Genomic DNA, 144179 nt, shown 5'->3' with positions numbered 1-144179 from the left:
CCTCAGTTATCCCAAATGGTTGCTGGAGCTTCACTGTTCCCCTGGCATGGTGATCTTTCTCAGAGAGCAAATGTGTGAGACAACACATGGTTTTTGCCACTCTCCTTCAGTGTAAGGGCCAGTATATTCCTAACATTGACACACATACACCAAATTCCCTATTTTTATTACCAACTTATTTCTGACTGACAGTCTTTAAAAGCTTGTTCCATTTGGTATAATGTTTTAGTGGCACCCTCTGCTGTGCTGTCCATTTTATCATGCTTACAGTGTTTATAAATAGGTGCTGAGAATTCATCCAGTAGACATTCAGTTCATCTTTTTTGTTATTGGGAAGCTTTCTGTTTGTTAATTAATACTTGTATTTACATTTTCCTCCTATGTTAACTTAACCTTAAAAGCTAAACATTCTCCTCTTACTCTGATTGCTCTGATGTTTGCTGCTGTTATACATTTCATTTCTTCTGTCTTTAACCTTACCTACCAGTGCATGGGTACAGAGACAAATGTTTCACTCAGTCAAATCCCAAATCTTCAACTAAGGAAACAGTTCATAATCAAGGTACTGTATTATGTGTCCCAGTGTGTCACTTTTTAAAATCACCTTCATTTGAAATTAAATGCTACAAGTAACTTTTCATGTCTGTCAAATTATATTCATTTGTATTATGAAATTCTTGTGATTCCATTTAAAAACCATTTGCTATGATGCCTAAGGAAACCTTACTGATTACACAGAAGGACACTTTCATTTTAAGCAGAAATCACCTTTCCTTTTCTTTAGAACTGGTCTATTAAGTTCCACAAATGCTGATAGAGAGAAAAGGTAGTAGCATTATTGAGATAAACTGCAGTCATTTAGAAACAGGGCTTATCACTAGGTAAAGGTTCTGAAATAGTCCTTCCAGGTCTACACAAGAAAACCCAACCCTGGGGAGGTCCTCCACCCATTGCCCGTCTCTGCAGGTACAGAGAGGCCCTGCTGCTTTGAAGGGCTGCACTGCTAGGTTTGAGAATTAGTGTGTGCCTCTGTGGATGGGATATTTTAATCATCTCACACAGGAAGTCCTTGATTCTTCTGATCATATAAACTTGGTCAGCTTACACAATAAGGTTCTTCTGTCTGCCTGGAAGATGTCTGTTTCTGACTGTATATTTTAAATAACCCTAAACTAAATGAAATGCACAATCCTAAATTTATAATTTCTTACTTTTTATGTATACTCTATATCCAAGAATTTTTAGTTGTTTAAAACCAAATATGTATTCTAACCCAGCCTCTGGCTTTAGAAGATCTAGTAAGTTTCTAGTTTATCTCATGATGTAGTTCTTGTTGCACTGAGTAAGTAAGCAGAAGAGCACTCCTCCTGGGAAGCCTGAGAGCTGCATAGAGACCCGTGCTCAGACCCTTCCTTGTCTCCTGCCCACACGCACTCTGTTCCCTGTATTGTACACTCTGCTTATGCTCTCATATTTACTTTAAATACCAAGTTTATGTCGATATGAAATGAGATATGAATAATATCTTAAATTCTTCTAAATCTAAGACAGTGATTATAAACTACTATATCAAATAAAGTTCATATTGCAAAAAATAAATGGCAAATGATCATTATGATCCATGGCTTAGAGTGATTACCTGATATAAAACCACCGCAGAGCTGCATCTTACTCAGTGGCGTTCCCGCATTATCTCATTCACTTTTCTTGGCTTTGGTGAAGGCGTATGGGCAAGTCTTCGTTCCAGCACCCGTTTGATCAGCTCTCCAACATCCTTCATTGATGTTGGTGCCAGGCTGGCAGGCAAGGATCATGCAACCTCCTTCAGTAACAGCACCTACTTACAAAACCAGCTCTTGAAACGACAAGCCGCCCTTTATATATTTGGTGAAAAGTCACAGCTAAGGGTAAGCTTTTTTTCCCTCTCACTTAGAAAATGTGGCAACCCAAAGGCCTCTTATGAACCCTTTCACAAATTTTTATAGCATGATTCTGTTTTGGTTTGGGGGGGGGGTGTTTTGTTTTGTTTTTGTTTGTTTGTTTTTGGGGTGTGTGTGTGTGTGTGTGTGTGTGTGTGTGTGTGTGTGTGTGAGAGAGAGAGAGAGAGAGAGAGAGAGAGATTGATTCTCTGTGTTGTTTTTGGAGCCTGTCCTGGATCTAGCTCTATAGACCAGGCTGGCCTCGAACTCACAGAGATCTGCCTGGCTCTGCCTCCCGAGTGCTGGGGTTAAAGGCGTGCACCACTGCCACCCAGCTAGCGTGATTCTTATTCTAGATGTAATAATTAAAAAAAAAAAAAAAAAAACCTTAGTTCTAAACCAGGTTTGGTGATGCTGCCATGCCTGTAATCTCAGTACTCAGGAAGTGGTAGACAAAGGAGGATCAGGAGTTCAAGGCCATCCTCCGCAATATGAAAACCTTGTATCAAGAATAGCCAGGCAAGGCTAGAGAGATAACTCAGCCAGTAAAGCTCTTACTACATAAGCATGAGGGCTTGAGTTCGATTCCCAGCACCCACATTAAAAACTGGGATGGTTGTGCATTCCTGTAGTCTTAGCACTGGGAGATAAAACAGGAAAATCCCTGGAGCCAGCAAAGCTCAGCTGCCATTGAAAGACCCATTTTCAAAAAACAAGATAGATGGGACAGAGAGATAGCTCAGCAGTTAAAGTGCTTGACATGCAAAGCAAGGCCCCAGAAACCCAATTATTACTAGATGGGCAGGCCAGCCTGCCTGTAATTCCAGCCTGTCAAGGCAGAAGCAGGATTCCCAAAGCAAACTGGCTAGCAAGACTAGCCATAGTGGTAGCTCTGGTTTCATTGAGAGACTCTGACTCAATGAATAAGATGGAAGAGCAATATGAGCATGAATCCTGACTTCACACACACATGTACTATATACACACACACATGAGAAATGGAAAAAGAGAAAGAAAAAAAAAAAAAAAAAAAGATGGACAGCTTCTAAGGAACTACACCCAAGCTTGACCTCTGACTTCCACATAAACCTGTATGTTCATATTTGTTCATCCTGCATACACACATATACCCATACACAAGAATATGTGCACCCCCCAAAAAAACAAAAGAATGTTGTATTTTTAAAACTAGCTGTTTATATTTATATATACATATATGTGTATGAATATTTATATATGCATATTTAGTGTGTGGATGGATGCATGTGCATTTTATTAGCTGTGAGGATGAATATTGCTAATCTTTTAAAAAACACAAAGGGTATCAGGAAGTATAAATATAGAAGAGAAATCAGGCTTATTTAGACTGTATTTCTCACACTTCTCACAGGCATCTGTGCTTTGTAACACAGACAGCCTTTTTCTCTGAACCATTGGTACAGAGGCTGCAGAACAGCAAGGACTGCTGGACTGTGTACTGCATTTGGAGGCAAGGGAAGAAAAGGCCTTGTTTCTTAAGTAACTTTTTTTCCAAACTTTTCAGGCCTGTATACATGGGTTCTAAGATCAGATATTTCAAAATATCAGCTGCTAATCAACTTTAGCCTGTTACTGTGCTAAAGTTTATAAATTGTAAAAATAATATCTGCCTCCAAAATCAACAGTAATTTCTTAAATTCAGTGTTTTCCAAGTCATGCATTAAAAAATAAGTGTTGAGCCAGCCAGTGGGTAAAGATACTTCTTGACACAAAGTCTGATTACCTACATTCAATCCCCAGAGCCCACATAACAGGGGGCACTAACAATTCTAACCTCCAAACAGGTGTGTGGCATGTGCCCCCCTACCCTCCACACACAAAAAAGTCAATGGTAACAAATACATGTTTGTAGGGTTTGGGTTTGGTTTGGTTTGGTTTTCCAAGACAGGGTTTCTCTATGTAATAGCCCTGGCTGTCCTAGAACTTGCCTTGTAGACCAGGCTGGCCTTGAACTTAGAGATCTGCCTGCCTCAGCCTCCCAAGTGCTGGGATTAAAGGCATATGCCACCACCTGACAAATAGATGTAATTTTTCAGCAAAAAAAAAAAAAAAAAAAGTTATTTCTGTCAACAAACAGAGGAGTGGAAGCATCTGTTAATTAGAAATCTCCTTGAAGCCTACCACTGAGCAATCCAGACAGACCTTTGGCTGAACCATAGAGCAGAGGCTGTGTGCAAGCTACTACCAGCAAGAACCCACATGCTTGGCACTTGCAACGCCAGTGACTGAGTCAGCATCAGTAACAGACTGGCATGGCTAACTTTTCCCCACTACCTAGACAGCTGCAACCAGTTAGTGACAGCCTGAGGGTAACGGCCATGAAAGCTCTGGAAAGGCTCAGTTTTAAAATTTGCATACATGTCTTCTAATACAGCAGTTAATTGTGTACCTAGAATAGAACTCTTTTCAACAGCAATCAAAGATTGCCCGCACAGCATCCGTGGCACCAGTGACTTTTCCAAAACAGGCCTTCTGCTTTTTGGCACACTTACATGATCTGAATTTCCTCCCAAGGTTTGACTACCCGTATTCCCTTTCTGTATGAGGTCTCAGAGTAGCTGTATGTTCATGGATAATTACTAAGAAAGACAGACCACTTAGTATCTTTTCTTTTATCCTTCCCTTCCTCTTTTTTCTTTCTTCTGTCTGTCATTTATCAGTAAGTCTTACATATGTTATACCCTAGCTATCATTTATGATTTTGAGTTGCAACTACATACCTTTGTATCCCCACAAAGGAAGTGTAAAGGGAATCGAACCCAGGTCCTCATGCTTGCAAGACAAGCATTTTACCAACTGAGTCATTCCTGCAGTCCTTTTAAAAAAAAAAAATTGTTTTGTCTTTTGAGACAGAGTCTCTATTATGTATCCCTGGCTGGCCTGGAATTCACAGAGATCCACCTGCCTCTGCCTCCCCAATGCTGGGATTAAAGATATACGCTACCACACCTGGACCCTCTTTTAAAACTTTAATTAGACTTTAACAACTAAAATAATCAAAATTAAACATCAAATATACTAAATATATATACATATATATGTGTGTCCTTTGCATCCGTTTTTAAATTTTTTTTAATTATTTTATTTTATGTGCATCGGTGTTTTGCCCAAATTTTTGTTTGTGTGAGGGTGGTGGATCCCCTAGAACCTGGAGTTACAGACAGTTGTGAGCCACCATGTGGATGCTGGCAATTGAACCTGGGTCTTCTGAAAGAGTAGTCAGTGCTCTTGACCATTGAGCTATTTTTGATTTTTTTAAATTGTAGTCAAAATAGTATTTACCTCCTAACCATTTTTAAGTTCATAGTATTGGGTATATTCACATTGTTATGCAACCCATTTCCAGAATACAGTTTTACTCTTTGAAAAAAACAAATGATCTAGTATGTATCAAAGAAAGTAAAAAGCTAAGAGAATGATTCATTCTTTGGCATGATCAAACTGAAATTGCATCCCTATGCCTATGTCATTCTTTTTTTTTTTTTTTTGAGCTGAGGATCGAATCCAGGGCCTTGTGCTTGTCAGGCAAGTGCTCTACCACTGAGCTAAATCCCCAACTGCCTATGTCATTCTTTAATTATAAATATGAAGCTAAGGATGAAGCTCAGTTGGTAGAGTACTTTGCCTTGAATGCACAAAGCCCTGGGTTGGATCCCTAGCCCCATATAAATCAGGTATGGTAGCACACACCTGTAATCCCAACACTTGGGAGCTAGAGGCAGGATGATTCAGGGTCATCTTCAGCTAGTAAGGTTTGAGGCCAACCTGGAATGCATGAGATCCTGTCTTTAAATACATAAGAGAGACAGAGACAGAGACAGAGACACCGAGACCCCTGGCATGCATGTGCACAAGCAAAGCTCATCCTCATAGAATAAATTCCACATGAAATAAAGATGTAAGTGAAAGGGTACTCAAGTAAACATAAGTGATGTATGTTTCATAAAAAAAAAAATGAGAAAGTTAGAAATCAAGAAAGACTCACATTTTATTGTAGGCAAAATCTTAATGACTTAACTAACCATAATGCAGTAAGACTGGAATGTTTACCTTTTGATACTTTTATAATGCGTTTATTTATTTGCAAAAAAAGAAATATGTTTATAGCTACAGAATTTTATTGGTTCAGTTCTGGTACCCTAACAGTATATTTTACCCTTCGGTTAACAATGTACGCTGGGTGGTGGTGGCGCAAACCTTTAATCCCAGCACTTGGGAGGCAGAGCCAGGCGGATCTCTGTGAGTTCGAGGCCAGCCTGGTCTCCAAAGCAAGTTCCAGGAAAGGCGCAAAGCTACACAGAGAAACCCTGTCTCCAAAAACCAAAAACCAAAACAAAACAAAAAAAAAAAAACAATGTACATCTTGGGAAATGAAATTTTTGCTGTTGGGTTAACCATGCTGTTCATTTGTCACTGGTTCTTTGTTTCCTTCTCCCTGAGACATGATTTCTCTATGTAGCCCTGGCTAAACTGGATCTCACTCTGTGAACTCAGAGATCTGCCTCCCTTTGCCTCCCAAGTGCTGAGACCAAAGGTGTGCACCACCATGCCCAGTTGTTCTTTAGAATTGCCCTGTATTTGGTGTTAGATATTGCATCAGCTTCAGCCTACCAGTCTCTTAAGTTCTCAGAATGATAGCATTCCTGAGCTAAGTAATCTACCCCTAAAAAGGACTAGACTCACCACTGGGGCAACCACTAAAGCTGGCTGCACTGATGACGTGAAAACCACACAAGACCAACGCTCTTGATTCACTGCAGCTTTTGCAGCTACTTGGCATCAATTTGGTGTTTATTATTAAGCAGTGCCCTGGGGAAAGCTTTGTTCTTTTATCTGCCTAATTCTCTGTATCTTCATACTCAGAGCTTCAAGGTAGAATTTGCTTTAAACTGTGAGTTTGTTCCTGTTGAATTCCATGAAATCCGACAAGTGAAAACCAGTTTTAAGAAGCTGATGAGGGCTTGTATCCCGAGCACCATCCCTACGGACTCAGAAGTGACGTTCCTGAAGGCCCTGGGAGATTCTGAGTGGTTCCCCCAGGTAACATCAGGGAAAAGTTCTTGTGTACCCAGAGAACACTCCAAGTGAACACACAGCAACATCTGGAAAGCCTGTACTTTTGTCCTCCACTCCCATTTTCTTTCTTTGTCATGAGCCCTCTGTAAAGGCCACTCTCTTCCAAGAAACAGGAGGGCCTCAGTGTGAGGAGGACAGATTCTAGACCACCTAGGTTTTTTTTCTCTGTGTAACTAAAAGTGTGGCGTATTGTGCAGAAATTGTTTTGATGTGCCAGAAAGTCGGTCCCATGTATGCATAGAGCTCCTGTGCTCTTGTCAAGTCAGCAAGGCTCCAGGACGAAAGGTGGTTTCCCCATGACTCCACATGCCTTTCCCTCTGACTTTCTTACCTCCCGTTTACTTCTGCCCTTTCTGTGTCTCTAGATTTTAGATTCACCCACACACCAGCCATCAGATACTAATTCTCCAAACCTACCTAAGGTCTGGGAAAACCAGATATCCATCATCATTCAGCCAAATCACCCTGAAGATATTTCTAATTGAATTTTTATTGAGAAATTAATGGAAGCATGGTTTGCCAGCACACATATGCCTACATTTCTTCCAAACCACAGAAAGAAAGGTATTTGTGGCTAGCACATTATAGGCAGCCATGCCAGTTTGGCAGAGAGCAGCATCGCTGTGGTGTAACCTTCTGCTGTGTCTGTACTCATGTTCCTTCCTAACTGCAAGAAGCTCTAGTTCCTCTGACTTCTAGTTTCAGTTTTTCTCCAAGCACCCTGTCTACCTGTTCTGTTCCTCCCAGTGCTGGAGAGCAAGCCCAGGCCTTCATGTATGCTGACGGGTATTTGTCTCCGAGTTACAGCTCCAGTTCCCCCAACTCTGCCTAATCCTGCTCTGTCAAGGAGAGAGTTATTTCTCATAGTCATTGGAGTGAATGGTAAAGACACCAAGACATGATGCTAGTCCCCAGGGCAGTGAGCATTATCAAGGCACTTAAGCTATGGAGAAATACAGCTGCATGTGCTGTGATTGTGAACATGGATCAGAATACGATCACTACCCTAAGACAGCTTAGGGTACTCCTGGGTACCCATGGAAGACATTCACTGGTACTTTGCTCTGTCCCTAAGCAGTGAGCTCCAGCCCCAAATTGTTCTCACCACCCAACTACCATCTTACTTTTCTGATAGATTCTATGTTCTGATAGATTCTGGTCCTTGCTAGAAAGTAGACCTGGACCAGAAATGCTAAAGATTAAATGCTAAAGATAATTACTGTTGCTCCACTGTGTTAGCAGTATTTCACCCTAAGAGCACTTGGGCTGATAGCTGTGTGGTAGGAAAGAAATGAGGAATGTTCCCTGAACCTTGATTCTTTGCTTGTTGAAAAAGTACATGCCTTTAATCCCATCACTTGGAAGGCAGAAGTAGGCAGATCTTTGAGTTCAAAGCCAGCCTGGTCTATACAGAGAAACTTTATCTTAGAAAACCAAAAAGGAAAAAAAGAAGTTGTGAAGCTGGTGAGGTGGCTCAGCCATTGAACACTAGGCTTATAACCACTAAGTTGAGTACAAACAGAAGTTTCTTCCTATAATACATAGTATAAAAACAAATAGAAGCATCCGTTCTTTTTCCCAAGTTCTGACTGTCCTGGAACTCACTTTGTAGACCAGGCTGGACTTGAACTCACAGAGAGCTGCCTGCCTCTGCCTCCCCGGTACTTAGATTAAAGGTGTGCATCACCACTGCCCATCACAAACATCTTTTTGTAACATAATTCACGTACTGTAAGTTCATCCTTTTAAAGGTGTACAGTGCAGTGTTTTATAGCATATTCCTAGTGTTATTCAACCATCACACTAATGCCAGAAAACATTGAGTCTTTACTATAGAAATTATTATGTCACAGAAAACAAACAAGTCCTGTAACGAAGACTAGTTAGAACCCCTGGCTTTTCTATGTCATAGCATTATAGGTCTTCCACTTCTGAGGAAATTATACAAGGCCATTTGTATTACACCTCATTTGACACCTTGGGTTTTAGCCTTTATTAATTATACCGAATATGACATTCATATATATGGTACATTTTGATCATATTCACACTCTGTTACTCTTATTGTCCCCCTCCTAATGATTCCCTTAATTCCCTTTATGATTCCTTCCCTCTTCCTAATTGGCCCCCTTCTATTTTCATGTTTTTGTTTTTGCCTTTGGTGATACAGTGAATTCTGTTAAGGTTGCATGGTAAGGGCCTATTTACAGGACCACAGGGACCTTACCAGTGACTATTCCACTGAAGAAAATATCTCTTCCTCCCCTGGCACCCATTAATCACCTATACCTCTCCAGTGAGGGGTGGGGCTCCCTAGGAGATAGGATGTTTATAGGCCCAGTCTTGTGCAGGTCTTATGTAGGTAATCACAGCTGCTGTGAGGTCACAAGTGCAACAGCCCTGTCATATCCAGAGGACAGGATTACACAACATTCTGTCCCTTCCTCCAGGGTCTTACCGTCTTTCTGTCCCCACTTCTATGATGTTCCCAGTGCCTTGGAGGATGTGATGTAGATGTTCCATTTAGGGTTGAACATTCAACAGTCAGTTATTCTCATCACTTTTACCAATTAAGGCTCCACATTGCCAGCTGCAAACAGAAGCTTCGTGACCAAAGCTAACAGCAGCACTAAACTATGGGCATGAAAATAATTATTTAAAAGGCAGTTTTAGAGATATGTCATGTTTCCTTAGAAAAACAACAGTAATAGCCTTCCCACTAGGACCTCCCTAGCCATGGGCTTTTGCCCAGCTTTTTAGTAACCAGACACAAATTTTCTCCTATGGAGCAGGCCTCAAATCCAGTCAAGTGCAGTTGGTTACCAACATAACAAACTTGCCACTGTTGTGTCATGGGAAAGTTACACGCAGGAACCACAGCTGACTAAGGCTATAAAGGATAATTCTTCTTCCTGCAGCCTGAGTAGTGCCTTCAAGCAGTATGAGCACTAGACAGGTCCAGTTTGACTTCTCAGTGTTCTATAGCCAAAGAGGTTAGTATCATCAGCAGCAGTATCTAACACATTATTTTCAAATATATCTACCTAGGCTAATGAGATAATCAAGAATTTTTTTTAAATGTCCTATTCTTGCAGAGGATCCAAGTTCCTAGCTCCACTTTTTGTGATTTACAACTGCCCATGAATCCAGCTCTAGGAGTTCTGATACCTTTGCCCTCCAGAGGCACCTGCATGCATGTGGCACACGCACGCGAACACGCACGCAAATGTAGTTACAAATACTAAAATAATCTTTTGCAAAAACAAGGAGTCAGAGAGATGGCTCGGCACTTAAGCACACTCATTGCTGTCAGAGAGGACCCAGATCTGGTTCCCAGCATCTGCCTGTGACTCTTGTTCCAGAGGATCCAATACCTTCTTCTGACATTCTCAGGCTCCTACACACATGTGGTGTGCATACATACTACTCAAACACATACACACCATACCACACTCACACACGTATTTTTTAAATAAATAGATCTTTAAAATATGCTAATATTTAACTTGATTTGGCAAGAACTTTTAAGTATTTAAGCACTATGTGGTTCTTTTGTCCAAGTGTTTCATCTCATCTTGTTTGATTCTTCAAGATTGATAGTAAGTCTGTCTTCTGATGAACTAGTGATGCATTACAGGTCCTATAGCATTCGTAAGTTTTATAAATAAGGGAGACTTTTAATGCCAGTGTATTAGAATATGTAAGTATGAACCATTCAGAACACAAGGTTGTAAGAATGTCATTACTTGAATATCATTTCTTGAAACTAGGAACGTTTCGGGAAGGTAGACGGCATTAGTGCCACGAAGGAACTTAGTGTAGTCGTTGGTCATAGCTCATAATGCAGAGTAAACAAAATAATAAAGAAGCGACAGTATGGGCTGGAGAGATAGCTCAGTGGCTAAACTGACCTGAATTCAAATCTCAGCCCCCACATGGCAGCTAACAACCACAGCTGCCCTCTGCTGACCTCCACAGACACCAGGTACTCTAGTGGTATACAGACGTAAATGCAGAAAAAATACCCATTTACATTTAAAAAAATTAAATAATAAAAAAGATGTAATCAGTAGCCTCATTGGTCATAGCTCTTGCTTAGGGCTGACTGAAACATGAGAAATAGGATTCTGAGCCTAGCCTTATAACTTCAATTATTTGAAAAGTAGTTATGGGAATTGTCAGTCTTTCAGTGCCCATGAAATAGATTTATTGATACTAAGAAATAAGAAACATATTTCCATATTGGTCTTATATTTCCACTCCCCTGAAAAATGTAATTCAGAAACTTCTGTTTGACCTTGAGAGTTATGCTGCTTGTAAGATTGTAAAGGACTGTGAAAACCAGCATGAAGTATTACAGCAAACACTGTAAATCTAAAGTGTCTCTGAGGAAGCTAGTGGGTAAAGGCATTTGTGTATGGGCATGATGGTGTGAATTTAACTCCTGAGCCTACAGGGTAACAAGAACTGACTCCCAAGAATCGTACTCTGACCTCCACAGAACACACATGACTGCGCGTACAGACATACACACACATATAAATGAATAATTCTTATTGTCATTCTATATTATGCAAACTGTGATAAGTCTAAAAAGTACAATTCTCAAACTAAAAAAAAAAAAAGAAAAGACAAAGTGCTCGTTCTAATTTTGCCTTCTTTTCTTTCTTAGCTTCACAGGCTAATGCAGCTGGCTGTGGTTGTATCAGAAGTACTTGAGAATGGGTCTTCAGTTTTGGTGTGTCTAGAAGAAGGCTGGGACATCACTGCACAAGTAAACCATATTTTCCTACTACATTTTGTGTTTGTATCTCAGTGTAGTTTTTACCTTTGGGGTTATTTTCTATAATGATTAATATGTTTATGGACAGAGAAAGTCCTCTGCTGACCAGCCCTGCAAACCATCAGGCAGCACTGCCCTACATAGCTTTGGGCCAAGCACCAAACATCCTCACCTTAGGTATACTACAAAAGCTTGCAGCTAGAGGCCTTAACCAACAGGATGAGATGTGGACTACTCTTCTTGGCTTTCCTCCATCCTTTCTCTGTCTCTGTCTGTCTCTCTCCCCCCCCCCCTCTCCCTCCCTCCTTCCCTCTCTCTTCTCTCTTCCCTCTCTTCTCTTCTCTCCTCTCCTCTCCTCTCCTCTCCTCTCCTCTCCTCTCCTCTCCTCTCCTCTCCTCTCCTCTCCTCTCCTCTCCTCTTCTCTCTCTCTCTCTCTCTCTCTCTCTCTCTCTCTCTCTCTCTCTCTCTCTCTCAGCCTGTGTTTACTCCAGAATGAGAAAAAAATTATGTGAATATCAGTGATATTAATACATTAACCTACTCCTGCCAAAGAGTAGAATAGGTTTGAACTGATTGCCTAGTATCATACTCAACAAACTAACCAGTTAAGGATCAGAATCTTATTCTCTGAAAGAAAGCATGTAGCCAAAGTGAATTTGGGTTTTTGTTTTTACTGGAAAATTATATAAATTCATTTGATTGTGCATCCTGAAGCAGTTAGTCAACATATTTGCTGTTCAGGTAACTTTGTTTGTGAATTAGCTATCATCAAAAGGAATTTCAACAAGACTTTTTTAGGCCTAAAATTAATGAAGTCTTCTGCCTGCTCTTGACCTAGGTGACATCCCTGGTGCAGTTGCTCAGCGATCCATTCTACAGGACAATTGAAGGCTTCCGGATGCTGGTTGAAAAAGAATGGCTCTCTTTTGGTCATAAATTTAGCCAGCGCAGCAGCTTGGCCCTTAACTCTCAGGGCAGCGGTTTTGCTCCCATCTTCTTGCAGTTCTTAGACTGCGTGCACCAGGTAAGTGAAGCAAGATGAGAGTGACTTGACCTGAAGAACACACCGTGCTTGGCAACTGCTGCCACAGCTCAGTCATAGGACATGCTGAGAGTGGAGACGAAAATTCCAGTTTCTGAAATTTGAAATGTTGAGCTAGCTCTTGAGCTAGCCTCCAGGTAAGGGAGCCAGCACTCTAAATTACCATCTCCAAAGAAGAGAAGTTAGGCATGTTCCCCAAAATGTGGCTAAACAGCAAAAGTCCCTATGTGTGACATGCCCTGAAATGCCACATATGGTCTTCCCAGTTTGGGTAGGCTCTACCACATGCGTGGGCACAAGAGTTAGAACCCCATCTCTCGAAAAACTAAGTAGGGTCCAGTCAGGCAGGCTGATGGGATTGAGAGCCATGCTTAGTTCATTGAAGTAACCAAACTGCAGCTGACAAGAGGCCCTACCATGTAACCTAGTCAAATGCAGTGAGAGAAAGGGGGTAAATAGTCCCAACTCTCTACACCTTCCTAGGCATGGCAGTTAGACTCCCCCGCTGGGTCCTGGCTCAGGACTGAGATGAAGAACAAGGTGGCACTAAATGTTCAGATGCCTTGTTTCTTCTGCATCATCACCCTGGGTAGACAAACAGGTTCTCCCATGTCAAAAATGGCGGTGAGACTCCAAGATGCCTGGGAGGAAAGGTGGAGATGGTTTCAGAATTGAAAGTAAGTCTTCTGAAAGCCCAAATTGGCAAATGACTATATTTTGTTTTGTTTGTTTTTATTATGTTAATCATTTGCTTTTTAAAATAATAGCTGTATTGAATTCTCATTTATATATCATACATTTAACCTATTTTAAATGTAAAGTTCCATTTTTAGGACATTCACAGAGTTGCAAAACTATCACCAGTTTTAAGAATGTTTTACCACCCAGCAGACACTCTGTAAGCAGTGATTTTCCATCTCCCTTCCCCACACGCACAGGGTTGTGTCTGATTTCTCTCTTCTCTTTTTTTTTAGCCACTGAGCTAAAAAGCCCTTGTACCATGGTCTTCACCCACCTGCCAAGCAGGACGTGGAGCACTGGTAACAGGGGGGAGCTTACACTTTGAAACTCTTTGCAAGAAATAGCATGTGTGTTCTCTGAATATTACCCTTTTATTTGTATCCCTTTGGGCAAATAGATAAGGGAGATGTTTGGGGTCAGCTGTGCTTACCTGAAGCCAGGAGAGAAAGGCGAGTCTCTTAGCTCTCTACTAGGTAGGTACAAGGGTTGAGAACTACTCTGTATCCCAATTTCTAAAGATTTATTTATTATGTATACAGAAGAGGGCGCCAGATCTCATTACAGATGGTTGTGAGCCACCATATGGTTACTGGGAATTGAACTCAGAACCTCTGGAAGAGCAGTCAGTGCTCTTAATCTCTGAGCCTCTCTCCAGCCCTGTATCCCAATTTCAATGGGGTTGAATCATATGTATCATGACTAAAACTAGTTAAACTGATGATTACACTGGGGAATTTAAAGAAACTTTATGTAATGTTTACTTAAATAGGAAAAAGTTATGCTAAGTGTAATACCTCAGCACATTGGTGTTCAGAAAAAAGAAACAGCAGCAGTCTTCCATCAAAGATCTGTAAAGCTGTGACCGGGCAGGCTGGGGAACTTGGCTGTCACTAGCATTTGGGCAGAAAATGGACCCATGACATTCCATTTCAGGAGATAGACTGTTACTTTCCCATGCTATTTTCAGTCAAGTCTCTTCACTAACTAAATTGTGTCTAGTATTCTCAAGTTTGGGATTTGTCTAGTATGTTTTTTCCAGAAACTAACCATACAATCTCTTCCTTACTCTGAAAAGAGTTGTCCCGACAACATAAGGCAGGAGAGGACTCTGGGGTCTGGCCACCTTAGGCACTGTGTCTGGGGGCTTCTCTGTGTCCTCAGCAGGTTTGTTAGAGTCTGAAATCAGTTTCCTTCTGCAGACTTCCCACTACAGCTTCCCTCTGCCAGCCACTGCCACACTCCCTCCAGTCTCCTCCTCTTCAGCATGCTGCTGAATTGGTTCTGGCTTGTTACTATGCTGTCCTTCTCTCCCCATTCCTTTTTGGGGTGTTTTGTTTTACCTACCTTTAAAAATTCTTTACTAGCCAGGCACAGTAATATACCCTCTGTAATCCCAGCATTCAGAAGACAGAGGCAAAAGGATACCCTCAAGTTATTCCAGGCCAGCCATGGCTATATAGTAAAGCTGTAACTTTAAGGGGGAAAAAAAATCTTTCTTTTCCTTTAATGGGGGAATATTTCAGAGGAATGATTTTTTTTGTAGCTAAATTTAGCTTAAGTTAAATAACTGCTAAATGTGTTAAAGCTCTGTGTTCATCTTACCAAATTTTGTGTAGCTAAGCAGTGTTAGTAAGAACGTCATTCCTGATCCATGAATATATAAAATACACTATCCTCACAAGGGAACATCATTGAATCCCACATACAATAGTCCTTGCTTAGAATGCAGTTCTGTTTTATTGTTGAGGGTAAAGCCTGAGGATGCAGCCTGTAGGAGGTAACCTATAGTCTTTGAGTTCCTTAAGCAAAATTAATCAGTTTAACATAAATTACAAAGAGATATAAATTATATGCCTGCTAGCTTTAGGATAAATTATAATAAATGCTAAATTTTCAAAATATGGTTGCTAAAACAACCTGGCATAAAAGTTAAACTTCTCATATCTGTTTTTCTAAATAGGTAAAAATCAAATGTTGTGTATGACCTGCTTGGCCCCAAACGAAAATCAGAGCCAACTCTTAAAGAAAGCACACTTGTTTGCAAGTGAAGGCCCCATGACCAAGAGAATGTAACGTTCGAGGTCTGAAGATTGGAGTACTGTACTAGCTGTGTCAGTTACAATTTTTCAACTAATTTTTTTTCATTTGCCTGAACCTGCCTTTAATATAATACCTCTTACATACTCACCTGAGTGTAGACAAGCCATGACAAAGGGTACCTGTGACCTTAACTGTGACACTTTAGGGGCTTGACCATGATAGGTGTCAACTTGGTTAAAGCAAATATTTTATCTCAAAAAGAGATAAAATCATTTGAAAAAAATAGGAATCTAAGGAGTTAACAAGTAGTGCTTCTGACTCTTGCTGAGTTAATTATAAGGTAGTGTTTCGTCATCTACACTGATCTGAGGCATTAGAAAATGCCTTCTTTGAATGCCTTTCAAGTGAATACTAGTGTTTTACATGCCCCTTTTAGCGCACGCCTTTAATCCCAGCACCCGGGAGACAGAGGCAGGCGGATCTCTGTGAGTTCAAGGCCAGCCTGGGCTACCAAGTGAGTTCCAGGAAAGGCCAAAGCTACACAGAGAAACCCTGTCTCAAAAAACAAATAAACAAAAAATACATGCCCCTTTTACCAAATAATTTTAATTTGGTAATTAAATGCTTTCTTCAGACTCTTGGGGACACAAAACAGAGGCAGACCCGATAACAGTACAAAAATAAGTTCAAAATTTCACAGCCGCAAGCAAAACCTTCCCTGGGTAGAATGTGTCAGCTGCTTATTTAACCATTTATAACACACTGAAAGCAAAGGCAGTTCATGGACATATGCCCAGTTGTGTCTATTAGTACTAACAAAGTTACAAAGAAAACAGATGAAGCACCGTTCTTAAATTAGAAATTCCTCATCATATAAAAAGCCATTGTTTATGCCAGTATATCCAGGTGTCAGATGAAGTGTAGATGCTAGGTCACTGTTTCATAATAGCAACATCTGCAGATTTTTTTTTTTACTTCTAAAAGTAATTGGCCTAACTGAAGTGATATCATGACAGGATACTTCCTTTCCTTGAAATAACTGAGCCAAATCTTTCAAAAGGAAAATATATCCAAAAAATAAAAATGAAATTTTTACCTAAAATTTATTTTTAAAACACAATACCAGGACCAGCAAAATGGCTCAGAGGTTAAAGCTGCTTCCTACCAAGCCTGAGAACCTGAGTTTAGTCCCAAGAACCCATATGGTAAGAGAGCACCTACTCCTATACATTGTCCTCTGTTCACCACATAGAAACACTGGCACATGAGCCCACCAAAAATTACCTCTGACAGCAGTTTATAGCCAATTGAAAGTCTTTATTCCAGCCAGCTGGAACTGCACTCAAGTATTCAGGACCAAAGTGTAGCCCTGAGCATTTAGAGCAAGGGGTTTTTATAAGACAAAAAACACATCCTGGTATATCACTCCGCAGATACAGGGATGTGTTTTGTGTAAGCAAGCAGTTTAACAGAAGCTAAAATGAGCTGTTAGCTGGAAGGGGAGGTTTGCACAAGCAGGAAGTTTAACAAAAACTAGGGTTGGTTACCTGGGGCATCTTGACCTCAGATCCCTAGAATAAAGTTGGGTAATTTTCCATGGGAGTCTCCATCAATGAGATCAAATTCTAATTAAACCTAAAATGGCCTCAGCAAGAATACAAGATGGAGGAAACTCTGAACTGTCCTTCCCTGTCACACCTGGGGGGGAAAAAACCCACACTAGATATATTTTTTAATTATTATTTTTTTAAAACATAGTACCAAAGGGGAAAATGTGAAGTATAAGAAATGATCCTTTTAGTTTCAGTATTGAGTAATCCTGAGCATATCCCAGAACCTTTTCATTATGTCCCACTTTGAGAACCTAACAGTGATGACTGTGCCTCAAAGTTTATTTATTAACATTGTGAATTGGCTCACTCTGACCTGATGTGGTGGTGTTTCTCCTCACAGTTATTATATGCCAACACAGTGAAGGTCCTAACCTAAATCAAAACCTATTTTGCCCATTTAAGACATGTTTCTTTCTTGTGACCTCACATGGGATCAGTTCAGCTGCCCCCAGACATTGGTCACTCTAAAACTCAGCCATGTATCCTGGTAAAATAGCTGTAACTGATGGCTGCATGGTAGATTCAAGAATGTTGCCTGCTTCCTACTCAACTGAAAATTGGCAAACTTCACATAAAACAAAGCAATTCTCCATTGTCTTTAATATCATGAGTTTTAAAGTCATATATGAAGGACTAGCATAGTACAAAATACACTGTTAGTCCTTCCTGAATCTTACTTTGTGAGGTCACAAGTTATTGTCAGCTACTTATTTGTCATCAGTATGTCTTAGCCCATAGGTCTCACATAGTCCACTGCACACTCTAGTTTAATATCTCTTCACATCTAAGAGCAGAATCCAGGTTTGTTGCAGCATATTTTCAAGGTGCTGATATTACCTGTGATTTGACTTGTAGATTTTTTATGGGTCTTAAGTTTTACAAAGAACCTAATGGCATATGAACAAATATGGTAGAATAATTCTATAAATATATTTTTCTAAATTCCATCTCAGATTCAATTCTTATTTATATAAGTGAAGCTGCCAGGTTTTACTCCAAGTGGAAAATAAAACTAAAATGCCTACAGTTCAGTCCTTTAACTCTGTACTTTGAATCTTTAGCAATGTAAATACAAGATAATTGTTTAAAGAGTATTTAAATGATACCTGAGACAAACCTACAAGATTCAGTAGAATTAGTTTACTGACTGACATGCCTATCATTCTAAACACTACATACAAAGTTAAGTTGTTTGATGCATACTTGCCCTATGCTCTGAAAATCATATGATCAATAATAAAAAATATTCATGAAGCCCAAAATGTTCTTTGAGATCAGTAAAATTGATGAACCCCTAGCTAGGCTGACCACAGGGAAAAGAAGACAGGAGATTAATTGATTGCCATGTTAGAAATGAACATCACCACAGTTCACCTTCAACTCATCCTTTCATTCTCAGCAGTTCACAAGAAAGACAAAAGCTTCAGTCTACATACACACTTGTAGCATACCTCTTCATAGCAGCTTTATATACAGTAGCCAAAATCATAGAAAAGCTCCATGTCTACCAACAGGGAGTAAGGTGTGGCACATTAATACAGTGGAATACTATCTGTAATAAAAGAAACATGAACGGATAACTAAGCAGCATGGATCAGACAGTTGTGCTTAGTGACATAAGGCAGACAGATCCCATCTGCATAAATAAGTGAAATGGGCACTTCTGTCCTTAGAGAGCTCTGCTAACCACAGCTTCATCCATCGTGATAAGGAGCAAACCAATGGTTTCTTGGGGGGGGGGGGGTTCCAGATTCTGTTCCTAAGCATATTAAATATCAGAATAGTTAGGAAAGAGTTCACACATGTGCGAAGCAGGTGGATTCTAAAGAAAATAGTCATTAAGAGAAGCATTAAAATGTCCTTCAAACTTCTTTGTGGACTAGATCCTTAGTAGAGGCCTGAATCTTTCTTCCTCTGGAAATGGTGAGCCTGGATTGGCCTGTGACCGCTGAAGGTTTATTCCCATGTTTGCTGGAGTAGTTTGTCTTTATAGCCTACCCCATCTGAGCATACTGAAGTCTCTGCCTCCCCAAGACTTTCAGATGATAGAGTCAGGTTCCATCCTCATCTTGTGCAGGAGTCCAGCTCTGACCTGTTGAAGGGTTCTTGGAAGGGGGAGAGAGGAATGAGGAAGTATTAGATAGAAATATAGACGGAGACAACAAGAAAGATACAGTATAGCTTTGGGAGGGCCCTGGGTCAATACCCAGTTGCCTCAACTATTCATGATGGGCTTTTTATACATCAGCAAGGGGAGGGGCAAAAGATCTTCCCCCCTTTCAAGGTAGAGGTATAAAGTATCAACAAGTGTAGACCCTTTAAAACACCTGGTAACCACACCATTGACCAAATCATTCCATCATGCAGTCCTTCTGGGCAAAACAAGCTCAGACTTTCTGACCTTGAGTAAGGCCTTACTAGGGAGCCTCTGTGGGCCACCACAGTCTTGCTTGTCTCCTTCACTGTCTGGCTGTCCTACTCTATAAGTCACTAGCTCTCAGTGTGTGTACTGGTTCTAAACCAGCAGCTTGAACTAGAAAACTACATGACATCAAAGGACAGGTCAGGGAGGAAACCTGAAGTCTGAACACTGCTTGAGGACTAGGAGGGCTGGTTGTGGGAATGTTGCTCAGTGGGGCAGTGCCCGCCTGCTCTCTGCAGGCCCTGGATTCAGTCACCAGCACCACCAGAAGAGGAAAAAAGGCCAGGCGTGGTGGCACACACCTTTAGTCCCACACTTGAGAGCCAGAGGCAGGTGGATCTCTGAGTTTGAGGCCAGCCTGCTTTATATGGTGACTAAGACAGCCAGAGTTGCAAAGTGAGACCCTGTCTCTTTAACACGCCCCCCAAATGCAAACATTTGAATGATGATTGCTGTATTAGGACATAGTTGGCAAACACCTAACAAAGCAAGAGGGGGAAATGTTTTTGTAATTTATTTTCCATTACAGAAATGGAAGAAAATATTACTAAATCTAATATCACTTAGATTAACTTTTTTTTTTTTTTTTTAAAGACAAGGTCTCACTATGTAGCCTTGGCTAGCCTGGAACTCCCAAGAGATCCATCTGCCTCTGTCTCTTAAGTGCTGGGATTAAAGGTGAGTACCAACACAACAGGCCAGAGAAACTTATTTTCATGTCCAGAGATAATGCTATAAAATAATGTTGTTAGTCTTGAGTTTTATTTCATTATAACTTTAAACTGTTCAACTATTCTTAGTCTTTCTAATTAGTTGTTCTTATACTATAGTCACAGGAAATGCATGGGGTCTAGTTCCTTTATTTTACTAATGAGAAAACTCATACTTTCTACAAGTGCTTACAGTTCTAAAAGGCTAGAGGAGCCACACTCCCCATTATTCAGAACATGTCGAGGAAGAGGCACCATAGTGTGCAGGCCTACTATGTATGCTTCAGACACTTTCAATGTACCTTCTATTTTTAATATCACTTAATAAGGTAAACATTTAGTTCAATCAAAAATACAGTAAGAAAAATACTGAGTGGAGGGGGAGAGAACGTATTACAGAAAACTGGGGGTCTAACCAGATGATAAACTTTTTATAATTTTATTTTTAATAGGTGGGGGTTTTGGTAGCTTCATAAATACTGCATCTACATCACTCCCAGCCCTCCGACTCCTCCCTTGTCTCTCCCTCCCAAATTCTTGATCTCTTCAATTATTGTCGATATATACACGTGTGTGTGTGTGTGTGTGTGTGTGTGTGTGTGTGTGTGTGATCTTATTGTGTCCATTTAGCTTTGCTTATGTGTACACATGTCCAGGGTTGACCACTTGGGATTAGACAGCCTGTGTGGGAGCTCATCCCTGGAGAAAATGGACTCGTCCCCTCTTAGCAGCCATTGTCCCCCTGTAGCACTTCATCTAGGTGTTGAACTGTGTGGAATTTCCCATTGGTAGTGGCTTGTCAGCTGGTGGTGTCATGCTGGTCTTGTTCAGACAACCATATTGAGAGTGTCGTTCATGTCTAGAGGACACTATCTAACGTCAGGTATCCCAGGCCTCTGGCTCTTATACCTCTGTAGCCTCCTTTCCTCCAGTGTCCCTGAGCCTGAGGTGTAGGAGTTACCTTGAAGATGTGTCTGTCATTGGAGGTTAGGCACCCATAGTCACTTAGTCCCTGTAATAGTCTTCATCTGTTGCAAAAAGAAGCTAGTTTGATGAGCGGTTAAAACTACACTTGCTTGTGGGTATAAGAATAAATTTGGAGGAAAGAGTTTGAAATTATACTGGTTTGGGAAACTGGCAGTAATCTGTTCTCCTCTTGAATCTTTGACCTCTCCAGGCACAAGTAGTTACTAGATTTAAAATCTAGATCATGACTTAAAATTCCCATTGGTTTCTTACGAGCAGTCAGCATATTGCACACACACCTGCTTAGTTCAGCTAACCAAGTCTGTGTCTATCCAAATTAAACATGGGGAGAAAGGCTGTATTTAGTGTGTGTGTGTGTGTGTGTGTGTATGCATGCATGAGTGTATCTAGGTGTGCTCACCTAGATACATGCAAGTGCATGTGGGGGATAGAGAGTGATGTCACAGTATCATCCTCAATGGCTCCTCTACCTTATTTTGTTAGCCATTTAGACAGGATCTCACCAAACCTGGAAGCTCCCTCTTGTCTAGGCTTGCTAGCTACTAAACCCTAGGGAGTCCCCTGTCCTTACCCATCCCCAGTGCTGGGCTTACAGCATGTTTTGCCATTCCCAGCTCTTTAAGTGGGTGCTAGGGATCTGAACTCAGTTGTACCATCTCTTCAGCCCTAAAAGCTGACCTTCAGACAGGCTACCTGTAATACTCGTTAGAAACAGCTTTTAGCAAATATAGTTATGACTGAAACTTATCTTGACCAGGCAAAATTCTGTAGCTGCTCTTAACACTGAGCAGCACTAACTAGGCAGTGATGGCTCACCCCTTTAATCCCAGCACTTGGGAGGCAGAAGCAAGCAGATTTCCAAGTTCAAGGCCAGCCTGGTCTATAGTGTGAGTTCTAGGATGGCCAGGATATACAGAGAGACCTTGCCTGGGTGGTTGGGTAGGTGGAACTACCTGGAAAACTAGGGCATGTCACAAGTCATCAGCCTGCCTTCAGCCATATAAGATGGCTCCACAGAGACTGTAAAATGTGCTGTAACCAGTCAAACAATCAAGTCTTGCCCTGCATTTCCTCCTCCCCCAATCCTCCATATTCCTTTGTCTAGGACCTTGCCGATGAATTGACAAAAATAAGGTGACAATTGGGTCTGGTGGCTCAGCATATTAGAAGCTAAGACAGGAGGAGCCCAGCAGGTTCAGGCCCAGCTCCCCAACCCCCATCCCCATGCTACCTAATGAATTCCAGACCAGATTGGGCTGCTGTGTTAAATTCCTGTCTCAAAACACCAAGGGGGAAAAATGTTAAAAGACACACATTCCTCCCCTTTCCTTTAGCATCTGAAGGGATTTTTCTTCTAGACTGTGTCTCCTGTAAGCAAGGCCAACATTGAACTCATGGTCCTCCTGTCTCTACTTCCCAAGTGTTAGTTGAAAGGATTAAAGAAAAAAAGGCAAAGTGGGTACCGTTCGGTAGGCCCTGCCAAGGCATGCCACTAAGCAAACAGGCCACGTGAAACAGAGTTAGTGCCAGAGGTTTACTGGGGGAGCGGGAGGTAGAGAGCAAAAGGCTGTGTGAGAGAGGTAGACAGACAGAACAGGCAAGAAGAGAAGCAAGAGACAAGAAAGACAAACGAGGAAGAGAGACTACTGTGCCTGGCGGGCACTTTTAGGAGTGCACATAGTGACAGGGGATGACGTAACTGCGTCCGCAACTGAGGCAGGCTGCTGTGCAGTGGGGACTAACATTGGTTAAGGGCTTGAGTCACTGTGCCTAACAGAAAGGATCTCTGTCTACAGCCCTATCCCTCTTTTCTAATACTTCCTGGTATCTGAGCCCTAGACTCTCATTCTTGGCTGTAAATTGTTCTGGTAGTTCTTTCTAAAATGTTGTCTTCCTATTGGCTCCTTCTGAACTGCCTTCAGACAAATCCACAAATCTCTTGCCCAGAAAGTGTCCCTTGTTGTCCTTTAAGCCCTACTTCTTCCTATTCTGTGCTTTCCAAACTTCCCTAAGTACAGTTTTGTGTTTCACACTGTTATGCCACAAAACAAAAGCCACAAATTATGTTAATTTATCTGTCAAATTTTTTGCACAGTGTAATGTTGTGAATGGAGCCAAACAATGCAGTATTCAAATTTGGCCCTAATAGTTACTATTGAATAGTGTTGCTGACCTAAGCCTCCTCACATGTAAACTGAGAATAATAAGGCTTATCTTGTGTGTTGTGAAAATTAAGAAACCCCTAGTCTAGTGTCATACACAGTAGGTGCTCAGAATACCTGCTCCTTCCCATCTTTGTTAGTGGTAGAGGTGTGAGAGCCAAAGTTATGTTTTAAGTTTTAATTACTGAGCCTGAGAGATCCATGAAGAAAACTGACTCTAACCTGTAAGCCCCTTGCCCAAGAACAGACAGTTCCTGAAATGCTGGAGCCTGTTGTTTATGGGAGAGAACAAGCCACATGTTCTTTGTTCCCTTAAACAAGTCTGTCTCAACTGCACGGATGTGCTTGATGGGAGGTACATAGACAGGAAACACATCAGGATGTATGAGGATGTATGCTTGCCCCTGATTGGATGTAGGCAGGAGGTATACAGGCAGGAAATCCATCAGGATATATGTTTGCCTCAGTAAACCTGATGGGAAATATGGTGGCCTTATAGGGCTGTCTTTTTAAATTTCTGCAAAATGTGACTCATCACCATTTCCTGAGGACCTGGCCAGTTTTTAATTAAAGCTTGCTTCAAATTTGGCTTTAAGGGCTGGAGAGATGGCTCAGAGGTTAAGATCACTGACTGTTCTTCCAGAGGTCCTGAGTTCAATTCCCAGCAACCACATGGTGGCTCACAGCCATCTGTAATGAGATCTGGCGCCTTCTTCTGGCCTGCAGGCATACATGCAGGCAGAACACTCTATACATAATAAATCCTTAAAAAAAAAAAAAAAAAAAAAAGGCTTTAAATTGTGGTAGTGTTCTCTTTGACTGGTGGATTAACAGACGTTTGAGCATTTGTCAGTTGAATGGCTAGAGGTCTCCATCGTACTTCAGATAAGTGTTCTGTGCCTTTTACTTTCTGTTGACCTTACTCTCCGTGTGTGTTTCAGGTTCACAACCAGTATCCAGCTGAGTTTGAGTTCAATCTCTATTACCTGAAGTTCTTGGCTTTCCACTATGTGTCTAATCGCTTTAAAACGTTTCTTCTGGATTCAGACTATGAAAGATTGGAGCATGGTATGTATTTATATGCCCCTATTTATCTCTTTTTGTTAGTTTTGCATGTTTTCAGTGAAGATGTCGATAATGTAACTGATCCCAAATAAGACTGGAGTGCAGAGCGACCCGAGTAACTGCCCGGTTCCGGGGCAGTGCTCTCAGCCGTTAGTTACAGCAGAGTGCTCATTACAGTCTCCTGCCTGTAGAAAGTTAGAACCGCTCACTGTTGACACCTCCAAGTGCTGCCACTATGTAGGAGACGTGTTTAATTCATAATATTTCCATTCATGGCCACTCTGATAGAAAGGGACCTTCCTGCAAAGGCTCCAAACCAAACAGATACCAAAGGGAAATTCTAGCACTACCAGTTACCAGCTGCACTTTGCAGGGGTTAGGACCCTCTCTGTAATGTGGGGACAGTGATGGGGTACAGTAGGACTGTAGTGACCACAGGAAGAAGCAGTGGGCAATTTCTCAGCATAGTTGTTAGCATGTAATAAGCACTGGAGAAATTGTAGGCATCACTACCATTATCACAGTTTCTAATAGATTCTGAAAAAAAAACATGAAAACATTTCCCAGGGGGTTGTTGTTAGGAAAACAGGGAGATATGCACAACAAATTATTGTTAGAACAATTCAAAAAAAAAAAAAAAAGTCAGCACTTGTTCCAGGGGGCTTGATTGAAGAGTACTTGCCTAGATAGAATGCTCAGAGCCCTGGGTACCGTCATCTGCATCACATAAACCGAGCATGGTGCTACATGCCTATAATTCTAGCACTCAGGAGGTGGGGAATTAAAGTACAACACAGTCAGTATTCTCAATTACATCATCTGTCACAGAGTATTTAGAAAGAGGGTCCTTCACAACTAAAGCCTTACCAGTGATGTCCGTTTAAAATCTGAAACCAAGTGCTACTTCCAAGTCATGTTGTTCAAGTGTCTGCTGTGATATTTCACTGTGGGTGAAGGAAAAAATACTGGCCAGACCTTTGTCATACCTCATATCACAATCAGAAACAGTGCCTTAAGTAGAGCTGGTGACAGCTGTCTGTATCTAGTCTTCAGCCAACTGAGTATGACAGTGTCATTCAGTGTTACTAAAAGTACATTATATGCATATGTGGCTGTCAGAGAAATACAAAGCTGGTCAGCAAATTACCTTCACTCCATGTGAGTGTGGCCAAAGCCCAAGGTTCCTGCTGTGCCAGATGATGACTCTAGTTAGAGGAACACCAGAATCTGGTGCAGCACTTCTCAGATGGACTAGAATTATCTGGGGACATCCAGGCAGCGCCTCCAGCCAGCTGAATCAGAACTTGAGGGTGGGGCCTAGGCAACCAGAACTTTTTAAAGCTCCCAGGTGATTCTACCATGTTGCCAAGGTTAAGTGCTCCACTGATCAGTAGAGAGCGCATCAAACTAAGTCAGAAAGTGTGACAGTGGTGAACAGTTTCATCCCTCAGCCTCAGTGTCCTCAGCTGGAAACTGGCCGAGGCTTTCGGTCCCATCTGTGATCTAAAAGCTTAAACAAAAAGATTTAAAGAAATCAGGTAAGAGAATATTTTACTAAGCCTGTTGACAGAGTGAAATGATTTTCATCCTGTGTCTTCCACATTTTTCATAAACCACTTAGAATGTCATTACTAAAGGGCCTATCCAAACCCCTCTCTGGACCCAAGGGGTACTCACCACCTAGCCTGGTTTAATTTATATGCCAGTCCAGTCTGGGTTGCCTAATTGGAATCTGCCCCTGCTGGGCAGACTGTGGGAACTATCCTCTACCTGCCAAGGTCAACAATTAGAGAAAAGGACTCTCAACCACTGCTGATGGACTTCAGTCATAACTGTCTGGGTTTCATCAGAAACTCTCCACTGGAAGAGTATATTACTGCTTTAGAATTGGACTTTAATAGGACTTAATGATAGTGTCTGATGGTGCAAGTATTTTTCAAATGTTTAAATTTAAATTGTTCCTGTGTATGTACATGTTACTCTAAGGCAGTCAACTGGATAGTGTAAGAAAAGTTCATTGTCCATGGTTCCAGTCACTGGGTAACACCAGATGGAAAAGTGTGTCCTAAGACATAGAGGGCTACCTCTTGTACCCTCCCTCATTCTCCTGTCTAAAGTCTGTCACAGCCTCCAGGGTGCTTCTTCCCTAGTGAAGCTGTGAGAGAGAAAGAAGAAAAATACAGAAAGGAAACAGTTATTCTTGGGGCCTGTAGGTTATAGGACTTTGTACAGCCTTGGGCCTGAGGCAGTCTTTTGTGGGAAAAAGTTAACTCTTAACAGGATCACTTCATACAAAGCAAAGTAGCAGTGCCTTTCCAGGACTTGCTCTTGCCTCACCCTAGCATATTCAAACCCCCAGCTCCATTAAGAACACAGAATATGCAGCCAGGCATGGTGGTCCATAGGGAGACAGAGGCAGGTGACTCTGAGTTCAAGGCCAGCCTGATCCACAGAGTGAGTTCCAGGACAGCCAGGGGTACACAGAGAGACCCTGGGGGAGGGAGGAGTTGGTATCAGAATCGAAGTTCATGTAATCACTCAAGGAAACAGAACACACCCTATGTCTTTCAGAGTTTCTGTAACTGTCATCTATAGTACAAGTAAACTTTTAACCAAGAATATGCTTTCAGTTGCTTCATAATAAACAAGTTTTTTTTTTTAGTTAAAGAAAAAAACAGGCTTTCCAAGGGTGACAAAGTGAACTGAAGGTCAGAAGGAAGCTGTGTGTGCACTTATCAGCTCTTACTCCAAAGCCTGGAAATGAGAACTGACTGGATCACCAGAGACACTCCTTGTTGGGGTGGGCAGAGCTACCATTGATCAATGGCAAGGACTATATGGGCTCTTGGGCAACCACCCTGTGCCCACTGACATGATTAACACTATTATTCTGGAGGACCTTAAATTAATGAAACAGAAGCTGAGACAGTGGTTTATTTGGTTATTCAGTTGGATTCTGAATCACAATCAGGAAATAGTCTATCTGGTGCAACCATAATTTCATTTTTCTTGGAGTAAATTCAAAGGAAGGTTAGATCATTCTGGGGGTCAATTTCACGCACTGTGCTCCATGCCTTCAAGATGAAGTTGTGCATGAAGTTGACATATTGTGTTGTAGTGGAATAGTCCATGGTGCTCTTGATAGGAATTCTTTCCATGTTCACCATGATGATTACCTGCATTCCTTTCTGGCTTTGAAGTCTCTTGAGTGTTTCCTCCACCTCTGCCACCTTGGACCGATCCAGCAGCTCTGAGTCCACGATGTTCAGTGAGTTCCATAATAAACAATTTTTTTTTTTTTTGAGCTGAGGATTGAACCCAGGGCCTTGCACTTGCTAGGCAAGTGCTCTACCACTGAGCTAAATCCCCAACCCTCATAAACAACTTTTTTAAAGAAGCATAAAATTGTATTTTCAACTGAGCTGCATCAGTTAATTAAGTCCATTTTCTCTTAAGAAATGTGTACCCTGCCTCCTTTGTGGCTATACATTTAGAAGCAGGATATGAGTAAGACAGCCCTGCCAAGAACCTATCCCACATTTCCCGAAGGCTTGACCTGCTTGTGTATAAATATTGTGTTCCCCAAAATATTGCACACCCTAATAAACTTATCTGGGGTCAGAAAACAGAACAGCCACTAGATAGACCAGAAAATGGTGGCGCTCACACCTTTAATCCTAGCATTCCAGAGGCAGAGATCTGCCTGGATCTGTGTGAGTTCAAGGCCACACTGGAAACAGCCAGGCGTGGAAACAAGAGCCTTTAATCCCAGGAAGTGATGGCAGGAAGCAAAAAGGTATTTAAGGCATGAAAACCAGGAACTAGAGCCTGGTTAAGCTTTTAGGCTTTTGAGTGGCAGTTCTGCTGAGATTCATTCTGGATGAGGACACAGAGGCTTCCAGTCTAAGGAAACCAGATCAGCTGAGGAATCAGCAGGGTGAGGTAGCTGTGGCTGGTTCTGTTTCTCTGATCTTCCAGCATTCACCCCAGTAACTGGCCTTGGGTTTGTTTCTATTAATAAGACCATTTAAGATTTGTGCTACACTGCTTGTCCCTGTTTCTGGTGGCAGTTAGCTTTTAAGATTTCTGCACATTTGCTGCTGATTTCAGAGACTTAAGAAATATTTCACTTTTTCCTCTTCTATGTGATTCGTACTTTAGACAAACTTTCAATTTCTTTCCCTTTTGATGGATTTTTTTACTTACAGGAACTTTATTTGATGATAAAGGTGACAAGCATGCCAAGAAAGGCGTTTGTATTTGGGAGTGCATTGACAAGATGCACAAGCGGAGCCCCATCTTCTTCAATTACTTATACTCACCAGTGGAGTCAGAGGTAGAGAGAAGTCACCCATGTCTTATTGTCTGAAGGCTTTGTATAAAAGTTTCTTTTCATTTCAGTATATGTAAACATTTGATGAGGTTTCAAACCAAAGGTATTTAAAAGTTTAAGATGGCATAGGTTTGGGTTGTAATGTAAATGAAGACTGTTCACTAAATACTTGATGCAAATACTAGGATCTAGTCTCCAAAACTTAGAAGAGATAATGTCAATACAATCAAAACAAAGCAGTTATACTTCTGTAGAATTAAAGGTATGCCACCATGCCAGGCCGTGGCTGACAAATCTTCAATGCTTTAGTATATAGTAAACGTGAGGAAGGGCCTCGGGAGGCACTGACATTTATGGCAGATACATCATTTTATGCCAGAGGACGGGGCCTCAAGGCTTGGTCATGTCATCTGCATGACCTAGGCTTGCAACAGGCAGGTTTGACTGCCTGACAAGCGCTGTGAACTCAGATCTTAGCAGCTAAACCCTGTCTCCAGCCTATAACTTCATCTTTTAAATTACTCCTGGGGCTCAGCGTGGTGGCATATACATGCCACTTGAGTGATAGAAGCAGGAGAATCACAAGTTTGAGGCCAGCCTGGACTGCATAGCAAGACTGTCTCATAAACATCAATAAAATTACTAGATGGGAACGGTTTTATACTGTACATAAATCAAATACTTGGGGGCTGGGCAGATTTGATAAGCAGAACTTCAGTACTTAGGGGATGCAGAGGTCCCTGCCCTGGGCCATGCACTAGAACTCTGACCTTTCTCTGGTGAGACCTTCACCAAGAAACCAAATTCTCATTTTTAGGTGGCCTCTCCTCATCTAATCTTTGCTCTGGGTACTCCACATCCCTGTTCTGAACCCAGGCTACTTGCCCAAGTCCTAGGGCCCAGAGGAACCAAGTAGCTGCCTGACATGGAATGAGCAAAGTTTGGCTTTGTGGCCTAGAGTATATACAAATGTTCATGCGAGGTCAGGGTAGGAGGAGGAGGTTAAACCAAGACCTGTGAGCTGGGGACCCATCTCCCCCTGTGTCACTACTTCATAGTATAGAATTATGAGGAACCCAAGAGCGCTTTATTTGAATCTGACCTTCCAGATCATTAGGAAGTTACATTTGTTGGGGAAGGAGGGTAAACATGTTTTATTTAATGCTCTCTTGATGTAGAAGTTTGAAATACTTAGGTGAAATTTATAAACTTGCTCTGAACCGTACAAATAAATGTAGGGGGCTGGCCTGGCGGTAAGCACTTTTGGGTTGAGAGAAAATTACATTTCAGAATTCTCTTTAAACAGGCCCTGAAGCCTAATGTAAATGTCTCCAGTCTCAAGAAGTGGGATTACTACACAGAGGAGACTCTGTCTGCAGGTCCTTCATACGACTGGACAATGCTGGCCCCCAAGCTTTTTCCCTCTGAGGAGTCAGTTATAGCTGGCGGAGTTGGGCCCCAGAGTCAAAGGAGAACAGTGTGGCCATGCTATGATGACATCAGCTGCAGCCAGCCAGATGCCCTCACCAGACTTTTCAGTGTAAGTCAGCCATGTGTAGACATCCCCACAGGCACTAGGGCCCCAAGAAAACAGCGTAGCCTGCCTTGCATACTTCTATCTATTATGGCTTCCTTACTTTGGGCTGTGTCTTAGTTAACACTCTGAATCTGAAGAATCCAGCCTTGATTCTGTGCAGCAGTGGGCACCACACTTAACTGTTGGCAAAGATACCCATAAAAGTGGTGCACGCCTTTAATCCCAGCACTCGGGAGGCAGAGGCAGGCAGATCTCTGTGAGTTCAAGGCCAGCATGATCTACAGAGTAAGATCCAGGACAGGCACCAAAGCTACACAGAGAAACCCTGTCTCGAAAAACAAAACAAAGTGCTACAAGGAAGCAGCTGAGAAAACAGAGCAATTTCCCTTCTGATGGAAACCCAGCAGCATCACCTGCCTAGGCTGTTGGAATTAGGCCTAGGCATTGGCTTTTGTGGGTGCTTTACTTCCCTTTGTTAGAAATATGGGTAGCTGATGGCCTGCTGGGACACCTTCTACAAGACATATTCTGGAGTGAGCCATCCTGGCCATAGCCACTAGAACAGCTTTGGGTTCTGATGTGGGTCAGACAGTTGATAAAGTGTCCCCTCTGTTTCCAAGCCAGGAAGATGATGCTGCAATGATGGCTATCTCAGAACCTGTCAGAGGGAATCATTTTCATGAGCATCCCTTAGTTCATTCTTTACACATCTGGTTTGAGTCACCAAAGTTAAGTTTTTCTGCCTCAGCCATTAGGGTTGGGACATAGGCCCACAGTCGGCCTTTCGTCATCAGATTTCCCACAGGCTGTCCAAGAGTGAAGAAGGTGACTGAGACACACACACACACACACTCCATGGCTTATTATTTATGTCAGTCTGTTTAAAAAAAAAAAAATCGCTGCTGAGTCCTAATAAATCATCAAATCCAGCTCTGCTCTAGCCACACTGCTCATCTGGGCCCAGGACAGAGGAAACCAGGGTCTCAGGCACACTCTACCTTTTGTAAAATAGTTATCTGTCAAAACTGTCCTTTTCATTTCTTTGCAGGAAATTGAAAAATTGGAGCATAAATTGAACCAGACTCCTGAGAAATGGCACCAGCTATGGGATAAAGTAACCACGGACCTTAAGGAGGAGCCAAGAACAGACCATGTGAGTTGGCAAAGCCCCCTGAGCTTTGGAAAGTGGTAGGTCAGATGCAGCCCACAGCCCATGACCCAGAGAAAATGGTGGAGAAGGGTCATGCCCTGAGGGTTCAATGCAGAACGTTCCAGATGACCAAATGCTTCCTGAATGTCTCACTCCCCACAGTGACATAATGCACATGTCTCAGGCACTGAGTCCAGAGGAAATTACGGGTTCTCTATCTCAGTGCCACTGTGGTCTCTGTTGGCCTTCTACAAAGCACAGGGAATGCCAGGCCCATGTTTGCTCCAGAGAAACAAATAAAGAGAAATATTCTAAGATGACAACCTAAGCTACTGTTTCCCAAACTTACTTTTCTGTTTGCTTCCTCTTTCTCAAACCCCAGTCCTATTCCTGTCATTAGAAACAGTTATCAAGCGTATGATATGTCCAGGGACTGAGCCCTACATGCAGTCCACAGTGAGCACGGTTTGTACCTCATGCACAAGGAGGAATGCAGAGAAGTCTCACAGCTACTAACGGGCAGGGCCACCACTCAGAGCCACAGCAGACTGACTCCCAGCCCAGCACAGGGAAGCGAGGCTGCATGAGTGTTCTGAAGAGCATTTCAGGAAAGAGAGACGAGACTAGTGGCCTGAGAAGAAGGCCCTTGATGAAAGGGCCTCTGGGCTCCATCTTACCTTCACATGGCTGTGCAGGAACTATTGCCACTTGGGCATAAAGCATCATCATCCACCTGTGGCCTTTTACCCCAGAAAAAATGTTGTTTCTAGATTTTAATGATGAAAGTAGGCTGTATATTTTTAAAATAACAGTACAAGGGTTACCAAGAGATGAAAGTTACCCACAATGTATAACCTAGAAATAAGAGATTTATTGTATGTGATATTTGAAAACCTGCCTTGTTAGCATACATGCTATTCGTTTGCATGATTTTGGTTGTTGTCTAGAGCTCCATTGCAAAGGAATAACCGTTGATTATTTTTTTAACCAGTCCCCAAATAATGGGTATTAGGTTGTTTCTACTTTTCACCAAAAAAAAAAAAAAAAAAAAGGAGCCAGATGTTGGTGGCACATGCCTTTAATCCCAGCACTCGGGAGGCAGAAGCAGGCAGATCTCTGTGAGTTCGAGGCCAGCCTGGTCTCCAAAGCAAGTTCCAGGAAAGGCGCAAAGCTACACAGAGAAACCCTGTCTTGAAAAACCATTTAAAAAAAAAAAAAAAAAAACCCACAGGATAAATGTTTGACATGTGTTCGCTCACTTATCAGTTTTCACCCTCAGATACATTTGTATAAATGAAATTATCAGTCAATCCCTAAGCTTCTGGGAAACTGTCCTAGCCCTGTTCTGTCTTTCTCAGTCCCAAAGACACTCATCGGGGTCCCCAGGATTTGTGTCTACCAACATGCCTTCTTATCAGAAGAGACCTGTGCTGCACCCATTGGACCACAGAACTGGCGAGGATCCGAATGCCACCATCGCCCCGTCCAATGGCGTAGAGCACAGGGCAGCCACGCTTTACAGCCAGTACACATCCAAGAACGATGAGAACAGGTGACATTGCTGGGTCCTGACGGCCTCAGCCAGCCCTGAGCAAAGAGCCTGTCAGACTTGAGATGGATTTGCTTTTATTCTGTGGGTTTTTGTTTTTCTTAAACGCTTTGTTTAGATGATTCTGGGTTGGGGGGGGGGGTAATATTTGAGAGAATGTGAATGTGTGTCATGTAATACTTTTTCAGTGGCACACATAAGTCCGACTCATCCTGGCAAAAGAAAAAGGAGTTTACTCACATAAACTAGGATGCCTAAGACATGCTCCTGTCTCCCAGCGTCTCCAGACTTCTTTCCGGCTCTGTTTCCCCTTGGTGTTCCAGCAATCCTAGCATAGCAGAAAGCATGGAAACCAAGAATTCGTAGATACACAGGGGAGTGTGGTGGTCCCAGCAGAAGGAGTCAGTCTCTCCCCAAAGGGCTAGGGACAGAACTCCTAAGAGAGCTCTCGTTAGGAAGACAGAAACCTGACAAATAGAAGGCAGTCTGTTTGATTCTGTAACGAAGTCAGAATAAACTGTCTTGTTGCCCTTTCTTCTAGATCCTTTGAAGGAACGCTGTACAAAAGAGGAGCTTTGCTGAAGGGTTGGAAACCCCGCTGGTTTGTTTTAGATGTAACAAAACATCAGGTAAGACCTGAAGAAACTACTCCTGTCTAGGCTTATCTCAAGCCCTCTTATGTCTTTCTCACACACAGCATGTTCACCTAGGGCTTCACCTTTGTAGATGGTGGCTCTTCTGAGGCCCAAAATGTCCCTGGCAGTAATTGGTGGAAGGAAATTTTAAAGTAGCCTCTACCCAGAGCCCAGCATGTTCAGAACACTAGCACTCTTAATGCATAAATGTCTCCTTTTTTAATTTATTTTTTTTTTATTTGGAGCTGAAAAATATTTTCTCTGTAGAAAATAGTAAAAATGATAACATTTCCCAATAAGCCTTTTTAAGCCAAAAAAATAGCTGAATTATACATATAAATATTGATTAGATTCTGGGGTACAGAAGAAACCTATCTCCATCTGTTCAGAGAGCTTTTACTTAAGTTGTATAAGTGAGATTCCTATTCATCTTCCTCTTCACTGATTACGGCAGACATTTTTCTATGGGCTAATCCATAATCTAAAAAGATTTTAGCCCCACCTCCTAAAAGTACAGCCAGCATATCCTTTCATCAGCTTGATACAGTACAAATTCTTATCCTAATAGTGAAATGTTTCACTAAAGCATGCCCAGTTATTGGGCAAAACCGAATCTTATTATAACCACAGTCATCCTAGGGTCCTCCCTGCTAGGTAGCCTCCCTAGATCTGTGGGTTGCAGTCTGGTTATCCTTTGCTTTATGTCTAGTATCCACTTATGAGTGAGTACATACCATGTTTGTCCTTCTGAGTCTGGGTTACCTCACTCAGGATGGTATTTTCTAGTTCTATCCATTTGCCTGCAAATTTCACAATGTCGTTGTTTTTCTCTGCCGAGTAGTACTCCATTGTGTATATGTACCACATTTTCTTAATCCATTCTTCAGTTGATGGGCATCTAGGTTATTTCCAGGTTCTGGCTATTACAAATAGTGATTCTATGAACATAGCTGAGCAAATGCCCTTGTGGTACAATTGAGCATTCCTTGGGTATATGCCCAAGAGTGGTATGGCTGGGTCTTGAGGTAGATCGATTCCCAATTTTCTGAGAAACCACCATACTGAATTCCACAGTGGTTGTACAAGTTTCCACTCCCACCAACATTGGAGGAGTGTTCCCCTTGCTCCACATCCTCTCCAACATTGACTGTCATTAGTGTTTTTGATCATGGCCATTCTTACAGGTGTAAGATGGTATCTCAGTCATTTTGATTTGCATTTCCCTGATGATTAAGGTAAATGTCTCCTCTTTAACACCCAAGTCTGGAAGCATCTGGGAGCTTTAGCCTGTTGCATGCACATATAAGCTGGGTGCCCCCTTCCCTCCCAGGGTACAGCTGTCCATCTTTGCTGCAGAAAACATCCAGTTATGACAGATTTATCCACCATTTTTTGCACCCCACCTCACTGTACTGGTTATTTAGCAAGGAAGTGCTATTCTTCAAAGATGGGAGCATTGGGAATGGATGTGCACACCCAGTCCTGGGATTCACAGCAGGCTAGATTGATTAGACCTTAACTCCGAACTCCTTGGCATGCTTTACTGTTTGTCCTCGCTGCTACAGGTTAGACTTCCAGCTCTTTGCTCCTGTAATCTCGAGGGACTCTTACCCAAACCTTCTGCCCCGAACACCCTTCATTTGCAAGAGAAGTGAAACCTGTGTTTCAGGCTGACTGGCTGCTGTCAAAATGCGGAGTGTATCAGGAAGGACCTAAAGCAGTGGTTCTCCCCCTTCCTAATGCTGCACCCTTTAATACAGTTCCTCATGTTGTGGTGACCCCCACCATACAATTATTTTTGTTGCTACTTCAGAACTGTAATTTTGCTACTGTTACGGATCGTAATGTAAATATCTGCTATGCAACCCCCAAAGAGGTCACAACTCACAGGTTGAGAACTGCTGCTGTAGTCTGTGCCCTGACAGCACCCTGGTAGGACAGCATCAAGAGGATCCTTCCAGAGCAAGGCTGGTGTGGGGCCACCTTCTCCTCTGGTTCAGGGGCTTTGTTGGTTTTTTTGTTTGTTGACCCTTAAGAATATTGAGATTTTCAAAATACAAATAGAAGCCCTTTTAGAGCTGTACTTTAAAATAGCAGTGTCCCTGAAATCATAGAACCTTCCATTGAACCACTAAATATAACATAGGAAAAATCATGATTTTCCTATAATTTAAAATTATATCAAATGATACTTGTATTCTTACCAATCTTCTGGATTTCTTCAGCATGGAAGATATCTAGTTTTTCCATTCAGTCGTGCTCATTCCATGCCTGGGTGGGGGGTGTCAAGAGCCACAGGAATGGAAGTGCCAATCACAGTCCTGCTGTGCACACTGGAAGGAAGCAGGGCTAGGCCAAGAAGGCTTTCACCAGCAAGCTCTTCAGCTTTTAAAATACTTCATTTCTTCTTATTCCAAAGTAATACATGGTTATTGTGCCAAATTTAAACATCTCATAAAGCTCTAACAGCCACAGAGCTGGCAGCTAGGAGCTGTCTGTGATGTCCTTTGCCACCATTTCTACTGCCTGTCTGCTGCTTGCCAGCTTACTGTGCATTCCAAAGCCTTCCTTGTCCTTTGCCCATCTCGTGGCCATGCTGTCACTTAGTGAGCCAGTGTTCAGTGCTGAGCTCACAAAGGCAGCACCCATGGAGGTCACAACACTTCCTGTTCCTGTGGGGAAGCAGGGGAGAGAGAGAGATGGCTCCAGACACAAACATTCATCCTAGCCGACATCACTAAATTGTTTCTAATAGTTTTGTTCCCAGTGACAGCATATGGGAGTCTCAGTGTCTTGCTGGATATTGCTGCCAGCCACTCTATATTTCTCAGACTCAGAGGGGACTCTCAGTAATTTTATTTGTCAGACAAGGCTGGGGAGGCTCCAGATGTTTGTAGCTAGGGGTGGTGTGCCTTGCTGGTTGTAATCCTGTGCCTTGCTGGTTGCAATCCTTTGGTCATTTTCAGGTAGGTGATTTATCAGTGTCTAGGAATTTATTTTGTTATTGTTTTTGTTTTTTCAAGAGAGTTTCTCTGTATGTAGCCCTGGCTGTCCTGGAACTCGCTCTGTAGACCAGCCTGGCCTTGAACTCACAGAGCTCTGCCTGCCCCTGCTCTGAGTGCTGGGATTAAAGGCGTGTGTAAGAGACAGCCAGCGTTGTTAATGCTAGGGTATTATTCCATGCAGAGTTAGCACGGAAAAACAAAGTGCAGAGGAAGGTGGTCAGACACAGTGTGGAAAGCCATGTCATTTCCCCTTTCTGAGTCCCGTCTGTCTCTCTGGTCCTAGCTCCGATACTATGACTCGGGGGAAGACACGAGCTGTAAAGGCCACATCGATCTGGCTGAAGTAGAAATGGTTATGCCTGCCAGCCCCAGCATGGGAGCCCCAAAGTATACAAGTGACAAGGCTTTCTTTGATGTAAGTCCATCTTTCTTGTTCTCCTGCATGTCTCAGCGCCTCCCAACATTACAGGTCCTCAGAGGAGTTGCTAGTCACTGGAGACGGGGGTTTTATGGCTTTGAAGTGAGTGGAGACTAACCCATGACTTCCCTTTTCACACTGCCCAGAGCCTGTCTTCTCATCTTCTGCCACTCAGTCACTTTGGAGTGAGGAGAGGAAAGTTAGGCAGAGTGGACATGAGGACAGCTGACATCTTCCTGGAGTGAAGGAGATGGGGGAGGGCCTTGGGCCAGGTGGTGCCTCTGGCCTCTCTCATACCCAGCACCAGAGCAAACGGTGAAAGCTCTAAGGGACTGTTCCGCTCATTTTCTCAGTTGAACAGCATCATAGCCGTACAGGGATGGAGAGTATGACCTCCCACTTGATGACACTGACTTCATCCTAAGAATTAGTCGGGACTAGGTAGTCATCTATTTTTGCATGGCCCTTAGAATACCCCACAGCCCACCTCAAGGTGACAGATGATGTTAGAACAGGCAGTTACGTCTGCCCAGGATGAACTAGTTGCCACTCACCCAAAGCCATAGACAGCCTGCTTTATATTTGCTCCTCTGTCGTTTGGTTCTGTAGCTCAAGACCAGCAAGCGTGTCTATAACTTCTGTGCCCAAGATGGACAGAGTGCCCAGCAGTGGATGGACAGGATCCAGAGCTGCATCTCTGATGCCTGATGTGGCCCATGATTGTCCAAGCACCAGAGCTGGAGGAACTCATCTGCCAGACAGGAGCGGACAATGGTCTCCCAGGGCCTGAGGTCCTGCTTACCCTGTCCCCCCTGAAACAGTTCTTTGTCACACAGGCCCCTCACGGCATCATTCCAACTGGATGTAAGTGGCTGGGGTCAGAGAAGGTTCCCAAACTTGCTGCCATTATTTCCTAGGAAAGGTAGCTACTACCTGAGTCCTCATGAAGGTCCTTTTTGTTCTCCATGGGCTTAATTTCCTTCGAGAGCTTTTGACAACAAAAATCCACACCCTCTAAAGGTCATAATATGTCTTGCATGTGTTTCCCATCCGAAACACCTACTTTTACGCCTGACCTTTGAGATGCTCAGTTCCCTGGTGCTGCCAAAAGGTGCTTTCATGGACCCTGCCCTGCCAGGGAGCTTCACTGTGCAGTAGCAGGCACAGGATTCCAGTGGGAAAAGCAACAGTGGTGGATAAGACCTGAGCCAGCACAGGAAAACACTGCTGCAAGCCACTGGTCCTGGGGACACAGTGTGCGTGTCCCATCCCCTCCTGTTCCTGGACAGCTTTCTGTGAAGTAACAAGCACACCGGCATTGACCTCCTAACTGAGGAGCCCACTGGAGATGAGGCCAGCTGCTCACCAGCACGCACCTGGGACAAAGGCAGACAGACAGACAGCACTACTCCTAAGAACTGGCATCCACCGTCCAGTTACAGTAACCCTGTTTCTCCAGCCGAGAACTCAAGAATGCTGTTCACCTCCATGAACCTGAGCAGCCGCTGCAGCCACTGGGCCGCTGGTGGCCTGACTGATGTGTTTTGACATGTTTATATGTTAAATACCAAACTAATATTTCAAAATATGTATATATGATTTCTATATCCTGATTTTTCAGATAGCCTGCTTATAATTTAATATAAAAATAACTAAACTGATCATAAGATTTTAGTAATAAAAGATTGTTCCCTTTTTAAATAAAAACTACTTTGTAGATTAAAAATAAATCAAATTTTCAAATTAAAATTATCAACACACTAGGAAATAGAACTGTATTAATATATTAGAAATTGGAAAATAAAAATGAAGGAATTTTTTATCATATTCATTTTATAAATTTGCCACCTGTGAAAACAGTTTTTGCACATTATTTGTATTTTTCTTTGTATATGAAATAATTTTTTGTACTTTGTAAAATATGGAGCCCACTGTACTTCCAGCTCTTTGAGACTGTGCCCACTACTGCTTTTGTAACTGGATTCTTTTAACTTTCTTAAAGGCATTACAAGCCTTAAGTTCACTAACCACCCAGAATTAAATTTATTTCTTAAGAAAATATGTCTCTTGTGTACTGTGAAATCAAGCTCATTCTGCACTGTCCAGTACTCAGGAGCAACATGGAACAGAGGACCATCGAAACCATGACCCATTTGGGCCTTGGAAGCGACAGAGATACTGGACTCCAGCCACAAGCTTCTGGGTCCTGGACACGGTTCTGCAGCAGTTAGGAGGAGCCTGGGACCATCCTCTCTGCTTCCCAGGAAGCTATGCTAGTGGCCATGCCCCTGCCTCTTTGGGGCCACAGTTCACCACCTTTGGTATATGGCAAATTATAAAGATCACAGGCAGAAGTCACTAAAGTCCTGTTGGATCACAGGCTTTTCTAGGTTAAGGAGTTGGTTTCAATTCTAAATGACACTCTGGTTAAATCTCCAGAGTTTACCTTACACTGCCGAAAAGAATGCTGGTCCTTATCTCAGCCGCAGCAGGTCAGAGTGCTCCAGGACCTTCAGAGACCTGGGCAAGCAGTGCTAGTCCCTCCTTGAGCCTCCAGGTACATATGACCCAGCCAAGGGGTCCCAGGCCTCCTCAGTGACCAGCCTAGGACCTGCCACAATGTGGTACTGTGTCCCTGAAATTCAGGAGGGAAACCGGAACCAGGGTAGGTTCGATACTGTCAGTATTGAGATGCCCTCCACAGCTGCAGCCAAACTAAAGGGGGAGGACAGACAAGCCAAGGCTATAGCAGATCCCAGCTGTGGCTCTGGAAGATGCAGCCATTGGGTCTCGCTAGCATAGATCTCACTGCAGCCAAGTCATGTATCCTCTCAAGTCCTACCCACTGCTTCCACTCCAAACCAGGGCTTCTACTGCTAACAGCTAGCTCCCTCTGTGAAAACTGACATTTTAGTTATTTTGTCGTGATTTAAAGAGTTATTGAATAATATCATAGGGTGAAAACTTTGTCAAAAAGCCTGGGCTGATAAGCAGGCACTGCCCTCAGTGGGCTTATGGGTGTGTGCCATCATACCTTGCCCTATTATTAATGGCATTTCTTATATAACCCATTATCCAAAATGCTATTTCAGAGCATCATCAATACAAAGAAACTTATATAAAATGTTTTACACATACAGCACATCCTGGCTTGGACTAGTGCTTTCTTGTTTTAGACACTAGTTCTGATATGCCAAATATATGTCATTTTTCCACCCAGTCCTACACCAAGTGGCTGTCCAACAATTCAGTTTTGATACTAATTTCCGAGAGATGGCAGGGGTCCAGGGCTCAGACCCCGAGACCATCATCTATACCTCTGGATGCCACCAAGCCCTCTCCTTGGATGTACGAATCTGCTAGTACAAATCACAGCGCTGGAAGAGACATACTTGCCGGTTAATTTCAGGAGACATAAAGCTGGGTCATTAAATGGAAAAAACATAGGGCACAAGATAGGAGGGCCATGGCTCAGCAACCTGATGGCCAGTCAACCCTGACCTCTCCAGCCACCTCACCGCCCCTGAAATCAGAGACTGAAAATTCCCACCCCCTCTTCTTCTGTCACTCCTTTCTGGTGAGGCGCCCCAATCCTGAAGCTACTAGAGGCTCTACCCTGCATTATCTGTTAGCATGAACGCAGATGTGGTTGAAAGGGGCTCATTATAGACAAGACCTTCCTGTCACCCAGGACATTCCAGGAGTTTGAACAGCCCTGTGCCATCTGTTTGCACGGCCCTGTATATTGAACCATGTGCTTTCACAAAGCCCTGTTCCCACTGTTCCAGACATTGCACTAGAGCCTGTAGTATGCTCACAGCAGATCACACAATCAGGAAGGGCTGGGAGCAAGACACTTGGCTTGATCTCTTTTAATTCACGTGTGACTTTGAACCAGTCCCTTAATTCTGTTAGGCTTTGACCTATGACATAAAGGACTTGTGAGGCAAAGGGATTTGTTCATTAGTAGAGTGTATGAGACCACAGGTTTCATCTGTCACTTTGATTCCAAATGCAAACTTTACCTTGGCAAGGACTTACATTCCAAACTGAAATTTAAAAGAGCAACTGAAAAGAAAATACACTAATCCACTTGTTAAAATGAAGATTCCAGAGGTCAGGGATGCAGCTTGGTAGCAGAGCATGTGCTTAACATGCACCACTCTCTGGTTCCTGTCCTCAGCACCAAAGCAACTAAAGATTCTGACTAAATAGGTCTGGGATGAGGCTTGACCTGCCATTTCCAACTCACTTCAAGGTGACACTTCACTGCTGGTCCAAGGAGCAGTCCTTACAGGATGCCACTGAGTCAATTACAGTTGTCCTCACCCTCCAAATTGCTGAGGTCCAAAGACTAGTAGACAAGAAGAACTACTGCATGCCCAATGAAACCAACCTTGACCTGTTACCTTGGCCCATGGGGGTGTTCAGTGGCGCCCTATCTTGCTACCATATTGGACCCTCAAGTGGTGGGGGCCGGGGGGGAGTACATCTGTTTTCATTGGTATGTAGGAGTCCTGTGCAGGCAGTGACAAGAACTGGTGCACGTGAGCTGTACGAACCATCTCCACTTGCTTATCCCAGTACCTGTTCTATATTGGGTGCTTTCCATGGCCATCAACATGTGGTACACACATGACACGTCATGAAACCTCGGCTGAGTTCTTCCCTCTTGTGGGGCCCAATCCTCCAAAAAGTCAGCTTGGCGTGGTATTTTCTTTATTGTGGCATTTCTTTAACTTGGAAGGGTTATCCCAGCATACTCCTAACTACTGGATCCCTCAGAACCTTTGCTGAGGCAGCCAGCCTTTGCACTGTCATGGGCCCCACATGCCTATGAAACAGGTTTTATACACAGCACTTCTCCTATTGACCCACTGTGATACCATGGATACATGAATGAATCTGAGATACAGGGACCCATTCAGATGGTCCTGGCCTTTGGACAAGAAGCAGCAGGAGAGTAGAAACACTGGGGAACATAATCACAAATGAATCCCAATTGTCTCGGGGAGAGTGAAGTGCACCCAAGCCTGTTTTCTAACTGAAGGGAAAGGACACGTTTGCCAATGAGACCGTATCCCACAAACCTCCTGTGGCCATCCTAGAGCCTAGTAGTAATAAGGATCTTTATTAATCTGCTATGAGTGATCTCATATCTGCACAGCTGACAGGCATGGTGTCTTAGGGTTTTTATTGCTGTGAAGAGACACCATGTCCATGGCACCTCTTATAAGGAAAACATTTAATTGGGGTGGTTCGCTCACAGTTTCAGAGGTTCAGTCCATTATCATCAGGGCAGGGAGCATGGCCATGTGCAGGCAGATGCGGTGCTGGAGAGGTAGCTGAGAGTCCTACATCTTGCAGGTAACAGGAAGTTGACTGAGACACTGGGGAGTATCCTGAGCATAGGAAACCTCAAGGCCCACCCCCACAGTGACACACTTCCTCTAACAAGGCCACACCCACTCCAACAAAGCCACACCTCCTAATAGCACCACTCCCTATGAGATTATAGGGACCAATTACATTCAAACTACCACATACAGTACTACCTCAGGCTTGCTCAGTGGTTACTATCTCCCTTCAGGGTCCCTTGTGTATCTATAGGGGTCAGACTGGTAACACAAGTTGAGAAATAAGGACCAGCACCACCAAATCCTCTAGATCACCAGTGGTGGTACTAACCTCTGGCCACAAGTGCAGAGAGACGCCACTTTTATTTACGTCCATCATGACCAGGGCGGCAGATTGACAGCTCAGGCGGAGTTCATGTCTCAGATTGCCAACAGATGGGCCGTGATAATGTTTTCAGTCTAGGAGTTAATGTCAACTCGAGCCCCTTCTGTGAGTCTTCGACATTGTTACTGCCCTCCTTTCCCTAGAAACAAGCACGCAAGGAAATGGCTGTATAGGTCCCCATGCTTGTCACTCATCACATCGCTACGACAAAAGCAACTTCAGGGAGGGGGCGAATTCTCAGCTGGGAGGCAGTCTGCCTTGTGGGGACAGTGTGCCAGGAGTTTCAGACAGCTGGGGGCAAAGGAGGGTGCATGACAGTGGGCAGCCTGCCTTTCCCTTTGCAATCATCCTAGGACTCTAGCCCTGGGGTGGGGCTACCACATTAAGAATGGACCTTCGATCCCCAGTCAACCCTTTCTGGAAAGACCACACAGAGACATTTCCCAGACACATCTCCATGATGATTTTAAACCCCATCAAGTTGGTGGTGGAGGTGAACAAACCATCATGGCCCCTATTACAGACTATATGAAGTGTCCCCAATGGCTTGTGTGCTGAAAGCTTGCTCCTTGGTTCTCTGATCTAATAATCTCTGTCACCTGCCAGGGGCACTCAGGTCTGTCTGCTTCATTGAGTGATGCCCACACTGGGCCAGACTTCTAAGTGTTACTTCAGCAGAGACTGCCCTGTCCCTGGTTCCCCACAAGGAACACCCTCATCCTCAGGGTGCTGCCTTTCAGCCCCTTTAAATGAGCCAAGACTCGGGCCGGGCAGTGGTGGTGCATGCCTTTAATCCCAGCACTTGGGAAGCAGAGGCAGGAGGATCTCTGAGTTCGATGCCAGCCTGGGCTACAGAGCAAGTTCCAGGACAGGCTCCAAAGCTACACAGAGAAACTCTGTCTCAAAAAATGAAAAAAAATAAAGAAAAGAAAAGAAAAAAGGGGGTGGGGGACCAAGGCTCTGGTGGTTTGGCCCAGCCAGTTAGTTCTCGCTATTCTTTCTTCCCTTTATCTGGCCTAGCATGTCTACAGATTATTCTAGAATCATAGTCTTTGACAAGACAAAGGATAAGTGAGGACACCTTTGGCCTCAGAGTTGAGGCCTCAGTTGCCCTCAGCACAGAGCCCAGCTCTCAGCAGAATGGTGGTGGCCACTGGTGGCTCAGAGACCAGGGAGGCCACAGTGCCAATGTCCTCAAGGACATGTGTCCCTGAACCTCACTAATGGCAGAGCCACAGAGCTGCCCCTGGATCTGTGCAGCTGGAGATGTGGTTCCTTTATAAGCCACCACAGGAACCCCTGGCCCTCACATCTTCATGACCAGCCTGCATTACTGACTCCACAGACCACCAACACAGAGTTCACAGTAACCAGCCAGTAAGTCCATCAAAACCATTATCCTGTACCTACTGCCCCTCCACCCTCATCAAGTCCATCGAAAGTGAATTGCCATACCTGCCTGCTACAGCATCCTCTCCTAGGGGAGATTTTTCCCAGTCACTTCTAGTAAGTGTATTCAGCAGCTGACCCAGAGACCAGCTGCACCCGACCTACCTACCAGGGTTATATCAGGTGGGCCCTCCTCATCTGTGGAAGATGGTCCAAAACCCCTATCTACCAAGCAAGATGATATTGGGTGGACCCTCCTTCACCTTCCCACCCATTTAGTCTGCTTGGGCCATTTCAGATCCTAGAAGAAGCAGACACTAAGCTGGGGGCTGACCTGTAAGAGATTTCTAGAGGAACACCTGTGAAGGACAAGGACAAAGGAAGGGCTGTTTGACCAGGATGCAGGTTCGAGCCCATGAGGGCCACAGGGAAGGCAGGAAGGCTGTGAGGAGGGCATCAGGCTCCAAGAAGACCTTATCACGCCACTTGCAAGTTGTGGCAAATCACATGGCTGGGACAGAACTCAGAGTACTTGCCTAGCATGCAAGATGCCTTGGGTTCAACCCCCAGCACCACAGCCTATAATCCTAGCACAGAAGACCCTGTCTCAAAAAAAAAAAAAAAAAAATCAATGGCTGGAGAGATGGCTCAGGGGTTAAGAGCACTGGCTATTCCTCCAGAGGTACTGAGTTCAATTCCCAGCAACCACATGGTGGCTCATAACCATCTATAATGAGATCCAGTTCCCTCTTCCAGCCTGCAGGCAGAACACTGTATATATAATAAATAAATAAATCTTTTTTAAAAATCAATACAGAACTGTCAGGAAGTTCTGCATCTCCCAAGAATGGATATCCTTAGTAATATGCAATAGCAACCCACAGGCCACAGTGATAGACCTTGGAGCAGCTGTGCCATTGGTCAGGGGCCCTCATAGCCTTATCTGAGAGGTGTGCTCCAAGGCCACCACCAGCGATCTAGAGATTCAGGTCCCTTGGGCTCTCTGCTGTGCGTGTACACAAAAGCTCCTAGCTGGGAGCAGTTGGCCCCCACTTCTCTCAGCCTTATTTGCTTCACCTAGAAGTGAGGGATAAAGACTGAAAGATGGCCTGGTTCCGTGAATGAAGGAACCTATCACCAAGACTGGGGCCCTGAGTTGAGTCCTTTGGACACACAGGGTGGAAGGGGAGAAATGTCTCCTCAATGGTTCTCTGACCTCCACACATGTACTGTGGGACTCAGGAGTTCATGTACCATACATACATGTGTGCACACATATACATACATGCACACGCACACATACAAAATAAGTAAATGCAATAAAAATTGTATTTTAAAGCAGGCAGTGGTGGCACACGCCTTTAATCCCAGCACTCAGGAGGCAAAGGCAGGTGGATCTCTGAGTTTGAGGCCAGCCTGGTCTGCAGAGTGAGTTCCAGGATAGCCAGGGCCTCATAGGGTAATGCTGTCTCAAAAAATTATATTTTAGCCCGAGACCCCAGCCACTTCCTGAGAATCAGAGACCAGCCCCCAGCTTCCATCCTGCCCTGGAACTCCCACCTGGACCAGAGCTAGACCTGAACATCACGGAATGGAAGAAGAAGAAGAAGAAAACAACCTTATAAGTAACATCATGATGAGGCTAGAGCCTTATATAGAAGAAATCAAAAATAAAGTGGAGGAACAGACAAACAAAAAATGGGAAGAACGCTATAAAAAACTAGAGGAAAGGACAATTAAAGTGGAAGAAAACAGTAAGTCCCTGAAAGAAAATCATGAAAAAGCTGTGGATATCGCTCTGTGTAAATAAAGTTCTGATTGGCCAGTGGCCAGGCAGGAAGTATAGGTGGGACAAGAGAGAAGAGAATTCTGGGAAGTGGAAGGCTGCGGGGGAGACACTGCCAGCCACCACCATGAAAAGCAACATGTAAAGACACTGGTAAGCCACAAGCCATGTGGCAAAGTATAGACTAACAGAAATGGGTTAATTTAGGATAGAAGAAGTAGATAACAAGAAGCCTGCCACGGCCATATAGTTTCTAAACAATGTAAGTTTCTGTGTACTTTCTTGGTTGGGTCTGAGCGACTGTGGGACTGGCGGGTAAGAGACATTTGTCCTGACTGGGCCAGGCAGGAAAATTCTAACTACAGAAACAGTCCAAGACTTAAAGAGGGAAATAGAAAAAATGAAGACACTAGCAGAAGGAATGCTGTAAATAGAAAATCTGAGTAAACAAACAGGAACTTCAGAGGCAAGTATAAGCAACAGAATGCAATAGATGGAAGAGAGGATCTCTTGTGTTGTAGATACATTAGAAGAAATGGATTCATCAGTCAAAGAAAACACTAAAACCAACAAAGTCATGACCCAAAATGCCCAAGAAATTTGGGACACCATGAAAAGACCAAACCTACGAATAATAGAGATAGAAGAAGGAGAAGAATACCAACTCAAAGGCACAGAAAATATATTTAACAAGATCATAGAAGAAAACTTTCCCAACTTAAAGAAGGAAATGCCTATGAAGATACAAGAAGTCTATAGAACACCAAACAGACCAGACCCCCCAAAAAAGTCCCCTTGCCACATAATAATTAAACAACTAAACATACAGAATAAAGAAAGAATATTAAGGGCAGCAAAGGAAAAAGGCCAAGTGACTTATAAAGACAAACCCATCAGAATAACACCCGATTTCTCAATGGAGACTCTGAAAGCCAGAAGGACCTGGACAGATATAATGCAGACACTAAAAGACCATGGATGCCAGCCTAGACTAATATACCCAGCAAAACTTTCAATCATCATAGATGGAGTGAACAAGACCTTCCAAGACAAAACCAGATTTAAACAATACTTATCCACAAACCTAGCCCTACAGGTAGCACTAGAAGGAAAATTCCAACCTAAGGAAGGCAGATACACCCATGAAAACACAGGCAATAGATAACACCACAGCAGTAAACCCCAAAGAAGAGAAGTGCACACACACTACCACCAAAAAATAAAGATAATAACAGGAATGAACAATCACTGGTCATTAATATCCCTTAATATCAATGGACTTAATTCACCTATAAAAAGACACAGACTAACAGAATGGATACGAAAACAGGACCCATCTTTCTGCTGCATACAAGAAACACACCTCAAATTCAAAGACAGACACCTCCTAAGAATAAAAGGCTGGGAAAAGACTTTCCAATGAAATGGTCTTAAGAAGCAAGCTAGTGTAGCCATCCTAATATCCAGCAAAATAGACTTCAAACTAAAATCAATCAAAAGAGATGATGAAGGACATTACATACTCATCGCAGGAAAGATCCACCAAGATGAAGTCTCAATTCTGAACATTCATGCCCCAAACACAAGGGCACCCACATATGTAAAAGAAACATTACTAAAGCTTAAATCACATATAAAACCCCACACATTAATAGTGGAAGACTTCAACACCCCACTTTCACCTCTGGACAGATCGGCCAAATTGAAACTTAACAGAGACATAATGGTTATGGCTCAAATGGACTTCATCGATATCTACAGAACATTCCACCCGAACAAAAAAGAATATACCTTCTTCTCAGCACCCCATGGAACCTTCTCTAAAATCGACCACATACTTGGCCACAAAACAAATCTCAACAGATACAAAACAATTGGAATAACCTCCTGTGTTCTATTGGACCACCATGGTTTAAAGTTAGATTTCAACAACAGAAAAAAAAAAAAAAATACAGAAACCCTACAATCTCATGGAAACTGAATAATGCTCAACTGAATGACCAATGGGTTAAGGAAGAAATAAAGAAATTAAAGACTTCCTAGAGATCAATGAAAATGAATACACCACATACCCAAATTTATGGGACACTATGAAAGCAGTGCTAAGAGGGAAATTCATAGCAATAAATGCCCACATAAAGAAGCTGGAGAAATCTCATGCTACTGACTTGACAGCACACCTGAAAGCCCTTGAACAGGAAGAAGCAAAGTCTCCCAGGAGGAACAGACGCCAGGAATTATCAAATTGAGAGCTGAAATCAATAAAATAGAAATAAAGAGAACAATACAAAGGATTAATGAAACAAAGAGTTGGTTCTTTGAGAAGATCAACAAGATAGACAAGCCCTTATCCAAACTACCCAAAAGACAGAGAGAGAGCATCCAAATTAACAAAATCAGAAATGAAAAGGGGGACATAACAGACAATGAGGAAATCCAGAGAATCATCAGGTCATAATTCAAAAACCTCTACTCCATAAAACTGGAAAATCTAAAAGAAATGGATAATTTTCTGGATAGGTACCACATACCTAAGTTAAATCAAGGCCAGATAAACCATTTAAATAGTCCAATAACGCCTAAGGAAATAGAATCAGTCATTAAAAGACTCCCAACCAAAAAAAGCCCAGGACCAGATGGTTTCACTGCAGAATTCTACCAGATCTTCAAAGAAGACTTAATACCAATACTCTTTAAAATATTCCACACAATAGAAGCAGAAGGAATATTACCAAACTCCTTCTATGAGGCTACAATTACCCTGATTCCTAAACCAAACAAAGATGCAAAGAGAACTACAGACCGCTGTCCCTCATGAACACTGATGCAAAAATACTCAATAAAATTCTGGCAAACAGACTCCAAGAACACATCAAAACAATTATCCACCATGATCAAGTAGGCTTCATCCCATGGATGCAAGGGTGAATCAACATACAAAAGTCCATCAATGTAATACACCATATAAACAAATTCAAGGAAAAAAACCACATGGTCATCTCACTAGATGCAGAAAAGGCATTTGACAAAATCCAACACCCCTTCATGATAAAGGTCTTGGAGCAATCAGGAATACAGGGAACATACCTAAACATAATAAAGGCAATCTACAGCAAGCCAACAGCCAACATCAAATTAAATGGAGAGAAACTCAAAGCAATACCACTAAAATCTGGAACAAGGCAAGGCTGTCCCCTCTCCCCATACTTATTCAATATAGTACTTGAAGTTCTAGCCAGAGCTATAAGACAACATAAGGAGATTAAGGGGATACAAATTGGAAAGGAAGAAGTCAAGCTTTCCCTATTTGCAGATGACATGATAGTATACATTAGTGACCCCAAAAATTCAACCAAGGAACTGATACAGCTAATAAAAACCTTCAGCAACATAGCAGGATACAAGATCAACTCAAAAGAATCAGTAGCCCTCCTATATACAATAGACAAACAGGCTGAGAAGGAAATCAGAGATACATTACCCTTTACAATAGCCACAAATGATATAAAATACCTTGAGGTTACTCTAACTAAGCATGTGAAGGACCTATATGACAAGAACTTTAAGTCCCTGAAAAAAGAAATTGAAGAAGATGTCAGAAAATGGAAAGATCTCCATGCTCATGGATAGGCAGGATTAACATAGTAAAAATGGCGATCTTACCAAAAGCAATCTACAGATTCAATGCAATCCCCATCAAATTACCAACACAATTCTTCACAGATCTGGAAAGAATAATACTCAACTTCATATGGAAAAACAAAAGACCCAGGATAGCCAAAAGAATCCCGTACAATAAAACAACCTCTGGAGGCATCACGATCCCCGACCTCAAGCTCTACTATAGAGCTACTGTAATAAAAACAGCTTGGTACTGGCATAAAAACTGACATGTGGACCAATGGAATCGAATTGAAGACCCTGACATTAACCCCCATACCTATGAACATATAAGTTTTGACAAAGAAGCCAAAAATGTACAATGGAAAAAAGAAAGCATCTTCAACAAATGGTGCTGGCATAACTGGATGTCAATATGTAGAAGAATGCAAATAGATCCATGTCTGTCACCGTGCACAAAACTTAAGTCCAAGTGGATCAAAGACCTCAACATAAATCCAGTCACTCTGAACCTGATAGAAGAGAAAGTAGGAAGTACTCTTGAACACATTGGCACCAGAGATCACTTTCTAAATATAATACCAGTAGCACAGACACTGAGAGAAACAATCAATCAATGGGACCTGTTGAAACTGAGAAGCTTTTGTAGAGCAAAGGACACAGTCAACAAGACAAAGCAACAGCCTACAGAATGGGAAAAGGTCTTCACCAACCCCACATCTGACAGAGGGCTGATATCCAGAATATATAAAGAACTCAAGAAATTAAACAGCAAAATGCCCAACAGTCCAATTAAGAAATGGGCTATAGAACTAAACAGAGAATTCTCCACAGAGGAAGTTCAAATGACTGAAAGACATTTAAGGAATTGCTCAACATCCCTAATTATCTAGGAAATGCAAATCGAAACGACTCGGAGATACCACCTTCCAACTGTCAGAATGGCTAAGATCAAAAACACAGAAGACAGCTTATGCTGGAGAGGTTTTGGAGCAAGGGGAACTCTCCTCCACTGCTGGTGGGAATGCAAGCTTGTACAGCCACTTTGGAAATCAATATGGTGCTTCCTTAGAAAATTGGGAATCCATCTCCCCCAAGACCCAGCTGTAGCACTCTTGGGCATATACCCAAGGAATGTTCAATCATACCACAAGGGCATTTGCTCAGCTATGTTCATATCACCATTGTTTGTAATAGCCAGAACCTGGAAACAACCTAGATGCCCTTCAACTGAAGAATGGATAAAGAAAATATGGTACATATACACAATGGAGTAGTACTCAGCAGAGAAAAACAATGACATCATGAGGTTTGCAGACAAATGGATGGGTCTAGAAAAAATCATCCTGAGTGAGGTAACCCAGACTCAGAAGGACAAACATGGTATGTACTCACTCATAGGAGGATACTAGATGTAAAACAAAGATGACTAGACTGCTACACAACTCCAGGGAGGCTACCTAGAAAATGGGACCCTGGGAAAGACACAGGGATCACCAATGACAGAGAAATGGATGAGATCTACATGAACAACCTGGACAACAGTGGGAGTAATGAAGGGCAAGATTTGAGGGAAAGAAAGCTTAGGGGAGCAGGAGATCCCAGCTGGATCAAGAACAGAAGGGAAGAACGAGGAATAACAGACCATGATAAATGAAGACCACATGAGAACAGGAATAGGCAGAGTGCTGGAGAGGTCCCCAGAAATCCACAATGATACATCCACTGTAGAGTGCTGGCAATGGTCGAGAGAAAGCCTGATCTGACCTAGTCTTGTGATCAGATGGCCAAATACCCTAACTGTCGTGCTAGAACTCTCGTCCAATAACTGATGGAAGTGGATGCAGAGATCCTCGGCCAGGCCCCAGGTGGATCTCCAGGTGTCCAACTGTCGAGAAATAGGAGAGACTGTAAGAGCGTGAATTGTTGAGACCAAGATTGCAAAAAGCACAGGGACAAATAGCCAAACGAATGGAAGCACATGAATTATGAACCAATGGCTGTGGAGCCCCCACCTGGATCAGGCCCTCTGTATAAGTGAGACAACTGAATAGCTTGAACTGTTTGGGAGGCATCCAGGCTGTAGGACCGGGACCTGTCCTCAGTGCATGAGCTGGCTGTTTGGAACCTTGGGCTTACACAGGGACTCTTTGCTCAGCCTGGAAGGAGGAGACTGGACCTGCCTGTACTGAATCCACCAGGTTTAAATGAATCCCCAGGGGGGAGACTTGGCCCTGAAGGACATGGGAATGGAGGGGAGGGGCTGGGGGAAGGTGGGGGTGGGGCAGGAGGGGGGGAGGACAGGGGAACCCATGGCTGATATGTAAAACTAAAGCACATAATAATAATAAATATATATATATATATATATATATATATATATAAATTATATTTTAAAAACTGAAACAATATACAGCTGGCCTCTCTCTTAACAATTTTTTTTAACTTTACAATGATGCAGAAGTAATACAAACTCAGTAGAAACCATAGATCATATTTTGGCCTTACATCTTTTCCCAGCCTAACGAGATGTGAGCATATCAGAGCCCCTTCTGGAGCTGCACTGGAGAATGAAACCTCCCTCAATGAGCAGGGCACCAAAGCCAGTGTGCTGTCTGCTCACCAGCCAGGCAGCATGCATTTGCTAGTGCTATCAGGCCACTTAGTGGCTGTGATGGGCCCTAGAGAGGTCATAGGCCACCTCAGGCTTTGCCTTCTTGCAAGCTGCTGGGCAGCCACAGGAAGCTGAGGTCCCAGTTAGGCCATCCCTAAGGTTTGCCGCTGGCACTCTGCTGTGCACTGCATTGTTAAGCAAGGATGCTCAGTGGATTTGGCGGTTGACACGTCTTCATCTTAGACTAGTTTCTACTTAGGATTGATTTAAGAGAACAAATCCTCACAAGCCAAGGGGCATCGGTATGTGTAAACACTGTACCAAGTAGGGTCTCAAAGTGTGGGTTCAATGGGGTTTAGCCCACTACTGGTCCCAGCTCTTCTCAGGAATCTACAGCTCATGACTCAAACTCACACTGTAGGCCAGGCATTGATGATGCTCACCTTTAGTCCCAACACTCAGGAGGCAGAGGCAGGCAAACCTCTGAGTTCAAAGCCAGCCTGGTCTACAGAGTGAGTTCCAGGATAGCCAGGGCTACACAAAGAAACCCTGTCTTGAAAAATCAAAAAGAGAGAGGCATGGGGCAGAGGTATCTCAGAGCATGTAGGCCTGCTACCTGGGGACGAGGCCATGAATGATAGACACAAAAATGAAGTCATGTGCACACACAAGCGGTACTGTAAAAGGCATGTGTGTTCACATACACACACACCCTACCCTGGTGACATTAACTCTCACAGCCTTTCAGACATGGACCCACCCTCACCTGGGTTCCACCTGGTTTTGATGACCTCTTACCACCACCAGCTGAGTTAGTTGATTCCGGGAAGGGGCTGCCTGCCATGGCCACTAGCTTGGCCCTGGACAGGGGGACTGGGAGATTTACCAGTGAGAGGTAGAAAACTTTTCCCTCCCCAGGACCCCAGTATGTGGTCTCAGCCTCTTCCCCACCCCAAGCATAGGATGGCACCTACTATGAATGAACTGGTCATACGAAATTGTGGGAGACCAGCTCCCACCTTTCAAAAGGGTTCCTATGAGGAGGAGAGAGGGATAAGAAACTTTTAAACAGAAAGACAGCAAAGAGGAGAAAGTCAGAAACACAGGATAGCTTCAGAAGGACCTGGATCAATACCCAACAACCTCGAGGCTTTATTCAAAAGGGTTTTTATAACATGCCAATGCGAGAGGCAAAAGACTTCCCCCTTGCTAGATCAAAGCACACCGTACAGCCAAGGGTAGACCCTTTCAAACACCTGGTAGCCACGCCCGTGGTCAAATCATCCTATTATGCAGCCCTGCTGGGAAAAGCAAGCTCAGATTCTCTGACCCTGAGTAATTTGGGCCTCCACATGAAACCCCTGACCATTATTAGTCATTCAGCAAGCATCCACTGATGCTCCGTGTTGATGGCTGTTCAGCTACCCTGGACCCTAAATAAAGTCTGCAAGTGTGTCCTGGGTAGCCAGAGCTAGTCAGGTGGAGGCAGGCAGGAGCCAACAGAAAGGCTGCCATGGGTCCAGAGACTTCCTGATCTGCGGTGGCATTGATGTTGACTCTTAGATGAGGCAATGGCTGAGCAAAGGTGAAATGGGCAAAGGCAAGAGAAAGAAGCCCAGCCCGTCTGTGCTCCGGGGCAAGGCGTGTTCAGGGCAGGCAGGTTGGGAGCTGTTGAGGCTGTTCAAGCTTGATGAGGCCCAAGAGCTGAGGAGGCACCTGCAGGAGCTGGGTCCTACCTGGTAGAGCCGAATGGATTACTGGGTACCAAAGAATGGTCATGGGAGGGAAGGGCTGGCCAGGTAGGGAGAATCCGGGCCCTGACAGGACACACACATATTAGGGAGCCAGAGACTTTTCTGGGGTTCAATGACCTTGTCTAAGGCCACACAGCAGAGCCTAGTGGAGCTAGGATTTGAGCCCAGAACTGTCTGATTGTATCCTGTGTGCCTTTCTTCCAGCTGGGCCAGAAGGGGAGACTGTGACCCCTGTCTGGCCAGGCTACTTGGACAACTGTTCAAGTCCAATGGTCCCCTCCTGGGGACCAGACAGGACATAAAGTTCCTTCTGTAGGAGGAAACTTGAGCCTTGTAGTAGAGAACAGAGGCCCCCAGCTGACTTAGTCCCTCACACCCCCGCCACACAAAACCAGAGCACTTTAGAGGTACATCAGCCATCCTGCATGTGGGGGCCCCTGACGCCCTTCCAAGAGAAGCCCAGCCCAGCCTGGCCCCTGCTGCCCCACAGCCCAACCATAGCTGAGCCTTCTAGGAAATCCAGGCCTGGGCAAGAAACAAATAAATTTGCTCTGAGCTCAGGAGGTGGTGCCTTGCGACCCTGCGTGGGCCAGGCTTCTTTCTCCCCAAGCTCCTGTAGCCTCAATATCGTCTGGCTTCCGGCTTCCACTCTGCAGGCCTTGGCCTCAGCCAGCCAAGGCTTCAACAACAGATGCCTGGACAGCCCCCCACTCTGGCCACAGCAGATCCATCTCCTCATTCCCCAAGGTCCCCTGAGGTTCCACATTCAGTACAGCCCCAGCCAGAGGAATGTGAGCCATTCCCGGCATCTCCTCCCCTGTGGCCAGCCCGGAGAGGGGCTGGGGCCTCTGGGCCTTGCTGACAGGAAATTAGCTGGGCCTGTCTTCCTACTGCCAGCTGCTCTGCTGCCCCTGACCTGTGTTTTCTGAAACTTGATCCTGCAAATTTCAGAACCTCTTCCAGGTCCCCAGGAGGCCTGTGGATCTCTGCACGTCTAACAAGCCTCCAGGCCAGATGCAGGTTGGCCCTTCCTGCCCTGCAGAGGACTCATGGAGGTCTGGAGCTCAGTCTTGAGCAAGCCTTGCTCCTTTAGGCCATTAACCCCTGGTCTCCAGCAAAGCACAGCCTAGAGACAGTGGCTACAACCTGGGAAACTGGAGGGCCACCCAAACACCACTTGTGAGGCCTCTGTGTGCTGGGGCTGTTGCTGGAGTGCCATGGGTTCCTTCCCCAGCACCAAATAAACCAGGCCTGGTGCCAGGATGTAATCCCAGCAGGAGCAAAATTTCAAGCTCAACTCAGAGGCTGAAGTGCCAAGGGGAGATGGTGGTTTGTTCTCAGGTGGGACAGCACAGTGAGAGAGCTGTGCAGAGGTGATTAGGGGTAAAGATGGACAGAAATCATGAGACGTCTGGCCTTGGAGTGACGGCCATCTTAATAAGGACTGTCTCGGTTTCCCAGGCCATACAGCTGGCTGCGTGGTGGCCCCTGTCACTGAGCTGCTGGACACTGAGAGAAGCCCAGAGCTCAAGGGGAGTGGAGCAGCAAAATCTCTGAAACCCAAGGCACCGTGAGATCATTCCCAGCTGTAAGTACACTAATGGGTTCAGCTGTGTCGGGGGAAATGAGCCAGCATGGGGGGTGGGGGGCAGTGGGGGAGTTATGGGGGCAAAAGGTGTAGAGACCTTAAGAAGAAAAGGCAGGCTCCAAAGGGAAGGCCAGCCAGCTAGGCAACCTGGGCTACAAGGGGAAACACAGTCTCAAAGCAACAAGAGTAAAGGGCTGAGGGCCAATGGTAGAGCACTTGCCCAGGAGGAATAGGGCCAGAGGTTTGATACCAGCCTCAGAATAATTAAACAGACAAGCAAGCTGTGGTGGGGATCTGGTGTCCAGGAGGTCTCCAGTGACTCTGGTGCCATTGGTGTTGCGGGGTGGGTGGAAACCAGGCTGCAGAGCGAAGGGAGGGATGAGAGCATCGAGGAAGCAGGCCAGGTGTTTAAGAGCAAAGGGGCGGGGGGACGGGGGGGGGGGGGGGACACGACACGGGATCTCCATGGGTCTAGGAAATAGTCTTTGTTTCCAGGCTACCAAGTATGGCCACAGATAGCAAAAGTCTCTGTTGATAGGTTAACACTATTTGAGCTGGCAGAAGGGGCTTGCCAAGGCCACTGCAGTGAGTGAGCTAAAGGAACACACAACCCAGTCACCCAAAGGGGCGGGGGTGGCTTCCTGCCACCCAGAGGGGGTCTCCAAGATACAACCGATACCAGGGGCTCAGAGGGACTATCCTTAACCCTGTAAAGGGGCTCCTGGCACTGAGTTGGCTTTGGTTCTGCCCTGACTCTTCTTCATGTTCCCACAGCTCAGGCCCTGTGTCCTCATTTCCTTTGAGCCATTTCAACCCTATCTGAGGGCTGGAGTTAAGGCAGGAGTCTCTGATGTCTAAGTAGGAGCCATCACACTCCATGGGCCTACTGAGGCCTTCAGCTGGGCATCTGCTGGCTGGCATCCCTGAGCCAGAGGCTGCAGGCCCTTCCCTGTCAAGAGCCTGTGAACCAAGAAAGCAATGGCTTTTGTCAAGCCGGCCTATCTCAGTCATGCCTGACCTCTGAGCAGCTATGAACAGCGAAGCTTAACTGTGGTATCCCTCTGCTTTCTCCAGCCTCACTGCCCACTGCCCCCAGGTCCTTCAGGTGTGTTCTTCCCAGGAGTCACTAGAGCCATCACCTAGACCTCCTCCCCTGTTCACTGATGACCTCTGATCGCAGGGCTTCAGACGCCATCTACATGACATACTTGTAAACTTGAACCCCAGACTCACATGTCCAGCTATCTTCATTCAGCACCTCTTCTCGTAAAGGCCCTAACCAGAAATGACTGAAAGTAAATCCTGCACCCCACCCCCAAAGGAAACCCCCAGTTCTTTAGAAATGGAAACTTATCTTTCCTGTCACTGTGGCCAAAGTCTCAGGAGCACCCTTGGTCTGAATTTGCCTTTCTACATGCCAGCGTCTCATCTGGCAGTCGATCAAATCACACCCTAAGCCAAGCCCCCTCCTCCTGCCACCAACAAAGCACCCAGCAGCTGTGGCAAAGGGCCAGGGTGTCAGATTCCATCGCTTTCTGCCTGCCACCCTTGCCTTTCTATCTTCTTTTGGAGCCAAAGTCAAAAGCAAGGCGTCAAGCATGGGGAAGTTTAGTGACCTGGAACTCTTCTGAGCTTGGGTTGTCTCACTAGCCCACTTGGCAGCCTGAGAGGCTGTGTGTACTGTGCCTGCACACCCAGCCCCAAACAAGTATCTCCTCCCCTTAAGAACATCAAACTTTTACAGTTTCAAACTGGGCAGTGGCAGCGAAACCTTCAATCCCAGCACTAAGGAGGCAGAGGCAGGTGGGTCTCTGAGTTTGAGGCCAGCCTGATCTACAGAGCGACATCCACTTGGACAGTGTCTATTCAGACATCTTCCCAGTATGGCTTAGTCCACAAGAGGCTGATCCAAGATGCATAAGAAATGAGACAGAACCATGTCAAGTTAACTTTTAGGGGAAATCCCCTATTTACATCTCATGCCTATGGACAATTGAAGAGGTATATGATTTAAATTAGATGCATTGTGGGAAGGGACATATGCAGTAGAAAAATAATTATATGACCAGTCAATAAAAAAGAACCGTCCTCATTAGGCTTCTTAGTAACCAAACAGCTCCTTCCCTTGGATCCCCATAAAAGGAGCCCCAACAATAATCGGGGCCCTGAAGTATCTTCATCCTCATGGCAGTTGCTCCCTGGCTGGCCTGTCCCACAGCTTTGCTTCGAAGGACATTTCCTTTCTGTGTTTGTAAATCTGTGGGGGCTTTTATTTCAGTTCCTTGACCAAGAGGCCAAGAACCCTGCGACGCTTGGCCCAGACCCAACCAGCAGCAGCAGGAGCCCCACCCCCACCCTCACCCCAACAGCTGGCAGCAGCTTCAGGCTCCATAATCTATCTTCTCCTGCCCTGTGACCTCAGCTCCCACCCCACAAGCTGCACTGGTCCGGATGTTCCTCACAGGAGTCCCCACCACAAAGCTAGTATACACACCACACCCTCTCCCTAGAACATTCTTCTCCCAGGTGTCTTCAGGGCTCACCCCTCTGTCAAAGACATCCCTGAGCAACCCCATGCAACACCAACCCAAACTTCTCCAGCACCCTGCCCACATTTCTCCACAGCATCAGCCAATTCAGCTCACAGCCACACCCCCATTAAGAAGCCTGCTTCTAGTACCCAGACTTGGGGGTACGTGCCTGCGATCCCAGCACTGGGGAGGCTGAGACAGGATGGTTGAGTTCAAGGCCAACCTGAGCTATGCAGACAACTTCTAACTTTGTTTAGTCTGCTACACACTTTTCACAATATAGGGACTTTGTGGCATGGCAGAGCACGGTGCCGATTCCAGACTTACAGGGTAGAGACAGAAGGGTTAAGAGTTCGAGGTCAACCTCAGCTACATAGCCAACTTCAGGCCAGCCTGGGCTACATGAAACCTTATCTGAAGAGAGTAGGGGTGAGCCTTGTATAGGTACAAACAGCAAACACCTGGGTACGAGCCTGAGGGAGGAGTGAGCAGGAGTCGGTGAGGAGAGTGACTGCTGTACCACCCGACAGCTGGGCAGAAAGTCACTAGCGGAGTCTACAGGGGAACCCGAGGGCCTCGAAGCTCCTGACCTCCCTTGTTCTCATCATCACGAGGCCATCGGCAGACTAGCCCACGTGTTTCCAGACATTCCCCTTTCCTTTCTGGTCCTTTGATTCCTTGCACTGGAAACAGTCTTAACTTAAACAGCGTCCTTCCGTCTACCCACTCATCCTTCTGCCCCCTCATCCATACATCCAACCTTCTGTCTACAATCGACAGGCCACTAGTCCATAGGAGGCAGCCTGTCACCTGTCCATCCATGTTCCCCCCGAGGCAGCCCGTCACCCGTCCATCCATCCGTGTTCCCCCCTGAGGCAGCCCGTCACCCGTCCATCCATCCGTGTTCCCCCCTGAGGCAGCCCGTCACCCGTCCATCTGTGTTCCCCGCTGAGGCAGCCCGTCACCCGTCCATCTGTGTTCCCCGCTGAGGCAGCCCGTCACCCGTCCATCTGTGTTCCCCGCTGAGGCAGCCCGTCACCCGTCCATCTGTGTTCCCCTCTGAGGCAGCCCGTCACCCGTCCATCTGTGTTCCCCTCTGAGGCAGCCCGTCACCCCCCTTCGAGGCAGCCCGTCACCCGTCCATCTGTGTTCCCCGCTGAGGCAGCCCGTCACCTGTCCATCTGTGCACCCAGCTGTCTTGTCAAGGGTACTACTGCTGTGGTGAAACACATGATCAGAGAAACCTGGGGAGGAAAGGGTTTATTTCACTCACATTTCCACATCACAGTTCATCATTGAATGCAGGTAGGGCAGAATCCTGGAGGCAGGAGCTGATGCAGAGGCCATGGAGGGGTGCTGCTTACTGACTTGCTCCCCATGGCTTGCTCAGCCTGCTTTCTTAGAGAACCCAGGACCACCAGCCCAGGGACGTCCCTACCCACAGTGGGCATGGCCCTCCCCCATCAGTAACTAATTAGGAAAATGCCTTACAGGCTTGTCTATAATCCAGTCTTATGGAAACATTTTCTCAATTGAGGTTCCCTCCTCTCCAATGACTCTAGCTTGTATCAAGAAGACAAAACTCGGGTTGGGGATTTAGCTCAGTGGTAGAGCGCTTACCTAGCAAGCACAAGGCCCTGGGTTCAATCCTCAGCTCAAAAAAAAAAAAAAAAAAAAAAAAAACACAAGAAGACAAAACTCACCAGTGCTGGCTCACACCTTTAATCCCAGCACTCGGGAGGCAGAGGCAGGTGGATCTCTGTGAATTCGAGGCCAGCCTGAGCTACCAAGTGAGTTCCAGGAAAGGCGCAAAGCTACACAGAGAAACCCTGTCTTGGAAAAGAAAGAGGAGGAGGAGGAAAAGGAAAGAAGAAAAACTCACCAGCACAACTGACCCCTGGCCTCTCCCAGTGCCAAGCCTCAGCTGTTCTCTGTAACCCCTTCATGCCTTCAAAACCAGCAACACCTGGGTGACCAAGGCTAGCTGCCAGTACTGGGTACAACCTTGACTGCCTCTGGAACACACTTCTGTGTGTTGGCTCTGAAGAAATACTTTCCAGAAGACTCCACCTCAACAATGCTGGTCTCTTCTTAATCACCGCTAATTTCTCAGCTCCAGCTAACCATCATGGATTATCCCTGTAACACAAATGTTTTACTTTAATGGTTCTGGTCTCTTGTTAATCACAGCCTATTCTTTAACCCAGCTGACCAGAACCGCAGACTCTTCTGTTTTGTTTTCAAGACAGGGTTTCTCTGTGTAGCCCTGACTGTTCTGGAACTCATTCTGTAGACCAGGCTGGCCTCGAACTCACAGATCCACCTACCTCTGCCTCCTGGTGCTGGGATTAAAGGTGTGCACCACCACACTCAGCTCACAGACTCTTATTTAAAGATATACAATGGCCCCAACATAAGAGACTCTCAAACTCCCCTCTGGAACTTTATTCACGCGCCAGACCTCCAGCATCTACATTTCCCTCAACAGTCTTACCTTCCAAGCTTCCACAGAACAGCTCACCAAGCTTTGAACACTCAATGGCTTTTCTAGTACAAAGTTCCAAAGTCCTTCCACAGTCCTCCCAAAAACACGTGGCCAGGTTGTCACAGCAATACCCCACAATCCTGGTACCAGTTTCTGTCTTGGGGTGACTATAGCTGTGATGAAACACCACGGCCTAGCATCTTGGCTAGGAAAGGGTTTATTTTACTCACACTTCTTCACTGTTCATTACTGAGGGCAGACAGAGCAAAACCAAACAGGGCAGGAACCCAGAGGCAGGAGCTGATGCAGAGGCCATGGAGGAGTGCTGCTCACTGGCTTGCTCCCAGTGCCTTGTTCAGCCTGCTTTCTTAGAGAACCCAGGAGCACTGTCCACAATAGGCTGGGCCCTCCCACATCATCACTTATTAAGAAAATTACCGACAGGCTTGCCTACAGCCTGACCTTACGGAGGTATTTTCTCAATTGAGGCTCCCACCTTTCAGATGACTCTACCTAGTGTCAACTGGCATAAAACTAGCCAGCTACAAATGTGGCAGCCTTTCAGAACACCCGGGTGGACCTACAAGGGTGCTCTGAGCACCTGACCAGGGGAGGCATCTGACCTGCTTGCTCACCACTGAGAAGCCAGGGAGCTTCAATAGAAAAGCCAGAGTAGGATCTTTATTTTAGAAAAATGTCTGCCAGCTGCTGTGGATATCGCTCTGTATAAATAAGATGCTGTTTGGCCAGTGGCCAGGCAGGAAGTATAGATGGGACAAGAGAGAAGAGAATTCTGGGAAGTGGAAGGCTGCAGGGGAGACACTGCCAGCCGCTGCCATGAGAAGCAACATGTAAAGACACTGGTAAGCCACAAGCCACGTGGATAGACTAACAGAAATGGGTTAATTTAAGATAGAAGAAGTAGATAACAAGAAACCTGCCACAGCCATACAGTTTGTAAACAATATAAGTTTCTGTGTGCTTACTTGGTTGGGTCTGAGCGACTGTGGGCCCTGGTGGGTGAGAGAGATTTGTCCTGACTGTGGGCCAGGCAGGAAAACTCTTAACTATAGCCCTCTGTGTGCAGGACAGAGCAAGGAGCAGGTCTAAAGGCAGGAAGACTGACTCAGGTAATGCTGAATCAAAGCATGGGGCGGGGGGAGGGGGGCTGCTCAAGAAAAGAGGGTTCTACCCAGTCCCAATAGATACATCATCAGAACATGCCCGCACCTAAGGCTCCGGGAACAGGAGGACTGTCAGAGCCAGAGGATCAGAGAGTTTACTGTGAGAGTGTGTCTCTTTGGAATGTCAGAAGCTACACCCCAAAAGTGTCACCAGCATGACTAAGCATGAGCTGAATGAGGATATCCACAATCGACATCCCAAAATGGACATGGGAAGGTCCCCAAGACAAAGAACTACAGGCTAAGAGAAGAGAAATAGTCTTTTCCAGAAAGAACCACCAACTGACTATCCAATACCAAAAGGTCAGTCCTAAAACATGCATACAAGTAACACCATGCAGACTGAGCAAGTTATATTTAGGAATATATGTGTATATACACATACATATGTATGTAACAACAATTAATGGGATAAAAAGACATAAATTTAAAAGAGAGCAAGAGGAATTTATGGGATGGTTTGCAGGGAGGAAAGAGAAGGGGGAAATGATGTAATTACATTATAATCTCAAAAATAAAAGAAATAATAAGGAAGAAAAGATTCCAGAAACAAAGGAGTGGCCCTGGGAGCAAGCCCAAGGCAGAGGGCTGTCCTTGCCAGATGATGGACAGCCCAGCAGGGAGCCTGGGTTATGCAATCAACAGGCAGGCCCTTGCCTCCCCCAGGGGGTGCCAGCCCAGAAGCAGTCCTCGGCGCACCTATCCGCCCTTGTCCCACAGTTCCAGGTGCCAAGCAAGTGGCATTGGCAGGGTCCAGCCCCACAGTTCAAGCCTGGCTGTGGGGAGCTGGGCCTCTGTTCATTTTCTCCAAGCCCTCAGAGGCTGGGACTTGGGCCCAGTGAAGTCACTGCCTGGGAAGCAGCCCTGGCTCCCTGCCCACCCGTGGAGGCTATATTTGGAGTAAGACAACTCCCTGTGGACACAGAGCTTGAGACCCACCCTGAGGAGCTGCCCTGACCAATTTCATCAAGCAGAGGGGTTGTCATCTCTTCATCTGTCTGTTCATTCATTTCGCTCACTTGTTCATTCAACAAACATTTATTACCCACCCACCCACCCCCAGTATGAAGTAGCCAGTACATTGGGCTGTATTTCGGGCACACATTGGTATGTGGCCATGTGGGTATTTGCATCTAAACAGGGGTGGCAGATCACACTCTTCCTCTGAGTCAGCTGGCAGTGGTGACTCACAGTCAGGTGTACCCCGTCTGTGTGTACCTGTGTACACATGCCAGCCAGCACGTGCTCCCCAAGGAAGGATGGTGACTCAGCTGCACAGGACATCTGGGTACCTGTGTGGATGTGTCTAAGGGTGCAGCCTTGAGTACAGGCCCTTGTTCCCTGAGGCTGTGACTCAATTGCACATGGTGACCCAAGAGCCTACAGACCAGCTGTGACTTTTCAGCTTCCAGCAACTTGCCAAGCCAAATAGACAGTGTTGGGTGTAAATATTCTCTCACAGAGCGTGCCTGGAATACTGTGAGGCCAGGTGACCTCAGGAGGCCGGAGAGCTGTAGTAGTTCTGATCCAACAGCAGTGGCTATGGTCCACTACCTCCGCCCAGACCTTGACTCCCTCAGCCTCTCTGCTGGTGCCTCCTGGAGCCTTCAAGATAACAACTCTCCTGACCCCATCATCACACACTGGGACACCGGGCTCAGAGTCACACACACTGGGACACCAGGCTCAGAGTCACACACTGGGTGATGTTCCTGCCACAGCCTCTGCTGCCGCTTCCACAGTCAACCAGCCCTCAGCATACTGAGACAAGGACCAGAGCTGACCTCTGGGGCTCCCTGCAGGCGGCTGCCCCATCTTCACCTCTAAGCTCCATCTGTCCCTGGCTGTCTCTGTCCTTATCTGTCCCCAGTCTATCTTTGTCTCTTCGTCCCGTCAGGCTGTCTACCACAGAGGCCTCACTAGAGCCGAGGTGCTGACAGAGAGGGGGTGTGGGGTGGACACTCGGTGTCCCTTTTTCAGCCTTATCGAGAAAACTGAAGTCATTGCTCGGGGCTCAGGCTGGAATTTCGCCCTAGATGACCTTGCTGGGTTTGGGGCCTCCGCAGAGACAGCCGGGGTCAGGGAGTCAGGAAACAGGCCCCTTCTCTCTGGCTGCTGACCCTCCACCCTCTACCCTCCCCCATCCCCAAGGCGCCTCCAGCCAAAACTCCAAGCTTGCTGGCTTGCTCCCAGAAGGCATTGTAAAGGAGGGCCAGACGTGAAGCCCTAGTGACCAGACTGGACCAAGGATGCAGTGGAGGGCCTCCTCAGCTAACAGAGGAAAAGTCAGGGACAGGGAGGCCGTATGACCCCCCACACCATGCCGTAGGCCTGCCTGAACCATGAGTGTCATGGGGAGGCTCTAGCATTGGGGACCCCTCTTTTGGGCTCTCTGGTCTCAGAGCCTGTGGCTCCTTGGAGTGGCTGTCTGACTTCCTAACTTTTCACATCTGTAAAATGGGTAAATCACATCAACCCTTTGGGTTGGGAAGATACAATGAAATCAGGTGGGGCCTGGTTCCCAGCAGTGTTCAGAGTCCACACTGCAGGACCCCCGGGGCTGCAGAGCATCAGCACCAGTCTTAACCCCCAGGCACGGTGCGTGACTGCCACCTAGTGGCCACCCAGTCCAGAGGTTCATGGACATTGATCCAAAGGGCTCCAGAGTCCTGGCTGACCGTCCCAGAAGGTGTTAGAACTGCTTTTTCCCACACTGGGTCTCACATTACCATCTACAGAAATTGTTTGTTAGGAGACAGGGTTCAAACAAGTCTGCCCATCAAAGGAGTCTGGAAGTCCCCTCAAAGGCATGTGGGGAGTTTTCTATTTCTAGTAGCTGCTTGCATGAAGATTCCCTGGGAGAAATGGAAACTAGGCGGTGGGGTTGGCTTTCTTTACTAAAAGGAAAGATGTATCCCGAGCCTTGGGGCAGGATGGGGTAGATGCTGTTCCCACAGCCAGAGCTAAAGTATAGGCCAACACTCTGATGGAGCCCAGGGGGCAACATCCAGGACATGTTTGAGGACCAGGCATTTATACACTGTGCTATGGAAGTTGCCTGCTCATGGAACCCTGGGCTCACCTGCACGAGCTTTCCCACTGTGTCTCAAGGCCGTGCTGATGGCCTTGAGACACAGCTGCTGTGAAACATCAGAGGTGCCGCTCCGAGCAGCAGGAGCTGGTCTACCTCTGGAAGACAGAGCATCTCTGACCAGTGGCCACTCAAGAAGTCACAAGGTGCAGGAACAGAGGTGTGGAGCCTTGGGGGATGGCAGTGCCAGCCCCTTGAAAACTTCTGGACAGCCCCTTGCTGGGGCATGGGACATAAGCTATGAATTGAGAGGAACTAGATGTTTGGGGGCCTCATTCTGGGGCTCTTTGGTCCATTCCTCCTTGGACACCTCAGAAGTTACACACCTGCCTGTGGGGGCATAAAAAGCACCTAAGATATTTCCCTAATTCTCCAGAAGCCTTGCAAGAGCAACCTACGTCAGCCACCTGCTAGAAAACCAGCAGAAATCCCCACAACACGGCCTGGCCTAGCTAAGATGGAAAGCCCCTCTCCACATGACTGCTCAAAAACATTGTGCCCTGACAGCATGTAGGGTGCAGGCAATGGGGGAGTGTCGCCACCCGCCTTTAAGGGGCAGATAGATGGCCATCCTGCACTCCAGGGGTGACAGGCTAGGGACATGATCTGTGCCATGTCATTCTAAGAGCACACAGCCTAGTCTAATGCTTTTAGATGACAGTGAGCTGGAACTGTCCCGAGCAGCTAAGGAGTTCCACTTAGAACGTGGGGGGTGGGGGTGGGGGGTGCTGCTTGGTTACAGATGGGTTTTGACTTAATTGCAGAAAAGAACTTTGCCCACTGGCCTAACACGGTGCTGAGTGGAGCCTTCCCCGGCCACCTGAGAAGGTCACCCTTCAACTCAGTACAGCTGTACCAGCGATCCGCTCCACAAATGAGTGCTGTTCTCAGCCTTGGCCAGAGAAGCTTCTGTCTGCCGTGGGTGACAGAGAGTCCTAACTGGCCAGGGTGCTAAGAGTAACTATTGAATGCTCAGCCCTAAACGGGGCATCTGCATCAACCCCACCCCATTCCCCAGGGAGTATCATGAAGGGGGCAGAGAAAGCAGGATGGGGGATGGTGAGGAGCGCTGTGGGATGCTGCCTCTGGCAGAGACAAGGCCACTGCACTCGGAACTCACTGCCCTTGTCTGTCACCTGCAAAGGATCAAGCCAACAACCTCAGTCAACATTCTAAAAGGAGCAAGCACTGACTGGATTCGGCTACATGAAGAAAGAAGTGGGAGAGGAGCCTGTCGGGGGTATCTGTGGGGAGTACAGGGCAGGGAGTTGGGGTGGGAATGATCAAAATACATTATAAACATGTGAAATGGTCAAAGAATGAATGAAAGTCTAAAACAAAGCAAACTTCATGGAAGGCAATGCTAATGAGTTTACTGATGAAGCAGAAGGCCAAGTCACTCTTGAGGAGGGTCATGCTCAGGTGAAGGCAGGGACACTCAGGTGTGTGTAGGGACCTCAAAGCCGAACAACTTCTCAGCACAAAGGAGATTTATTTGCCCCAAAGGGGCAGAGGGCAGGGATAAGAGACAAAGACAGGAGATAGGAAGAGGGAGAAGGGGAAGGGAGCAAGGGAGGCACCTGGAGAAAGGGAGGGGGAGGGGCACATGCCCGGGGACAAAGGGCTGCCTGGATAGAGAACAGACAGAGGGGACCATAGGCAAGTGGAGGTTCATAAAGTAAAAGGTAAAAGGGGAAGCCTCACACTAGAGTGGGGTGTTTAATTTTGATTGGGCGTGTTAATTAGGCGAACCAAAGAGGCTTTTGATTGCTGGACTTCAGTACTCTGACAGCTGGACCCTGATGGTCAGCCTCAGGAGGAAGTAGCCAAATAAGGGAACAGACTTTGGGGGCTAAATGTGATCTAACAGTTTTTAGCAAGGCAGAGGGAATGGGGGAGAAGGGCAGGGCCTGCCAGAGCCCCGTCTGTCACGCTCCAGGTAGCCAGAGTCCCTCCGCGGTAGCTGTCTGTAGACCCGGGAGCTCTATAAGTAGGTTTGGGTATTGAGAGAGGCATGAGCTGGTGTAACCCCTTTTCTGACCCAGCTTTTCTGAACCCCTTTCTTCAACTTCTTTTCTGAAGTCTGCCCTTGAGGAGGACTTCCTGTAGGCATACTGTGTGTGCAGCTGGTCGCCCAGAGGGTGGGCTAAAGACTGGTCCTCAGAAGCAGGGCACTGTTCTACCGCAGGTCAACAGTCAAAATCCCACATCAGCTCAAGAGCTGGAGCTCAGAATGAGGTGTATATAAAGAGGGGGTAAGGGGAGTTGTCCTCTCTTCTCATGTTCCTCTATTTCCTAACTAGCCCTCCTGCCTCAGAGCCACAACGAAACCCAGATCTATGTGACTAACGCCCAGACTCCTTCTCAGCTGAGTACTCTGGAAGCCAGCTGGCGGTGGGGGACCAGCACCGAACACTCTGGAAAAATACCCTTCACTGTCTTGTCAGCTTCCAGCTCAGGAGAGTAAGGGCTGCAGGCCTCTTTTCTGTAGTCCATGCTCTCTGTAAACACGTGTCTCAGGCCTGGATGCTCTCCCCTGGGTACAAAACTCCCAGTCTGGCATCCTACAACAGTAATTGCCATTGAAGAGGTTTTGAAGGTGAACATGGAGGTGGCAGCTGGTCTGAAACCGGCCTGTGATGGACCACATCCCTTGAACACTCATGGCTGAGAACAAATGAGCACAGGAAGAGAGAGAGGCCCATGGATGCCACCTTCAGAAACCCAGCTTAGGCTGCAGGGGTGAAATGGGACTTCAAATGGGGAGGCCGGATCTGGCAGAATGGAGGCAGCTGGACAGAATTCTCCATTTCCCACTCCTCCAATCCCTCTGGCCCTCTCAACTGCCAAGGAGGAGGCAGACATAAAGAGAAAGGCAGGCATTCCTGTGGATGCACAACCTGGCCAGGCCAGGGACTGCACTGGTGTGGTAGAAACTGGAAAGAGCCGGGTGGTGGTGGCGGCGGCGGCGGCACATGCCTTTAATACCAGCACTTGGGAGGCAAAGCCAGGCAGATCTCTGTGAGTTCGAGGCCAGCCTGGTCTCCAAAGCGAGTTCCAGGAAAGGTGCAAAGCTACACAGAGAAACCCTGTCTCGAAAAACCAAAAAAACTGGAAAGAGGCAGAGTCTGGACTAGGGTTGGAATTTAGTGTCCACCACAAATGTGCCCACTACCCAAGACCAATGACTCAGAAACCTCAGAAGGGTCAATGAGGCTTAACAGGAATTAACAACACTCCCCTCCAAGCTGGGGTGATGCAAGGTACCCACAACAGCCAGCAACATTCCTTCCAGTTATGAAAACCACAAGTGTCCCCTCGGGGAACAATGCCCCTACTTGAGGACTGCTTGAGGACTGCAGCAGAAGAGACAGAACAGTTTTACCAACACCCACCTCCCCACCCTCCTCTCCACCCTCCTCCATAAGGGGAAGACCAGTTTGCCAATACACAGTCAGAAAAAATGGAAGCCTGCTTCATCTACAGTAAGAGTTTTAATCTTGGTGACCATGTAAACCCAAACAGAAAACCACACTGTTTATTCTAGTGAAAGAAAAAAAATCAAAGACATGAAGACAATTTGAGAAAACAGACAAGAATAAAAGGCTTGGGGCTAATAGCAACAATGACGAGAAGTCAGCTCTGTAGGTTCTGGAGCTGACATCTGCCAAGGTTTCCCACATCTGTGACTCAAACACCAAACATGAGCTCATGGCTAACTTGAGGTCTTGACCCCCAAACCCAGGGTTTTCAGGAGTGCCCCTAAACCATATCCATATGAGTATATGAAAATGGACATTAGCGGATGGAGACACACACACACACACACACACACACACACACACACACACACACACACACTTTACCACTTTATTAAACCAGTTTAAAATGTATGTTCTGGTATGTTTATTTTCCTATCAGGTCCACTGTACTAAAAAAATAAACAAAAACCCATAGAAAACATTTTACTATCTTAGGAAATTAGCAAAAAATTAAGAAAGTTGAGCATATTACATTGTACAACATTTAGATAAGAATGCTTGAAAAGTATAAATACTTTGTTCCTTCTCAATACAGCAGATCCCAAAACAGACTTTCAAAATGTTTTCATTCACAGTTCCTGCAGATACTCTTCTCTCTAGCTGCAGGAAGAACTGACCACGATGGCCACGTAGGACACTCCTCAAGTTTCCTGTACTTACTACAGAGGTGAGTCAAGGGTTGACAGCCACTTAGCTAAAGCCACCTTAAGTATCAGGAGAGAGCCGCAAGCATCCAAGCATCCGTCCAAAAGGAGTCACAGAATCCACATCTGTGCCGTCTTCTTTATCCGCTGTTTAAAAGGCCTTTCACGTCCCAGCCAGTGTTACAAAGCCAGTGTGTCAACCCACCACACTAGATTGCAGACCCCTTCTGCACAGTACTGCACGACCAGGAAGCAGGCAGTATTCGCCTGGCACCAGGCCAGACAATGAGGGCCATGGCAGCTGCAGGCTGCTTCTGGATGTGTTGTAAGAAAGCCAGGTTTAAGGAGGAACATTGTGCCCACCAGGACATGGCGGTCCCTTCACCCCAGTCTCCCCTGGACTCCCGGCCCGCTGCTTCCATCCAGAGATTTCACATCGGTCAGTACCTTCTTGCAGTTTCTTCTCCTCATTCTCTCCAGGAACAGTGAAGTCCCCTAGGAGCCATCATTAAGCCACCGGGGAGGCCCTGGACCCCTCTGGCTGGCAGCCCAGCAGCACTGACAAGGAAAGACTGGTGAGTGAGAGGTGAATGAGGGCCAGGCAGAAACCCATACCCAAGTTAGCTACTAAGCTAAGAAGGTTCATGACACAGTGGTATTCTGCATACAGATCTAAACTTTATGAAGGCAACTAGAAACATTAAATAAAAGTACACTTTTATTAAGCAGCCCAAAATCTTAAGAGAAATGTATAAGACCTCCATCAGCAGAAGTTTTCTAGTCATAAAAGGAAGAGATTTATGGATTCTAGCCAGTCCTTATGTAAATGTCAGGAACACTGAACTCTATCTCTAGACTTGCACATGTCTGGGATGGCCTCCTCTCTGCCTCAAGGCAAGGCTGGACCAGGACACTCGGTTCTCTGCTCTGTTACTGAACTCCACCTTGTCTGTGCCTTGCATCACGGCTGTCCATTGAGTCACTGTGCTTACAGATTCCAACTAGCTGGGAAGGCTTACTTACTAATCTCAATCCCAGACCAGACTGTAGGTGAAAACCTTCCCCAACACCCTCACCCAAGAAGCAGAGAACATGACCTATGTCACCCACGGAGGAGAGACGAGCAGAGAGACAGTGCCAGTGAAAGCCGCAATCTCAGCTTGACTAAAGCAAGGGCTGCCGTCATCCTGTGACACGTCACATCTACCCAGCCCGCGCTGTCAGCTTCCCACGGTGTCCACAGACCTCCCAAACTCCCCAACAACCACTGATTTCAAGCTGGCCCCTCCCCTAGTCAACAATACTTCCACTCCTGGATGGGGGCCTGGGGACAGAACGTCCAGGGAACGGGGTTGAGGCAGACACTGGGCCAGGACATGTTTTACTTTGTGGGGAAGAAATGCAAATGAAGCCTGCCAAGTGCATGCCGCTCAGGGAAGGAAATATCTTAGCTGAAGCTGGGACGTTTCACCAACTGCATCCCATCTACAAGGCAGGACTGGCCACTTGTCCATCGGAGCACCAACAAGAAAGGCTTGCCATGTCACCTCACAGGGACAGGCAAACAGACCAGCCAATCAGCGGAGGAGACACACCCCCTGAAGAGGCAGCTGACCTCCCATGCAGAAGGTGAAGGGAGGGTGGCCCGCCACACTTGTGCTCATGTTCTCGCCCAGGAAAGCCGAGTCAGCGCTAGAAGGTAAGCACAGGGTCCTCAGCACATGGACCCCGCTGGAGTCTTGAGGGAAGACGGTTAGAAGCAGCAAAGCCAGTATCCTTCTCCTGGGCATGGAGCTCGACTCCTCACTGGTGTGACTGTGCCTGGCCACTGGCGGAGCTGTCACTCCGTGGTCTTCTTCTCTTTCCAGCTCTTCTCTCTCTCCTCGAGCTCTGCCTGGGTGAAGGCCGCCGGTCCCCAGTTGGTGATCAGGTGAGGATTCTTTGAACCTAAGCGACAAGCATGCTTTCAATGCGGGAAACTCCCCACACCTGTCATCACTCCAGGGACAAAACAGCTTTTCTACTTTGTCTCTGAGGAATACCCAAAAAGGTCCAGCAGCCAAGGTCACCTGGGGCCACTTACTAAGGAGTACAGCTGTTCAAGAGAGACTCATAGGAAGCAGCTGGCCTTCAGGGTGACTCTCGGCCCCCCATCCCCCTTAGAAGCCCTGGGATTACAAATGTGCATGTCCCCATCAAGGTTTAGATGAGGGTTCTGAGGACCTGAACTCAGGCGGCCAGGCCTACAGAGCAAGCACTTCACCCTGTGAGCCATGCCAAGATGACCTGGCACTTCAGATCCCAAGTGCTAGGATTACAGGCACGTGCCTCAACCCCCAGCTTTATGTGGTGCTATGTACAGAACCAAGGGCTCTGCGTCCCTAAGACACTTGTTGACTTAAATACAATTCAATCACATAAATACAACAAAAGAAATTAAGATAGATAATTACATCTCTATAAAATATTACCTGGCTCTATCAATCGTATTAATCCCTCATGATGGGCCACTTTGTCCTTCCAGCTCTTGGTCATATTAGTTGCCATCTCCAGCTTCTTTTTAACTCCCTAGGACAAAAGTGGCAGTTTGAGAGCCCAGCAGCACAGACGACACCTACTGTACACCTGTGGACTCCCTCATTAAACGATGAACCACCCTAGGAGGATGAGCTGCCATTGCCCCACTGCTCATTAACAAACACTCAGGCGCAGAGAGCTGAGCCAGCAAGCCAAGTCACGTGGAGGAGGCGGGCTGGTAGCCAAGCCTTCTGACCCCAAGGCTTTTCTCATTTCCCCCATGTGATGTCAGGCCCATGTGTCAGCTTCAGCCTCTCTGCTCCAAGCCTGCCCTTCCCAACCTGTCTTGTGGCTGTGTTAATTCTCTCACTGAAGCTGGCACTCCTAGCTTTAACATTAACAGGTTCTGAAGGACGCCAGGAGGAAGGGGCTCTTTTCTCTGCTGGCACTCACTCAGGACAGCATGGTCATGGTAGCCCGAATGAGAAAGGACCCCGCAGGCTCAGATGTTTGAATGCTTGGTCCCCAGTTGGTGGAGCTATTTGAGGAAGGATTAGGACCTTGGAGGAGGTGTGTCACTGGGGGTGGGCTTTGAGGTTTTACAACGACACTTGCCATTCCAGTGTTTCTCTGCCTTGTGCTTTCAGATCAAGATGCAAACTCTTAGCTCTTCCTGCCTCCATGTCTTCATTCCCTGTTGTAGCTCTCTAGGTTTCCTGGTGGCTGTACCCCGCAGGACTGCACAAGAGGTTGATGGATCACGGGCCTGAGTACCAGCTGTGTGGAAGGGTCTACACTTGACTGTAACCAGCAATGAGGAGGTCTTTTGCTCCATCCTTTGGCATTGTTATAAACAGACCTTTGGAATAAAGTTCTGGGCCGGTAGATAAGGATCCAGGCCCACCCGAGTCTATCCTGTGTTTTCTCTCTGTTTCTCTCCCCTCTATTTCTAACTAAGTCTCTTATTCCTCATTCCTCAAGAGTCCCTGGGATAAATAATGGTGGGGACTGGTCCACCACAATCCTCCCATCATGGCCTCCGACCACCGAAACCCTAAGTTCAATTGAACACTTTCTTTTTATAAGTTCTCCCTCCAATAAGGTGGGACCTCCCTGAGTGCTCTACCTCAGGATGGGGCAACGGCTGCTGCCTGCACCTGCATCCCCAAGTTCTCAGAGTTCATTCTACAACTTGGTGGGGACTCTGTCACAGTTTGTAAGTGTGTAAATCTCCCCACTCACACTCCTCTATGGTCCCTAGGTGGTACAGACACCTCCATCCTCTGGGGAAAAACAAACGAACTTCCTTTCTCTTCTCTATGCTAAGCAAGAGTCTTCTAAGCGAATGCTGGGGTTTTGTTGTTTGTAAGCAAGTTTCTGCAGCGCTGGGTGCAGAGCCCCACCCCTACCCCAGCTGATGAAGCGTTTCTAAGGAGCCAGTGACAGGTGTGTGCAGGGTAAGTCCAGCCACCTCATACTGCTCCAGCGCCTGCTTCCGCTCCAGCTCCAGCTGCTCCAGCTGCGCCATGGCCTCCTGCAGAGCCTGCTCCTTCAGGACACGCTGCTGCTCCAGCTCCTGTTTCTCTGCCTCTGTCATCTGAATGGCCTGCTGCTGTTCCAGGTGCCACTTTTCCAGTTCTGCCCTCTTAGAAGACTCTTCCTCCAACAACCTGGAATGCGAGGAGACTTGGGGTCACATCCCGCTGGGGACCCCCTTCAGGACAGTCATCTAATGCCCCCCATTTTATAAGGAGCCTAGAGGCCAAAGGAGAGTCTATCACAAGTCAGGGAGCAGCTCACATGTCCTTCTCTAAGCGTCCTTAGTCTTCCTCTATGAAGGAAAAGGTAAACTACCATTAGGCAATGCTGAGTGTGTGCCAAGAACTGAGTCAAGTGTGTTCTCCCCACTGGTTCACAGGGTGCCCATAAGGGCCTTTAGTAGTCACACTTGAGATGAAGAAGTGAGACTTTAAATCATCTACCTGCCAGATGGTGGGGCCAAGCTCTGCAGCTTGCCTCGTTCCTACAACATTAAAACATTCATCTAATAAAGACCTATTACCAACAATCCAGGAGGTACTAGCCCCTTGTCAGACACAAAGCAATATGTCTGCAAGTGCACCACACAGGTCACAATGGACTTGAACACAGATGTGTGACGCCAAAGTGTCAGCGCAATAATAGCCTGGCTTGGATTAGCCAACTGCATTCAAGTTTAAATAAATAAGCCAACACACAGCCCAAACCTGAACTCAAGATGCAGACTGTGTGGTCAGATGCCAGCACTGGTCAGGACACAAGTCTAACAAGGAGCCACACAGAGTCAAGTCATGGGAGGGCTGCCACCGCCACCTGCAGCATCTGCTCTCAACAGCAGCAGCAAAGAGAGAGGCAACTGCCCCCCAGACACATTTGGGCTTCCTGGAAGTCTCCTGGAATGCAGCAGCCACCACTAGCCCAGCAGTGCAGCCGAGCTGGCATGCACTCGGAATTCACAGCTATGCATTATACACTGGGAACTGTTGCTCTGAGATAACCAGAGAGTGAGACTATAAGAGCTGCTGCATTTTCCCTTTGGTGCTGACGGACAGAGGGAGGGGAGGCTTTCTGGGGCGAGGCTGCCTTCATGCAGCTGGAGAATCAGCACAGTAGGGTCTTGTGGGAGGTGGGCCCCCACTTCCCAGTATAGATGCCACCATCCAGAACATGCCCTTGGCAGCAGAGCCTGGAGGAACAAGAACTGAGCTTGGCAAAGCAGTTGTTCCTCCTGGAAATCTGACACAGAACCAAAGACAATGAAGAATTTCTCTTAGCAGTGGCAGGGGCAACTGACATCCAGTGCCTGTGTCCATGGCAACCCCAGGCCCATCCTCCTTGTTTCCTGCCTGGCCATCTCCCTCCATGGGACTGGAGAACTATTTAAGGACATTCCCATAAATCATCTTCTGGCCTTCCCTCATCCACGCTGGTTTCTGTGTTTGCAAACTAACCTCTTAGTAAAGACTTGAGCACTTCCACTCTTCCTGTTTCTCAGCTTCCTCATTTCTAGAGAAAGGAATCAGCCAAGTGCGTGTGCATTCCGTCATCCCGGCCACTCGGGCGGCAAGACAGGAGCATCACTTGTGAGCTGCCACGGGGTTGCTGGGACCTGAGCCCGGCCCTCCCCAAGAGCAGCGTGCACTCTTAACTGCTGAGCCCCTACTTGTTTCCTGGTATTTTCTAGGCCTCACACTCCCATTCTAGCCTTTCCTTCAGCACTTTCTTAACTCTGTCCATGACATATTGCCCCACCCGTGATAAGGTAAAAAGAGAAGGCTGCCACAGCTAACCTCATCCTCACAACTCTAAAGCTGGCAGTCACCCTTATTTTATAGATAAAAAACTAAAAGTTCAACATAGTAAAACACTACTTTAAACTCACACAGAGAGAAAGCACCAGAACCGGGAATTAAGTAGCCACACCTCACCTACAAACCAGGCCCGCCATGCTGCCTCAAACACACGAACAACATGGCGGCGGCGGCTGGAAGGGAGCAGCAGCAGCTGGAAGGGCGCAGCAGTGCGCCTACCTCCCAAGGTTCAACGAGGATCCTGTCAGCCATTCACAAACTATTCCCTGGGCCTGAGCTATAGCTCAGGTGGTAGAATGCTTGTCCAGCTTGAACAAAGCTCTGGGCTCAGCAGCCAGTAGCAGTGATGGTACATGTTTGTAATCTGGCTATCAGGAGTTCAAGGTCAGCTGCAGCTAGATAGCAAGGCTGAGGACAGCCAGGGATATATAAGACACTTTCTCAAAAAGAATAGCAATAATTCCCTGGGAGCTTAACCCACTCACCCTGTGCTGGGTACTGCCCTAGCTGCTGGGAATGCAGACGTGAGTAAGATCCACACTTGGTTGGCTGGCTGGACTTCTGAGATGGGCCTTATATATACAAAGCAGGGTGGCCTCAAACTTGCAATAATCCTCCTGCCTCGGTCTCCTGAGTGCTGGAATTATAGGCATATACTACCATGCCTGGCTCAAATCTAAACCTTTAATGAGTAAAGTTATAATGAGATCGATTATGGCTCAGCTTCCAGAACTTTCTAGTAAAATGTTACAAGTTTGCTTCTGAATTTCCTATCAGATAATCTTCAGAATTATACATTAAAAACCAGACTTCTAGCTGGGCAGTGGTAGTGCACACCTTTAGTCCCAGCATTTGGGAGGTAGAGCCAAGTGGATCTCTGCAAGTTCAAGGCCAGCCTGGTCTACAGACTAAGTTCCAGGGCAGCCAGGGCTACACAGAGAAATGCTGTCTAAAAGAAAAGAAAAACAAAACAAACAAACTCCAAGCTAGGCATGGTGGCACACACCTTTGATCCCAGCACTGAGGAGGCACAGACAGGCGGATCTGAGAGTTTGAACCAGCCTGGTCTACATACCAAGTTCCAGGCCAGCTGAGGCTACACAGTGAGATCCTGTCTTAAAAATAAAAATCAACTTTAGTGACAAAAAAAGTTAAAGATCCCTATGGCCTTTCTGGCAACCCTCTTCAAGCCCATTTCCATTCCTTTGTGCTACAGGGTGCGGGCTCTGTAGCCTCACCTCACTTCCCGTTCCTCCCACAGGTGGAATGTGATGAGCCCCTTCCTGCTCCCACCACCATGCCACCATGCCTTCCCAGCAATAATGGACTCTCTCTCTGAACCACAAGCCAAAGGAAACCCCTTCCCCCAAGTTGATTTCAGCATTACGGAACAGAGAAAAGTCACCACTGCAGAGATCATCATCACTCCACACGGGAGAGCCCATACTTCAGTGAACTGCTGAGTTATCTGGCTTCTGTGACTTGACCTCTGCTGTGTTACATCTAACTCCCTTCAAGACACTGAAGCACAGCATGCCTTCCCCATGGACTCTGTGCATGAGAGTAATCTATAAGCTCCCGGCACAGAACGAATCAGTGGCTCAAAATATGTCACTTGTCACTCAAGAGTGCCAGCCACTCTTTGGAAGTGACATGGGATTCGCACCTTCCCCTGAATGACCTGCTAATGCCACTGTCAACAGCACCAGGGGCCCCTCCAAGTAGCTGGCTAGGGCAATTCTGGAGTGGCTTCTCTCCTTCCAACTCTATGTGGGTTCCGTGGATTGGACTTGGATTACCAGACTTATACAGAAGTGGCTTCATCCACTGAGTCATCTCAATGGCCCCAAATCAATTTGTTTTTTAAATGATAAATGTGATGTCTTTTAATTACATTTGTTTGTTTTGTGTGTGGCTGCATGCCAAGGTACACATGTGGGGATTAGACAGCAACTTTAGGGGGTTGGTTCTCTCCACTCACCATGTGGGCCTCGGGGGTCAAACTCAGGTCATAAAGCTTGATGGCAAATGCCTTCACTCACTGAACCATCTCACACGCTCCATCACTTCTGGCAAACTCCTTTTTCCAGTTTATTTTTCTATTTTTAATATTTTAAAAATGATTGCCGTGTATGGGTGTGAGTGTGTGTGCTATGGTATGAGCGTGGAGATCGGTGGAGAACTGTGTGAGTCAGTCTTCTCCCACTTCCTTCACGTGGGCGGCAGGGATGTAATGGGAACATCAGGTTCACAGTGCCAAGCGTCGTTCACCTGCTGAGCCACCTCATTAGCTCTTCCCTCTACTTCCCCAGATTTGAACAGCATCTTTTGCTTCTCCCCATGAGCACTGGCAGCTATACAATTCTAACTGCTCACCTTCTGAGTGTTCCCTAATGCTGGGAGGAGGTGCCACAGCTCAGGTACCTGTATACTGCCTCCCACAAGGTATCACAGAGAAGTGAACAGGACAACGGGCTAAACCAGCTAGCTCCTCATCCCTCTGGGGTCCTCCTTTCACTTTGTCCTCTGATGTTACAAAGACCCAAAGTAAAATTTTTCTCTGAGAATATGAGCATCACAACTGTAAATTTGATTTTGTAAGTTCAGGGAAGGGATGAATCTAGTTTCAAGACTTTTAAAACTTGGATTACAAGTAGTAGCTAGTGAAGAAATGGTGCCAATCCCACACCGCCAAACAGGAAGCGCATATTCCCTCCTTATCCACAAAACCTCTGCCACATCTGGCCTGAAGCATCCCTGCCTCTGCACCAAGGGCCACTCAGGTCTGGACACGGTGACAAAACCAAGTTTCCACCAAAACTGACCTGGCTGGTAGACATTCGGAATAAAATAAGCACACCTCAGCAGACACAACCACCGCACTGCTCTCAGGTACAAGGCCCTTCCTTAGACCCCAAGAAAAGGCTTCTGTACCCCAGGACCAGAAGAAACACCCAACCAGCCCGGACAACACATGGGCTCGGGCCCCTTTCTGTCAGTGTTAGACTCCAGAGGAAGCAAAGCCACTGCAGGTGAGGGCTGCAGAGCAGTCTCACCTGGCCTGAAGCTTGCGCACCGTCTCTTCATCCTGCCGGGCCTGCTTCTCATCCTCGAGGGCCTCCTGCAGCTTCAGGTACATGTCTTCCAACTCCCGGACTCTCTGCAGATACTGCTCCAGTTCTGAGGACTTCTGGGCAACCTGCTCCTCCATCTGCTGCCTGATCTGGAGGGATGAGAGGATCGTCATCGTCTTGCTCAAAGGCAGTAAATTTCTTCCCCAGGGCAAGGCACCCATCCCACCTCTACCCTTGAGCTGAAGATGGAGGAAATGAGAGCATGTACCAGATACCAGCGCTAGGAGTGCAGGAAAAGAAACTACAACCCAAATTCTGCATTCCTGTTCTGTGTATGTTCTAGCCTTTGTACTCTATATTTTTATTCAAGTCAAGAGGTTGTTTTTTTTTTTTGGGGGGGGGGGGGTGTTAGTGTAATTTCTCTTTAAATTCTTTTCTATTTTTAAGCCAAAAACCTCTTTATCAAATCTTAAGAAAGAGCAAGCCACGCTGGGCAGTGGTGGTGTTACACACCTTTAATCCCAGCACTTGGGAGGCAGAGGTAGTTGGATCTCTGTGAGTTCGAGGTCAGCCTGGTCTACAGAGCAAGATCCAGGACAGCCAGAGCTGTTACAAAGAGAAACTCTGTCTCAGAAGAAAAGAAAAAAAGAAAGAATGAACCTTTGTCCAGGCAGAGCAGCCTAGATGAGCTGCAAGTCCCACTGCTTCTACCTCCTTCCCCATCCCTGGGGCACCAGTATCTTAACATGTGCATGGTTTTCCTTCTGGAGTTAGGAGGTTTTAATCCCTGTCTTTAAAAAAGGTAGGGCTGAGGTAGAGTTTACTGGTAAAGTGTTTATTTAGCATATGTGAGGCACAGGACAGGGTTCAATCCCTGGACCCTAACACACATACTGTCACACATTTTGGTGTATGTCTCTGCAGTTTATGAACTATGTCGCTAACACTAGCTCACTGTGTTCTCAGGAGAGCCCTGAAAGCTCACAGAATGACCCCTAATTCAGGAAGCACACATTATCACACTCCTGCTCAGGGAGACAGAGCAAGGAGGAAGGGCAGCTGGGCATCCTCACATATATCACACCTGCCTTCCTCAACACAAACAGGACTCTCACCTCTGAGCAACAAGTGACTAACAGTAACGTCAGACCATGTTCAGGCCCTGAGCTCAGCACAGCAGTGCTCCAGTAACCAGCTAACTCCACAAAGCAACCTGGACCTTGGCATGGCCACAATAGCAATCAGAGCCCAGAGGTCTCAAAGCTCACTCTACGTTCCCACAGCTAGTCACTGTCCAAACTAGAAGTCTTTTGAGAATGAAAAGGATTCTGGTTAACAGGGACACCTCAAAGACATGTAACCGCGTTAACCAAGCATTTAAGACCGAATTGCATACGATTCTCTCAGGGGTCTGGAAAACAAAGTGCCTATCCTTTACCTCTACCCTCTGGTACACAGAAGGTGCTCAATAAAGTATAACACACAAACACACAGTTCCCCCAGTAGCCACTGAGAGTCACAGCAAAGCCAGGATACGGTGGCCGGCAGGCCTCTCCTAGCCGATGTAGCCGATGGTTCCCAGCCCCTTACCAGCTTCTCCCGCTCCAGCTCCGTGCTGAACCTGGTCTGTAGCTCCAGTTGAGTCTGCAGGCGTCTCTTTTCCTCATCTGCAGCACGAGATGCCGCTTCCTCCAGTTTCTAATCAATCGAGCAAAACCCATCCCCAGAAAAGCAGGATCATTACAGTGGAAGAGAAAGCCTTGCTTAAGCATATGAAAAGAACCAGTCAATAAAACTTAAACACAAGCTGTGAGACACACTGGAAAACCATCCAGTCTTCCCAGTCAGCAGGTAAAACAAGCAGGTGTGGATGACTTGATTCTAAACACTGTGCACAGAGAATGTGCAGACGGCCACTGAGCCATCATCATTTCCAGCTACACTCACATAGTTTGACCTAGTTCTGGGCTCTCTGTAGGGTACTGTCACCTAGCACACTATTCCTCACATCAGTTAACCAGGGTTCAGCTTCCAGATGGGTGACACAGGGAGCTTCTTCAACCCCCGGCCCCCCAGGAACAACTGATTAAAGTTATTTTAAAAAACCAAACAAAACACAGTACAGCTTTGCAAACTACCATAAGGGCATACACCAAAGGAGAATAATATCCATTGAAGAAAACCTATGAGGAGTTGGGGCTGGGGTTCAATGGTAGAATGTTTGGCCAGCATGCCAAAGGTGCCAGAGTTGATCTTACCCTCAAAAACAAAATACAAACAAACAAACAAAAACACTGAAAACAAGACAGCAACAAAAGACAATCAGCTGGATCTCAGAACACTCCCTCACTCTCCTGGGCAAGCAGGAAGTACCACTGCTGGCAGATGGAACCAGAGACAAGGGCGCCCTCTGTATGCTGCTCACAGCTCAGGCTACAGAAGGCAGGACTCATCACCGGGGTCTTACTCACTTGGGGGGCAAAAGCTCCCCAGGAGAAGAAAGCAGAGGTGCCAGCAGGCTGAGTCCTCCCTCCTGTGGTAGGAACAAGTCTCAAAGACTGGCCTGGAGAGAACAGGGGCCTGAACTTAGCTCCAGACTATGAGGCTAGTTAGCTGCAAGGGCACTGCAGAGAACAAATCATACACCCAGGAATCAGTGAACTCTGGCAGTTAGGGTGACCACAACAAAGGTAGACTGTGTAACAGGGAGGAGAGGAGGAGAGCAGTCTGGAGGGTCATTCCAGGTGACTGTGGCCACACATACCCAAGCCTATGTCACTGAGGAGCAGACTGAAAGGCCACAAGGGTCCAGGAAATAGTCCAGCCGAGTCACTAAATAAATAACCAAACAATGACAAGCTGAGGGCAGGTGTCAGGCCCGGTATCCATAGTTCCTATAACACATTATCTTCTAAAACATCCAGTTTTCAACTAAAAAAAAGTATGAGAAACAGGAAAGTGGAGCCCATAAGTAGGAAAAAAAACAGTCAACAGATACTGCCTTTGAAGAAGCCCAGGAGGCATAGCTACAAAGCTGTTACTGTGACTACATTAAAAAGAATAAAAGGAAGTCATGGTCAAAGACATAATGGAAGGAATAACAATACCCCATCGAGCAGAGAATATCAATAAAGAGGCAAATTTAAAAGAACCAAATGGAGATGGTAGACTGTAATATTCAAGAACGGATGAAACGTCTTCTAGAGGGCTGGGGCTAGAGCTTGGCTGGAGAACGTGTTCAGCTTCAGGAAGCCAGGGAGCCAGGGCTCTCCAGCACCACACAGGACAGGTGTGCTGGAGCCTGGGATTCCTCAACTTGGAAGGTGGAAGCAAGAAGATCAGAAGTTCAAGGCCAGCCTCCCTAAGTAAAGAGCTGAAGGCTAGTGTGGTATTGTGTTCCCAAAAATATTGTGCAGGTAATAAACTTATCTGGGGTCAAAGAACAGATAGCCACTAGACACAGAGCCCAAAAATGGTGGCTAGAAAATGGGTCAGATCAAGCCATAGCAGAAGCTAGGTGGTGGTGGTGCACGCCTTTAATCCCAGCACTTGGGAGGCAGAGCGAGGTGGATCTCTGTGTGTTCAAGGATACAGCCAGCATGGAGACATACACCTATAATCCCAGAAATCCAGCCTTTAATCTCAGGGAGTGAGGGCAGAAAGGGAAAGATATATAAGGCGCGAAGAGCAGAAACTAGAAGCATTTGTCTGGTTCAGCATTTTGGCTGGTTAAGCATTCAGGCTTTGGAGCAGCACAGTTCAGCTGAGATTCATGTGGAGGAGGATTCAGAAGCTTCCAGCCTGAGGAAACAGGATCACTTGAGGAACTAGCAAGGTGATGTAGCTGTGGCTTGTTCTGCTTCTCTGATCTTCCAGCATTCACCACAATAACTGGCCTCAGGTTTGATTTTATTAATAAGAACTTTTAACCATTCTGCTACAGGCTAACCTGGGCTACAAGACCTTTTTTTTTTTTTTTTTTAAATCAACTAGGACTACACAATCTATTCAGGCTGCAAGAAGACTCCACTAAAGAGATGCACAGGAATTATGCAGCCAGAAGAACAAAAACAAGCAACTTCAGAGAATGCAGGCACTTTATGCACAATATCTGTTCAACAGATATAAGGACAGAGTGAAAAGGAGGAAAAACAGTCGAAGAAATAAATAGGTTGAAACTTTACCCAACATAATGGAAAACCTTGGTCCACAGTCTGAATCCTTAAAAGGTCAAAAACAAAGACAGTGCCAGACATAGTGGCCACGCCTTTAACTCTAGGCAGGGGCAAGCGGATCTCTGAGTTAGAGGCCAGCCTGGTCTCCACAGCCAGCTTTGAGCCAGCCAGAGCTGCATATCGAGACCCTGTCTTAAAAACATCAGCAGCACCCACAAACATCACAGTAAAACCACTGAAAGTCAAGAAGACCTTGAGAGCAGCAAAACACAAGGGTCTACAGTAAACACCACGGCTGACTTCCCTCAGAAACACATGACTAGCTCTAGACAAAGTAGTTTGTAAAGCTGAACTACTCCATATCTGGCTGCAGCAGATGACTGCCAAGTCCTAGAACTTCTCTTCCTATAGCCAAGTAAACAGCACCGTTCAAGACGGTGGTCTTTCCATCAGCCCAGCCTTCATGACTATAGATCCGGCTCAGTTTCTACTCAGTTCTACCTCTGTGTGTGTGTGTCCTACACAGCGATCAGAGCACATGTGAACATATATAAAAAGGGTTCAAGTCTGTGTCCTACAGCACCATCTACTAAGGACAAAGAGGGAACAGGAAAACAGCTAAGAGCTTTAGTATGCCCGGGGCCGGACACACTTCCTGAGAACTCAGTCACCAAACCTCCTCCTGAACTTGTCCGAACGTAGGGTGGGCGAGCAAAGCTGAGGCTGTGTGGCTTCAGTACTACTCAGGACAGCCGCCCTGTCCCAGACCTCCGTCCCGCACCCACCTTCCTCACACTCTCCAGCTCCTGCTGCTTGTTTTCATTGGCGGCTTGGAGCTCCTTCATCTGCCGCTCCAGCTCCTCCTGCTCTGCTAGCAGCTTCCTTCGGAGCTCTTTCCGACGCTGGCGGGCTTCCTTGTGTGGTGGGGGGCTGCCCAGCTTCAACAGCTGGACGGTGGAGTGGATGGCTAGAAGGACAGAAGAAAGAGGAGGACTGTGCTTTATGTCTAACTCTCAAGTGACGGGGTGAGATGTGAGCACATTCCGAGCCTGCCAGTGAACAGTGGTGCGGCCTGGGAGGCATCTGCTGCTCCAGCTCCCACAGGAGGAAAACTCACACTAAAGTCTCATCTGAGTGCAGGTCCACAGCTGCACACCTGTGCTCAGACACTTCACTGGGAACACTACAGAACACACTTAAGAACTTATGGCATAGCTGGGTGGTGGTGGTGCATGCCTTTAATCCCAGCAGGCAGATCTCTGTGTTCGAGGTCAGCCTGGTCTACAGAGTGAGTTCCAGGACAGCCAGGGCTACACAGAGAAACTCTGTCTCAAAAAAAAAAAAAAAACAAAAAAAAAAACCCAAAAAAACAAAAACAACAACAACAAAAAAAAAAACCAACAAAAAAAAAAAAAAAAACACAAAACAAACAAAAAAAACAACCAAACAAAAAACAACTTATGACACTTTCTACTCCCTTCCTTCTTTTGAGACTATGTAGCCTAGCTTGGTCTGCCCTCAAACTCACAGCAACCCTGCTGTCTTCGGTTACCCAAGTGTTGATACCATCCACCTGGCCCTTTTCTACTCCTGAATAAGGACCAGCAAGATGACTCAGCAAGTAAGCCTGGAGACAAACTACAATCTGATCCTTGGGACCCACAGGTGCCCATACACACAGTCACAACCAACAGTTTTTTAAAGCCGAATAAAATTAAGACACACTAAGGGCAGACAATCAAAGTTCCTAACATCTGATGTGCAGTCTGCTACCCTGATTCTGTCTCCATATATGTCTTATGAAACCACCTCCCTATCTGTATATGACCTATATACACAAAACAGCCATTGCCATTTATTGGAAATCTACATACAGCACAGCACACGAAGGACTTCATAAGATGTGTATATATTCCAGATGCACATCGTTTAAATACATATATTTCACATAAAAATCTCATTTATTTTCTGTTTTTCTTATGAGTGTTTTGTCTACATGTATGTGTGTGTACCATGTATGTGTCTGATGACCCCAGAGGTCAGAGGAGGGTGTCAGATCCCCTGGGATTGGAGTTATGGATGGTTGTAAACCACCATGTAGGTGCTGGACATCAGACCCAGGTCCTCTAGAGGAACAGCCACTTCTCTTCATCACTGAGCCATCTCTCCAGCAATTTTTCTGGTTTGTTGAACCTATTAAGTTACCCAGACTGACTTCAAACTGACAACAATCCACTGCCTCTGCCTCCTGGTGGTGGGATCACAGGCATGAACCACTACACCTGGCTCTTGGTGTTTTCAACCATTTAAATTTAATTTCTTGGATTACTTATAACTACTGTTCAAATTCAAGAAGTATGAACGCCATTCAGGAAAAGTTTCTGCCTGCTCCTATCCTCCAAGCTCTGGGTTCCTGGCCATCAGCAACTAATGCTAACCATTTCTGTTTCTTCTGAGATATTTTAAGCAAATAGACATGTCTACACATCATTCACTTCCTTTTATGCTAGCACAATGCTCTCTCAAGTTATTGGTTTCTTGAGTTACTTAAAAAGCTCTTGATGTGTTCAAAACCACTCCATAAATTCCTTTTCTTCCTTGCATATAAACAAAATCTCAAAGTGATCCCTAACATTTTTCATAAGCCTAAGGGAGGAAAAACCCTTTCAAGGATTAGGATAGTAAGACCTAAAATATAGTTTTATCCCCACAAAGGCAGTATGCAAATAAATTGACCAAAAAAAGGGGGGGAACTCATGTTTTCTTTTGAATGTAGCAATAGCCATGACATAAGGAAACAACACTGTGAGATTTGACAGAAAGTTGGAACACTAACCATTTTTTTTTGGGGGGGGGGGTTGTTTTGTTTTGTTTTGTTTTTAATTTTTTAGGCAGAATCTAAAGTAGCCCAGGCTGATCCTCCTGTGTCTACCTCCCAAGTGCTAGGATTAAGAATGTTTGCCCATGCCCATGCTCTCAAGGTTTTTCATGGAAAACAATTTTTAAAAAACGTCCTACCCTGAATCCACTCTTGTTTCTTCTTCTTATCTGAAGCGCTGATTTCAAAGGTCTTCTCAAAGCATTTTATTAGGAAAAGACATTTCTTTCCATCTTTGTCAGGCAGAGACTAAAACAGAAAGCATGAGTGCTTTAAACTTCTTTCTTGTGTTAGAAGAAAGATTAGATCATTAAAAAGCAGCCGTAGAGATCTGACCTGAGGTGGGACTGTGTTTATTCGTGGAAGGGGGGGGGGGCATCTTTGTCACCCACATGTGCAGATGCCCAAATACCCACACAGGAAGATGGGATGTAGCTTCTTTTAGGGGTCCTCGAGGGAAGCTGGGAAGCATAGTCCTTCAACAGGAAACTATGTTTGTTTATGGAGACAGGGTCTCACAATGTAGACTAGGCCAATCTTGAACTCATTGACCCTTCAGGCCCAGCTTCCCAAGAGCTGGGATTACAGACATGTGCCACCACACCCAGCTTAAGTTTTCTTCTGATGTATTTCAATTCATTTCTTAACTATTTATACAAATCTAACTGAAACTCAATGCCAATGAAAAACACCTACAATGAAAAACACCTACAAATGCAAATGTCTGATTTACTAATGATGCGTTCCAGGCAGCCTCGTGTATGATTACAATGACCCTTGATTGGAATGCCACACCTACAAAGGAAGAACTCTAACTGTTAGTGAGGACGAGAGGACCTATGTTCTGCTTTTGAGAGTACAATTCTTTCACTTGAGCATGTGTCCTGCAGAACCCTGGAAGGGACACCCACATAACTGTTAGAGGAGACCTCTGCCTGCTGTGGCTTTCCTTACACCTGGGGTGTTACTGCCAGTGCCCTGTGGTTCTTTATGTGGTTCTTTACTCTATCTTTATGAGTAAAATGGTAGGATTTATGGTAATCTTCTAGGTCTCAGTTTAGCTGAATATAAGCAAGCCCCTTGGTTGGCACTCCTTACACCAGAGCATTAATGTATCTCTATACTATTTCTATAGGTGAGTGTGAAGTGTGAACTCCCATATTTTAAATGTTCTTCAATAAATACAGACACTAGTGGTGATTCATATACAAATCAAATCTAAAAGAAAAACAGAAAAAAAAAATTTTTTTGAGACAAGGTCTTGCTATGTAGCCCTGGCTAAGTAGACCAGGCAATCCTCCAGCCTCCTGATTGCTGGGATTACAGATATGTGCCACCTCACTCAACAGAAGTTACATTCTTGAGGACTTCACATCTTTACAGAATTAATAGCTATAAAATAAGTCACTCAAGGTAGGCATGGAGGTTCACATCTATAATCCTAGCACTGTGTAGAAAGCAGCTGAACGATCAAGAGTTCAAGGCCATAGCAAGTTTAAAACCACCCAGAATATATGAGATCATGTCTCATAAATAAATACATAAATGTGTCTCTGTCTCCAAAAAAAAAAAAAGGTGAAGTGTGGTAGCTCACGTAATCCCTGCGCCTGGGGTAGAAGAGGCAGGAGGATAAGGAGTTCAAGGCCATCCCTGACTACATATCGACTTTAGGTACAACCTGAGCTACCCGAGACCCTATCTTCCCCCAAAAGTAAACATCACCCCAAATACTTAATTTTACTGATCTTCTATTTGCTCTAATAAAAATGCCCCAGTTCTTTTAGTCTATTGATAATTTCCAATATTATCTTACTGCTTTTTTTTTGCCTTTTTAATGACTTGGTTTTACTCAATAAATGATTCCTTAAATACAAATCTCTCAGATAAGCATAAGGCAAAAATAAATTCATATTAAGTACACATTTTGTCAGTCATCTTTAATTTTTGGTTTAGATTAGAAGACATAGTGACTATATTTTATTCTGGAAATGTCCACTTGGGACATTTACTTGAAGGTTTAATCTGGAAGAGTGAGGACGAGAAAGTCTGTGGACAGCAGGGGGCAGCAGAGGACAAGCATGCAGAGAAGCCACAACTCACCTCCACACAGCAGTTTTCATCCAAGAGGATGTCTCCCTTCTTATCTTTCAGGTCCTCACTGACAAAGTAGGAGATTATGTTGGGTTTTAACACAAACCACCGCTCAGTCCAGTTTTTCCGTTTGTGGCCTTTTTTCATCATGTAACCCTATGAAAGATTAAACCTAATGTAGATGTGTGTGCTTTTTTATGTGTAAGAGCTTGACGGTCCTTCTTTGATCATCTTTTTTACTCCACTATCTGATACCTGGTGCTAAATACACAAATGTCAATGATTCTCACCCATGTGGATCACGGACTGGAGACTCTAAGGATCTATGAAGGCCAGAGGCATGATCCCCAGTCAAATCCATACAACCACATACAAAGGTTTACATATAATTTTAAACATTTCAGAGTCTCTGCAAGTGACACACCTATAACAGAACCTTTGGTATTAACAGTATTAATACACAGTAAATTTTCCTAAATTGCCTTACCTCTTAAGACATTTATTGAAATATTTATAGGTAAATGAAAATGTCTGGAATTTCCTGGCACCAAAAGGAGACCTACAGGTATGTGGACAGAGCTGTGTCACATGCTTCCTTGTAAAACCAAAACCCTGTACAAGTTAAGCCTTAATAAATGCTTATTGATGGGCTCCACCAGACAATAATAATTACCTACTGAACAATGAAAGGAGCTAAGTAAGAAACCCGAAAGCAGAGTTATTATTCAATATATTAACGTTAAGATGTTTGAAAGACATGTATATGTATCTGGGTATAGTGGTGCACACTTTCAATCCCAGCAGGCAGATCTGAGGCCAGCCTGGTCTATATAATGACTTCCAGGCTAGCCAGAGCTACTGAGTGAGAACCTGTCTAAAGACAGACAGAAAAAAAAAAAGACAGACAGACAGACGTTCTGTTTAGTATTTAGTTCCTACATGTATATCAGGCACTATGTTGGGTGATGAGACAACAAAAATAATCTGATAAGATAAATACAACTTTGCTGTATCTCTTTCTAAAGGTAAAGGTGTTTTTCTAATTCTGTAAAAGCATGAGGGTACCCTTTAAAAATAGTTTGGAATTTTGATTGAACAGTCCCTTCAAAAATGGTAACTTCTCAGTTCTTAACTGTATTTCAAAACTGTGCCAGTAACTCTTTAAAACACAAGCCTAGGACCAGAGAGACAGCTCAATCGTAGAGAGCTTGTCTAGAATGCAAAATGCTTTGGTTCAATCCTCCACATCCCAGCAGGGCAGGGTGAATCCTAAAACTCCAATAAAAGAGAAAATAGAAACTTTATTTTTGTTCTAGATCATTTAAGGAGTATAAGTGACTTACACCATCTATACAGAAAAGAAGGGAAGAGGAGGGAGAGGCAGGGGAGAGGGAAGGAAGCCCTTTTGTTTCAGACATCAAACTCTAAAGATGAGGGAGTGTAGTGTCATGGCCCTCTTACCTGCTTCAACACATCTAAGATAAGCTCATTGAAGACTTCATTAATGGCCATAGACACCGACTGACGGTCCATGCCCTTGCTGAACTGTCCATTTCCAATTAGCTCAATAAGTTCCCACGCAGAAAGGCCATCTTTATTGTCATCAAAGTTTATTTTGTAATGTTCAAATTGTTCTTGTTGCCAACCTCCTCCCATAGCTTCTGTAAGTTTCTTAAGCAGGTATTCAATCTGTAGGGGAAAAATTTAATTATTCCTTTTTTTAGGTTTGTGGGGGTTTTGTTGGTTTGTTTTTTGTTTTTTTGTTTTGTTTGTTTTTGGTTTCTTTGTTTTGTTTTGTTTTTGGTCTTTTGAGACAGGATTTCTCTATAGCTTTGGCTTCCTGGAACTCACTCTATAGACCAGATCGGCCTCAAATTTATAGAGATTTGCCTGCCTGCCTCTGCCTCCTGTATGCTGGAACTGAAGGTGTACACCACTACCACCTGGCTAATATATGTATTATATATTATTAATACATATATTTGTTTGTTTGTTTTTGTTTTTGGAGACAGGGTTTCTCTGTATAACAGCTCTAGTTGTCCTGGAACTCGCTCTAGAAACCAGGCTGGCCTTCAAACTTGGAGATCTGCCTGCCTCTGCCTCCCAAGTGTTGGGATTAAAGGCATGGACCACCATCCATCAGGAAATATTCTTTATACTTCCAAAAGAGCACTTCTTTAAAGAAACTCACATTGCTAGGGAAAGCTGTACACATAAAACACCAGAGGTTGTTCTCTATTAAAACTTGAGAGCCTACTGCTTGCACACGCCGGTCTGCGTACAGAGCTAGGGAAACCTATAAATGCATCACACACATGAATTACTGTCACCCCATTACTCCACTTGGGTAAATATTTCAATGTACCGAGAACGTTAAGCTTTTCCTCTTCTTCTTTTTTTTTTGTTGTTGTTGTTGTTGTTTTTATTTTGAAACAGGGTCTCATGTAGTCCAGACTGGCCTCAAAGAATAATCTTGAACTGATTGATTCTCCTGCCCCCACCTCCCCATACTGAATTACCCAGATGCACAAATGAATCTCGACGAACGTGGAAGTGTTATTAAATAAACTCAAATGCACAAGTTATTCCCTAATTTACAGATTTCCTATGTAAGCCAACTACTTATTTCCTGATGTCTCCTCTATTAGAACACTGATGATGTTATAAATATGACTGGATTCCTAGTGTGAGCCAGAAGGGCTTACTAAATCTTGAAACTTCAAACATTACCTAGGAAAACAGTGAGGGCCGGGGAGAAGGAAGAAAGAAATGAGGTAGTGATGACAGGGCAGCTTACACCGCTTTTCTTCTGAGTGTGCTACACATATTCTCAAGCACTACCACTCCTCCCTATCCATCCTCATGGTTCCCCTCTATCTGATGTATTTCTAGGGCATATTCACTGTACAAATTGACAGGTCTAACAACTCCACACATACACATCGTGTACCTTTGCTCACATTCACCCCACCTCTTGTCCTCTCTGGTCCCCTCCCCTCACTTTGATTTCAGTGGGTGCACAAACCCACACCAGTATTCCAGGTCCTCACCACTCGCATCAAACCAGTAACAAAATGCTGCTGACATTAGTCCCAGACCCAGTGTTTTTCACCATCAATTCAACCAGTATTTTGTGCAATGGAGTGAAAAATATTCTAATCCAACCACAATAGAGCCAGATACAGTTTTACAGCAAGGTTTTTGTGTGCATATTTGTGTGTGCCAAGCTAGGATATAAAATGTTTATCTTCCTATAAGGTTAAAATGGAAAGAAAATAATTTAGCTGGGCATGATGACACACACACATATCTTTAATTCCTGAACTTGGGAGATTAGACAGAGCTCTGTTTCAGGTCAGCCAGAGCTACATAGTGAGATTTTGTCTCCAAAAACAAAACAAAACAAAAACACAGGAGAAAGAGAAAGATGGTTCACAAATGTGTTCCTCCTCCTCCTCCTCCTCCTCCTCCATCCGCTTGCTTCAAGCCTCACACTTGGCCTCTCGCCCTTCATAGGCCACACTGTGTTTTAACAGGCTCCAGGCGCCCTCACACTGGCCTAGCAAACTTGCTCTAACCAGCACTAATGCAGGCCCTGCATCCTCTTCTGTGTCCCTGGGGCACTTAGTGCTCTGTTCATTTCTAGTCCTCATTTGCTTCTCCACCATTTCCTGAACTCCTCTCAGAAGAAACTCGACTCCATCTGTCTTTGAATTCCCAGAGCTCAGCAGGGCACCTAAAGTACAGCAGGACTCAACTAACATCTGAAACGAACTGAACTAAGCTCCAATTTCCTCATCTGTGAAATGGGGATGACAACACTCATCACTGAAAGAGATAAAAGAAGACACACGATTTGCACAAAGCTGCCCGGCAGGTTTGCACAAAGCTGCCCGGCAGGCACACCATCAATATGTGCTTCCCCTCTTCATGGAGTAAAAAATTCTCAAGACAGGGTTTCTCTGTGTAGCTTTGGAGCCTGTCCTGGAACTCGCTCTGTAGACCAGGCTGGCCTAGAACTCACAGAGATCCACCCACCTCTGCCTCCCAAATGCTGAGATTAAAGGCGTGCACCACCACCGCCCGGCCCTGGGTGACAAATTACATTTGAGAATGCAAAGTTAAGTGGACCTGTGGCTTCACCTGCATAAACACCACACAGATTTTCTGGCAAATATTTGTCAAAAACACAGAAAATCTTTAGTTACAAATAAGACTTGGGGTTCACTTCTCTATTTTATTCTTTGCATCCCATTAATGTGATTATGTCATTTATGAAATAATAAAGTATAGTAGGAAAAGAAGGCAAAGAAATTTACATTCACTATGTATCCCAAGTTCAAAAACCATCCCAAGTTCTAAAGACTTAGCTAATGATAGACACTCCCTTGGGATAAAGCTTCCCGGAGGCCTTGAAAAGCATGAGAGATGTCAACACATGTCATGTGTTGAAGAGAAACACACTGAGGCCTTTCCCTTCTCTTGCTGAAGACATGCCACCGACCGCTTAGACCCTCATACCTTTGGAGGGGTGGGGAAGAACAGATGATGGAAGAGGAAAAAAGCAGGAAAGATAATAGGAAAAATGACTATGGTCAAGAAGAGACTAGAGACAAAACAACAAAACCGTTAAAAGAAAAAGACGCCAGTAAGAGTCGTGTTGGTGGCAGGAAGATCGGAGTTCAAAGCCAGCCTGGGCTACATGAGACTCTGTCTTACCTTCTAACCAAGTAATAAAGGAGTGCTATATATAAATAATCGTTCAGGTAAAACAAGCAGTGGACAGTGGCATTGACACACGTTGACAAGCACTGAAAGAAGCAGCTCTAACCCCAAGGGTGCCAAGAAGAAGGCTCAAGGCTGCTGGTTGTGACTTAGCTTGTAATGAGAATACAGGTGGACACCTTACCAATTCGGTAAGGGAAGCACACGTGTGTGGACACGTGTGTGTGCAGGAGAGGGACTCAGTGGGCCTGACAAGCTAATGTAGCCCACGACCAAGTCAGGAGGCAGCCATAGCTCTGCCTTACCCACCACAATGGACGAGGTCACCTGAACCTTCCAACTCTAGGCTCCTGTCTCCACCAGGTAACCTTTGGTTTGCAACTCAGGAAATGAACGTTATCAACAACTCAGTTCTCAAAGCAGACTCCCAAGTTCATCTGGAGCCTTCCTAAAGGTACTCCTCAAGCCCTAGGAGGCTGACTTCCAGCCCCAGCACCCACAAGCCATTACTCCCAGCAACTGTTATCTTCTCCTGTTGACTTCGGACAAATCACATACTTACCGTAACCAAACAGCAGAAGGACATTTTGATTATGCTGGCCAAAGAGACACATTCTCATGTTCCACTATTCAAGTAAACTAAATAATGAGTCACATGCTGAGGTTGGTTTACAGTGGCCCACACCATTTCTAAGGCTCATTCAGTTCAGGAAGCAGCTTGCTTCCTCCTTCCAAGCAGATTTCACCAAAAATAACAAAGAAGAAATTTCAAGCTGAATGGGATTTCTCTAGGCCTTTGGCTTGAATTTTTTTCTGTCAAAAGTTCTCTCTCATTAAAGGGGCAGCTAGGTTTTACTTCACTTAAAATCTCTTTAAAACTATTTCAAGTTTGAGTTTTCACTTGCTGTGAGGCAGTTCTTCCAAATAAGTGTATGACAGACACATCCTGTTTTGACCTTGGTTCTGTGGGACATGACACCAGTAAAAACTACACTTTATAGGCACACATTTCCAGGAATATCACCAGAAGAAAATAAAGAACCAGCTCAAAGCACATCACCATCTCTTGACAAATGTGATAGAAGCATCTTTAACTGTGTAACTTAAATATTTATTTAACATTTTTTTTGGGGGGGGGGTTTCAAGACAAGGTTTCTCTGTAGCTTTGGAGGCTGTCCTGGACCTCGCTTTGGAGACCAGGCTGGACTCGAACTCACAGAGATCCACCTGGCTCTGCCTCCCGAGTGCTGGGATTAAAGGCGTGCACCACCACTGCCCGGCTATTTAACATTCTTGACATTCATTCTGGGTCATGGAAACTGAATCAAATGAATAATATGAATATATTGTTCACACAACTGCCAGTGTTATACAGTATTAGCTGAAGCAGAGGAAAAAACAAACTTGGATTTCGCTAGGTATGGTAGAGCATATCTATGACCCAGCACTTGGGGGTGGGGGCAGAATAGCCACACATTTAAGGCCAGCCTGGGCTTCATCATGAAACTGTATCTCAAAACACAAAACAAGTAGCTGGGTGGTGGTGGCGCAAAACTTTAATCCCAGCACTGGGGAGGCAGAGACAGACAGATCTCTGTGAGTTCGAGGCCAGCCTGGTCTACAGAGCAAGATCCAAGACAAGCACCAAAACTACACAGAGAATCCCTGTCTCGAAAAACAAAAAAAAGTAACAACAACAACAAAAAAAAACCCATAAACTTAAAGACAAGTGATCATTATGATAGATGAATTACTAGAAATATAAAAATTAGGCAAGAGTGGTGGAACAGGAACACACCCTTAACCCAGCAATCAGGAGACAGAGGCAAGTAGATCTCTGAGTTCAAGGTCAGCCTAGTCTACATAGTGAGTCCCAAGCCAGGCAGGACTACGTGCGACTTTGTCTAGATAGATAGATAGATAGATAGATAGATAGATAGATAGATAGACAGACAGACAGACAGACAGACAGATGTGAGTATGTATATACACACAGAACATATTCTATTTAGAGTTCTATGCAACAAACATTAGGCTTCTCATACGTATGTCAGACACTGTGAACTTGTAAAACTAAAAATTCCCAATGGGAATTTAATTAAACCTACAAAGAATTTGCATTTCAGATTTTTAAAAATATGTTTTCACATTACATTTTCTAAAAATTTGCATTTCTAAAACAGCTCAAATACAGTTTTTATGCTATTAAACATGTATAAAGGAAGCAACATTTAATAGCTGTATTTTCCACAACCCAGTGTGATGTTTGGGGTTGCAGTGCTTGTCAAAGGGCAGGTGACACACCTGATCTCAGTGGGCCCCAGTTCATGGCTAAACCTCAGAGGGCTGACTTAGCAGTGAAGCCATTTCACATTAACATGCTCCAATGACCCCTTCTCTGCCCCACAGGAATAATCTCTGAGTCTGTTGTTGGAACAGATACTGTCATGTAAACCAGGCAGGCCTCAGCCTCCTGAGCCTCCTGCCTCAACCTTCCCCAGGGCTGGAAGTACAGCACCATGCTAATCCTGACACCAAGAGATGCTGAGGCACTTGACAATGCAAAGCATGGAGTGAGCCCACATGATACAAGAGCCACTGCACCAAAGGGAGACCATTCGCTTCCCAAGCAGGAGTAACATGTTTGAAAGAGGACAAAATGTTCGTGTCAGCCTAACAGTGGAGGTGAGCACACAGGAGCATCTGGCTAGGCTCTGGGCTGCAGCAAAGACAGCATCAGGTCCATCAATCAAGGCCCACGCAGGTCCTGTTGCTCCTCAGAGTCATGAGAAGCTGACCACAGTAGTGGCTCAGTGATGACAAAGCCCCCAGGAAAGCATACGACCCTTGCTACTTAACAGCTAATTCGAAAAGCAAGACAAAGTGGCGTTCAGGTCCACCAAGGATATTTTAGTGACAGAAAAATCCAAAAGGTCAAGGATAAGAGACCCATCCACCTCTAATTCCAATACATGAATAAACTTGGAATTTCAAGTGTGGCTGCAAAATATCTTCAAAACCATATTGGAAAGCTGGGCAATAGTGGCTCATACCTTTAATTCCCACACTCAGGAGGCAAAGGCAGGCAGATCTCTGAGTTAGAGACCAGCCTGGTCTACATAGTGAGTTCCATGATAGCCAGGGAAAAGACCCTGTCTCAAAAAAAAAAAAAAAAAAAAAAAAAAATTGAAATCACTGTCTACACCCACATGATGGCAAACAACTTTCCACAACCCCAGTTCCAGGGACTCCAATACCCTTTTCTGACCTCCAAGACCATCAGGCACATATGTGGTGCACAGGCATACATGCAAGCAAAACACTCATACACATACAGTAATAGTAGTAATAGTAGCAGTAGTAGTAGTAGTAGTAGTAGTAGTAGTAGTAGTAGTAATAGTAATAAAATTCTTTTCTAAAAAAAGAAAACAGTATGTGCACAGCTCTGAGCAGCAGCCATGTCTGTTAAGTGCCTTTTTAGGCCACCATTATCCCACTTAGTCTCTGGATTGTGCTGGGCAGCGCTCTAAGATGTGGCTTTCTATTTCCTCTTTAACACACGTACTCAATACCTACAGAATTACCATATTTAACACTAAGAAACTATTCCCACTACCATAGAGAAACTGCCTTTCCCTTGTTATCAAAGACTAACCTATTGTTAAATCCAGGGGCTCCTTTTTACCACTATCTGATTTTTCTGCAATTTAACATTCTCATGCATCTCCTTTTATCTCACAGCCTGCCCAGTTCTGCTTCCTTTACCAAATCTACTTCCTCCTGCTGCTACAGAAACAGCCCCAAGGTTCTCCTTGGCTCTCACAACTCCTACTATGGTTGCTTCCCCCTTGCCTTAACCCACTCCTTTGGTTTCTCCATGTCTCTCTCTTGCCCTGGCCTCTCACAAGTTCTGGTTGTGTATTTTCCACAAGAATAGTCTACCTCCAACACCAAACATGCCATGCCCCTCCCTCATCGTGTTCCATTTGTTCATCAACTTGCCATCCACTCATTCACTACCAAAATGCATGAGTACATCTCTGTAGTGAGCATGCATCAAGGTACTACATCAAATGCTTCATACATGTCACCTTGCTCAGTCTCACAAGGTGCACTGCAGAAAACAACTATCTCCATTTTAAAGATTGGGAGATCCAGATTAGGAGGTTAATTCGTTACTCTGTGGGTAATGGTGAAGTTGGGTTTCAAAAATCAGTCTGTTTCAAAGGCCATGCTTTAAACAAAAATAGTATGCTACCTCTAAGTTGCCCAGGACTGAAACTTGCCTGTAGTTCCCCACAACCAGGTACTAGCGACATGAGCAGGTAGGGAACAAGAGGATACAAATTTAATCTGCTGGTTATGGCTTTATCTAGAAAAGACCAGTTAGCTGTGCTCTGCAGAGGACTCCGAGATCCAAAAGTTCACAGGACTCAATAACATCATAATCACAATTTCATGAAGGTAGCTGCCTCATACAGGAAATTGTCATCTTGATTCAGAAAGATCCTTGTCTGGTCAAACATCTCTTGCATCCTTGGTTCCCAGAAAACAGAACAGAAATCTTATTCTTATTCCCACTGCCTGCTCTTTGGAAGTTCAGGGGGAATAATCCAGAAGACCAGCAGAGGCGCTTTCACTGCTTTGAGAGATCTAGGAAACACCCATCATCTAGATTTTGAAATAGTAGTACCTACTTCTAACACAGCAAGAGAACATTCTGGATCCTATGTGTTGCCCACAGAGCCCAGTTCTTCCACAAGGACTGAAAATTATGTTGTCCTTTGTACTGAGCAAATACTCTAGATATCATGAGGATGGACTCATCTGCAATTACAGCAATTCCAAGAAGAGTCTCACTGTCCCTGCAAATCTCCAAATCCTTAAGCTTTTCTAAACCTAAGCTGTTTTTGTCTCTAATCTAAAAAAATATTACCTCTAATATCAACACTGGGGCTGGAGAGATGGCTCAGAGGTTAAGAGCACTGGCTGCTCTTCCACAGGTTACAAGTTCAATTCCCAGCAACCACATGGTGGCTCACAACCACCTATAATGAAATCTGGTGCCCTCTTCTGGCATGCAGTCATACATGCAATACATGCAGGCAGAACACTGTGTACCTAATAAATAAATCTTTTATATATATATATCAACACTGAATCAACACAAATGTTGGCCAGGTCTACTCAGTGCCTAGACATCTAAAAACTCCCCAAAGCCACACCTTACCTCTTCTGGCACAATAATTAATGGATACTTGTCCTCAGACAAAAAGTTGAAAATGACCCACACTTTAAATGCATCATCTTCTGTAATGAGTAGCGGATTCTTTGTGAGGTTCTTCTTGACACAGAGGGTCCAACACATTCTATTGAATTCAATCTTGTCAAAGTTGTCTTGAACCTAAAACAGAAAGAAGAAAACTTCTGAGCCAGTCTAAAATAAGGTCACACATGTGCGTGCACACACAGAGTGCATGCAATAAAACAGAAGAGGCCTCAGCAAGCTTTCTACTAACCAATAACCATATTCCACATATCTGCCCCTGATACTAACACTGTCAATGACTCAGCTAAGAATTCTACTTAGCCTGACCTTGAGGTAACATCTGTCCTTGACACTAACTGATCACAGATATTCATCGGACCTGTCAGAGCTGAGAATGCCAATCATTATGGGCCACATCCGATACCCTATTTTACTCCATTTTTTTAAATATGGGCAAAGAAGAAACTTTGTTACAGAAAACCTGTTGAACTGAAATCCTGAGACAGCAGTGCCATTCACTCTTGACTCTAACAATCTAAGAGCTTATTACTGTGCTATGAAATAAAAGGCAAAGATGAAGAACTTGATCTATGCTCTTACACATTTAGTTAATCAGAGAAAACATATGCAAGTAGACAGTTTTAATATAGTTTATAATCAATAGCTTCTCATTCCTCGACAAAAAAATTTATACCATATTTATTACTTTCCAGAGACATATACCCAATCAATAGTAGCTTGTCTCTCCAAGGAACAAAAAGACAACTATGTCAAACTGCTTGCAAAACTCAGCAGATGTCCCCTGTGTGACATGGATTATCTATGCAGAACTAGTTCCAATGGCCACTGACACCAGATCTACCCACAGCATGAAAAACAAAAAACAAGAATATATTAAGTGACAGACAGGACATAAGGGAAACGACATGTGCACAAAAGTATATATTCCTACTCAGGAACAAGAAGTCATTCCATGTGGTAAATCACAGGACCACCCGGCCCCAGGGAGTGCCTTGATACATGGCATTCCCTTTTCTTTCTTTTTTTTTTTTTTTAATTTAACTTCTTTATTGATTCTTTAGGAGTTTCACATCGTGCACCCCAATCTGGGGGATTCTCTTTTCTAAGTGAACAGAGGTCAAATCATAAAGGATTTACAATTAAAAAAAAAAAGTGTGCAGGCCAGTCTAGCTAGTACTTAGCAGAAAAGACGGTGTTCAAAGCAAACCTTAAAGTATGTTGAAGGCCATCTAGATAGCTCAGTGGGTAAAGGCACTTACTTACGGCTAAGTCTGACGACTTGAGTTTGATACCTGGGTCACACACAGTGGAAAGAGAGAACTGACTCCCATTAAGTGGTCCTCTGACTGTCACTCACACACACACACACACACACACACACACACATTACAGCATGTGCATGCACATACACACTAAATGTTTGTTTGTTTATTTGTTTGTTTGTTTTAAATCGGAGGCACTGATAAAGACAAGGACAGGCAACCCAAGGGCAGGAGAAAAAGGGCTGGAGCAAAGGCATGGTGGCAACAGTATGCACTCACATCCAGGGAACAGTGAGTAGCCAACTGGGGCTGACCAACAGGAAGGTGGCAGATCAAATGCCAAAGGCAAACTGAAGTAAAATGAATACTATCTCTAAGCACAAGAGGAAACAAGCAAAGGCTTTAAAGGTAGGACCTGGCTCTGTGTTTGTGGAAAGCACACTGAAAACACTGACATACTATGGAAAAGGGTTTTCAGTAGTTGGAACGTAGGGGGATCAGAAGACAGCGGCAGCAAAAAGGGAATGATGGTCTTGGTTAGAAGGCATGAGTACCAAACAGGTGCACCAAACTCCCTGGTTTAGTGAAGGAAGGGAGGTGTTCAGCTGTGGGCATCTTCAAGTTGATATTTAGGAATATTTAGAGATATCCAAAAACAAAGAAAGGGAAATACAACCTACAAGAGGCAGACCTAGTTAGATAATGGCACAATGATGACCACAGAGAACATAAAGCAAGAATAAATGGAATCAGAAAAAAACTGCAAATTGGGCAGATGGCACACACTTGTAATCCCAGCACTTGGAGGGTGGAAGCAGGAGGATCAGGAGTTCAAGGTCATTCTCCTCTAGTTAGTGAGTTCAAGGTCATTCTCCTCTAGTTAGTGAGTTCAAGGCCATCCTGGGTTAAAAACAAAAACCAAAATCTGTTAGTCGGCCAAGTGGTGGTCTACACCTGCAATCCCAGCACTTGGGAGGCTTAGCAGGAGGAAATGGTGAGTTTGAGGCCAACATGGACTACATAATGAAACCTTGTCTGGAAAAATAATAATACATCACATTCAAAGGTGAGAAACTGAAAGCCTTTCCTCTAAGAGGAAGAATAAGACAAAGACTCCTTGATATAATACTAGAAGTACTAACCAAAGCAATGAGGCAGGAAAGTAATTAAAACTAAGTAGCTAGTTGTAGATTACTGAATCTTATATACAGTAAATAGTAAGGCTTTTAGGACTTAACTTTAAAGAAGGTGAAAGACTAGCAATGAGAACTATGACGTAAAGCATTGCTGAAAAAATACAAAAGAAATCAACAAGCAGGACAACGTCTCACCTATGTTTGTGGATTAAAAGACCTAATACGCTCATAACACCAGAGCAATCTACAGACTATGGAATTCCTACCAAAATGCCAATGTGTTTTCTTGCAGAACTAAACCCAGAAAAAAAAATCCTAACATTCATATGGGCTCTCAAGGGACTCCAAATAGTCAAAACAATCTTACAAAAGAAAGAGAAACCAAGCCTGAAGTCTCACATTTCCTAACATCAATATACAGAACAGAGCTAAAGTGATCAAAGCATTATACTACCAACATAAGACAGACATGGAGACAGACAGACAGAATTGAGTCCTCAAGTATATAATCACATGATCGTCAATAAAGGGTCAAGAATACACAAGGAAAAGGAAGTCTCTTCAATAAGTAGTGTTTCAAAGACTGGATATCAAGACGCAGAGGAATGCTCTTTACATAACACTATATACAAAAATTAACTGGAAATGTTTGGAGCTACAGCTCAGTGGACAGGGTGCTTACAAGTCCCTAAGTTCGATCCTCAACACCACATAACTGGGCAAGGTGGTCCATAACTGTCATCCCAGCACTTTGGTGGTGACAGCAGGAGGATCAGAAGCTCAAGATCACTGTAGCCACATAATGGGTTCAAGGCCAGCCTGGACTCACGAGACTCTGTCTCAAAAATAAAAGTCAAAATCAATTAAAGACTTAAAACTATACAACTTCTCAAAGAAAACAAAAGTAACACTTCAAGACATTCTAACAGCAATAGTATTTTGTTTTTAGTAACCATGAATTTAAAAGGGGTCAATTATCAGAAAACTGAACAGACTCCTACAAGTCAATCACAACATTACCCAACTTAACAATGGCTAAATGAAAAAATTTAAATGAGCAAAGGGCTTGACTAGACAAGCCTATTTACATCTCCACAGAATTCTACAAATAGCCAGTAAGCCTATGAAAAGATGTTCACAATAACTTATCACAGGGAAATATAAATCAAATACAATGAGCTATCCGTACCTGTCAGACGGCTACTGCCAAAGAAATATGAGGTGAGTACAAACTGAGCCTTTTGGGGGCTTTGTTTGTTTGGTTGGTTTTTTTGGTTTTTTGAGACAGGGTTTCTCTGTGTGTAGCTCTGGCTGTCCTGGAACTTGCTCTGTAAACCACGCTGGTCTGGAACTCAAAGAGATTCTCCTGCCTCTGCCTCCCAAGTGCTGGGAAAGCTGTGCCCTTTGTAAACTGCTGAGACTGAAAAAATGGTGCAACTACTGAGAAAAACGATGTAGACATTCTTCAAAAAGTAAAAATGAAACCATCACATGACTGGCAATCTCATTACTGGGTAAATATCCAAAAAAACTGAAAACAGGACCTTGAAGAGATACTGTACCCCCACATCCACTGCAGCACTGTTAAACAGCCAAGAAAAAGAAGCCTATGCATTTCCCACAATTTGTTAAAATTACAAAATCCAGCACCTCTCAATCAAGTAGTAATTAAACAAGAGAATTCAAAACCTTTCATATGAGGTACATACTAAACAAAATAACGAAATTCAATTTTGGGTTCCAGAAATTTCCCATACATATGCCAAAATATGACTTTTGAGGTTCTAAAAATAAGAATAAATGAATATATATCTTGCTAAATACATTTTTAATCCCAGCACTTCGGAGGCAGGAGCAGGTGGATCTCTGTAATTATGAGGCCAGCCCAGTCTACAACGTGAGTTACAGGACTACATAGTAATAACCTGTCTTTAATATAAAAGAATAATAAACCTACCAAGTATTTGCCTATATGATGCTCTGACCATATACAAGGTAAGAAAAGACCCTCAGTGTCTGTCTGTGCACACTTCTGTGAAAGGATCACCAAGCAAAAGCTCCAGGTGTATCTGTCTACAAAGGAACCTCACAGTGAAAAAAGCAAGTTGTAAAAGCACATTCAGGCGGCAGTGGTGGTTCACGCCTTTAATCCCAGCACTCGGGAGGCAGAGCCAGATGGATCTCTGAGTTCAAGGCCAGCCTGGGCTAACAAGTGAGTTCCAGTAAAGGCGCAAAGCTACACAGAGAAACCCTGTCTCGAAAAACAAAACAAAACAAAACAAAACAAAATTTTGAGCAAAAACACATCCATTTTTATAAACCTCCAAGAAAAATTTCTTGGGAGGGGCTTATGGGCCCTGGCTCATGACTGTGAAGGCTGCTTGGGGAGAGGAGGCCTTAATCCTCAGTAATATAGTCAATGGTGTTACCACACCCCAGCAAAAGCTCCACACTTGTGCCCAAAATATGGTCCTGGTTAGACCAGTGGATCATAAAGTAAACCCAAAATGAAACAGAAAGACATGCAAGTGGGATCAGAACTTAGAGGGGGGCAAGTAGGGCTGGGAGGGAGATAAGAGAGAGTAGAGAGATAAGAAGGACCAGAATGTATTATATTTGTGTGACACTGTCAAAGAATAAATTAATTTTTAAATAATTTCAGCTAAAAATTACTCATTTATATGCAGCAATATGATAAAGCTTTTTCTAACATGAGGGAAATATGCAAAAAATGCAAGGGTGGTGGCCTCCTTGAGTAGAGGAAGAGGATGAGGAAAGAGCTCAGAAGTAGACAACTAGGCAAGAGACAAATGGCAGACTGGAGACGTCCAATCATGCTTTATAAACTCCACATATCTTCTATGTATTTGGTCATTTGTGAAAAGATCACACTGTATAGCCTAGGCTGATCTCAAACTTATAATCCCTCTGCCTGTGTGCCCTACATTCTAGGATTGTGAGCATAAGCTGGCTAACTATTGTAGACGATGTAAATGTTTATTACCTGTGGGAGATCCCACTTAAATAAGGTACAGTCACTCCCTCATATTTACTTGTCTCTAGGAATCTGCGACAGCAGAGAGACGGACTCACACATCAAATGCTACAGTAAGGGCAGTGCAGGTAGCTCTAGATGCTACAAGTAGTGGAGACACTGCAGGTATAAACAGAGCAGAGTGACACTCTGGGAGGAGTGGGGTATCAAAGGGCTGATAAAGTACTTTCAGGGGGATGACAAAGCGCAAGAGACTGTCTCTTATATTGATTTATAGCTTGCTCTGTGTCGATTGTTAAAGGCTTAAAAATAATAGTTTTTCACCTCTACTGGGTTGGGTATAGTTCTAAAAGTGAGGGAGAAAAAAAAGAACAGAAAGAAAGAAGAAAAAAGGGAATCTATCTGACAATGAACGTATAAATAAAATATGGTATATCAATACAACAGGATATTAGCCACAAAAATATAAATTATTTACATATCCTATAACATGGATGAATGAATGATAAAAACACATTACATGAAAGACACCAGACACAAAAGACCACGTGAAATATTCAGAACAGGCAAACCCATGAAACAGAAAGTAAATTACTGGTGTCCCAGGGACTGGGACAAAGGAGAACTGAGAGTGATCTGAAAGAGTACAGGATTTCTCTGAGGGGTGATGAACTAGAGAATATCCTGACAACTACTCAATTGTACACTTTAAAACAGTAAATTCAGGCTGGAGAGATGGCTCAGAGGTTAAGAGCACTGGCTGCTCTTCCAGAGGTCCTGAGTTCAATTCCCAGCAACCACATGGTGGCTCACAAACATGGATAATAAGACCTGGTGCCCCCTCTGGCCTGCAGGCAAACATGTAGGCAAAACACTGTATACATAATAAATAAATCTTTAAAAAAATAAAATAAAATGGGCTGGGCGGTGGTGGCACATGCCTTTAATCCCAGCACTTGGGAGGCAGAGGCAGACGGATCTCTGTGAGTTTGAGGCCAGCCTGGTCTACAGAGGAAGATCCAGGAAAGGCACCAAAGCTACACAGAAATTGAATGAATGAATGAATGAATGAATGAATGAATGAATGAAATGGTAAATGTGAGCTAAACATGGTGGTGCAGACCCGAAATCCTAGCGCTCAAGCAGACTGCTGCAAGTCAGGCCCAACATGGACTACATACTAAATACATGGACACCAACAAGAGCATGATCTATCTCAAAGACAAAAAAACAAACCAGATGCATGTGTCTTCTATCAGGATACTTAGGAAGGAGAGGCAGGCCGGGTCTACAAAGCACGGTCCAGGCTAGCCAGCAAAATACTATCTAAAAAAAACCAACAAAAAGTAGGGAGAAGGGGTTGGGGATTTAGTTCAGTGGTAGAGCGCTTTGCTGTGGGTTCGGTCCTTAGCTCCGGCAAAAAAAAAAAAAAAAAAAATAGAGAGATGCTGGTTCAGTGTGGGGGGAGATGGTTCAGTAGACAGAATGTTTTCCACACAAGCATGAGGACTAGAGTTCAAATCCCCAGAATTCACATAAACGGAGCACAGCATCATGTGTCCGTAATCGCAGCACTCCTATATACAGAGGGATGGGAAGCAGAGACACTCATAGGCTAGTTAGCCTAGCATAAACAGTGGATAAAGAACAAAGAGATCCTGACTCAAGAAAAGTGGGAGGCAAGAACCAACAGCCAAGGTAGCCCTTGTACACCTGCACACACATGCAAGCACGTGCAGGTACACACACCCACACACACACACAAGGCAAAAGTAGAAGAGGACCAGTTTGGGCTGTAGCTGTGACTCAGTAGCAGAGTATTGGTTGCTTTGCACAATGATGTCCAGCATCTGATGTCAGAAAACAAAAGGACAAGGTTTATATTATGTGAATTATACCTTAATGGAAAAAATAACCATTTTATGAACCATAAAACCAGAGCAAAGGTGTGGAGCTAGGAAAATGCAGAAGGAAAAAGGGGAAGGCTCTTAATACAGTCACACACACAGTTCTACCTCCAGATTGCTTCCTGAGTCCAAGCTCTGCATTACTCTGGTTCAGTGGTTCTCAATCATGTGTCATGACCCCTTTTCACAGGGGTCACCTAAGACCATCAAAAAACACAGAGATTTACATTACAATTCATAACAGTAGCAAAATTACAGTTATGAAGTAGCAATGAAAATAATGTTATGGTTGGATCACCACAACATGAGTAACTGTATAAAAGGGTCACAGCATTAGGAAGGTTGAGAACCACTGCTCTAATTCTCTCTCTCTCTCTCTCTCTCTCTCTCTCTCTCTCTCTCTCTCTCTCACACACACACACACACACACACACACACACACACACACACCACACGCACACACACACACACAATCACAAGTCCTTTCCAATATAAGGCCATATTTTATTCACATCTGCATCCCCTCTGTCTAGTATGTAGGGTTCATTTGTTCACTTGCTTAAATAGTTGTAAAGGAGCTAAGTATGGTGGCTCATGCCTATAATACCAGCACTTGGAAGAATGAGGCAGGAGGACTGCCGTGAGTTCAAGGCCTGCCTGGGCTACAGAGCCTTTAAAAAAAAAAAGTTGTAATCGTTTACTGGGTACCAGTCACTGTACTACAACTGGACAACAGTGAACTGACCTTGCTGGCACAGAACTCACACTGCAGAGGCTGAACCAGATCCCCAATACTACTAACAATCACGGAGAAGCACAGAATGCTGTGAGAATTCCAGCACTCTGAGGGTGGGGCCCTTCTTTAAGAAGTGGCCAGAGGATGAACAAGAACTGGCTGTGTTCTGTAAGTGAACGCCTGACAGCAGAGGAAGCAGGAAGAGCCTCAGTAATTAGAGGAACAGAGAAAAGGTCAAAGCCATCACACTGAAGTGCACAGCCCAAATGTGCACCAATTGATGAAGGTGTGAGCAAGACATGGTATGTCTGTGAGAGAATGTTTGGGAAGCGGGGTACTGTAGGCATGGCTCTTTGGTTAAGAACACTTACTGCTCTTGCATCTTGAGAGAAACCCAAATCCAGTTCTCAGTACCCATATCAGGTGGCTCATCATCCTGATGCTCTCTGCTGGATTCTGAGATCACTGCATACACATGCATGTATACACACATACAGCACATGCTTGAGTGCACATATACACACAAATAAAACTAAAACTAAATCTTCCTTTTTTTTTATTTTAAGACTATGATTCTGGCCAGCAGTGGTGGCACACGCCTTTAATCCCAGCACTCGGGAGGAAGAACTCTGTGAGTTCGAGGCCAGCCTGGTCTACAGAGTGAGATCCAGAACAGTCACCAAAACAATACACAGAAACTCTGTCTCAGAAAAACCAAAAGATAAAATAAAATAAAATAAAAATATGATTCTGCAGGACAACCAGGGCAACAGAGAAACTCTGTCTCAAGAAAAAAGAAAAATAAAGAGAAAGGGAAGGAAGAAAGGAAGGAAGGAAGGAAGGAAGGAAGGAAGGAAGGAAGGAAGGAAAGAAGGAAGGAAGGAAAGAAAAGAAAAGAAAAGAATATGATTCTGCTATAAGAATGGAAGCAAGGTTGTTCCAAGGATAAGCCTGGAAACAGGTGAGGTGACAGACACCAGACACAAAAGCTGGACATAGGCTAATAATGAATGTCAACAATAGGCAAATGTAAAGACTAGTGCTTGCCTAGAGCTGTGGGGGAAGAGATTATGAATGCTAGCAGGATGAGATTTTTTGGAAGGGAATAACAAAAACATTCTAAAATTGGTTGTGGTGATGGTTATACAAAATTAGCCATACTAAAAACCACCAAACTATAAGTATAAGGTTAAATAGGTAAATTGCATGGAATGTGAATTTTGTGCCAACAACACTGCTATTTTTAAACACCTTATTTCTTTAAACCACATTGCTGTTGTATTCACTGTACTAGTCACAGTGTTCTGGGGCATAAAGTCATTGTTGGCTCTCAGCGTGATATCCCTTATTCACTCAGAAGCCCACAACCTTTAGCAAGGCATAGTGGTGCATGCTTGTGATCCCAACCCTACAGAGGCACAGAAAGGACAATCAGGAGTTCAAGGTTATCCTCAGCAAGTGAGCAAGTCTGAGGTCAGACTGGGTTATATAAACCTGTTTCAAATTACCTCCTTTCCCTCCAAAATGACAGGAATGTGCATAGCCCTCTATGACTCATAGATATGATGAAAATCTCTCTGGAAGGCAATTTGGTCACTGTAGCAAATTAAAACTACTTAACCTTCAGGCTGGAGAAATGACTTAGCAGTTAAGAGAAGTGGCTGCTCTCCCAAAGGACCTGGGTTTGATTCCCAGCACCCATGTGGTGGTTCACAATCACCTCTAACTCCAGTTCCAGGAGATCTGACCCTCTTCTTGGCCTCTGTAGGCACCAGACATACATACAGGCAAAACACCCATACATATAAAATAAAAGCTTTTTACAAACCTACTTAACTTTAATGTTTTAAACAACAATGGGTAGATCCAGTGAGAAATAACATGAAAAGGCCTGGGGTAATGCTTACAAACAATACCATTCATACTCAATGACAGTTGAGGAATTTTGAGAGTCCAATGTACAGTCATTCAAATAATAGAAGAAACCTAGGAACAGATTTTATGGGGCTCAAAAGATGACTTTGTGGTTAAGAGCACTTGCTGCTCCTCCAGAAGACTCCAGTTCAACTTATCCCCATCTGTAACTCCAGACAACCTCTTTTGGCCTCCTTTGGCACGGCACAAATGTGGTACATAGACATGCACACAGGCAAACACTCATGAACATAAAGGGGGGGGGGGGCTTTTAAAAACAATAGGTTTTTAAGCAAGAAATGTAACTATTATATGATCACCAAACATGGTAAGAAAGTACAGAAAAGGAAAAGTGCAGAAACGTGAGATAAGAAGGGCAGAACACAGAGGCTGGGAGGCCACAGAGAAAAGGCCACAGAGAAAAGGCCACAGAGAAAAGGCCACAGAGAAGATGCTGAGCTCTGTCCTGTGTGTTCCTCTCTATGTATGCTTCCAAAACACAGAGGAGAACGAAACAAGGGGGATTCTGGTGGGAAGCATGGGCATCTCCAACATGAACCTGGCATGTGGCCATTGGATTACCAGCTTTAATCATACAGCCCAGATGAACCTTTAACACACAGGAAAGAGCTGACCACAGCAAGGGCCAGCAAACCGAATCGGCCATAAATTCCATGGAAGAATGAGACTGTCTCAAAAACATGCTGAGGCACACCTACTACTTTGTGTGGCTAGTTAGAAATAAATTGTTTTTAAAGTAATAACTAACCAATGTCTTCAATTTCTCACCATCAAGTAGTCTAAGTATAAAATCTTGTTTCAAAAAGAGGAAGAAGAGAGGGAGGGACAGAGGGAGGGACAGAGGGAGGGACAGAGGGAGGGACAGAGGAAGGGAGAGAGGAAGAAGAAAGCCCACAAAACTGGGATTCCAAATCCTTTCACTAAAGAAGGAATTTAACAAAATTAACACTCAGACAAAATATTTGGTAAGGAACAGCAGGCTGCTTAGTCATCTGAAGTGTCAGAAACACTGGAAGCAAATTCTATCAGCATGACAGACATCAGAGAGGACTATCAGGAAGTAAATGCAGAAGCCAAATATGAAACTACTTTTTGGAAAGCAGGTTTCGATATAATGAATGTATTTCGGGGCCCTAGACCCCTCAGAGTAATAATACCCACAGACAAAAGCAGAAGACTTCGAGAAAGCAACCAATAAACACAAAGAAACACCAAAGAGACTTGATCTTAAGGCACTGGGGACAACTGGACGGCAGCTGAGACAGTCTGAGGTTATCAGAAAGTTTTCAAAGTAACTCCACCCCTGCCTTCAACCATTACTTCCCCTATGCAGAAAATAATAAGGATAATAATTCTGAAAAAGAGGATTTAGTCTTTAAGAGTACAGTTAAAGGAACACTGCTTGGAGAAGTTAAATGGTTTGAGTTCAAAATGTATCTACAGGCCAGCAAATTAGCTCAGTGGATAAAGGTGCTTGCCACAAAACCTGAAGAAGACCTGAGTTCAATCCCCAGAACCCACACAGTGGAAGGAGAAGCTGACTTCTACAAATTGACCTCTAACATCCACAAGTGCACCCTCTCCCGCCCCCCATACAGACAATAAATACATAAAATGTAATTTAAGGGGGGAGCGGGAAAGGGGGAGGGAGGGAAACAGGTTGATATGTAAAAGGAAAGAAAAAAATTTAAATAAAAATACTTTTAAATAAAAAGTAATTTAAAACATTGTTTTAATCTATTGCCCCTTACCGGCTAAACTACTGCTGCTCACAGGGATTTGGCAAAGCTGCATGAACGGGATGTACATCTAGCAAGTGTGTGATCAATAGTTCATATTTTTGCTGCATAAGGAGCAGCAATCCCTAAATCTCCTGCTAGCATTCTTCACACTGCTGGCTTTTTTTTTTCTCCCCCAAACCAAATTTCAAAACAAGAGACTTATCTTTGCTGATTTAACCCCAAAATATGGAACCCCTATTGCTTTCCTTAAATGGCAGGATGGCAAGCTTCCAGTTCATGATTCTATCACATCTTCACTGGCTCCGTGACGGAGTTTTGCTCCAAATTTAGTGGTTCAATTTGAACTTTTTCAACACTTCTACCTTTTCTCCCCAGTTACAGGAATTTAAGCTATAAGAGTGTTTCAAAACTTAAAATTCAAATCTAAAAGTACACTACATCAAGGGGAACAAAATGCAGTAGTAAGGCACAGCATTTCAGAATGTGAAGCCAGTGACCATGCCCCCACCACTGACTCAGCCCACACAAATTCTGATGCTTGAAAACAAAGTAATTGCCAGACTTCTGAGAATTCTGCAGTATGTCTCACAATAATCTGCTTGTTTTGATTTTAGAAATAGGGCTCATATAGTCTAGGCTGGCCTTGAACTTACTCTACTGCTGAGGGTGACCTTGAACTCTTGATCTCCTACATCTACTTCCCAAATGCTAGGAACATAGGCATTTACCACCACACCCAGCTACTGTCTATAATTTTTAAGATTATGGCTGGGCATAGTGGTGCATACCTTTAATGCCAAGACTCTAAAAGGCAGGGGTGGAGAGATCTTTGTGAGTTTGAGGCCAGCCTGGTCTACACAGCAAGGGCTACATAGAGAGGCCTTGTCTCAAAAAAACAAAAAGGGGTGGGGGGAGTATACAGTATTCAAACATACTGTAGGGCAATGATTCTCAGTCTTCTTAATGCTGCAACCCTTTAATACTTCGTCATGTTGTGGTGACTCCCAACCACAAAATGATTTCGTTGCTACTTCATAACTATAATTTTGGTACTGTTATGAACCATGATGTAAGTATCTGATATGCTACCTCTAAAGGGGTCATGGATGACCCACCAGTTGAGAATTGCTGCCTTAGGGTATGTCTGTGATGCTACTCCCAGAGAGGATTAACTGAAAGGACATGGCCCATCCTAATATGACTGGCACCACCCCATGGGCTTTAGTCTTAGACTTAGTAAAAAGGAGGGAAGAGAGAAAATGAGCTGAGCTCTAGCAATCATTCCTCTCTCCTTCTAATCCACTTCCTGGTCTGCCCAGATGTGAGCAAGCAGCCTCATACTCCTGCTGCCACAGCCCCTAGCCTAGCCCCTCCTACTGCTAAGCCTTCTGCATCATGATAGACTGTCACATTAAACTATGAACCATAGGGTTGGGGATTTAGCTCAGTGGTAGAGTGCTTGCCTAGCAAGCTCAAGGCTCTGGGTTCGATCCTCAGCTCCAAAAAACAAAAAACAAAAAAACAAAACAAAACCATGAACCACAGTAAGTATCTCCCTCTTTAAGTTGCTTCCTGACGGGTACTTGGTTATAGCAACAGGAAAAGGAACTAGTGCACATCTTAGGATACACCCAGGAGAAGATTTTAAGTGATCCCTTGAAAAGTCTAACATGAAGTTCGCTGTGTGAGAGCTACACAGTAACTACTGAATTACCATCTCCTTTGCTATCTGTATTTAACTCCATCACACTTTAATAACCACTGCCAGCACCTGGAAAACCACATTTTCCGAGATAAGCAAAGCATCCAGAGAGAAGACAGACACAAAGTAACACAAACACATTTTTTATTTCAAAGAGAGAACCATCCTGGAAGTGCCAGCCTGAAAGAGGAGGAAGGGAGGAGCTCAGCCTCCTTCCTTCCCATCTCCTGAGGCCTTGGCACCCAGCTTCATTCTTGTTTGTCTGTTTGTTTTCGAGACAGGGTTTCTGTGCAATATTCATTTACACTTTGTGAATATATGTCGCTGTGACTGGCTTAGTAAAGAAACTGACTGGCCCATAGCTGGGCAGGAAAAGGTTAGGCAGGAGAACCAGACTACGGACACTGGGAAGAAGAAGAAGAGCAGAGTCAGAGGAGTACCCAGACAGACACAGAGAGGAAACAGGAGGTGCAAGATGAAAGAGAGGTAACACTACATAGCAGAATGTAGATTAATATAAATGGGTTAATTTAAGTTATAAGAGTTAGCTAGTAACAAGGCTGAGCTATTGGCCAATCATTTATAATTAATATTAACTCTCTGTGTGTTTATTTGGGAGCAGCTGCTGGACAGGAAAACTCCACCTACAGGTCTCTCTGTGTAGCCCTGACTGTCCTGGAACTTGCTCTGTGGACCAGGCTGGCCTCAAACTCAGAGATTCACCTGCCTCTGCCTCCCAAGTGCTGGGACTAAAGGCATGAACCACCACACCTGGCTTCATACCCAGCTTTTTAATGCACTCACCAATAAGGGACTGCCTTGGTCCATTTGATGCACACAAGGCAAGCAAGGCTGTAGGTGAGAAAAGGTTAGCATCATACCTTTTCCAAAATGAACTTGTTTAAATATGGCATGTAGCCTTGGTTGGAGACAGGCCCCTCATCATCATCCCTGAAGTGCTCTTCAAGGGCAACAGGGTCATGTGGAACCTTTAGCACCGTGCACAGGTTATGTGAAAGGACCTAAGAGAGGGAAAAAAAAAATGTAAAGACACTCACTTACCACCACATAACCCATTAACCATGTGAACATAACATAGTGGTCTCTGCCCTTAGCAGAAGATGAGAAAAATCTAGCAAACATAGGGTCTGGCTCAAGCATTCTATGTGTTACCAATGGAGCTCTTTCATTCCTTCCAGGTTTGGTTTCACCTCAAACAAGTCTATATAGTATCGGCTGGCTATGAGCCAGGCTCCATACAAGGTTGTTTTTTATTAACTGGTCCACATTAAGGAGGAAAAAGAACCAGTGGTAATAGAATGTGTTCAAAATCAAACTCTTCCCCATGTCAAGCAACTTGGCAGTTGGAACTCGTTTACAGAAAGAACCGGGCAAAATGCTATAAAGCACTTTGGAGAAGGTGTTTGTTTGACCTGGACAAGACTAACTGCTCTGGACTCAAGCGTTTCCACTTATTATACAGAAAGGACCACATTATTATGTGAATATATCAAATATTAATTATTAATCTCTAAGTGTACTAATACTTCTAAACTTTTATGACTTTAGGCTAAGTTTAACATCAGTGTAGAAGGACACAAGACTGTCAGTCAGTCATAACCCACCTGTAACCCAGCACTTAGCACTTGAGAGGCTTAAGCAGAAGTCTGTCGGTTTGTAGTCAGTCTGGGTGACAAGTTTCAGGCCAGACTGGGCTATCTCTTTATCTCAAAACCAAAGAGGAAAAATAATCACAGATACACAAAGAAAAAGAAGTCTAGGAGCTGGAGATGCAGCTCAGTGGTAGAGTGCTTGCCTAGTGTGCAGAGGCCCAGGTAACATCCTCACCAAGAGACAAAAGAGTACATAGAGGAGGGGAGGGGAGGGGAGACACTAGGAGAGGAGGGGAGGGGAGGGGAGAGAAAGGGAGGGGAGGGGAGGGGAGGGAAAGGGAGGGGCTGTAACCCCAAAGCATACACCAAGGACTACTGCTATGTGTAGTAACCTAAGTGCACACTTCAGCACCCACAAGAGAATCAGCAAACTCAGTTGTTTCAAGTTTTAAATGAAAACTCCAGAACCTTCCACTTCATTTGTACACTCCAAACAGATTACATTACAACAGCAAGGCTGTACTCTCTAACTACTGTAAAATGTAAAACCTTCCTAGGTGTCAAATCTCAGGTCAATATATTTCCTATTTGTTCAATACTAAACTAATTACTCTTTGCCACATTCACTAGGCACTGGTGGAGCACACCTTTAACCCCAGCACTCAGGAGGCAGAGGCAGAAGGATCTCTGAGTTCAAGGCCAGCCTGGTCAACAGAGTGAGTGCCAGGACAGCCAGGACTACACAGAGAAACCGTCTCAGAAAGAAAAAAAAAAAAAAAAAAAGAGCCATATGCATCTCCATAAACATCTTCAATCTCATTTAGGAAGTCACTTTCTGCATACACCTCTTTTTCAGTTAGGATTTTTTAGATTAAAAATTTTAATCTATAAAAAGAACATTTACATATCTTCTTTCTATACTGGTTTTGTTTCTCAAAGCGTCATCTGTGTGGAGATCCTTTCATACACGCTCTACCAGTTTTAAGGAAGTCAATTTACTAATGGTCATAAGCTCAGCAGTGCAGACTTTTACCAGCCCTACAAGACAGGCTCAAACAGACCCTGTACTTGCCAGTAGAGCCTCTGAGAGGAACACAGTGGGGATTTCATGCAGCCTTGCATACCTTAGTCAGCAAATCCTAAACATATGTTTTCTTCTTTCTACCAAGTATACGCTAATCACCTCAAAGAGGTTTTTGTATGGACCGATCTCAAGACTGTAGAGTGCTTAAAATGACAAAGAAAAGTTCTCATATCAGGCTCAAAGACCATCTTAAACATAAAAATCACTTGGGACTTTACCAAGTAAAAATCCCCAACCACTGGTTGAATTATGGTGTGTCTATAAAATGTTAAAATCACAATGACCTCACTGTGTATTGATATGAGAACTCTACGGTAACCACATTTTTAAAGACATAGTCTTCAAGTGTGAAAGATAAATGAAGGGGGGGGATAAGGAATTCTGAAGGAATACAAAGGAAACTAATAATGCTGAGGGAATGGATTTGGTTGATGGGAGGCCAGGGACAGAAGACAAGGATTCACAGCAGCGCCTTTAAAATTATAAAAAGGCCAGGCAGTGGTAGCACACGCCTTTGATCCCAGCACTCAAGAGGAAGAGGCAGGTGGATCTCTGTGAGCTCCAAGGCCAGCCTGGTCTACAGAGTGAGATCCAGGACAGCCAGAACTGTTTCAAAGAGAAACTGTCTCAAAAACCAAAATAAATAAATAAATTTTTTTTTAAAAAGTTTTGGTTTTGTTGTCTAGTTTCTTGTTTCCTGTTCTTGGAATTGAACCCAGGACTTCATACATGCTAGGCAAGCACTCTACCACACTGAACTATATACCCATATTCTGCACCTCTTCTTTTGTTTAAATTCAAAGAGAAAAAAATCTGCCTAATTACAGCCTTGGCTCAGAGAGCTTGCTGCACAGCCATGAGGACCTGAGTTCAGATCCTAGTATCCATATAAAAAGGCAGGGTGTGGTACATGAGCTTGTAACCCCTGCCCTATGGAGAGCAGGGATGGCAGCTGCCTGTAATTCCAGCACTCAGGGACAGAGGATCCAGGGGGCAAGCTGGCTGCGCAAACTAGTTGGAATTGGTTTGGGGTTCAGAATGCAGAGCAAGGAAGATACCTAACATCAACTCTGGGCCACCACATGTGCATGCACCCATGTGAACATAAACCACCACCACCACCACAACTACCACCCCTACACACACACACACACACACACACACACACACACACACACACACACTTTAAAAAGATTAATGGGTGGGGGTCTGGGGAAACAACTCAGTTGGCAGAGTTCTTTGCTGACATGCACAAGGCCCTTGGATTGATGCCCAGGATGTCATACACCACACACAGCACTTAGATGTCAAGTCAGGTTAATCAGTTCAAAGTCATCCACAATCAAATACTGAGTTCAAGACCAGCCTGGGACATTTGAGATTTGAGACCCACCCCCCCTCAAAAATAAATAAATAAACAAACAAATAAATAAACAGACAGATAAATAAGTAAGTAAGTAAATAAATAAATAAAGGATGACTTCTGAGTAGCAAGAGACAAAGAGAGAAGAACATGCCGTATGGAGGAACAGAACGTGAAAGACAGCTGATGAAGCAAAGCTCTCAAGCTGGAGACAGTGGCTCAGGAACTAAGAGCACTCATTGCTCTTGCAGACCCAGGTTAGATTTCCAACACCCCCATGGTAGTTCACAATCATCCGTAATTCCAGTTCCAAGGGATCCGATGCCCTCTTCTGGCCTCCTTGGACACCAAGCACACACATGATACACAGACATATATGCAGGCAAAACACTCACACACAAAATAAAATGAATGAACCTAATAAATTTTTCTTAAATATTTTTTAAAGTAAGATTAAATTTAAAAACTAAAGCAGTGCACGCCTTTAATACCAGCACTTGGGAGGCAGAGCCAGGTGGATCTCTGTGAGTTCGAGGCCAGCATGGGCTACCAAGTGAGTTCCAGGACAGGCGCAAAGCTACACAGAGAAACCCTGTCTCGAAAAAAACAAAAAACAAAAACAAACAAACAAACAAACAAAAACCTAAAGCAAGGCCCTAAGAAAACACCAGTCTCTCCCATGCCTGCCTTGTTCCCTGCATTTGGGCTTCAGGGACTCCACTGAGAGTCCTGCCATGGGCCCTGGGTGGCATCTTATCACCCTTCTCATCTTAGAAACAGGAAGTACTAGCTCAAAGAGATTAAACAGAATTTTCTTGACTAAGGCTAGTAAACAGAACTGAGACCAGAACTCAGGTTTCATAATCTCTCGCCCAGTACTGTCTAGTAATAAGCTTGATTTTTCAGTTCTCTGAAAGAATGGGTATTCCTCTCACAGAGCCCCTCCCACACTCAGGAATTCTCACTGTCCCTAATAAACCAGATCAGTCTGCCCTTCTTTTTCTTATTTATTTATTTATTTATTTATTTATTTATTTATTTATTTATTTATTTGGTTTTTCAAGGCAGGGTTTCTCTGTAGCTTTGGAGCCTGTCCTGGACTAGCTCTGTAGCCCAGGCTGGCCTCGAACTCACAGAGATCCACCTGCCTCTGCCTCCCAAGAGCTGGAATTACACCACCGCCCAGCCAGTTTGCCCTTCTTAAAAAAAAAAAAAAATGCTGCTTGTATATGGAGGCACCCAGTTTGCCCCATGATTCTGAAGATTTTGATGAGAACGCTAGATGTCAGCACTGAACAGCTGAACAGCAAGCACTCTTGGTAAAGACAAGGACAGCTGTGTTTACCTCCAACTACTGAGGTAGTTTTCTTAACAACCTTCCCACACTTCATCACACTATAGTAACAAGCATTGTGGAGGAGACCCAGGCCTCAGGGTGATGTGGCTGGTTTGGTCTCAGTGTCCTCAATATAAGATGAGGAGCTGGGCTTACATCTAAACTTTGGAAGGAAAACCCCCAATGCTTAATTCTTAACCCAAATTCATTTCATGAATTAGTTCCACAAAAAGAGTTACCATTTAGTCAATGGTTCAGCTTTGTTATCGTCTTTTTTTAATTATATAGTAAGACTTAAAAAAAGTAGTCTTCAAAATGGTTAACAACAAAAGTTAATACGAACTAAATGAAAAACTTTTAAAGTGGGTATTATCTTTCATCAACAATTATTTTAAAAGCCTAGTCAATCCCCTTTTTTGTTTTGAGTGTATGTGTTTTTTTTTTTTAATTTAAAAAAGTATAAAGAAATCAAAATTTAGGGCTTATGAAGTCACTCAGTCAGTAAACTGGCTTTGCCTCTCAGCCATGAGGACCTGAACTCCATTGCCAGCCCTATGCAAAATGCTACTTACTATGACACTTGTATCCCCAGCCCTGGGAGGGAGGGAGGGGAGTTGGGGGTATGGAGGGAGTGCAGACAGGCAAGAATCCCTGGGGTCAGCCAGTCAAGTCTAACTGGTGTGTATCAGGACAAAAGAGACCCTGTCTCAAAAGAAGTTAACATATTCCTGAAGATGACATCTGAGGTTCTCCTTTGGCCTCTACATCCGTGGGCACACACTAGTGTACGTACATACACATTAAAAAGAGAAAAAAAGCCGGGCAGTGGTGGCACACGCCTTTAATCCCAGCACTCGGGAGGCAGAGGCAGGCGGATCTCTGTGAGTTTGAGGCCAGCCTGGTCTACTAAGCGAGTTCCAGGAAAGGCGCAAAGCTACACAGAGAAACCCTGTCTTGAAAAAAAAAAAACAAAAAAAAAGAAAAATCTGATGCCCCAAATACAAGCTAGTAAAAAGATCAGAAAGCTTCATAACCCTCCACAGCTACCTGGGCCTTTTAGAGTAGACCACACTGTCCACTGGAATGAAGATGGTAAACCTGGGGATTAGAAGGTGTGCCCAGACCCACCTTGCATGTCATGATACTGGGATTAGAGCAGAATCGGATCACTCTAGTCTTTCCTTGTTGTCCCACCTCTCTCCTGGTAGACTGCCTTGCCTGTGGAAAGATAACTCCAAAGACACGTGTTTCCTGCTGTGTCTAGGCTGCAGGGGTGGGTCAGTTAGTTCCCCAGGGCCCAGCAAGATGACTGGCACCCAGCAGAGCTGAGTCAAGCCCTGTGGTGAAGAACTACTACAAACCGAGAGCCAACCTGTATGGAAACCCTCTTCTCCCAGGACAGACTTATGAGGAACCCACTCCCATAGGCATTAGCCCTTTCTCCACATGAGAATGCAGAAAAACAGATCAAATAAAAGCAATCAGAAGGAAAAAGACTGCAAGTCCCTAATTTGTAACAGGACTGGCATGAGCTGCTTTAACAGCAGTCTTTGCAAGCTGCTTGAAAAAGCTGAATTTATCCCACTTCAAATGCCTGTGCCTCCAAAGGCCATTCTTTCAGCACCCACATGATTGCTAAGCAACTTTGCTCCCTGTCCTCTCTCTGAAGAATAAATCATTGTTACACAATAAAATATCCACATCCAAGCCAGAAACTCATCTCTCTGGGCCCTTGATGGCAGCCTGCTTGTGGCCCTGCAGGGCCTCTGCTCTGGATGACCTGTGTGAGTGGCTTCTGTTCATGGATTGCATTTATCCTTGTAAGCTTTTTGTATTTGCCCCAGCTATCATAAAAACGAAATCAAGGATGGTGGACGACTAAACAGGGTTTTACCACATACACTACTGCTGAATGTTCACCCTCCTCCTCCCAAAGATGTAGAGATTCTAAAGGGTTCTTTGAAATGTACCCCCGAGTCACACACGTTTCCCTTTACAGGATGTGCGTAATGGGCAAGATTCAGCACTGAGAAAAAGGGGTGGGGACCTCTATTCCAAACACTTGTCTGAACCAGCAGTTACAGAACTGTAATTCATAATGGGTGAGCTTTTTTAAAACACGAAAATTCCTGTCTGACTTATAAATTTTCAAGCTAATGGCAAGTTACCAGAAAATTCTTCCTAACAATAAGCCAGAATGACCAACTTCCTACTTTGACTATGCCCTGCCTCAAAGGCATTGTCCACTAGAAGTCCTGTCCCCTTTCCCCATGGAGTCATTTTCCCCTCCTGCCAACAGCTTTTCCTCCTGCTTATCCCTGCTGTGTGTCTTGCCTGATCCACTTAAATAACCTCCATTCTAGCCAGCCTCAAAAAAGAAAGAGAGAGAGAGAGAGAGAGAGAGAGAGAAAGAAAGAAAGAAAGAAAGAAAGGAAAGAAAAAAAAAAAACAAACCCTGAGTCCAAATATAATCAATTACCATCCTAGACACTTTTACCAACTAAATCTTCAAATGCTACTCACAATACACTGTCTGAACAGGACCAAAAGCCTACAGAATTAGACTTAGAATTAAGCCAGCAAGTACCGAGTTCCACACCTAAGTCTCCCACAAGCTAGCTCACTTCACCTCTCCAGTCTCAGCTTCTCCTGGTGCTTTGCACAAACACTACAAACCCAGCCAAGCAGTTCCCAAACTAGATCTCAGGCAAACCCTGTAGCTCCCCCTTTCTCCTGGGCTTCCCCGAGTGAGGTCTATCCACCTCCATTTCTACCTAAGTGTTAGCTCTTCCTGAATCCCAAAACTGAACAGTCTCTGCTCGAGCTGGGTAGCTCAGGCCATCCACAACTCTTGTACTACACTACTCTACAAGTTTCTCAGGCATTCTCACCCTCACTGCATACCCATAGCACAGGCTGTGCAATATCCAGAACGCTTTCAATGACGATGAATCAGAGTTCTTTCTAAAAGTTCTCTTAATAGTAAAACTCAATATTTTAATAATAATGACAACCATTTTAAAAGTCCACTCCCCTTTCTGTTTTGGTTTGGTTTGATTTTGAGACTGGGTCTTGCTGTGAAGAAGATTTTAAACTCAGGGAAATCCTGCTTCCTCAGCCTCTTAAGTGTATTTATAGGTGTAAGCAACCACACTCAGCTTTCTATTTCTTTACATCACAGATAAAAAGACTGAGGCCCAAGACTTGACCTAAGTCACCCAATGCCATGTAACAAAGCAGGGACAGTCTCCCAACTGTCCCACATGATGACCTACACTAAAAACATACCTTCGACCCTCCCACCCCACTCCTTCAGCACAGGTCATTCTTCATAAATTTGAGGAAATCTTCACCAACCCATCCTGCCCAACCAAGTCCTGCACAGCATTTATTCTGTTCCCAGTGCCGGTGGGATCTCAGATGCTATCAGCTTACTATCGCTTTCTCTGTGTGCTACAAAATGACTAGCATGAGGCCAAGGAAGGACCCAGCAGAAGCACAGACCTGAGAGATAGAGTAAGGCAGGGTATCTAACCTAGACCATGTCTTGATGCTGTCCATGGACAATGCACCACTGAACTATGAATGTGCCGCTGAATTACATTCTAAATGAAAAGACTTTAATAAATTATTTGGGTAAGTTTATCAACTTCATCAACAATTTACTAGAAAACACTGGTAAATTTCATCTCATAAGTCTTAAAATTTCTCTTTCAAGAAAAAGATATCCAAGCAAACAAAAAGGCTAGTGCCACAATATCCAAAACACTCTTAGAAATTTTTTTTAAAAAAGGAACATATAATAGGAAAATGAGCAATGGGCATGGATATTAAACTCACAAAGGAAACTGAAGACTAAAAATAAATATACATAAGCTATTTTCCAATTTCCGGTTAAGACTGGACAACTGAAGCCTAAAGTTGGCCGTTGTATGTGATTTGGGGTATGTCTTATCATCTCTCTACATCTTTAATTATTTATTACATTATTGGTGCATGTGGTGGGGTGGAGGTGGGGCAGAGAGTGTGCATGTCACAACACACATGGAGGTCAAAGGACAACCTGTAGGAGTTGGCTCTCTCCTTTCACTATGTGGGTCCAGAGAGCAAACAGGCTGTCAGGCTCCACAGCAAGCCCCTTCACTGACCCACCGCATTGGCTCTCAACATTTCATTATCTCCTGGGAAGAGAAAAAGCACACGTGAACCACGGTGGAAGTACGGAGGTCAGAAGACAGCTTTGGGGACTAAGCTCTCTCTCCCCTTTCCATCACATGTGTTCCAGGGAGCATTCCAGAGACTGAACTCAGGTCGTCAGGGTTGGCAGCAAGCACCTTCACTTTGTCTGTCTATATTTAAAAGAACTTTGTGGGCTGGAGAGGTGGCTCAGAGGTTAAGAGCACTGACTGCTCTAACAGTGGTCCTGAGTTCAATTCCCAGCAACCACATGGTAGCTCACAACCATCTGTAATGAGATCTGGTGCCCTCTTCTGTGTATATAATAAATAAATAAAAATTTTTAAAAAAAAAAAAGAACTTTGTTTTGTTTTGTTTTGTTTTGTTTTTTTCAAGACAGGGTTTCTCTGTAGCTTTGGAGGCTATCCTGGATCTCGCTCTGTAGACCAGGCTGGCCTCAAACTCACAGAGATCCTCCTGCCTCTACCTTCTGAGTGCTGGGATTACAGGTGAGTGCCGCACACATAGCTGTCTCTCCTTAGCTGTACTTTCCCTGTTAAAAACTACTACTGCCCTAACAAACCATGATTTAAAAGTTCTTTAAAGCCAGACGGTTGTGGCGCACGCCTGTAATCCCAGCACTAGGGAGGCAGAGACAGGTGGATCTCTGTGAGTTCGAGGCCAGCCTGGACTACCTAGTGAGACCCTATCTCAAAAAGAAGCTCTAAACTATGTATACTGCATGGAGACTGTCCCCTGATCTGCCGCTTGTTGGATTTTTTTTTCTTTCTTTCTTTTTTTCCCCCCTGAGACAGGGTTTCTCTCTGTAGCTTTGCACCTTTCCAGGAACTCACAGAGATCCACCTGGCTCTGCCTCCCAAGTGCTGGGATTAAAGGCATGCAACACCACCGCCCAGTATTGTTGTTGATTTTTTTTTTTTTTTTTGGCTGGTTGGATATTGAAGTCTTTTGAAGCCCAGGCTGACCAAGGGTGAGTGTGAACTCCTGATCCTTCTACCTCTACCATCAAGTACTGTGATTACAAGAGTGTGCCAACCACCATGCCCAGCTGACTTTCTTATTTCTGTGATTTCATATCTTGTAGTGTACTACAGAAAGATCAGTTTCTACCCTTTTCTTTACTTCAAAAATAAATAAATCAGTGAAGAAGTAAATGATAGGAAAAGATACTTAACCTTACTAATATGGATTAAAATACACTTCCTTTTTGCTGAGTAACATCCGATACTTAAACAGCTACACAGCATTGACTGCTTACAGACTCAGTCTTTGACCTGCCAACGCCCAGTGCTAGCGAAAGCAGAGCCGCTGTCTGGACTACAGCACAACTGACAGGCGGGGACAGACAATTACTGTTTGGAGCAGAGACGACAGAGAAGTGACCTATGCTTTGGAGCATGCTTAGCAGCATGGCTGAAGGAAACAAAAACATCTCAAAAATCTATGAATGAAAAAAAAAGTAAAATAAAACAATACATTAACACTATGGAATAGCTCACAAGTGTTATAAAGGACAGGATTTGTATCTGTGAGGTGTGATGTTGAAAGGTGCTCCCAACACAATGCTTTAGAAGAGAGGTCACAAAAACACATGAAATAAAATCCTACTTACATAAAAGCATGTCTGTCTGTCTCAAATTTTATATATATATACATATATATATATATATATATATATATATATATATATATATATACATACACACACACACACATATATAATACATACATACATATGCCTGCACACGCGTATGTATGTATGTATGCATAGATATTGGGAAAGGAGTATTAGAAAAGATAATCGCCACTGAGGAGGTTGAGGCAAAAGGACAGCCAAGAGTTGTAGGTCAATCTGGACCCCATAATGAGCTCCAGGTTACAGAGTGACATCCTATCCTCCCACCAAAAAAAAAAAAAAAAGGCCATCCATGAGAAGAAAATTCCAACAGGTTTCTCATCTGGGACTTGCACCTATCCTCCCACCAAAAAAAAAAAAAAAAGGCCATCCATGAGAAGAAAATTCCAACAGGTTTCTCATCTGTGACTTGCACCACTGTGCACATTCCTTAAAGTTAGGGTCTTTTTTTTTTTTTCAACCTTTCTAGAGCTTTATTGAGAGAGAGAGGGAGAGAGAGAGAGAGACCTCGAGGAGGGAAGAGAGCAGAAAAAGAATAGGGAAGACAGGGTCTTTTATCCATCTGTGCAAACCCAAAAAACTAACAAAGTACTTCATGAGAAACCTAGCCAACAAACATTGCTAAGGCAAGGATACGTGAAATTTTTCAAGATTTTTTTTCTTTTTTTCTCCACCATCCTTACACATATGTGCACCTTTTAATTTACTTTACTATACTTCCAGAAAGAACTTTTAACTGCAATTTTTACTTCAGATAACTTTCAGAATTATTAGTTATTAACATTGCTAGAACAAGTCAAGCATAATATATCAGCTTGAGATCTAGTGAGGCAGTCTCATTCCTTAGCACTTAGATATAGTGCCTACCTTGCATGCAGGATGCCCTAGGGTTGATCTCCACATGGGGGTGGGAGAGACCTCAAGTACAGACTTCCAAGGAAAGGACTAAATAAAAATTAAGAGTATGATGGAGGGCACTATAATAGGAGAGAGAAATTAGGTAGCTCAATGTAGTGCCCTCTTCTCCAGGAGAAAAATCTGAAGCCACAGTGTACAGTGAAGTAATGAGAGAGGTCTCAAACCTGAGGTTTACCTCCGCTGCCTTCCTACTGACTTCCTGGCTACATGTGGTGACTACGATACGATTCCTATCCTAACCAGCCTCCTGGCTAATCTTCGGGGAGACACATTCCAACAGCTCCCCAAAATGCAGGAAACGCCAGATGGCACCAAACCCCATATATACCATGTTTTCCGCATGTATCAATGATAAAACTTAATTTATAAATTAAGCCCAGCAAAAGATTAACAATAAACTTAGATAATAATAATAATAATAAATGAACAATTAGAGCAATATACTATAATAAGTTCTTTAAAACTTGTGAACTCTTTATTTCTGGAATTTTCCATTTGATATTTTGGGCTATAACTGATCACAAGTACCAAAAGCCATAGAAAGTAAAAACCCAAGGCCAGCCTGGTCTACAAATCGAGGTCCAAGACAGCCAAGACTGTTACACAGAGAAACCCTGTCCCAAAATAAAAATAAAAAATAAAAAGTAAAAACCAAGGATAAGGGGCAGGAGAGGGAGAAGTACCCTCAGTCTTAATCTCCCCATTTAACAGACAAAATACAGCAGTAGAGGGCTCAAGGCTCTGTGGCTAAGGTGCTTGATGTCAAGCTTCACACCCTGGAGGAGTTCCTTCCCCAGAACCCAATGGTGGAAACAGAGAATGACCTTCTGCAAGTTGTCCTCCAATCTCCATTCACAAAACAAATAAATGAAAAAAAATTAACAGAAAAGTCACCCAAGTAAAAGACTACAGAATTTTATCCAGTCCAGTCTGTATCAAATAGCAGTTCTCGGTCTATCACTGAAACCCATGACAGCTGCCCACAGCTGTCTCTCAACTCCAGTGTAACAGCTACCTTGCTGAGCATGCATCATCCTAGGATTAGAAAGAACTGCTGGAACTTTGGGACGCATTGCCTTCTTAGCCCAGTAGGCAGTGCGTCAGTCTCATAATCTGAAGGTCCTGAGTTCGAGTCTCAAGGAACTGCTGGGGCTATACTCCTTGAGGGCAGACTGTACTGCCTCTTTCCATAATTCAGTGAAAAGGTAATACTTTCCAATGCTGTCTCTACAACCAAAACTACCCTTTTGGGGCGGGATAGGAGGTCTGGAACTAAAAGTCTCCTGTACACTAGACAAGAACTCCACCACTAAGTCACATACTCCCTTGCTCCAGAATAGCTTTGTTACCATCTAGTGTCATTTCTGGCTAGTCCACCATGCACACATATACCAGTCTTCTAATCCAAACCAAACATGGCAAAGCTAATTATTCCTAAAGAGGCAAAAGACACAGGAGGCCTGGAAATGTTCTAAGATGAAAGAGACTGTTTCTCCAATTACTGAAGTCTACTCCTAAACCACCTTTCTTCTTCCTATAAGAAAGTTAATATATGCAGATTTCCAGGAAATGCTTTTCCTCTCAACTGCTGAGAACTGCAGTGTCAAGTAGACTTGGAGAAAAAAAGGACTGTGGATAAGTGATAGAATGCCCTAGTCCCAGCTATCCAGGTGGCCAAGCAGAGAGGATCCTGTGAATCCATGAGTCCTAGGCCAGCCTGGGCAAAACAGTTAGAACCCCATTTCAAGAAGGAAAAAGTTAGGCCTTATAGCTCAGTACTATAATCTGTCAGCACTGGGAGACTGAGGAAAGAGGATCACCCTTAGTTTGAGGCCAGTGTGAGCTACACAGAAAGTTCCAGGCCACAATGGACTAGAGTGTGAGAAAAAAAAAGAAAAGAAAAGAAAAGAAAGAAAGAAAGAAGAAAAGGAAGAGTAGGATGAGAAGAAGTAAAGGTGCTGAGACACAGGCTACACTCCAGGTTCTGTTGTGAGGTAGGAATGACGTGAGAAAAAGAACCCAGCTGTTCTGATCTACTACTGATCCCAGACAGGAAGAGGGTTCTGGACATTCCCCTGCTCTGGGCAGGAATGAGAAATATTTGGCCAGTGGTAGCCAGTAGAAAGCAGGTACCTGTAGCTTGTTACTGTGTCCCTGTGGGACAGTAGTGAGACCCAAAGGAAACAGGAAGGGGCTCAGGTTGTGAGCTCTGAGTTTTAGGATCAGAAGTGTTGGGCTAAGGTGAACGGACAATGCCAACGGTGCCCTGAGATTCGAGTATTACCTTCAATAAGACAAGAGTTTACATTTATTTTTATTTTTTTAAGATTTATTTATTTTATGTGCATCAGTATTTTATCTGCACACACACACACACACACACACACACACACACACACACACACCATGTGTGTGCCTGGTGCCCACAGAGGTCAAAAGAAGGCATCAGATCCCCCTTCTTGAGATCCCCTACATGTATTTTTTTAAGCACAATATTTCCAAATTATCACAATGAACATTTTCTAGCAAAGAACAGGAACTAGAAATAACTCATAGCTCACTCCTATCAACTGTAAGATTTGGAAGTATCTCTTGTTCTTTTATTCAGAGAGCTATCTTTACTCTTTTGTTTTGGTAGAATATTGAAACTACTTACAGACGTTTTTCTTTGAGGCAGGGTCTCACTGTGTAATGCAAACCAGCCTTCCCATTCTCAAGCCTCCAGTCTCAAGGCTGTGGAGTGCTGCTGTAACAGGCAGGACCTCCACTGTGCTGGCTTACAGCGCCTCTCAGGGGGCTCTCTTATGATCGGAACCCCTAACCTTGCTTGCTTTTTAAAATCAGAATTTTTGATTTCCCAACATAGAGAGCTTTTACCGCAGTGGTTAGCAGAAAACACAGCCAGCAGGATTAGGAACACAATGCTATTCATGCCAAGTACATGAGAATTAACCACGGCTTTGTGTCTGAGTTCCACACAAAGTAAGGCCTTCTCTATAATTTGCTTCCTTCTGTTTTCAGCTAATTACTCTTGCCTGGTCAATTAGATTAACAATCCAAGTTAAAAAACTAGATGCCTGCATGGGAACAAAATACAAGATACTATTCAAAAGCTACGCAAACCAACACCAAGTTGAAGAATAAAAAACAATTGATTCAAAATCTTTTAAGCCTAATGGTTCAGTCCTGTAATCCAACCTCTTGGGAGGCTAACACAGATGTATTTGTGAGTCTGGGCTACAGAATGAGTCCATACTAGGGAAGACTATGAATAAATACCCATCATTGAGAAAATAAGATGCAGCCAGGCGGTGGTGACGCATGCCTTTAATCCCAGCACTTGGGGGTCAGAGGCAGGCGGATCTCTGTGAGTTTGAGGCCAGCCTGGTCTACAAAGTGAGTTCCAGGACAGGCTCCAAAGCCACACAGAGAAACGGTGTCTCAAAAAACCCAAAAAAAAAAAAAAAAAAAAAAAAAAAAGAGAGAGAGAGAGAGAGAGAAAATACAATGCAAACTACAAACACTGTCCCTCTAAAAGTAATTTTTATTTAAATCCTCACTGTAATTGTTTCTAAAAACAAAGCAAAACAGAGCCAGTACACTTATTTTAAGGCATTTCCAGCACTAACATGTAATTCACACTAAAGCTGTAATTGCAAACTAAACTTTATAATAGAGGTTGCAAAAATATCACGAGTTTGCTATATTTAAGAGAAAAACATTTTATAACACTATTTATAACTATATAATCACTATATAACAATAAGAGTCTTAATTTAAGGTGCATTGTGAACTCTGGAAAGAGTGTCAAGACAGAGAACTAGTGTAGCCAAGAGACTTTTCATTTTGTAAATGCTCTTTTTTAGTCTTAGGAATTTTATACCATTTGTACAGATGAACTATGACAGTTCCTCTAAATAGTTAAGCAGTAACTTTTATTATTGTGTGCTGGCATTACATATAACTCTTAGCAAGGAACAACCAATGAAATGCTAACTAATGTGATGATAGTTTTTAAATAACTACAGAATAAAGAATAATCAGAAGCCTGCAAGATGGTTCTGTGGGGAAAGACATTTGCCAAGAGGCCTGGCAAGCTGAGTTTGATTCCTGGGACCCACATCTAGAAGGAGAGAGCCAACCCTCCAAAGCTGTCCGCTGACTTTTGTGTACACACCGTGACTTGCTCACACACCTTACCTAAATAAATATACAAATAAAATATAATATTAGAATAATTATTTCCTCTATTTCAAACAATACACCCAAACCTATTTCTTCTTTGTTGTTGTTGTTGTTTTTGTTTTTGTTTTTTGAGACAGGGTTTCTCTGTAGCTTTGGAGCCTGTCCTGGACTAGCTCTGTAGACCAGGCTGGCCTCGAACTCATAGAGATCCACCTGCCTCTGCCTCCCAAGTGCTGGGATTACAGGCGTGTGCCACCACCGCCCGGCTTCAAACTTATTTCAATTTTGACTTCTGAGAACTCATACCATGACCTAAAAACAATGTCTATTTCAAATGGCAGATTCCTAAAGTATGGAATCTGGAATCTACAGGAAATTGTCTCACATTTAAAAATAATAATAAGGGCACTGGGAAGGCAGAGGCAGGTGGATCTCTGTGAGTTCAAGGCCAGCCTGTTCTACATAGTGAGCTGGGGGAGGACACAACAGGACATGGTGGGGGGGATGATGGGAGGGGACCATGACAGACAAGAACAACAAGTACTCTTAACTGCTGAAGTATCTCTCCAGCACCATGATTAAAATTTTAAAAAAAGAAACTGAACTTAATCCCTTGAGTATCTCTCTGTATTCTAACTTGTGAAACAGAGCAACACCAAATCAATATCAGAATAGAATAATGAGCTGCCTTTTAACAATAAGATCATGAATTGGGCTAATGGAGCTGATGCCTTCTAAAGTGGGCAGAAATGGTTCCCTTCTTTGTGGTGAAGAGGGGACTTTTGAAAACTTTCAGAAAGACCACTGACCTGCAGTGACCATGTATCCACATGTTTTGACAAGGAAGCATCCCTGTAACAATGCTGAACAACTGCTATATCACAACCTTGTAAGCCACACATGGTTTTTAATGACATGTTCCATGTTTTAATATTTATTTGCTTGTTTTTAATCTGTAGATGTGTTGCCTGGGTGCATGTACGTGCAGTGTGTGAATGGGGGAGCCCACAGAGGTCAGAAGAGAGCACTGGATCCCCTGGAACTGGAACTGCAAATGGTTGTGAGCCACCATGTACGTGGGTGTTAGGAACTGACCCGGTTCCTCTACAAGAGCCATAGTGCTCTTTAATAGTTGAGCCATCTATCCAGGCCCCGTACATTTTTATTTTACTGACAAGTTCAGTGAAAGTCTATAACTGCAATACCAAAATAATGTCATTACATTATTAAATTTTTCTTTGGCTTTTATGTTTCAAACTGAGTATTTTCTCCCCAATGACATTTCTACTGTTTATGTTTCCCACCTTTAGCACTACACTTCATATCATATATGCCAATCCACTGCATGCATGTGGAGGTCATGGACAACTTGCAGAAGTCACATCTCTCCTTCCACCATGGGGGTCCCAACGATCACACTCAGGTAGTCAGGTTTGGGAGCTCACCGGCCCTCTGGCTACCATAAAGCACTACACAGCCAAGACTATCTCAAACTTGCAGTAATCCTCCTTCCTCAGATTCTCAAGTGTTGGGATTACAAGTATGAGCCACCATTCCTAACTAGACTTCTTGTCTTTTAAGGATAGGGCAATTATCTATGCAATATGGTCTATATGGGGAGGGGGCAGAGAGAATGAACAGGCATTTTCTTTTTCTTTTTTTTGGTTTTGGTTTTGGTTTTTTGGAGACAAGGTTTCTCTATGTAACAGCCCTAGCTGTCCTGGAACTCCTTTGTAGACCAGGGTAGCCTAAAACTCACAGAGATCCACCTGCCTCTGCCTCCCAAGTGCTGGGATGAAAGGCATGCTCCATCATAGCTGGCTCTAAACAGGAATTTTTTAATGATTTCACACCCTCTTAATTTGCATGCCAAAATTTAAACTCTTTGAAAGCCAAGACTCCTATCTATTTCTTTTTCTCCCATGTCTCACAACCACATCACCTGCACTGCACACAGTGCCCAACACAAGAAGCTTCCATTTTGTACTTCCTGAATCTATGCTAAAAATTATGAAGGTAGGTCAGCAAGATGGCTCAGAAATGCAAGCCTGAAGACATGAGTTCAATCCCCAGGGAGATAAAAGGCTCCTCCTGAAAGTTGTTCTCTGAATGCCACAGACATACCATGGCATGCACACTTCTGATTTCACACACATATCACACACACACTGACACATACACAACAATAAGCAAACTTTTTTTTTAAGTTATGAAGGTGGGGCTGGAAAGATGATTCAGCAGTTAAAAGCACTAGCTGTTCTTCCATAGGACCCAGGTTTGATTCCCAATACCCATATAATGGTTCGCAATTGTATTGAAGTCCCAGGGGGTCCTATGCCCTCTTCTGGCCTCTGCAGGCACTACATACATGTGGTGCACAAATATACATACAGGCAAAATATCCATACACATAAAACATAAAAATAAAATAAACCTGTCTTAAAAAATAAAAAGAAGGGCTAGAGAGATGGCTCAGTAGTTAAGAGCATGTATTGATCTTGCAGAGGACCAGAGTTCGGTTCCTAGCACCCACTCACAACTACCTGTAACTCTATTTCCAGAGGATTTGATATCTCTGGCCTCCTTAGGCACATGCACTCACACAAGGACACATAATTTAAAAGTAATAAAAATAAATCTTTTAGTACAAAAATCTTTAATTAGAAAGAAAAAAACAAACAATAGACCAGCAAAATGGCTCAGCAGGTAAAGGTGCTTAGCCACCAGGTCTGGAGTTCAGTCTCCAGAGCCCACACAGTAGAAGGAGAGAACTGATTCCCCTACATTGTCCTCTCACCTCCACACACACCACAGCACACGCATGTTCATGTGCACGTGTACACACAGAGGTATGCACTAAAAATAAACATAAAATAAATTTTTTCTTTTTTTTTTTTAAGATTTATTTATTTATTTATTATGTATACAGAAGAGGGCACCAGATCTCATTACAGATGGTTGTGAGCCACCATGTGGTTGCTGGGAATTGAACTCAGGACCTCTGGAAGAGCAGTCGGTGCTCTTAACCTCTAAGCCATCTCTCCAGCCCCCATAAAATAAATTAATGAATAGACAAATAAGATAAACCAGGCATGGTTTCCACATGCTATCTCAGCACCTGAAAGGGAAAGGCAGAAAGACTGCTGTAAGTTTGAAGTTGGCCTGGTCTACACAGCAAGTTCCAGCCCATTCAGGACAACATAGAAAGATTCTGTCTAAAAAAAATTAAGTTAAATTAAAATAAAAAAATAGATACATAAATAGAAATGGAAGTATCGCTGAGTGATAAAGAGCTTGCTTAGAATGCAGCAGGCCCTGGGTTCAATTTCCAGCGCTACACAAGTGAAAAAAATAAATAACTAAGCAGAGGCTGTGTGGAGGTGCACGTGGCTCAGTCAGTAAGTGTGGTGGGGCCTGAATTCAATCCCTAGCACCTATGTGAAAATATCCAGCATGATGGTGTGTGTTGTAATCCCAGCACTGGGGAGGTGGAGACTGGAGGATTCCCTAGGGCTCAACAGCCAACCAGCCTAGTCTAACTGGTGAGCTCAAGCCAATGAGGGACCTTCTGCAAGAGGTATATGGCATTCCTGAGGATGGCACCAGAAGTTACCCTCTGCCCTCTACAAGCACCATGTACCCATGTGCATGCACACATACAAGAGCACATGCAAACACAGATACACATACAGTGTTTAAGTAAAAATGAGGCCAGAGGAATAGCTCAGGGGTAGAATGTTAGCCTAGCATGCTGGATTCCATCCCCAATACAAAGAAAAAGAATCCTAAAGGCCGAAAACTACTAACCTTTTACTAAATTAGCATGGTACTTTATACACACTAAGAAGACAAAAGATTTTGTAAAAATAAACAAATACATTAATTGCAAAAGACTACTACTCACCAATGAAATAATCAAACACCAAGAAGAAATTTAAGTTAAAATATTTTCAGTTCCAAAAAAAATGACAAGATGTACACACTGAATTGATCCAAAGTCTCCTTTGTAGACACAGGAGAGAGCAAATACAACTTCACAGATGTGCTAACAACATGTGATTGAAACTATGAACTGAGATTATACACTTCCTGCCTATGTTGCTGTCAACAACTCCCTAAGGGACCAGCAAGATGGCTCAGTGGGCTAAAGGTGCTTGCTGCCAAGATGACTTGAGCTTGACTCTGGGAAGCCACCCAATGGAAGGACAGAACTAATTCCTGAAAGTTGTCCTCTGATCTCCAGAGCCACACTGTGACACACAAACTACACTGGGGTAAGCACCCACACACAGACACACACAATGACATTTAAAAAATGGAAGTTCTCTGGGGAGAGCAGAGGTTTCCATTCAATTAAAAAAAAAAAAAAATCCAGGGTTGGGGATTTAGCTCAGTGGTAGAACACTTGCCTAGCAAGCGCAAGGCCCTGGGTTTGGTCCTCAGCTCTGGAAGGAAAAAAAAAATCCCCTAGGTTCTTTTCCTCAAATTTTTAATAGAATACAATGAAAGTAATAGAATTTTATCTCATCTATGTCCTCGATTAGAAACAGGGGGCAGAGAGGAGAATTAAGAAACACTGGCTTTAAAATGTGAAACTCTTGCTGGGCATGGCTGCAAACTGAGCACTAGGGAGGCAGAGGCAGGCAGATCTCTGTGAGTTCAAGGCCAGCCTGGTCTACATGATGAGTTCCAGAACAGTCAGGGCTATATAGTAAGATCTTGTCTCAAAAAAATAGTGAAGCCTGGCACGGTGGAACATGCCTTTAATCCCAACACTCAGAAACAGGCAGATCTCTATGAGTTCGAGGCCAGCCTGGTCCACAAAGTGAGTTCCACAACAGCCAAGCCTGTTACACAGAGAAAGCCTGTCTCCAAAAAAAAAAAAAAAAAAAACCAAAAAACGAAAACAACAACAAAACCTTAAGCCGGGCAGTGGTGGCGCACGCCTGTAATCCCAGCACTCGGGAGGCAGAGGCAGGTGAATCTCTGTGAGTTTGAGGCCAGCCTGGTCTACAAAGCAAGTTCCAGGACAGCCTCCAAAAGCTACAGAGAAACCCTGTCTTGAAAAAAACCAAAAAAAAAAAAAAAAAAAAAAAAAAAAAGTGAAAATCTTGGATCTAACCTAGCTACTGCTTACACTGTAACTTGGGACAAGTCACACCTCAGAAGCTTCAACTATATCAACAAAATTGAGGGGTAACCTGGGACTATATGGAGGAAAGAGGAACTATTTTCTTAAGTTCACTGAAAGTTAAAAAATGATAATATTGATGTTTTTGAAGGTATACAAAGTAATAAGTATGACGATTATGCACAAAGAAGAAAGGGTATGGTGTTGGGGATCTGGGTTCTGTCCTCAGCTGGGGGGGGGTAGTGGATTTCACGTGGCATAAGGCTTCTGCCTTCCTCTTGAGTTTGCAAAATAGTAATTCTAAGTACACAGAACAGAGAGAGAGAGAGAGAGAGAAAACAGAAGCCAAATCATAAAATGGCAACCCTAAATCTAATAATATCAATCATTACATTAAATATAAATGGCCTAAATACTCTGATTAAAACAGGTATCATACCAAGGCTATACAGAGAAACCCTGTATCAAAAAAAAAAAAAAAAGACAGGTGTCAAAATGGTTAAAACAAGACCTGGCTACACACTATACAAAAATTATAATAGTAGGTAAAATTAAAAACAGTCATACAGCTCTCTTCAGAAGCACAAATAAACTAGAAATAACATAAATCTTCAAAGGTAAGTGGATAACTATGGCACACTTATACAGTGTAATAACCTAGCAATAACAACAATACACAAAGCTAGGTCACTTTCTAAGGCATTTATCTGAGTAAAGGAAGCCGGTTTCAGAAGATCCCATTCATATCAGACTATAGAAAAAGAAAAACTAGAACGGATCAATGGTGACCACCTGTTGGAGACAGGGCAGTATGACAAAGCTTTGTGGGAAGGAACTGATGAAATCTTAGTCAGTGATAGTGACTTCCTACATGTGCTAAAACTCACTGAACTGTACACCAGAAACGCCTATTAACTTTTTAAAATATTATCTTTAAATTATGTGAATGTGTGTGAAAACATGGGTGCTGCCGCCCACAGAAGCAAAAGGCATCAGATGCCCCTGGAGCTGGAGTTACAGGCAGTGTGAGCCGCCCCACGTGGGTGCTGGGAACGGAATTCTGGTCCAATGGAAAAGCAGTCGCTCTTAACTACCGAGCTATCCATCTCTCCGGGCCCCTAAATATTAATTCTCAAAGTAAAAGTATGTGGCTAATTTCCATCGGCCCTTCTAGACTATGATTTAATGAATAAGATCAAAAGGAAAACAAGCGAGAACGCCAAATCCTCCTGGCATAAAAGCCACAACTGAAAAGAACTTCCTCATTTACTTCACAAAATATACAAAGCAAACCCAATCTTCAGAAACTTCTTCCCAGAAGAGGCAAAAAAAAAAAAAAAAAAAAAACAGTCATTCAGATCCAAAATGTGTATATTTGAAAAGTGCCTGTGAATGGCTCTTCTTGTCTGTTTCTATATCTCAGACTCTCCCAGAGGCTGCCAATCTCTCCTGGCTGAGCGCCACCACTCTGGTCTGGGGTTTACTCAACTTACAAGTGTCCCTTTATGCGTACCTCACACTCTGGGGTCCTGACGAGGACTCTGCAAAAGCAATGGCCTTTGCAGAGAGCCCGCAAGATCCGGGCTGCTCGGCACGCGCTCTCACTAGCCCCAAGGTCTGCGGGCGCGGGGCGGGGAGGCTCCCGGACACCCCGTCTGAGGGACGCCCTGCGGGTCCCGCGGCGCCCCTTACAGCGCACCTCAGCCGTCGCGGGGCCGGAGGAGCGCGCCCGGCCCAGCGCAAAGTCCCGAGGCCAGAAGGAAGCGTGTGGACCGCCGCCCCGCCGCGTTCCCAGACACCCCTCCCCGCCGACACCGCCGCGGGTCCCGTCCCCCCGGGAAGCGCCGGCAGCGGGGCCCACCTTGAGCTGCGACTTGGAGACCTTGCCGCTGCGGTCCAGGTCGAGCGCGGTGAAGGCGTGCCAGATGGCTTTGAGCAGCTCGTCCTTCAAGCCCCCCATGGCCGCGGCCGTGCTGCCACGACGCACCCGGCCCGCCCAGTCGGCACCTCGGCGCCTCTGCCTCCAGCAGGAGCTCCACAGACGACGCTGCCCGCCGTGCGGTCACCTGACCGCGGCAGGCCCCGCCCCCTCTGGGCCCGGCCCCCCCCCAGAGGCCCCGCCCCGCGTCCCGCCCACGGGTCCCTGGGACGGCCGCCTCTGTCCAGTATGGGTTTGTAAACACCATGCCAAGTCCCTCTGGTGGGTTTCCACACCAGCTCAGGCTGCTAAAGAAATGTCCCCCATCCCGAGGAGCACAGGGGACTGGAGGGATCAGCCTCTGCGGCCTCTATGGGAGTCTCATAGTTATTTAAAGGAGCCTGGGTTCAGTCCTGGGATGGAGTCACGGTCTCAGGCTAGACAAGACCGCGGAAAATGCCCAGAGCGAGCCTGGAATGCTTAATCCCAAATCGGGAAGGATGAGGAAGGGGACAGAAACAAAAAAGAAGCCTCTGGGGAAAGTTGGTTTGTGCGTTTCGCAAAGGTACACTGATGTCTCTCTCTAGTGGCCTCTGGGAGGGCAACAAGTTTTAATGAGAGTTAAAAGAAGTTAATGATGGGCTGATAAGATGGTAAGGCTCTTGCTGCCAAAACTCAAGACTGAGTTCCATCTCCTGAACCCACATGGTGGAATGAGAACTAACTACCACAAGTTGTCTCCTGGCTTCCACCACATGCTGACACGCATACACACTAAATAAATGTGTAAAACGGAAGATGATAAGCACAACAACCTTTCCTTTCTAACAGCGGCCACTCGGGATCAGTTCACATCTTAGGAAGGGTTTCACAGAGGTGACGCTGCTGTCACTGGTGGATTGTCCTTGCATGGATGGAAATCTGTCAACCCCAGCAAATCACTCCATCCATTACTAGTGAGAATGGTTAACCCACTAAAAAGGATCTACTCAGACCTAGAGAAGTGACCCCATGACTGTAATTGCTCGACTTACATCTCTTACCACTGGTCGCTTGAACTCTCTTGGCTTCAAATTCTCCACAAATAAAATGAGCATGGGATATCAGATGTTCCAGAAGGCTCTTCCACTGCCTGGGATAGTGACTATGACTGGGTGCCTTGAATGATCACAACAGCACGCACAGCGCCTCTTCTTGTCCAATCCTAAACCCAATTTAAACACCATAGAAAGGACTATCAAAAGTCAAAAGCAGGAGCTTCTCAGATTAAAAGTGTAGCTTATTTTTCTTCTTTAAACTTCCTTTGAGCTTACCTGGTGTAGCAACACACACCTTTAATGCCAGCACTAGGGAGGCAGAGGCACATGAATCTCTGAGTTCAGGGCCAGCCTGGTCTATACAATGAGTTCCAGGACAGCAAGCACTACATAGTGTCTTGCAAAAACCAAATAAAAAAGTTTTGCGGGGTTGGGGATTTAGCTCAGTGGTAGAGCGCTTGACTAGCAAGCGCAAGGCCCCGGGTTCGATCCTCAGCTCCAAAAAAAAGTAAAGGCAACCCTTTTTCTTGCCAGCGTTGGTGGCGCACACCTGTAATCTCAGCACTCGGGAGGCAGAGGCAGGTGGATCTCTGTGAGTTCGAGGCCAGCCTGGTCTACAGAGCTAGCCCAGGACAGGCTCCAAAGCTACAGAGAAACCCTGTCTCGAAAAACCAAACAAACAAACAAACAAAAAGTTTCTTGGGGCTGAGGGTGTTGCTCAGTCGGGAGACAGCTTGCCAGCATGCAAAAAGCCCTGGCTTTGATTCCTAGCACCACATGGTGGCAAGCCAGGCACGGTGGTTCATGCCTGTAATTCCAGTACTTGGAATTCAGAAGTTCAAGGTCTTCTTTGCTACATATGGAGCTGGAAGCCAGCCAGGACTAAATGAAATCCTGCTTATAAGTAAGTTAATAAACTTCCTTGACGTCCACATATATATTATTTTAAAGGGGGGCTGGGGAGATGAGCAGGTTTGGAAAGAGCAGATAAAAGAATAAGCTCAATCAATGAGTTTAAAGTCAAAGGTAATATCACAGGGCTGAAGGTAGGGACAAAGACAACGGGACCATCTCCCTCACTTGACAGCCTAGGGAGTGCCACCCCATTTCATTAGCACTGGTCAGGATTTTTCTTGCCCTCTCTGAATCTGGTTTCTATTGTTTATCTTCTCCAACTCCAGCCCAAATTCTCAATCAGCAAATAACACAAGGTTTATCCTCTAATTTATTTATGCCAACTCAGGCTGCCCTAAGTAGTGGCTAAAAAGAAACCCCAAACCAGGCATGGCAATGCACACCTGTCCTCAGGAGGCGGGGTAGAAGGGTGCCTACGCTTTTGAGGCCACTCTGGTCTATACAATGCATTCCTGGGCTAAAGAGCAAAACTCTGCCAAAGAAAAGAAGAGGAGGAGGGGGGAGGAGGAGAAAAAGGAGAAGGAGGAGAAGAAGGAGGAGGAGGAGGAGGAAGAAGAAAGAAGAGGAAGAAGGAAGAGAAGGAAGAAGGAGAAAAAGAAAAAGGAAGAAGAAGGAGCAGGAGGGGGAAGAGGAGGGAGAGGAGGAGGAGAAGAAGAACAAGAAGAAGAGGAAGAAGAAGAAGGAGGAGGAGAAGGAGGAGGAGGAGGAGGAGAAGGAGAAGGAGGAGGAGGAGAAGGAGAAGGAGGAGAAGGAGGAGGAGAAGAAGAAGAAGAAGAAGAAGAAGAAGAAGAAGAAGAAGAAGAAGAAGAAGAAGAAGAAGAAAAAGAAGAAGAAGAAGGTTCAGTTTAACCACAGGATGACACTTTCTGTCGGTATCTAGAAGACCTAAGCATATTTCAAAGTCTTTTTTCTAAGCTATTCTGCACCTCCAAATTCCTACTTCTCCTACAATCCCTGTTCCTTTTTCTCCTAGGTCGGATGGTTAGTTGGTTCATTCATCTGCTAGTATTGCAAATAAGAACCAATGCACCTTGCTCCTGCAGTGTCTTATTTTATTTATTTATTTTTTGATCCAACCCTGGGAGTCATCTGTCATCACTTATTCACTGTTTTACTAATTAGTGAAGTCCACCCTATTTAATGTGAAACTACAAAAATTTGAAGATCAGTAGGCATGAGTCATTTGGGGTCAGTTTGGAAGACGGCTGCTTACTACACAGATGGGGACAGAATCTTGGCTTTCCCATTCAACCACCTCTGAATAAATATCAAGTTTCATTTCCTTGTATATAAAATGAAGTGGAGTACTATTATTTATTATGTTAAATATGAGGCTGAAATGACAAGCTAGTGTGACACACACTATCACAACATCAGATAATGTTAATATTTGACTCATGTGTTAGTTTGATCCTATGTCAATTTAGCCAAACTAGAATTTAGTCCCCTAAATTTCCTCCCCAACTCCTGTTTTTGAAACATCATTTCACTATGTAGCTTTAGTTAGGAGGAACTCCCTATGTAGACAAGGACCTGGCTGTCCTCCAATTCATAGCCCTTTTGCCTGCCCTTGCCTCTGGAGTGGTAAAATTAAAACCATACACCACCACACCTGGCCTCCTCCTAAAAAATTTTTTTCTTTATATTTACATGTGTGTGTATATGCGGGTGTCTGGGGAGGCCATAAGAGGGTATCATATCTCCCTGAAACTGGAGTTATGGGCAGCTGCCCAAAATAGTATTAAGAACCAAACTCAATCATCTACAGTTACAATACATACTCTTAACCACTGAGCTGTCTGGCCAGGCTCCATATGGAACACACTGTAAATTCTAGCAGTCAGGAAACTGAGATAAAATTACTAAAATCAGGGATAACTTGAGCTACATAGTGAGTTTAAGGCCTGTCTGAGCCGTAGAGAGAGAGACCCTTCCTCAAAGCATGGGGAGAGGGTATAAGGAAAACAAAGGGTAAAGTTGGTATTAGTATCCTCCCCATAAATTCATATGCCAAAGTCCTAACCCCAGTACTTCAGAATAGCATCATATTTGGAGATGGGTCTTTCTAGAAATCATTCTGATCCAGTATGCCTGGCATCCTCATAAAAAGGAGAAATTCGGACACAAACACGCACATGGGAAGAACACCATACAATAGGAAGGCAGAAATCAGTAATATAGATCTATAAGCTAAGGAACACTAAGGATTAATAGCAATCAGCCAACAGCTGGGAGACATGCAATACATTCTTCCTCACAGTCCTTAGATAGAACCAAGACTGCCAACAACTTGGTATTAGACAGCCCCCACTCTGCTAACTCCCCCAACCTCTCAGCCCCCAACTCTTCAATCCACCACCACCACCCCACAATAAATATCTCTTATTTAAGGCATCCAGTTCTATGGTTTAAGGAACTCAGTCTGGGATATTTTGTTACAACACCTCTAGCAAACTAATACAGTTGGATTAAAGATGACATCTGTTACATAATGGCAGAAAGCTTGGCAATATTGTTGCCTAAAGTTACAAAAATTAGATAGAGAGGCTGGCCAGATGACTCAGTGGGTAAAAGCATTACTCACCAAGATGAACAACCAGAGTCTGAATCCTGAGACCACATGCTGGAAGGAAAGGATCAACTCCAGAAAGCTGTCCTGTGTTGGCCCACATACTCACCATGGCATATTCGTGCCCACACATATACATAAATGTGTACACACGTGCACACAAATAAATAAAGGTTAAGTTTCAAAAATAGAAAGAGTAAGCTAATTCAAAAATATTTTAATGGGGTTTGAGCACAGACTGCATGAATGGACAATTCCAAGCATTGGATATCTCCTTATGACCTTTTGGCCCGAGGCCTCAGAGTACCTCCACCTCAAACAACATAGGATATTGCCCTTGCTCTTAGTTTCCCGCCAGAACAAAATGCCAAAATCCTACTACTGCAGCTCTGTGGCTGCAGGATGGAGAAATCAAGCTGGAATTAATGTGAAAATGTCCTCCCTGCCAGCTAGACTTTGTTGTGCCAGAATGTGCTGTGCAGACCCCTGGGGAAGAGATGGCACCAATGGCAGTACTCAGTGGCAAATCTTGTGTCTTAGCTACTGTTCAGTTGCTTTGGAGAGACACCACGACCAAGGTAACTTACAGAAATTTAAAAAAAAAAAAAAAAAGCATTTAGCCAGGCGGTGGTGGCACACGCCTTTAATCCCAGCACTCGGGAGGCAGAGCCACGCAGATCTCTGTGAGTTCGAGGCCAGCCTGGGCTACCAAGTGAGTTCCAGGACAAGCACAAAGCTACACAGAGAAACCCTGTCTCGGAAAAAAAAAAAAAAAAATAGAAGTTAAATTACACAAGCCACACATGTTGGTATGTGCCTGTCATCCCTCTATGTAGTCATTTTCTGTCTTTAAAAAAAAAAAAAAAAAAGTAAAGGAATTGTTCAGTTTTCAAGCAGAACTTAGAGAGTGTGTGAAGAAGCCAATAACTGGAGCTGGAGAGTTAGTCCAGTGGATGAAATCATGAGGGAGGGGTAAGTAAAGCGGAGAGTGATCAAGATAGACACCTGTCGTCAACCTCTGGCCTACACACACACACACACACACACACACACACACACACACACACACAGATATAAACACACACAGATATATATACGCACACACAGAGATACACACACACAACACACACACACACACACACACACACACACACACACACCACATACACATGAAAAAGAAGAAGCCAAGAATTGCCAGGTTCAGAAATAAAGCTGTCTCTAATCCTTAGTCTTTGCCAGCAAAAGACAAAAGACTCTCTTAGCAGGAAATGGTCAAACTGGACCCAGCACATTTCAAGGAAAGCATAGCCTCTGGGTAAAAATAGTCTCTGACTTTTCTCACCACCGCGAATAGCTCTCAGATTTAAAGAACACTCTTCAAATTAGGAATCCTAAGAGCTTTGTCTCAGAACTGAACTCCAAATCCAAGAAAAAGAAGGGACAGCTTTCAGACACTTTACGTGTGTCTTTTTGTCCGATAGAGTGAATCTCAAAACCAACATTTGAAAACTCACCATGGTGTTTTTGGTTTAAAGTGTATTTATTTCATTTTGTGTGTATGGATGTTTTGTGTGCATGTATATATGCCCACCACATGCCCAAGGATGTCAGACTATCTCCTTGGAAAAGGAAGAATATCTGAATGTCGTGCCAACAAGCCAAAGAACAGAGCCAAGATCCCCTGCAGCAAGACTGGATATTAATCAAAGAACCAGAAATGAGTTTGGAGGGGTTTCAGAATCTCTACGGATAAATGACTGCTATATGTCTTGTGTTCTTTCCCTCTCCTTCCTGTTTTGAATGGAATTGTTTAATGTTGTTTCATTCCTGTATCATCATTACATGTCAGACAATGTTCAGAAAAGAGTTAGCGTACAGGCTTTACTGTTTATCCTTAGGGGAAAAATATTTAATATTTTTAATTATGTTATGTGGGGAGGGGGGTATATACAAGTAACCATGGAAACCAGGGTGTGGGTTCCCTAGAGCTGGAGTTACAGACAGTTGTGAGCCACCCAGTGTGAGTACTAGGAACCAAACTCTAGTCCTCTGTAAAAGTAGCAAGGGCTCTTAACAATTAAACACCTCTCCAGCCCCTAGAATGACCTATTAATGAAGCTAGTAAGATGTCTTAACAGGTCAAAGTGCTTGCTGCTGAGCTTGTCAACCTGAGCTCAATTCCAGGATCCACATGGTGGAAGGAGAGAATCAACTCCCATAGGTTATCCTCTGACCTCCACATAGTGCTGCGGCCCACTACTGCCCCCAGACACGTGTGTGCACATGCACACACTAAATAAATGTGACTCAAGATCTATTTACAACCTTGGCCTTTGGCTAGCAACTGGGCACTTTGTAAACTATATTCATTTCTTTACTCCTTGCCATTTCCACCCCTGGTCTCTCCTTCTGCTTCTCATCCACCAAGATGAGAGCAGGCCCACACATGCTCCCTCCTGCTGCCACACACACCCCCTTCCTGCCACCATGGACTATAAACCACAAGCCAAAATAAATCCTTCCTGCATTAAGTTCTTTCTTGTTGGTTATTTGGTTACAGCAACCAACACATTCATATTTCGCAGAATTCTCTCTGGGCTGTTTCTCTCAGAAGTGTGTGGCCATGCTATAAGAAGCCAAGTCATATGGAAAAGCTACAAGGTGGGGGGAGGGGATATAGGCCAGTCCCCAGGTGTTTCAGACATGACATAGGTGAGGAAAGGACGCCAAGGAAGCCCCAGACACATACAGGCAAGCAAGCTGTCGCTGCCGTCGGGGGCCCTCTAAGCCAACCCTCAGAATCCTCAGACACTGGGAAGCGAAGACCAGCCTCTGCACTCCACTTTGCCCAGCTGTCTGAGCCACAGGATCATGACTGGATTTCTGCCACAGAGTTTGGGCTTGGGTGATTAAATTGCATTAGATAACTCAGCAGTGGTGACAAGATGTTTCCAAAACGATGCTTCCTTCTCCTGCCCCCCAGAGAAGTGTGTCTTGGCTTACTCAGATCCTTCCCCTCCCTTCCCAGATCCTTCCCCTCCCTTCCCCTCCCTTCTCAGACCAAGGCCTAAACTGCTTTTTATAATGCAGAATTACAAAGTGGCAGGGGGTGGAGATCTCTGGGCAGAGCTGGGTTCTGTTCCGTGTGTTTGGGGGACAGTGCAGGGGGGTGTTTTTGAGAAAAGAGCAGGTGTCACCCATGACAGCAGTGACGGGAAAGGGGGAAGGGGAAGTCAAGAGATCTCCAGAGTCACCAAAGTTTCAGAGATTTTTTTGAGCTGGGAGGGGGGAACTTTGGGGCGTGCTTTTGGGATTTTTTGTTTGTTTTTGCCTGAGCTGAGGACCGAACCCAGGGCTTTGTGCTTGCTAGGCAGGCGGAGTGCTTTTGTTTTTAAGATTTTTAATTGTAGAAAGCAAAAAGGTTCTTGTGCACACAGATAGGCACTGGAGAAGTCAGGAAAGTTAAACACACAGTTGATCTTTTCAAAGGGAGATGATATTTAGCTGCTCTCCCGGAATACTGAGGAGAAATGTAGTTTACAACCTGGTAATCCTTTGTTACCTGCTGAGCAAGGCTCCACCCATATTACCCAGAATATTGTTTGTTTACCCCAGACTTTTCCCCCTAAAACTTTGAGCCTCACTGTAGTTGGTTATTTTTTCACTCTTTGGGGGTCCACCACCCAGCTCCCAAATAAATACACACAGTCTTATTCTTACTTATGAATGCCTGGCCTTAGCTTGGCTTGTTTCTAGTCAGTTTTTCTTACATTATCCCTTCCTACCTTTTGTCTCTGGGTTTTTACCTTTCTCTATTCTATATGTCTTTCCTTACTTCTTACTCTGTTGCATGCTGTGTGGCTGGCCCTTAGCATCCTCCTCTCCTTTTCTTGATCCTCCCTCTTCTCAACATTCCTTCTGTGTATTCTCTTTGCCTTGCAGCCCCACCCGTCCTTTCTCCTGCCTCTATCAGCGGTCCAGCCCCTTATTAGACCATCAGGTGTTTTAGGTAGGCAAGTAACACAGCTTCACAGAGCTAAACAAATGCAACATAAAAGAATGCAACAAAAAAAAGCAGGGGGCGGGTTGGGGATTTAGCTCAGTGGTAGATCGCTTGCCTAGCAAGCACAAGGCCCTGGGTTCGATCCTCAGCTCTGGGGGAAAAAAAAAAAAAAAAGGAATGCAACACATCTTTGCAACATTAAAACAAATGTTCCACAGCATAAATAAATGTAACACATCTTCAACTAATATTCTACAACACTTTACTTCTGGGTCATAAAACTCATCCTTGCTGGTGCATGTCTTTAATCCCAGCACTTGGGAGGCAGGGGCAGGCAATTTCAGTGTGTTCAAGGCCAGCCTACCTAGCGAGTTCCTGGACAGCCAGGCCTGTTACACGGAGAAACTCTGTCTCGAAAAACCAAAAGAAAACAAACAAAAACAAAAACAAAAAACAAAAAATACTCATCCTTGAGAGAAATGCCATTTGTACTTTACAACAGCCTAAATGATTTCTACACTCTCCCAGGGTCAGGCCAATCCTGACTCCCACAGGCGTTCCGTTGACCTCACTCATCTCCCTTGACTCTCATACCGAGCCTTGTTTCTAAGTGAACAAGAGTCCATCTTATGAATGAAGCCATATGTACTTTGTAAAGAGCTTCAGTGTAAACTATCTTGAGCTTTGTTGTATCCTCAGGACAGAGCTGCTATCTGAAAACTTTTTCCCAAAATTGTGCTTAAATATGGCAAAAATAAATGAGCTGATGTCAGGCTTTCAAAATCTTGGCCCAGCCCTGGTACCAAAAAATTTAGCTGAGTGGGGTTTCATTCTTGTCTTTTCGAAGATCGTTTCCCTGCTGGCTATAAAGCCTAAAGGGACCCTCCACATTTACTAATGTGTGCATCTGTGTGTGAGTTTGACATATGTGTGTGGGTACTCATGGAGACATGAAGAGTGTGTTGGATCCCCTGGAACTGGAGTTACAGGCACTTGTGAGCCACCTTACATGAATGGGTGCTGGGAAATGAACTTGGGGCCTCTGAGGAGCAGCATGTGCTCTTAACCACTGAGCTACCCTTCCAGCACCAAGTCCCTGTCTTTATTTTCGAGATAAGGTATCATATCACTCTATCATCCAGGCTGACCCCAAACTTCTAGGTTCAAATGGCCCTTCTCCCAAGCCTCTAGTAACTGAGTTCCACAAACACCTGACATTGCACCTCACTTTAAATTTTGGTGGGAATGAGAAGGTTGAGACAAAGACTCATGTAGCCAAGGCTGGCCTCAAACCTACTATGTAGCCAAAGATGACCTCAAACTCCTAATAAAACTGTCTCCATCTACCAAGTATTGATTGGGGTTACAAGCATGTGCCACCACAACCAACTTAAAATGAAATTTTTGTTTTGCTTTTGGTTTTGTTTTTTGAGACAGGGTCTCACGTAGCCCAGGCTGACCTCAAACTCGCTGTATTTCCAAGTGTTCTTGGAAATTCCAAGAATTCTCCTGCTTCCCCCTTTGTGAAGATGCTGAGCTTATAGGCATGCATTATCATGCTG

General features: G+C 44.4%; 2 protein-coding genes and 1 pseudogene across 3 annotated transcripts in view; 1 reads left to right on the top strand and 2 right to left on the bottom strand.

Annotated features, from left to right (window-relative positions):
* The window catches only part of Sbf2 (SET binding factor 2), a 345635-nt gene extending 306348 nt beyond the window's left edge, over positions 1-39287 (top strand). Inside the window, exons 31-43 of the mRNA XM_036177261.1 lie at positions 488-562; positions 1723-1907; positions 6822-6998; positions 11707-11808; positions 12656-12841; positions 24476-24602; positions 28808-28935; positions 30239-30472; positions 31518-31622; positions 32978-33171; positions 33710-33797; positions 37092-37223; positions 37836-39287. Coding sequence (XP_036033154.1) covers positions 488-562; positions 1723-1907; positions 6822-6998; positions 11707-11808; positions 12656-12841; positions 24476-24602; positions 28808-28935; positions 30239-30472; positions 31518-31622; positions 32978-33171; positions 33710-33797; positions 37092-37223; positions 37836-37934 — 1832 coding nt within the window. The 3' untranslated portion in view covers positions 37935-39287. The remainder of the gene's footprint in view (positions 1-487; positions 563-1722; positions 1908-6821; positions 6999-11706; positions 11809-12655; positions 12842-24475; positions 24603-28807; positions 28936-30238; positions 30473-31517; positions 31623-32977; positions 33172-33709; positions 33798-37091; positions 37224-37835) is intronic.
* On the bottom strand, positions 27541-28089 carry LOC118586626 (annotated as a pseudogene).
* A 30568-nt stretch (positions 39288-69855) lies between the features above and the next one.
* Positions 69856-134241, bottom strand: Swap70 (switching B cell complex subunit SWAP70). Of its 2 annotated transcripts, XM_036206665.1 has the most exons (12): positions 134037-134241; positions 111594-111734; positions 97238-97411; positions 88744-88971; positions 87292-87438; positions 85332-85440; positions 83099-83280; positions 79729-79836; positions 78121-78287; positions 73186-73384; positions 71669-71765; positions 69856-71144 (listed from the first exon to the last, which is right to left on the bottom strand). In XM_036206665.1, exons 1-12 carry the CDS (start codon positions 134133-134135, stop codon positions 71038-71040), a joined length of 1758 nt encoding a protein of 585 aa, XP_036062558.1. In that variant the 5' UTR covers positions 134136-134241; the 3' UTR covers positions 69856-71037. The 2 variants fall into 2 exon arrangements, with proteins under 2 accessions (XP_036062558.1, XP_036062565.1); XM_036206672.1 differs by lacking the exon at positions 111594-111734.
* Positions 134242-144179: the final 9938 nt, after the last annotated feature.

Source organism: Onychomys torridus, chromosome 1, assembly GCF_903995425.1.
Source record: "Onychomys torridus chromosome 1, mOncTor1.1, whole genome shotgun sequence".
Taxonomy (NCBI): Eukaryota; Metazoa; Chordata; class Mammalia; order Rodentia; family Cricetidae; genus Onychomys; species Onychomys torridus.
This window is presented reverse-complemented; position numbering and strand designations above follow the sequence as displayed.

Coding starts and splice junctions, on each gene's coding strand:
- Swap70 (XM_036206665.1), bottom strand. CDS start 134,135: ATGGGGGGCTTGAAGGACGAGCTGCTCAAAGCCATCTGGCACGCCTTC. Junction 85,441..87,291: donor ATGAAAACTGCTGTGTGGAG/GTGAGTTGTGGC, acceptor TTTCTGTTTTAG/TCTCTGCCTGACAAAGATGG. Junction 71,145..71,668: donor AATACGATTGATAGAGCCAG/GTAATATTTTAT, acceptor CTTGTCGCTTAG/GTTCAAAGAATCCTCACCTG.